The following is a 144,179-nucleotide window of genomic DNA, read 5'->3' as shown; positions in this document are numbered from 1 at the left end:
TTGACTGGCTTCCATGTGAGGCATAATTTAAAAAACTTTGAAATCTGAGGTTCATTCAAGTGACTTGGGGAAGTTTCCTTGTTATGGCAAAGAGATCACTTGAGAGACCAACCTCAATTATGGAACCTCGGGCAAGTTGTGCCTACTACTCTACGGAAAGAGATATGGACCTTCCACTATCTAAACAAAGATGCTCCACAGGGGATAACATGACCTTAGCGTACAGATGTGGTAACAAAGGATAAAGAAACTTCTGGTCTTTTCCTGGGGCATTATTTGAATCTCCCTGGCAGCTTAGTATTGTTCTAAGTAACACCTGCTAGCAGAGAAAAACAAACAAACATGAAGCTCAAAGGATAACTCACCCCCAAAGACCTGGGCTAAGAAATGAGCTCCACATAAGCTTTCCAGTGTGTGTGGGAGGCTGTGGGTGGCTAGAGCTAGGAGGCCCAGCGGCCAGAATAGGGTGCTGGTAATTGGGAGAGTGGCTAAGCATGCAAGCATATGTGTATAAAAGGTGGGACCCTCAAGTCCAAGTGTGAGTCAACATGAAGACGCAGGAAGCTGGATCAGCAAGGCCAACCTGGGAGCAAAGATCCATCATGACTATAGAATGGGTTTCAATGGCAACTCAGCAGCAATAGAATCAACAGAATCAACAGAAATTTTAGAATGTACTTTTTGACATCTCCATCTGACTTATGAAAGACAATTGTCTCCCTTGGCCTTAGGGAATCCTTGACATTCCTGAGAAATTCAAGGGGGTGGGTATAGAAGATAGCCCTCAGAAATCAACCTAATGTAGATTTTTTTCTGCTGCAGTGATCACTTCAAGACCCCAAATAACTAGTTAGAAAAATCAGACCTGAGATTTTATTTGTAACCCCATACATAGTGGTCCTACTTGGAATGAAATGGACAAAAATCTTAAAAGTTCTGAGATAATGAATCTGGCCCAGTGCTCCTCCTCACTAGCCAAGCCTTTGCTTGGTTTATGGCTGATGACCTCCTAGACAATTGAATGCCATACCCACACTGTCTGAACCAAACTGTGAAATTTCACCTGTTACATAAAAAATAACAGAGAAATGATTTTATACTCAGTTTAGTGATAACTAGCATTTCAAAGAAAACACTTACAAATTAAAACCACTCACAAAAGCATATTCTTCTGCAGCCCACACACAGTTATCTTGAGAAAAGTCATCAGTACCTTGCTGAAGGAGAAGCCTGATTATATTTGGGGACTCATTATTTCCAGCAAGCATGCGGGCTCTGCATATAACACAGATTTCACTTCACCCTCAGCATCCTCTATTATGTTATATAAACAGCTGACTTATATACCTTCCAAATCAATACCTTGTTTGTGTGTCTGGAGTTGAGCATTGTGTACTGAAGTATTCAACTGTGTTAATTAGTTCCAAGGCTAAAATAAGGGGAAAAAGGATGCCTCTTGTCCCACTTGGGTATTGCTAATTTGAAGTCCTCTAACAGTTAGGAAACTACGCTGAGGTCACTAATCTGAAGTAGAGGAAGATTTAAATGAAGAGCCACCACTTATCTAAGATGTTAATCACAGGTTGAAGTACTTAAGAGAGGGTGTTTTGATTAATTAAATGATAGGCTTCCCTAAACACCTGAAATTTGACCTGCCTTTCATTTTGTCTATAGAAAAATGGAGACCACTGGAGATGGCTGAAGAGAAAAAATATAACCCAATGAAATAAACACTAAAAAAAAAAAAGGGAGAGAAGTAAAAAAAAAAAAAAATCAAGAAATGTCATGGAAGAGGAAAAATGACTCTAGGAAAAAAGACAAAACTTCATACAACTTGCAATAATACCAGCCTGAAGGGAAAACTAGACTGGGAAGTCAGTAAATAGAAAAATCAATTAGAAATAGCCTCTACATAGATGCTGAATTTAATTAACATAACATGTTCTATATATAAATATTCTTTACTTACAAATAAAGTATTCCTTTCAAGCAGAATTCATATAATTTTATCTAAAAACACTTGCCTGCTTGGGTCTTGCTCAGGTACAACCTTTGGTTCTGTGGCCATAGCTAAATGAGATGGGCCCTAGAAGCTTTCGTGGGAAAATCAAGGTCCTATTTACCACTACATTTGTCAAGGGCAGTAAGATAAATGCTTAGACTCACTGGGCCTCTTAGAAAAGCTCTAAGTCAGCGTTAGGACACAACCAGATTTGACTTTCTGAGATGGTTTGCATCTGTGTCTCGATTGAAGAGCTACACAGGAACTTATCAGTGTATGTTGAGGGACAACAGAATAATTGGGGAGCCAAGCTGGTTGACAGTCATATCCTGGGTCAGCCCCTTCCTAACTATGGAATCATGGGTCAATTCATCCATCTCCCTGAACCACAGTTGCCTCATTAACAAAAGGTAGGCTACAATAGCACAGCTACTTTGCCAACCTATTGTGATGACCATATAACACAGGTTAATTACATAGCATAGGGTATAGCCCAAAGTAGAATACTCTAGAAATGTTAGTTTCTTTTCTCTGCTGTTAACATATAATTTTGAAAAATCCTACCTGCTTAAAGTGTCTTCACCAGCTATATCAACCACTATTTTGGAAAAAATAAAATACATTGTAAAACAATACATATACAGAACTTTAAAAGTACTGGTTTAATGCTTTCTTAGAAAGTGTACCTCCGGGACCACACCTGAAGACTACACTAGAGTGGACATTAATCATATTATTGGTAGCCCATTAATATATTAGGAACATTTACTTTCCTTTTCAAACATATCTAATGCAAAAATAAAAAGTTTGGGATCTATCAAAATTTGATACTTACCTGTGAACTGCCATGTACAATGAACATAATCTAACCAAATCCCATCAGACTGACAGAAAGCTGTATAGTTAGTGGAAGCAGAATCATAGACTAACCATGTCAAACTTAAATATCATGAGTTTTCTGGCTTCTTCCGTTAATAGCAGTTAGAAGAGAGTATACTTATTTGCCCTAACACAATACAAACTCTACACTCCTTCAGTGAAGACTAGCCAGTTTAGGATGAAACACGCTTATCGTAAGGAAATTTTGTTGCTAGGCACTATGAGCACAGCAAAACATAGGAGGCAGATTCTTTTTGGCCCCATATCCAATCCTATCTAATAAAAGAGTGATATGCAAATTAACCATCACTCTGCTATGCCCACCAGCCACGCCCACCAGCCACACCCACCAGCCAATCAGGAGCGAATATGCAAATAGACCCAACCAAGATGGCTATGGCCACAGAGAGCAGGAGGGAGGCTTGGGTTTCCCCGGCAATGGAGGAAGCCAAGCTTTCCCCTGCCCTTGCCAGCCCAGGCCTCCACTCAAGGCTACAAAGTTTCAATGATAGAAGATACATAAACCCAAACAGAAATGGCACAGTTGAGAGGGCAGTTGGACATCCCTCAAGGGGTCCCAGATTGGAGAGGGTGCAGGCTGGGCTGAGGGACCACCCCCACCCCCCCCCGCCGCCAGTGCAAGAATTTCGTGCACCGGGCCTCTAGTAGGAAGATAAGTAGGAAATACTTTTTTACTCCAGTTGTATAAAGTAGAACCTCTTGAGACTATCTCCTTCCATTGCTAGAGTTTCTGTTCCCACCTCACAGAGCAGCTTGGCACAGGTAGTAAGTGCTCTGCAGGAGTGTGTGAGGTCATTTTTCTCAACTCTCCCCATTTGGTGGCAAACGCCTACGGAAATCATTCTCTTTCAGCTTGTCTGGGACATGTCATCAGATACCATGCTGATGAGCAGCAATGAAAACCAACTCAGGTCCAAGACCATCTTGGATAACTACATCCAATTACCTTGTAATTTTCACTTGTTAAACATTCATAAAGAGACCTATTGTAGGATGCCAACTATACAACCTTCAGGAAAAGACAAATCTAGGGAGACAGTAAAACAGGTCTGTGGTTTCCAGGGGTGAGGGAGAAGGGATGGATGAATAAGCAGAGCACAGAGGATTTTTAGGGCAGTGAGAAGATTCTATATGATACTGTCATGGTGGGTATGTGCCATCATACCTTTGTCAAAACCCATAGGGTGTACAAGACCAAGAGGGAACCTCAATGTAAACTATGGACTTTGGTTGATAATCGTGTCATTGCATGTCCCCCTCCATTGAGATAAATGTATCTCTCAGCTGCTGGATATCAAAAATGAGAGAAGCAGTGGGTTTAGGTTGTGTGGTTTATGGGCACTTTCCACTCAATTTTAATGTGCACCTACAACTCCTCTAAAAAAATAAAGCTTATTAATTTTTCTTTTTCATTTAAATTCTTTATTGTTTAAAGTTTTACGTATGTCTCATTCCCGCCCCCCATGGACCTCTCCCCGGCCGCTCCCGCACTCCAGCACATGCCCTCACCTCCCTGCTTTCTGTGTCCATTGTTATGCTCATATGCACGCGTATAAGTGCTTTGGTTGGTCTCTTAACCCGCCCCCAAATGTGTCCACTGTGTCTGCTATTAGCATATGAGAACATATTAATGCTATTTGAAAGACACAGTCACCTTGGTAATTAAGATAAGGATGGAAGTATGAGAGGATAGATGTTATCCCCACAATTGAGTGAAGCCATGTGAAAAGACATGAATAAAGCAAATACTTTCAAATGTATACTAGGGCCAAGAAAACAACTGATAAAGGTGATTAAATACCTTGCTTTATAATTATAAACAGGGATTTAGTGGAATATAAATCAGAACTGAATCATCCATATAATTAAAAGACACTTTTTCTTCTAATTTTAAATCAGAAATTATTTTTTTCTGATTTTATCTAAAAATTATCTTGAAGCATAAATTGAATAAAAAGGAGAACTTATAATTGCCTAATATTGCCCTAGTGATTTATGTACAAACTAGAGGCCTGATGCACGAAATTCATGCACGAGCAGGCCTTCCTTCCCCCGGCACTGGTTTCCCTCTAGCACCCGGGACCTGGGCTTCCCTCACAGCTCCGGCTTCGTCTGGAAGGTCGTTCCAAAGAACGTCCGACAGGACATCCAGTCTAATTAGCATATTACACTTTTTTATTGTCTAAAGTTTTACATATGTCTCCTTTCCCCCCAGCCATTCCCACCCCGGCCAAGCCCCCGCCACCCCAGGGTCTGTTCTGTGTCCATTGGTTATGCTAATGTGCATGCATACAAGTCCTTTGGATGCTCTCTAACCCCCTATCCACTGCCATTTGTCTCTGGGTCTATTCTTGTTCATCACATTATGTTGATCATTACACTTTTATTATTATAGATACCTGTGAAATACCAGGAGCCACAAAAGTAAACAGCATTGCAAGCAATTATGAATGATGCAAGTGAAACAAGAACCATATAATATTATCATGTTACTAGTACTTGCTCTTAAAATAAAATTTTAGCTCAAGGCCAAAAATTCAGTCAGGACTGTCCCTGCTGTGCAGAAAATTTCCATGCAGCCGGCCTAAGACTGCAATCCTTAGAAAGTCCTGCTTAAATGGCTACCCTTCAATTGGAGTCTGAAAACCTGAATCTGGGGAGGGTTTCCACCTTTCCCTAACTGAGAAGAGTGGCCCCTGTGCCTAAACGTTTTGTATAGCCGATGGGGTTCATGCTGAACACTGGCATCTCTTCTGGGAATCTAGAACTTTGGTACATGCGATGGGGAAGATGCCTATGTGACTAGCTGCCATAAAAACCTTGACTCTGAGTCTAACCAGACTGGTAAATGACATATTTCATGTGTGTTGTCAGAATTTGACACTGGAATAACTAAGCACCTCCTGGTAACTGCACAGGGTGGGGACTCTTGGAAGTTTGTGCCTGGTGTCACACCTTGTCACACACACCTCTTCTCTTTGTTGATTTTGCTTTAGTTCTTTCACCGTAAAAATCTTAAGTATGAGCACAGCTATATGCTGAATACTGTAAATTTTTCTAGTGAATAAGCAAACCTAGGGGTGGGTTTCTGAACCTCTAACCAAATTGCCTTATGTGAAATTATTTTTGGATACATGATTACAATGCAGAAGCTGATTTCCCATGCCTGTCATTGATTTTGTTTCAGTCCATGCTTGTTTTCGAGTTGCCTGTTGATCTGTAACTATTGTAATAAAGACATGAAAGGGATAAATGAAACAATGATGTCAGAAAAAATGTGAAACAAGAAAACATCCCTATTTAGTCACAATAGGAAATACAGAATGCTAATGATTGACATCATGTTCTATAATATCAAAGTTCCTATAAGAAAATGAAGACATCACACTGACAATTTTCTCCAACTAAAAAGGGTTTAATTCCCTTTTACAAGAGTTATGAACCAACCTACTAACTAGGCTAACTGCAAAAAACAACAACAACAACAAAACACACGCAATTATCATATATACTACACGAGTGTTCTAATGATTACAGAGTTCTTTTTATTTATTCCTAATCATTTTTAAATTTCTTATTAAACTAACATCATGGCTTGCCTATTGAAGGCAGTTGTTGAGAGGATGAGTCAAAAAGTAAAAGAAATTGTATCCAAAATGTGGGGATATCCATAGATATTCATTAACCTCAACCTGTATGGACAAATACTGGTCTTTCCTGTTGAACTGTTGTTCTTTTCTGCTCATCTGATGAAGTCCTGTTCTTCATGTGCAATCTAATTCCCAGTGCACTATCTGGAAACCTATGAAGCACCTTAGAATTCTCTCTCTCCACTAATTCTCCACATGCAAACATCACAAAAATCTTATGAACTAGACCTCTCTACTGTCTCTGCTTTACTTTGTTACTGTCAACTGCCCTAGCCAAACATGAGCTCTTAACAGATGGCTCTCACAGGGGGGGAAACACTACCAACTATTATTGTTCCCTCTTAAATTAATACGTTATTTTTAGGCAAACAAATGAGAGAGAAATAGACCTAGAAAACACCAGCACTTTAAATGGAATAAGTTGAGCTTCCTGACTCATTTCATTACAGATGAATGAAACCTTCATAATGGATTAATGCCAGTCCAAGGAGGCAAAATGTTCCTTTGTCTCCAAGGCTCTTTATGTGGTTTCCTTCTATCTATCCTCTACAGGAGGGGTCAGCAAATTAGAGCCCACAGACCAACTACAAGCTGCCATCTGGTTTTGCAAATAAAGCCTCACTGGAAGACAGCCATGCCTGTTCACTTACAGACTCTCTAGGACTGCTCTCACACTGCAATGGCAGACTTGAGTAGATATGACAGACCTCCTGGACTAAAATCAGGCCCTTTACAGACAAAGCTTGCTGATGCCTGCTTAATGCCACAGCCACAGGGCCCTTATCAAATCTAATCTTGTCCCTCTTCTGCTCAAAACGACAATGAATCTCTGCAGTAAATATTCCTGGATTCCTACCTTAGTCTTCATTCTTGCTGGACAACCACAAAGCTATTTGGATGTTTACTGTCCTGATACACAAAGAATGTGGTATCTACCCAACTCCAAAAAGAGAAATCATTAAACTAAGCTCATCATAGTCACTAGTTTACTATTAACTGGTTTAGGGATGAGCATGCGATTAACCTAAGCCTATAAAATGCTAGTGGAAGTCACATACAAGCCTCTCAGGTTTCTTCCTATTTAAAAGAAACACATAGGCCCAGCCAGTGTGGTTCAGTAGGTTCAGGCCGTTGTCCCATGCACCAAGAGATCGCTGGTGATATTCCAGGGCAGGGCAGATGCCAGGGTGGCAGGCTTGATCCCCAGGAGGGAGCCTGAATGAGGCAGCCCATGGATGTGATGGTTCTCTCTCATTGATGTTTCTATCACTCTCTCCCTTTTCTTTCCTCTCCCTCTAAAGTCAATAAAAACATATTTTTTAAAAAATTAAGGAAACACATAGCTCAACATCACTAACCAGGGAAACACAAATAAAAGCCATAAGGAGGTGCCACCTCACTCCTCTCAGAATGGCTGTCATCAGAATATAAATAAATAACAAGTGTTACGAGGATGTGGAGAAAAGAGAAAGCCTTGTGCACTATTCACGTGATTGGAAATTGGTACAGTCACTGTGGAAAGCAGCAAGGACATTCCTAAAAAAAAATTAGAAATAGAACTGCCATTCTACTTCTGGGGATTTATCCAACAGAAACATGAACAAGAATTAGAAAATGTATCTGCACCGCTACGTTCACTACAGCATTATTTACAATAGCCAAGATATGGAAGCAATGTAGAAGTCCTTCAATGGAAAAGTAAAGAAAGAAAATGTAGAATGTAGAAACACACACACACACACACACACACACACACACACACACACACACAAATGAAAAATTCCTCGAGCAAAAAATCAATGAATTCTTGCCATTTATGGAACCATGGATTGACCAAGAAGGTCTTACACTAAGTGAAATTAGAGAAAATTAAATACCATGTGGTTTGACTTAGAGATGCCATGTAAAACAACAACACAGAAACAGACCGCATGGCTACAAAGAACAAATTGATGGCTGCCATAGGGTAGTTAGCTGAAGAGATAGGTGAGATAAAAGAATACGAATGAGAAGTGAAAACTTCCCATTATAAAATATATAAGCCATAAGATGTAGTGTGCATTAAAGGGAATGTGTCAATATCGTTAAAACTTTGCTCAGTGATAGTAGCTACACATATCATTGTAGACACATCATAAAGTATATAAATGTCAAACCACTGTGGGTGCACACCTATCCTAGCTAATAAAAGAGTAATATGCAAATGGACCATCACTCCAACACACAAGATGGCTGCCCCCATGTGGATACAAGATGGCCACCACAAGATGGCCAGCAGGGGAGGGCAGTTGGGAGGGACCAGGTCTGCAAGGGAGGGCAGCTGGGGGAGACCAGGCTGGCAAGGGAGGGCAGTTAGGGGTGACCAGGCCAGCAGGGGAAGGCAATTAGGGGTGACCAGGCCGGCAGGGGAAGACATTTAGGGGTGACCAGGCTGGCAGGCAGAAGTGGTTAGGGGCAATCGGGCAGGCAGGCAGGCGAGCGGTTGGGAGCCAGCAGTCCTGGATTGTGAAAGGGATCCCAGACTGGAGAGGGTGCAGGCTGGGCTGAGGGACACCCTTCCTCCCCATGCATGAATTTCGTGCACCGGGCCTCTAGTAAGTAATATGATGTGTGCCAACTCTACTTTACTGGTAACAAAATGTTATAAAAGGAAAAAGAAACGTCTAAGTAAAAGCAGTCCTTTTGGCCTTCACATATCGACATGTGAGAACAGGATGCTTTGGAACCTTTGCTAATTACTGACCAGGAAAGCAGACATAAACACTGAGAACCTCACAGCTGAATGAGGTATAACAACTGGAACCCTGATATCCTCATCAAACTACCTGCTTCCTATTATTTTGGCCTCTGATAATGAGGGCACCTGGTATCTGAAGGTAAAAGCATTCTAGCTGATACATTTCCCAAGGCCCAGAAGATAAGATCTAGACCTTTCTGTGGTACGAAAGACTTTCATAAGCCTGCCTTAGCTAGGCCTCACCTCATTCCCAACCATTCCCATAGCACACACTTTGCACCTTTAAAACTGTACTGCTCATAATTCCCACAAAGTTCATGTGTACATCTTATCCCTTGCCCTGCTGTTCCTGCTACCAAACATGTAATCTCTATAGATGTTCCTACTGCCAAACATCGCCCTTCTGCCCCGTTACCTGGAAAACATCTTTGTGGTCTGCATGCTTACTTTAAAACCCATCCACATTTTTTTAAACTTCTTAAAAGTTGATTAACGATAGAGACAAAGACAGCGAGAGAAACACTGGTTTGTTGTCCCACTTATTTATGCATTCATTGTGTGAATGTGACCAGGCATCAAATCCACACCCTTGGAGTATCAGGGACAATGCTTTCAGCAACTGGGAAACCCAGCCAAAGCCTCAGCCACATTTTTAAAACTCTAACTCTCATCATGGACATAAAGTGTCTGACACATACTAAACACCAATAAAATGAGTAAATAGGGATAATATAAGATGCTAATGACCTCTGACACCTAGTGAGCACTAAATGAAGTATAGTAAGTAATAGAAATGACAATGATACTAATAAGCTCTTAGAGGGCAATGACTGTTTTTAAAATGTTTCAATTCTGCAACATCAGAATGACACGTAGTACCTGAAAGTCAAATGGCAGACCATTCAGCTGAAAAATGAATTGCTGAATTTTGACATTTTCTTTGAAAATTCTGTTTAGAAAAACAAAGAAATAAACCAGCAACACCTCTTCCATATTATGAGCACCTCCAAGGTGAAAATGCTATTTCATCCTTGCATTTACTATAACTTGCAAAACCAACTACCCAAGTCCTCTGATAAAGGTCTACTAAGTCCAAGGTGTCCTCATACAGTTCAGATTGTACAATGAACTAGGTGCCACATCTGGCATTTTTGTTATTGGGAAACATTTTTGTACATTTATTATAATTTGTTGAGTCCCAGGTTGGGCTATTTGAATATTTATTATCATTATATTTTGACCAATGGCAACAGAGCATCTTGTTCTAAAGAAAATCCAGTGTCCTGATAATTATCAAATTAATGAAGTCAACATATCTCCTTCTGTTTTGACTTCTGAGGAATGAAGTTGATAATAGTGAGACCTTGTTGGTATAATATAAAAACTATGGTATGCTTCTCAACAGGCATTGCCTTTCAGACTTCAGTACTATGGGTAGATACCTTTAAAAAACAATCTCATTGGGATTCTTGCACAATGGCTAAGTGTTGTAGCTCTTATGGTTTGCCATTTCTTTGTGCTACCAGGAAAGTATTGTTGAGTTCCTATTTTTTTATTTTTTTTAGTGAGAAAAATCACTATGTAATAATAAGTATTCATATACTAAATGTAATCAACTCACAGTTAAAACTAAAGATCCATTTTAGAACAAGTCCAATTTGTTATTGTGAATATAAAGGAAACATACACCATCCTAACTTAATTTTTTTTTCTTTTTTACATAAAGATCTCATGTGAGATTTAGAGGTCAGGACTAAATAAATGAACTTCTTTCTAAAGGATATTGCCCCAGATTTTAAATTACCTACAATTAACTTTGTTAATCTGACTAAATACTATGCTATTAAGAAAGAAGTTAAGAAAAAACTATACATGCAACTTCCACATAGTTTGGTATTTTTCCCTGCTCTTTCATTATCAAAACTTCCTTACTCTTACTTCATAATGGTGGACCATCAAGGGAAATTCACCATCAGAAATCTTACCAGGAGTGCAACTTTCTGTTTTTTGGGATCCCTTTTCTTCAGAAGTTAGTTCTTCCTTACTGTGTACAAAAAATGGTGATAAATAATATTACCCTCTTAATATTAACATAAAAATAGTTACAAATATTGTAAATTCTTAGAATATTTCAGATAATACCAGCACTAATATTAAAATTTTATTTATACCATATACTTTAAATTTGTAGGTTATACAACTGTTTTATGAAGTATGTAATTAAAAGAAGTTATAACAAGTCATGATTTGAGGGTAGTATAGTTCAGTGATTTAATTGGAGTTAGCTTGACATTATCACAAATGTCTTGAACTCACACCTCCTACTTCTCTATCCCACAACTATTTCTTCTCAAACAAGTCACTTTTCTTTGGCTCAAGGTCCTCCTCTACAAAAGAAGAATCTTACTACCTTATTTCAGAAGGTTGTTAGGAGGATTAAATGAGATGATAGAGCAAAAACATATGCTCAGGAAATACTAAATCAAAGGAAAAAATAAACTTTATTTGTTGAAACTATTTTTGAATCCCAAAGAAGTCCCAATGTGAACTTTTCATGGTTTCTAACATCCAACTATTGCGGTTTTCAGAAAATGTTATGAGTTTTGGCATTACCTGTACCTACGTTGTGGTTTGTATTTCAGGGCATCTCAGCTATTATGTAACTGGCAACTAAATGTATGTACAAATAGATTACCTCATGCAATCAGATAACACCATGCTCCCTTCTTTTTGTAGCGAATCTTACCAACCACAGAAAACTAACAGAAGCCATGACCTGGCCTAGACTCCTACTACCCCTTCTCTACCTACTCAAACTGTGACCCAGCAGATCTTTATGAGAACAATGCCTAATCTCCCTGTCCACCCCAATTGGCTTGGAAGATGCAATCCTAGTGGTCCACCCATGAATACTGATGAGTCATGGATGGGCCTTTAGCAATTTTAAGGATCAATAACCTACTTTTGATTCAGAGCTTTCTGTTGACTGGCTTCCATTGAGGCATAATTTAAAATATTTTGCAACCTGAGGTGAATTTAAGTCACTTGGGAAAGTTTCATTGTTATGGCAAAGAGATCCCTTGAGGGGCCAACCTCAATTATGGAACCTCAGGCAAGCTGGTGCTTACTAGTCTGGAAAGGCCTTATGGGACCTTCCACTACCTAAACAAAGATGCTCCATAGGAAGAGAGTGACCTGGAGTACAGATCTAGTAACAAAAGAGAAAGGAGCATCTGGTCTTCTCCTGCAGCATTATTTGAATCTCTCTGGCAGCTTAGAATGGTTCCAACTAACACCAGCTTCCTCTATCGAAGCTCTTCCAGTTTTACTGTCCCCAGCTTTAATAAATGTGCTCTCCAAATAAAATTTTACAAAGAACAAACAATTGTACCTTTTCAGCTGGTCCTGTTTTGCACCTCTGGATATTAGTAATTTCACCATTTTATCATTGTTTATAAGTTTAGCGAGTTCAAGTGGTGTGCGGTCATGCTGTAGAGCAGCAAAAACAATTTATAATTTAAGAAATTACATAGATCCAAATTGAATATTAAAAATTATGAAAGATCCTCTGAAGTTACACATATAATATAGAAAGTAAATAAAAAGTAGCCCCTTTTGCCCTGGCCAGTGTTGTGCAATGGCTGGAGGGTTGGCCTGCACATGGATGGGTTGAGAGTTAGATTCCTATTCAAAGGTAAGTCCCTGGGATGCAGTTGGATCCCTAACCCCAGAGGGGGCTTCTGGGGGAGGCACCCAATCCATGTGTCTTTCTCACATAGATGTTTCTCTCTCTCTCTCTCTCTCTCTCTCTCTCTCTCAAATCAATGGGAAAGAACATCCTGTGGTGAGGATTAAAAAAAAATAAGAGCCTCTTTCTTCTCACCCCTGTGCAGTCACTGGCTGTCCTTCCCTTTAAAATGGCCTCCACTCCCTCTTCAACAGATGAACTGCAACATCATTCTCCAAATCTCACTTCCAACATGGACAGTGCTGGTTCCAGGAACCTTTGTTCGTATCCTGGTGTTCTATCGTTATTGTGTTGCCTGTGCACTGGGGCTTCCTCTCCCCAGTTGCACTCACCCAGCTCCCCTTGCTGGATACTAGGCCTCCTCCTCCCCCGCATCCCCAGCAGCACCATTTCCTAAGCCCCTGCCAGCATAGCGGCCAGTCCCCAGCATCACTTCACTCGCCCAGGCCTTCAGTCCTTAGTGGGCTCTGAGCCTATCTCCCACTCCCAGGCACTAACAGGAAGTTCTTCCTTCTGGGGTGGAAGGGAGACAGAGCTTCGCCCCCTTCTGGGGACGCTACATTTCTCCAGCCCCCTCTGACTGGGCTCTGGAGTTGTTTCCATGGTGACATGGCCTGATATATTATATTCAGTATATGTAGGTGAGAAAGAAAATGCTTGTGCCCAGCTGGTGTGTCTCAGTGTTTGACTATAGACCCATGAACCTAGAGGTCACAGTTGATGACAGGTCAGGGCACAGGCCAGATGTGTGGGCTCAATATTCAGTAGGGGATGTGCAGGAGGCAGCCAATGGATGATTCTCGTTCATCATTGATGTTTCTCTCTCCCCCTTCCTTCCTCTCTCAATACATACATTTAAAAAAAAAATGCTTGTAACTAAACTAAAACATGTATTTCAAATATTTTGTAAATAAGGTTACTTGAGCTATACCTTGTTTCTCGCTTCAGTATCTGCCTTTCTTGAAAGCAGCCTGTTCACTATAGCTATATTGTGACCACGGACAGCATAGTGGAGAGCAGTGTTGCCTTCGATGTCTACTATATTTGGATCCGCACCATGGTCTAGCAGCACATTTGCACAGTTCGTATTCTGGTATTGTAGAGCCTGTCAGTATTATGCCAAGAAATAGATTATAAATTCTAGGAATCAAAGTAAACATTCCATAAGTTTCACCAATGACTTTTAGTTCAATGAGATGAATTGATTTTTATTCTAAGTAATTAAATCAAGCCCATCTCATTCTTTCACCAATGACTTATAGTCAATGAGGTAAATCCATTTTTATTCTAAGTAATTACATCAACCCCATCTCATGCTAACATAGTTGGTGAGTGCATACCTGAATCAGTGCTGACTTATTCTCAACGTCACGGAGGTTAACTTGGCATCCTCTCTGTAATAGGAGTCTCGCCATCCTTGCATGGCCAAAGCCACAGGCCACATGGAGAGCAGTCCTATGGGAGTCAGAGGACTCTTTAGGAACTTAAAGGGCACTGTCTAAAACACACATTATCCATGTCATTGTAAACATTTATCTCTATGACTTCAAAACAAATACTTCATTTTCTTCTGAAAACAGTGCAATAGTTATTAGATCTTGTTACTCACCACATTAATGAAGGAGCAGCCTATTTGAGTAAAGAGAAGATGACCTGGGAATTTAGCTCAACTTGGGTCTGATCCTATTTTTTTTTCCTTTGTGCCATTGAGTGACAGCTACCACTGGCACAGTCCCAGGAAAGATGCACTCAAGGGTTTCTTTCAGCACCAGCTACCAAATCCGGCCCCACTGCCTGGGCAGGACTGTGAAAGTGCTATAATCCTATTTTAACTGTCACTTATTAGTTACCACTTGGCCTTTCTGTGCCTCAATTTCCTCATCAACAAAATGGAGATAAAAATAGTAATTATCTCCCAGGACATCACTGTTTGCTTAAATGAGAATCTATGCAAAGTGTTTACTACAGTTCCTAGCACACCCAAAAAAACTCGCTCAATAATTGTTAGATAATATTAGTGTCATTATTACTACCACTTTATAAGGACATTTCAATTAAATAAAATGATCTCATTATACCTACTCTGCAGACCTGTTTTACGGACCAGAAAGAACACAGCATTTCAATGATTCTAAAATGCTTATCTTCTCACACTTTAACATCTCTGATATTGGAATCCAATTTCTAATTCAGAACATGTTACAACTATTATTGACAGCATTTAAAAAAGTTTATTGATGCATAAAATACTGGCATCATGCCATCCATGTTGTCCTACATTAAGTGACATAATGGTGAGTACAAAGAGCTCTTGCAGTTCTAATCAATGGTTGGCACTTAAATAAATTTTAGTTCTTAAAAGCCTGATGGGGGAAAGAGGACTAAAAAAGCAAAACAACAATTTTTTAAAGTAATTCATACTTTGATTTTCAAGAAAACTTAAGACAAAGGAAATGCAGTATTCAAATAAATAGGATGATTCATTTTGTCCAATATTTAGATGTACCTGGTATAGATTGTCTGGAAAATAGATGTTCCCAATGATCACTATTATTTAACTAGAGGCCCGGTGCACGAATTCATGCATGGGTGAGGTCTGGCCAGCCCTCCCTGATGGGGGCTGATCTGGGCCAGGCCATCAGTGGGGGAGGGACCATGGGCAGTTGGCTGGCCGGGGTCTCCCCTGATCAGGGTGGGGGGGCTGATTGGGGGTAGGGCCTACCATGGGGAGGGGCCACGGCCAATCAGGGCCCTGATCAGGCTGGTTGGCCGCCGCAGTGCGTGTCATAGCAACCGGTCATTCCAGTTGTTCTGGTCACTTGGCTTTTATATATATAGATACTATTATACTTTTCAAAAAGGCAGGGAATGGTTATTTTTTACAAGTTCCTACCTTCAGAAATACTTTTGTTTGAAAGCAGGTGGGGGGGGGGAAAGCTTCAACTGTGATTAAATTCTAATACTTCCATTTTTAATGTCCATTTTGCTCATATTGGCCAACATGAACATTTTAAGAATGAAAAAAAAGGGTTTGGGAGATAGACTAAAAGGGTCCTGAGTAGACTATGTCTGCTACATAATAGATATCCAGGTTATGTTTCATGTACAAATGGATTCAAAGAATGAATAAAGAGTGAGAGAGTTAAATATTTTTAAAGAAAACTTTTATAAGTTAAAATGATTCTTCTGGAATAGCAATGATTACTTCTATTTTCTATTTTTTAAATAAATAATCCAGTTGGAGAAAGACAAATATTACATTATCTCACTTATATGTGGAATCTAATGAACAAAATAAGCAAAATATGTCCAGAGGTATGGATGCATGGAACAGAATAACAGATCTCAGGGTGGGGGTAGGGGAACAGGAAGAGATTAGCCAAAGAACATATATGCATATATGCATAACCCATGGACACAGACAATAGTATGGGAAAGGCCTCTGGTGGGGTGCAGGCTGGGCTGAGGGGGAACAAAAATGGAAAAAAATAGGAGACATCGTCATACTGTCAAAAACAAGACAAAAAGAAAAAAAATGTAACTATAAAAATTATTTTTAATTCATTCTAGAGAAAGAGGGAGGGAGAGGGGGAGAGTGAGAGAGAGAAAAACATCAATGTGAGGGAGAAGCATCGATCAGTTCCCTCCCGTAGGTATCCCAACCAGGGATAGAACCCACAACCTAGATATGTGTCCTGACGTGGAATGAACCCACGCCCTTTCAGTGTTCAGGAGGGATACCAGACAACACTCCAACCAACTGAGTTATACTGGGCGCTATTTTCGATTTTTTGTTTTCATAAGCACACAACTAAAATGATTAATCTATAATCATTTGCATATTATATGTAATAAATACATATAGAATAAAACACATATGTGTGTAATTAGGTATGAGCATACACTCTACGGGCACAGGTAAAAAGCAGCCCAAGTGCCCGTCAGCAGGTGAGGAGATACAGATGTAGCACATTTGCACAAGGGAATACTACACTGCTGTAAAAAAGATGGAACCCATATGCTTTGCGACAGCATGGATGGACCTGGAGATCATTATGCTGAGCAAAATAAGCCAATCAGAGAAAGACAAATACCATGTGATCTCATTTACATGTGGAACAAAATAAGTTAACAAACAAAATAGGGCCAGAGGCATGGATATAGGGAACAGACTGACAGATCTCAGAGGGAGGGGGTTGGGGGACTCAGAGATTAGCCAAAGAACATATATGCATATTTGCACAGCTCAGGGACACCGACAACTGTGAAGTGAAGGCTGAAAGGGGCTTGGTGAAAAGGCACTAAGAGGCGGGAGGGGAATGGGGGACATCTGTTACAGTGTCAACAATAAAAATAAACATAAAAAAGATTCCCTTTACTTCTGAAGATACCAATCCTCAAAAATGTTTCAAACTTAAGTCCAAAAAAACAGGAAATGAGCAATCAGTTTGATCAGTGCAGGAGTCATATTATTGCTCTTCCCCAGGATTATTTCATTCATAATAATACTTACTAGAATTTTTGTACAGGACCATTGCAGAAATCAGATTTTTTAAAGAAATGCTCATTTTTAATACAAATACTCAGAAATAAATTTTATCACATTTTGCACCTACTTTTGGCTAAGATCATAGTCTGTTTGTGTGTATGTGTAACCAAACTGACCTTTTTCTTCTTATTATATTGCTATTTTAAGCAGTGCTGAATAAAACAAACTATGTAATTTATCTATTTCATAGAGATATTTTAGTATAAATAGAATTGAAGGGTATAGGGAATATAAATACATTTTTAAATGTGGTACTCAGCACCAAATTGCCTATGGCAAAAGTCAGAAGCAACTTAAACTTTAAGCAGCAGTATAAGGATAATCACTGGTCATCTTCACAAACCATGTGGATGGAAAATATTATTTTCCTCTTTTAACTTAAATTCCTTTTCCTGCCAAGGACACTAAATATTTTTTCCTTTGTCCATTGGTCACTTGTACATATGCAAATGTACTTTGTCCACTTCCAAATTAGTTTTTTCTTGTTGATTTCAAAAACTTCTCTGTAAAATAAAGACTTTTTTTCTCTGATACACATACATTGCAAATATTTTGCTAGCACTTCTTTTACCCTGCTAATATCATTTTCTGAAAGGCAGAGGCTTTGAATTTTTTATATTGCTCAATAAACCTCCAGAAATCTTGCTTTTGAAGTGTTTATAATCATTTTTTAAAAAGTATAAATAGCCCTGGCTGGATTAGCTAAGTGGACAGGGTATCAGTATGGGCACTGAAGGGTCCCAGGTTCCATTTTGGTCAAGGGCATCTGCCTGGATTGCAGGCACAATCCCTAGTAGGGGGGTGGTGGGGCGTGCAGGAGGCAGCCAATCAAGGATTATCTCTCATCATTGATGTTTCTATATCAGTCTCTCTCTCTCTCTTACTCTCTGAAATCAATAAAAAAAAAAGGAAAAAAAAAGTATAAGTAGGCATTTGTGTTTTCTTCTGGAACTTTTCTCATTTTGAATATTTAAATTTTTTAATCTGGAATTTATTTGGAGGAGATAAAATCTAGCTAGTTTTCTCCAAATACTCAACAGATGTTTCTCCACCATTTGTCACTGACCTTTTCCTACAAACATGAAATGTCACCAGCATCAAGTTCTAAAGTCTTACATATATTTGGGTGTTTGGGCATTTTCCATTCTGTTCCAATCATTTATCTGTCTTTTCAGCTATTAGTAAACAACTACTTTGTGGAAATCTATAGTACATGTTGATATCTAAAATGATAAACCTGTGTCTACTATACAACAATTTTCTTAATCTCATCACAACGATAAACGGTAACATGTAACTTGAAAATTCTTAAACCATATCTATTGGTTGTAAAACTGATAAACATAGGAAAAGCACACATTTTCAGAAATTGAATCTTCCTAAACAGGACCACAGCCATCTTTCCACTTCAAATTCCTTCTGAGGTCCCTCAATAAAGAACATAGGTGAGCCCTGATGTAGCTCGCAGGTGAGCATCGACCTATGAACCAGGAGATCACAGTTTGATTCAGGACAGGGCACAGGTCTGAGTTGTGGGCTCAATCCCCAGTGTGGGGCATGCAGGAGGCAGCCGATGAATGATTCTCAACATTGATGTTTCTATCTCTCTCTCTTCCTCTCTGAAATCAATGAAATATTTTTAATAAAGAACATAGGTGTACATTGATATAAAGTGGTTATTGGATTTTATCCAAAGAACTTTTAGCCTAGAAGTTGATCCATTACGGGAATTATCTCTCTCATTATTCACTTTTCTATAGTATGCCACATTATGGTATAAAAATGTGTACATCAAATATAAAGTGCTGTATATGCTCAATTTCGTTTCAATTATTGATATGTAGTTAAATCACTTAAAGGTTGCCAGTAAAGTGTTCTGTAAGAGGAATTATGAGTGGGTCTTTATGTTTTTGTTTTTGCTGCTTATAAAGTTGGTCTGAGCGCTAGACCCCAGGTCAGGTGTCCACCAGGGAGGTGCTGCGGGGCCCGGGAGGGAAGTCAGCCCAGCGCCCTGGCTGACAGGAGGGCTGATCTCCAGCTGCTGAGCCCAGGCAAGGGCGTGCCTCTCCCAGCTCCACCCCCCTCCTCCCAGTGGACCCTGGGCCCCAGCCCTGCAGTCCCTATTACCTGCTAATCTTGTCTCTTTCATCCACGTCACTTATCCCGAGACGGAGGATTAGCTCCATTTTCCACAGGTTGCCATCTCTGGCAGCTTTGTGGATCGCATACAGATTACTTTCTAGAATGCAGGGTGTTCTGCGTTTCACGCCTCTGTACCCCTGGGTGCTATAGTTGTACATCATCGCGCTGTTAGGGGAGATCGTGACCCGGCTGGTAGGGGAGACCATAGCCCCGCTGGTAGGAGTGACCATGGCCCCGCTGGTAGGAGTGACCATGGCCCCGCTGGTAGGGGAGTCCTTGGCCCCGCTGGTAGGGGAGTCCTTGGCCCCGCTGGTAGGGGAGTCCTTGGCCTCGCTGGTAGGGGAGTCCTTGGCCCCGCTGGTAGGGGAGTCCTTGGCTTCGCTGGTAGGGGAGTCCTTGGCCCCGCTGGTAGGAGAGTCCTTGGCCCCGCTGGTAGGAGAGTCCTTGGCCCCGCTGGTAGGGGAGTCCTTGGCTTCGCTGGTAGGGGAGTCCTTGGCCCCGCTGGTAGGGGAGTCCTTGGCCCCGCTGGTAGGGGAACCCTTGGCCTCGCTGGTAGGGGAGTCCTTGGCCCCGCTGGTAGGGGCGTCCTTGGTCCCGCTGTTAGGAGTGACCATCGTCCCGCTGGTAGGGCAGACCTTGGCCCCACCGGTAGGGCAGACCTTGGCCCCACCGGTAGGGCAGACCTTGGCCCCGCCGGTAGGGCAGACCTTGGCCCCGCCGGTAGGGCAGACCTTGGCCCCGCTGGTAGGGCAGACCTTGGCCCCGCTGGTAGGGCAGACCTTGGCCCCACTGGTAGGGGCATCCTTGGTCCCGCTGGTAGGGGCGTCCTTGGCCCCGCTGGTAGGGGCGTCCTTGGCCTCGCTGGTAGGGGAGTCCTTGGCCCCGCTGGTAGGGGCGTCCTTGGTCCCGCTGTTAGGAGTGACCATCGTCCCGCTGGTAGGGCAGACCTTGGCCCCACCGGTAGGGCAGACCTTGGCCCCGCCGGTAGGGCAGACCTTGGCCCCGCCGGTAGGGCAGACCTTGGCCCCGCCGGTAGGGCAGACCTTGGCCCCGCCGGTAGGGCAGACCTTGGCCCCGCCGGTAGGGCAGACCTTGGCCCCGCCGGTAGGGCAGACCTTGGCCCCGCTGGTAGGGCAGACCTTGGCCCCACTGGTAGGGGCATCCTTGGTCCCGCTGGTAGGGGCGTCCTTGGCCCCGCTGGTAGGGGCGTCCTTGGCCCCGCTGGTAGGGCAGACCTTGGCCCCACTGGTAGGGGAGTCCTTGGCCCCGCTGGTAGGGGCATCCTTGGTCCCGCTGGTAGGGCAGACCTTGGCCCCACTGGTAGGGCAGACCTTGGCCCCACTGGTAGGGGAGTCCTTGGCCCCACTGGTAGGGGAGTCCGTGACTGCCACTCTGGCACTCTTCCAAAAAGAAAATACCTTCTTCATGGCGGAGAGTCTAGGCTTCAGAGAAGCCTACCTTCCCTTCACTTTTCACGCTTCCTGAGCCCAAAACTAGCTCTCTAGGCAGCCACCTCACACCACAGCATTTAAGCAGGGCAGTTTGGCAGTTTGGAAGTTTAGCATCTCCCAGCTCAGAATCATAGTAACCAAGCAACAGCCTCTGACATCACTGCCCATGTGCACAGAGCCTTGTGGTCAAGGGCAGCAAGAGCCCATGTGCAAGGCCCAAGCCTCTCAAATCTCAGGAACTGCCTGTGGGCGGGGTGGGTTCTGTGCAAACCTCCCTGGGAGTTGGCCAAGTGTTTCCAGAGGCTTGCAAAGATTATCACCCCAGTGAAAAAGCAGTCTTTGCCTAAGACAGGGCTAGGGTGGTGTGGAACTTCGGATGCTCAAGGTCTGGTACTCCAGAAAACTCCCATTAAAAAATCTCTAAATCTCCTTGTGACTCAGTTTATTTCTCTTCCTCATCCCTCTGTGCCTCAGCCAAGCTCCAGGGGATGTGCCCAATGCAAGAACAGATGGATGTTTCCATGGCTTCAGAGATTGTGGCAATATGTGTCTGCAAGTGCAAATTTGTGGGAAACCAGTGCCTGTTCTTCAGATGAAATAAAACCTCTTTCCACGTGACTCTTAATCTCCCCTTTGGCCCACCTCTTACACTTACGTTTTATTTCCCCCAAATAAATGTTTAGTCAATCGAAGATTTATTTTGGAGCACGGTGTTAACTTTTAAGAACTTTTTGTTAAAAAAAAGGGCTATTCACCTGTCACAAACCACCTTTTCTCGCCAGTTTAAAATGTCACTGTACTGTGCATTAAATTCTCAGGTTGTGTTTTTGGTTTTGGGGTTTTCTGTTCTCATCCATCCAATTGCCTGCTGCGTTTTGCATCAGGGGCACCTGTAATAAGCCCAGGTACAAATAGCTGGAGAGGACCAAAGGGAAGGCCACATTTTATAGGCATGTCTTTGTGCAGCTTTGCCAGAAAATGGCAATTTTCCCACAGATGGCAGGGGGAGGGACGGACAGGGGAAGAGTAGATGCATGCCCAGTCAAGTCTCCGTGAAACTGGGAAGGTACTTGACTGTCAGTAGCACCTGGGAAGAGGTCACTGGGTACAATAGGTGTGGCCGCTGCAAGTGTGAGGGGATTTGAGACACTGACCTCCTAAACTAGGGGTCCTCAAACTTTTTAAACAGGGGGCCAGTTCACTGTCCCTCAGACCATTGGAGGGCCAGACTATAGTTTAAAAAAAAAAAAAACTGTGAACAAATTCCTATGCACACTGCACATATCTTATTTTGAAGTAAAAAAAAAAAACAAAAGAAAAACAACAAAACAAAACGGGAACAAATACAATATTTAAAATGAAGAACAAGTAAAGTTAAATCAACAAAGTTACCAGTATTTCAATGGGAACTATGGGCCTGCTTTTGGCTAATGAGATGGTAAATGTCCGGTTCCATATTTGTCACTGCTAGTCGTAACAAGTGATGCAAGTGTGCATCAGTTAGTCTAGATCTGGTTGGAGATTTCAGATGTTTCATTCTGTAAAAAGTCTGTTCACAGACATAAGTGCTGCCAAAGATGGTTGCCATTTTGAGTGCATGGTTCCTGAGATTAGGATATGTCTCAGAGGGGAGAGATGCATAGAAATTAGGAAGGCTGCTTGACTTGAATGCATCTTTCAGAGTCACAATTCTGCAGTTCAGCCAGTTCCAATTGGTAAATTGTATCCACATTTTCAATGTCCATAGAAAACGGGTTACGGAAAAGCTGTATGTCCTGTTCATGGAGATGAAGCTCTTTAAATCTAAATTGGAACTCCTTTTGCAACTTTTCCAGTGAATCCACACATGTTTTGTTTGGGAATGCAACCAATGGTTTTTCCGCTAACAGATTTTCAGTTGTGGGGAGATGGCAGAAATTTTCCTCCTTCACTTGTTTGATGAGGAGGCCTAATTTTACTTCAAATGCTTTCACATGTGATTGCATATCACATATGAGCTTCCCCTTTCCTTGAAGTTGCACATTGAAACTGTTGAGTAGCTCTGTTACATCTGTCAGAAAGGCAAGGTGCCATTTCCATTCTGCATCATTGAGCTCTGGTACTTCTTTGTTTTTTGAAAGCAGAAATTCTGTAATCTCTGGAAGTAAGTCATAGAAATGTTTCAAAACTCTCCCTCGACTCAGCCAATGGACTTCTGTGTGGTACAGAACATCTTCATAGGCAACATTTAGCTCAGACAGAAATTCCTGAAATTGTCTGTGGTTTAGTGCATTAGCTCTAATGAAGTTAACACAAGATACCACAATTTTCATAACAGAGTCCCACTTCAGTGATTTACTACACAGCGCTTGTTGGTGGATGAGGCAGTGTATGGCTATTGGATGAGAATGGTTATGTTTGTCCATCTCTTGGTTAATGCGAGCAACTACTCCTTTCTTAGACCCTACCATGCTAGGAGCACCATCAGTTGTCACACTGGCTAGTTTAGCCCAGTCCAGCTCCAAACCATTCACAGTTTGGCAAACCTTTTCATAGATATCCTCTCCTGTAGTTGTTCCTTTGATGCTTTGCAGTGCAGCAAGCTCTTCTGTGACTTCGAAATAGTCATTTGTCCCACGAATAAAAATTAGAAGTTGTGCAGAATCACGAACATCATTACTTTCATCGAGTGCCAAGGAAAAATAGGAAAGTTTTTTTGCGGAGTTTTGCAAATGCTGATGCAAATTGTCTCCCATTTCTTCAATCCTTCGTGTAATTGTAGGTCCTGAAAGACTCACTGTACTAAATAAATCGGCCTTCTCTGGACACATCTCTTTGGCAACAGAAAGAAAGCATTCTTTAACAAATTCTCCCTCCACGAATGGTCTGCCAGTGCACGCTATTAGCTTGGCAACTTGAAAACTTGCTCGCAGTGATGAAATACTTAGCTGCTTCTGCTTCACAAAAGTATTTTGCTGAGTTGTCAATGTATTTTTCAGTTTTAATATTTTATCTTTTCTCACTTCTCCGACCAAACAATCATATTTATCTTTATGTTGAGTTTGATAGTGTCAACGCAAATTGCATTCTTTGAACACAGACACTATATTCTGGCATATCAAACACACAGCTCTTTCCTTGTACTGCATGAAAAAGTAATCATAGGTCCACTGTTCTTTGAATATCCTACACTTCGAGTCAATTTTTCTCTTTCTTGATATCATTGTTTCCTAGGAATTCCAAATTGCTATTAGTAAAATACCAATATATATATACAGCGCTACAAAAACAATATACCAGCAATAACTTTGCCCACACAGAGACATATAGACTGCACTGCCCATCAATGCAGTCTGATCAGTGCCCATCAATGCAGTCTGATCAGTGCCCATCAATGCAGTCTGATCAGTGCCCGTCAATGCAGTCTGATCAGTGCCCATCAATGCAGTCTGATCAGTGCCCATCAATGCAGTCTGATCAGTGTCCATCAATGCAGCCTTGCCAGTCCACATCATTTCAGCCTCACCAGTGCCCATATTGGTGGAACTCCGCTTTACCTCAGGCTCACACTAGTGCGGTGTGGGAACCAGCACGATTACAGAGCCGGTTCCTCCACCACCTTTCCAGTTCACACTACCCTGTGCGAACCACACTGCGATATGTGAACTCGCACAGGAATCTGATCGCATGGGTGAGAAGACCCATGCAATCAGATTCCACTGCAGGAAAAAAGAAGGCACGTATGCCTTATTTCTTCCGAATCTAATGCGAGTTCAGCCATACAAGCATATGGCTGAACTCTCACTGCTCAGAGATCACAACAGTGTGAACCAGGGCTTACACAGCACACAACATACAACATCATACACAACTGAATAGCAATCAAAATATAAATGCACTTACTGTCAATTAAATTGGGTTTCCTAGTCCTTGGCTGTCTGCAGAGCCGGATTAAGTTCCCATGGGGCCCTACGCAGATTACCAGTTTGGGGCCCCCATTCGATAACACTGAGCATCAACACTGAGCACTTTCAATTATCATTACCACTGAGCACTGACCATTTGCATTACCTCTGAGCACTGACCATTTGCATTACCTCTGAGCACTGACCATTTGCATTACCTCTGAGCACTGACCATTTGCATTACCTCTGAGCACTGACCATTTGCATTACCTCTGAGCACTGGCAATTTGCATTAGCACTGAGCACTGACTATTTGCGTTATCACTGTAATGCAACCCCCTAGAAACCACCCCCAACCAACTAACCAACTTAAAAAAAAAGGCTCTCCTAACTTAAAAAAAAAAGGCTCTCCTAACTTAAAAAAAGGGCGCCCCCATCTGCAAAAAAAAGACCTCCTAACTTCAGAAAAAAAGGCCCCCCTTAACCGCAAAAAAAGGCCCTACTAACTGCAAAATAAAAATAGACCTCCTAACTTAAAAAAAAAATAATAAATCCTAAGTTGTTCTTACCTGGGTCCTCAGGCAGCAGCAGGCTCTGCACAGGCAAGCTCGTGACTCCTCTAATCACACCCAAGACTGAGAGGAGGAGTCGAGAGACAGAGAGAAGGAGGGGAGTCGGAGAGTGCGGCGCACATTCCACACATGCGCACTGAGGGCCCCGGACAAGTCGGCTGCTAAGCAGGACAGGCAGCGGCGGCAAAAACACCCTGCGGGCCGGATAAATGTCCTCGGCGGGCTGTAGTTTGAGGACCCCTGTCCTAAACCAAGGAGCTCTCTCTGGCTAGGCCCACGCTCCAGGCCTGCGGGACTCTCCTGCTCTGCTTTTGCCCACAGAGCCCAAGGCCGTGTGGACCCCACACGATGGACGAGTGGACTGCAACTGGCCTGAGGTAGGCAGGACCCAGCTCCACCATGGAAAGGAAACTGGACACTGGCTCTGCTTCAAGCTCTGCTGAATCCCCAGCGGCACAGCTTCCAGGCCTGGATGAAGGGAAACGGGACTTTGCAAACCCAGGGATGTCAATCACTCCTCCTCCTCCTGTGTGAGTCTCAGACATTTCTTTTTCTCCAGATATTGTAAGGACCCAACTCCAAGCACCCAGTGGGGAAGGGGATACCCACTTCCACCGGTGGATAACCCGCTTCCTCTGATAACACTGTGTGGTGACTTTAGGTCTCTGAGTTTGTAAGGGCTGCCGGCACCTCCCTTGAGCTCGTCAGGCTTAGGATGTGGTCACTTTCTTGCTCACACTTGACCATTAAGTATTTGTTTATTGTCTACTTTCTGCCAACTAGAATGTGCCATCCGTGAGAAACGAACTATTTTCTTCACTATTTATCTGCATTGCTTCAAAAGAGTAGATGCTTAATAGTTTCTCATTAACTAAATGACTAACCTATGAAATTGCCTAACTTATATGTCTAATTTATATCTTTATGTCTCCACCACCTCTCCACATAGAAATACTTGAAGACAGCTGTATAGGGGAAGAGGAGGTTCATGTAACCCTATTTACAAATTGTAATGGATTTTAACTGCTGTATTTTCAGATCTCCCCACGTTCTCTCCGGAGACTCCTGTCCCCAAAGCCACTGGGGTTATTCCAGTCAGTCCTTGGCTGTGAAAAATAGGAGGGCTCAGAAAGGCCCTGTGCATATGCATTACTTCTTTTCATCACTTAATATTGGTAATATATTCTTAGAAGAATATTCGCTGGGTCAAAGGGTAATTCCATATGTAAATTAAACAGCTATTGCCTAACACCACTCCCACCCCCACCCCCACCTCCAGGGCTGTGCCATTACCATTTTGGATTTCCACCAAATGTGTGAGAGGGTACAGCCTCACCTGCCATCTGAGTGTGGTTAAGCTTTGGGGCTGAGAAGGTTGTCAATCTGATCCTTAAATAATGGCCTCTGCTGAGTGCACCTGTCCCCACCCCTACTCCAATCCCTCCACCCACTCCCTGGTTCCCGCAAAGGCAAGCTGAACTCCAAACAGAGGGCAGAGGCACAGCAGGTGAGTCCCCACCCCAGGCTCAGGAGGAATGCGTGGGCTGCTCCCCTCCCCCCACTCTGATGCTGCCTGCCCCAGGGTGGGATGGCACAGCCAGGAAGGGCATTGGCACAGCTGGCCACACAGAGGAAGCGCAGAAAGGGCGGAAGTAAACACTGAGAAAGACAGTTTAGAAAGAATCTGGTTCTCGGGCTGTGGTCAAACTGTCTTCGGGCCCCAAATCCCTTGGCCATTTTCCACTAATACTGAGGCGACGAAGAGGGGTCAGTTCACAGGGGTCCCTCCTGAGAGAAGGGGGCGCTTGGTGCAAGGAAGGGAGGGGTGAGCCAGAAGGCACAGCTTTTACCAGAATTTTAAAACAACAAGCAAACAAACAAGAATAAAACACCTCTTTTCTTCCAGGTTATCGAGGTTGTAGGGTAGAAGGGGCAAGTAAGAGGAAATGAGGTACAAATCCAATGAGGAGGACAGATCTGCCCTGACTTCCCGTGGTTCTCCATCTGTCTCTCCGGGTGTGTCTGCAGCCAGGCGACCCCCTTGCACCAGAATGAGAAGCAGCGCTGACGCCACTTCCTCCCACGCCAGGGGCCGCAGCTGGGTGCAGCCTAGTCCACCTCTGCCTCCCCAGCAGGAGTCCCTAGGCCGACCAGCACCCTGCCACCCCCCACCAGGTCCCCTACAGCCTTGGATGTAAGCACTGCAGCCAGGCCTGGGAGCAACGGGAGCTGCAGCCAGCACCCTGGGGCTGGCCCCTCAACCTGTGTCTCTGGGGTCCCAGGCCTCACACAGCATTTCGGAGGAACACGGGCCCCCACCCCCTCTTAGACCCGCTCCCCAGGGTCCCATCACTGATGTCCACCGTTGACCCAGCTCCGTGGGAGTTTGGGGCTGAGGCTGGACTTCCCCGCGCCTGGTTTTATCAGATTGGACGGATTTCCTGCCCAGAAAATTGCTGCAAGTTCCCATGAGGAACCGGGAGGAACCGCTGCCTGTCCACCGGGTCCAGGCGCCCCACCAACTGGAAGGGATTTCTGGGCGCTGTTGATGAAATGCAGGTCCTGCAGAATTTGAGGTCCTTCCTTGAAAACTTTCAGACAACTGTTCCTTCTTTTTAAACATAGCTTTTCTTTCGAGTTATTGTCTCTTTCGTCTTAAAGTAAGATAGAGGGGAATATGGACACCAGGCAGAGGTTCTGTAACTTGGCTGGAAATTAATGACCAGAGTGTGGTTTTATAGCATGAAGGAAATTAATACGATGCCTTATGTCCTGGAGGGTCTCAGAGCTGGGGTCCCACTGAAAACTTTGCTCAGTGTACCTCTCATTTTCCTCTGGGGAGGGGTTTCTTGTTATTCAGACCAGGTGGAAGGCTAACTGTGCTGTTTCCTAGACATTCACAGCAAAGCGGTTCAAAAAGAACATTTAATGTGACCATTAGAGAAAGAGAAATGGAGTAACAGAGGAAAGGAAGTCACATAGAGGGAAAGGGCACATGAGTTCATTCCTCCCCAGGATGTTGTTGCTGGGGGTGTAACGTGGCTTAACCAAGGCAAGGGCACTAGGCTACTTCTAACTTTAAAGTCCAGGCCTTTGAATGGACATTTCAGGAAGAGAGCCTTCGTCCCCTTCCATAAATCCCCTGTGGCAATTTTCCTCTGGCCTCACTGACATACTGGGACGGCGCAGTAATGCTGGCTGGCAAAATTCACAGAGGTTCCACCAAGACATCTGTCATGTGTTCCAGATGGTACTTCCTGGGTGGAAGGCTGAAGAAATTTAACGTCCTCTTCAGACCATCAGTACGTAATCATTTTCCCAGTGTTATTAATATGTGTGTCTCTTCTGGGTGTGACAGTGATAATGTATGAATCTGAAGTGTGAATTGTAACGGGACGTAAACCTGAACGTTGGGAAGCGCTTTAAGACTGAGTCACGTCTCACAGGCCGCACGTAGCATGCTGGCCACACACTTCGCAGCCCCTGGAAGCGCACCCACAGTCTGTTCCCCAGGTGAGGCCTGGGCCGCGTGGGCAATGCAAGCAAAGTGGCTATGAAAAGAGGAGCGGAAAGGCATGCCAGTTCTCCTTGGGCATTTGGAACTATGTGTTTTGAATACTGGGAGGAAAATTATTTTTCTAAAATTGTATCCTATGTACAATTTAAAGCCCACTTGCATGATACACTGATAAGATGAACCTAGGTTGCTAAAACTGTCCACCATTCAGTTTAAGTTGAAGCATTCAATAGTAGATTGAGTGAAGTCAAGGTTTGTAGTATTTATCAATTTTTCTGGTGTAAGTACTGTCATAATCGTCACTTTCAAACTTCCAAAGTTTGAATATGGGCTGATGAGGTATTTCAGTAGCACATCATTATATTTTATTTCCAACTTATTGATACAGTAGATACAAACATACTCAAGAACTTTCATAATAAAATAGTAAAATAATTGGGAAGTGGCAAGTTGTAATAATTTTTTAAACTTTGATGTAAGTATAATTGATTTAAAATATACATTAAAATATTTTTTATTGATTTCAGAGGGGAAGGGAGGAGTGAGGGACAGAAACATCAATGATGAGAGAGAATCACTGATAGGCTGCCTCCTGCATGCCTCACAACGGGGATCCAGCCCACCACCTGAGCATGATTCCTGACTGGGAATGCAACTGTGACCTCCAGGTTCATAGGTCAATGCTCAACTACTCATCACACCAGCCAGGCTCTCCTAAGCTTTTAAGGGATCCTGCTGGACCTGCAACTGAGTCAGCAATGAGCAGCGACAGCTCATCCTGAGCTAATCCTCCAACCTGAGCTCAAGGCCTTCTTTTCTCTGCTTCTCCAGTGAGCTCACAGCAGTGTTTCTAGAGAGCCCAAGGAGCCCCACCCAGTCTCTCTGCTGTTCCTTGTTCTTTCCTAAGCCCTCGATGTTTTTCATTATCCCCATCTTTAATAAATGTTCCCTCAAAATCTCTGAACTCCTGTTGTGATATCTTTTCTGCATGAAGTCAAGAACTCAAACACTATAGGCCAAGCTGAGGCAGACCGGCTCCAGGCACGCTCCTGTTCCCTAAAAGTTATGCCTGGGACATCCTGAGTAAAGACAGAACAAGGCATGATTTTGCTTACAACACTTGGAAGAAAATGTGATGTCCCACAATCATTTTGTTGTTGTTGAGTCAAATCAATCTTAACACTGTTCATTTTTTTCAAATGTCTTTATTGATGTTTTAGAGAGAAAGGGAGAAGAAGAAACATCAATGATGAGAGAGAATCATTGGCCAGCTGCCTCCAGCATTCTACCCACTGGGATGGAGCCCCCAACATGTGTATGTGCCTTGACCTGGAATTGAACCAGCGATATGTTGGTTGATGGGTACACGCCCAACCTCTGAGCCCCACCGACTGTGCACACTATTTTTTACTAGTGGCCTGGTACATAAAATTCGTGCACATTAAAAGGGAATTAATTAGAGGAAATATTTTAATATTGCTATTTGCCCTTTCTCTATAACAGAAATGTCAGAGATGAAAGAAAATTAGTAAAATGTATATGAAAATCTTCCTCCTGTCAGAGTCTGGGATGCGTTGCGGAACCCATAGTCAAGGACCCACCCACCCACCTGCGCCTTGAAATCATGAGAGACACAGACCCGGCAGGCCCCACCTCCATTGGTCAAGATCCAGAGGCGGCCAGCCCCACCCCTGTCAAGCCCCGCTGGACGGGGGCACAGCCTCAGGTCCCCGGGCACCCACTGGACAGGGGCACAGCCTCAGTTCCCCCTGCGCACCCTCAGGTCCCCCAGCCTGGTGCTGTGGCATGGGCTGTAACCTCAGGTCCCTCTGCCCAGCACCAGGGCAGGGGTCACGGCCTGAGGTCCCCTGGCCCAACGCTGGGATGGGAGGCTCGACCTGCGGTTTCCAGGCCGGGGCCAGGGCAGGGAGTGCCCTTTGAGGTCCCCCGTCAAGCCTCACCAGGCGGGGCCATGGGCTGAGGTACCCCATCAAGCTCTGCCAGGCCGGGGGCATGGCCTCAGGTCCCTGGCCCGGCACAGGGGCGGGAGGTGTGGCCTGAGAGCCCCTGTCAAGCCCTGCTGGGTGAGGGGCATGGCCTGAGTTCCCCTGTCAAGCCCCACTGGGCAGGGGGCATGGCCTCAGGCCCCCTGCTGCATGCCAGGCAGGGGGCGCAGCCTCAGGTCCCCCAGTGCACCCTCAGGTCCCCTTGCATGGTACTGTGGCTGGGGTCCCAGCCTCAGGTCCCCTTGCCCAGCATCGGGGCAGGGGTCGTGTCCTGAGGTCCCCTGGCCTGATGCTGTGGTGTGGGGTGTGTCCTGAGTTCCCCTGTCAAACCCCGCCAGACGGGGGACATGGCCTCAGGTCCCTCGGCCCACCCTCAGGTTCCCTGGCCTGGTGCCATGGCAGGGGGCATGGCCTCAGGTCCCCCGGCCCAGCACCTGAGATCCACCGGTCCAACACTGGGCCGGGGGTGTGGCCTGAGGTCCCCTGTCAAGCCACGCCGGGGTGGGGGGGACACAGCCTCAGGTCCCCTGGCCCAGCGCCAGGGCAAGGGGTGTGGCCTCAGGTTTCCTGGCCAAGAGCCAGGGCCTGGGTGCAGCCTGAGGGCCCCTGTCAAGGCCCGCCAGGCAGGGGGGCACAACCTGAGGTCCCCTGCCCTAGCCCAGCACCATGAAGCCTCAGGATTCTGCTGATAGCTAGTTAAGGCTCCTTACGAGAACTCAGCCTCCGCTGTGGGTGCAGCCATCTTATGTTACAGAAAGCCCGCCTCCGCTGTGGACACAGCAATATTGTGTTATAGAAATAACCCCCCTCCGCTATGTGCACTGCCATATTTGTGACGGTGTGATGGTCAATTTGCATATTGTCTCTTTATTGGATAGTGTTGTTGACTCTATTATAGATGTTTCTAGTTTCCCCCATACTTCTCCCCCCACTTTTCTCCCTCTACCCTGCACCCTCTGCTTCTAGTCCCTCACCACATTATTGTCTATGTCCATGGCCTATGCATATATGTATATACTTTGTTTGAAATATTTTTGTTTATTTTAGAAAGTGGAAGGGAGAGGGAGAATTAAAAACAGCAATGATGAGAGAGAATTGCTGATTAGTTGCCTCCTGCGTGACTCCACCCCCACACTGGTAATTGAGCCTGCAACCCATGTATGTGCCCTGACTAGGAAAGAACCAGTATCACATGACCTCATCATTTGTGGAATATAAGAACAGCATAAATTGATGAACAAAAATAGATTCAGGGACATAGAAGCATCGAACAGACCAACAAACTTCAAAGGGAAGGCAGGGATTTAGGGGGTGGGTAAGAGATCAACCAAAGGACTTGTATGCCTGTATATAAGCAGCACACATGTACGCAGACACTAGGGAGGTGAGGGCATGTGCTGGGGAGTGGGGGTGACCAGCGAAAAGCCAATGGAGGAAAGAGGAGACATATGTAATACTACATACAATACTTTAAACAATAAAGAATTTAAAAATGAAAAGAACCATGACCTCCTGGTTCATAGGAAGAGGCTCAACCACTGAGCTACATCAGCTTCATTATTTTAACATTTACAAAAATACATGTAATTTTTATTGTTGATAGTATTATCTATGTCTCCCATGTCCCCCTCTGTATATATTCTTGGTGGATCTGTCGCATTCCTCCCACCTCCTTCCCCTCAGAGATCTGTTGGTCTGCCCCAGTCAGCCAGGCCTCTGGTCCCATCAGGTCCCTCCCCAGGAGTCACTTCCTGTGTCACATCTTTATTCACCCAAGTCATTGGCTGGGATGCCAGTACTGTCCTGGGCGGTTGAGAAAACTACATTACCCAGAAGGAACTGCACTCCTGTGGGCGGTGCTAAAGGGCATTTTGGTGTCTGCGCATCCGGTTAGGGCGGGACTTCCTGCTTCCTCCTCCCAGTGGACATTTTAACCTCTTAGGTCTGTTCACAGAGTCACAGGCTTCAGGGCGCTGGTCGGGAGCAGGAGGAGGCCTGTGGGGCAGCTGCCTGCGGTGCGGGGTGTGTCTGAGGCTCCCTGAGCCCCAACAGACCGAGATCGGGTCTCCGTGCCTCCCGGACTCCTCTCTGCTCACAGCGTTCCCGCAGCCTGACCCCACTTCACCCTCCAGCCTGGGGACCCGCGCCTCTCAGGTCCTGCCGCCCAGGTCCCAGCGTTCAGAATGGTGAGTCCCTCGTGGGTGACACATGGGTGATGGGGGAAGAGGGTGAAAGGCTGCAGTGCCACCTTGTAAGGACGTGATGGTGACACTGAGCTGGGAAGATTCGGAAACCCGGGCCTGTTGTGGGTCTGAAGACAACAAAGATGAGGTGTGGTTTTGTGTGAGTTTTACTTTCACTCTCAGAACGCTGGGGCCATAGATGGTTGTGAAAGAGGGACATTCTCTGGGGTAAGGGTCTAACTTTTCCTACCATTGCTCAGAGGAAGAACAGACTAGAAGACAGAGGACAGCAGCTGTGGACAGGAAGGGGAAGTCCTGTAAATGGTAAGGGAACTGGCAAGAGTGAGCACTGAGGACTGAGCCCTGAGATCATACAGGATCTGGAGGGCACCTGGCCTCGGGGCTGGGCAAGGTACTGAGCAGCCTGAGCCATAGAGCCTGGTGGCTGCCAGGCTCCCAACAGGCCCTTTTCTTTGCACAAATTCCTGCAAATGCAGAACCGTTAGGTGTACTGGTTTGTGGAGCTTATTTGAGGGCCTCACACACTTGTGGCCTCTGAGATAGGAGAGTCCTGGGACTGTCAGTTGCTCGTATCCCTTGGACCTGGGCACTTTGAACAGACACTAAGCCCATCTCCTAAGGCCAGGAGTAGGGCTACATGAGGTGGACCTTGTTTTTGGCCACCAGTGTGATGAGTGCAAGGTCCTCCAGACATAGGGTCCAGAATGTGCCAAGGCTTGGAGTAAAGAGGGAGCTGAGTCAGGAAAGTGCACATATGTATTTTAAAGTACATCTATGTTTTTATTGATTTATATTTAGAAAGCAAGGGGGAGGGAGAGAGACAGAAAAACAGTGATGAGCAAAAAAAGGGATTAGTTGCCACCTGCACAATCTCCACTGTGGATCCAGCCCACAACCCAGGCATGTGACCTCACCTGTGCATGAGTCTGTGCTCAACCAACTGAGACACATCATCCAGGACTGTAGATCACTTTAATATAGGAAATCACGGTCAGGTTGGTAAATTGTAAGAATTCCTTCTTTTTTAGTGCAGCGTAGTATTCCATTGTGTAGATGTACCATAGTTTTCAAATCCACTCATCTGCTGATGGCACTTAGGCTGTTTCCAAATCTCAGCTATGGTGAATTGTGCTGCTATGAACATAGCGTGCACATATCCTTTCTGATTGGTGTTTCTAGTTTCTTGGGATAGATTCCTAGGAGTGGGATCACTGGGTCAAATGGGAGTTCCATTTTTAGTTTTTTGAGGAAGCTCCATACTGTTCTCCACCAGTTTTTGAGGAAGCTCCATACTGTTCTCCACCAGTTTTTTGAGGAAGCTCCATACTGTTCTCCACCAGTATGGAGCTTCCTCAAAAAACTGAAAATGAAACTCCCATTTGACCCAGTAATCCAGTCTGCATTCCCACCAGCAGTGCACGAGGGTTCCTTTTTCTCAGAATCCTCCCCAGCACTTGTCGTTTGTTGATTTGTTGATGATTGCCATTCTGACAGGTGTGAGATGGTACCGCATGGTCGTTTTGATTTGCATCTCTCGGATAATTAGTGACTTTGAGCATGTTTTCATAAGTCTCTTGGCCTCCCTTCTGTCTTCTTTTGAAAAGTATCTATTTAGGTCCGTTGCCCACTTTTTTATTGGATCGTTTATCTTCCTTTCGTTATGGTGTATGAGTTTCCTGTAAATGTTGGAGATTAAATCTTTATCGATGACAACACTGGCAAATATGTTCTCCCATACAGTGGGCTTTCTTCTTGTTTTGTTGATGGTTTCTTTTGCTGTGAAAAAGCTTTTAATTTTGATGTAGTCCCATTTGTTTATTTTCTCATTAGTTTCCATTGCCCTAGGAGCGGTATCGGTGAAGAAATTGCTTCGGCATATTTCTGAGATTTCGCTGCCTGTGGATTCCTCTAGTATTTTTATGGTTTCCTGTCTTATGTTTAAGTCCTTGATCCATTTTGAGTTTATTTTTCTGTATGGTGTAAGTTGGTGGTCTAATTTCATGTTTTTGCATGTATCTGTCCAATTTCCCCAACACCATTTATTGAAGAGATTGTCTTGACGCCATTGTATGTTCATGCCTCCTTTGTCAAATATTAATTGAGCATAGTGGTTTGGGTCTATTTCTGGATTCTCTCTTCTATTCAATTGGTCTATATGTCTGTTCTTGTGCCTGTACCAGGCTGTTTTGAGGACAGTGGCTTTGTAATACAGCTTGAAAACTGGTATTGACATCCCACCTACTTTGTTCTTCTTTCTCAGGATTGCTGCAGCTATTCAGCGTCTTTTTTTATTCCAGATGAATTTTTGGAGAGTTCTTTCTAGGTCTGTGAAATAGGCCATTGTTTTTTTAATGAGAGTGCATTGAATCTATAGATTGCTTTGGGTAGTATGGACATTTTAATGATGTTGATTCTACCAATCCATGAACACGGTATGTTCTTCCGTCTGTTTATGTCTTCCTCTATCTCTTTTTTCAGTGTCCTGTCGTTTTCCGTGTATAGGTCTTTTACCTCCTTAGTTAAGTTTGTTCCTAGGTATCTTAATTTTTTTGGTGCGATGGTAAATGGGATTGCTTTTTTAGTCTCTCTTTCTGTATGTTCACTATTGGTGTATAGAAATGCCATAGATTTTTTGGTGTTAATTTTGTGTCCTGCTACATTGCCGAATTCAATTATTAAGTCTAATAATTTTTTGATGGAGTCTTTAGGGTTTTTTTTATGTACAATATCATGTCATCTGCAAATAAGGACAGCTTTACTTCTTCTTTTCCAATTTGGATGCCTTTTATATCTTCTTCTTGTCTAATCGCAATGGCTAATTCTTCCAGTACTATGTAGAACAGGAGTGGTGGGAGTGGGCATCCCTGTCTTGTTCCTGTTCTTAGGGGAAATGGTTTTAGTTTTTGCCCATTGAGTATGAAGTTGGCTGTGGGTTTGTCATATATGGCTTTTATTATGTTGAACTATACTTCTTCTATTCCCACCTTGCTGAGAGTTTTTATCAAGAAATGGTGTTGGATTTTGTCAAATGTTTTTTCTGCATCAATTGATATGACTATGTGATTTTTATCTTTCACCTTGTTTATGTGATGTATCACGTTTATTGATTTGTGGATATTGTACCACCTTGCATCCCTGGGATAAACCCTACTTGGTCATGGTGTATGATCTTTCTGATATACTGCTGGATCCGATTTGCTAGAATCTTGTTGAGGATTTTGGCATCTATGCTCATGTGGGATATTGGCCTGTAGTTCTCTTTCATTGTGTTGTCTTTATCCGGTTTTGGTGTTAGGGTGATGCTGGCTTCATAGAAGGAGCTTGGAAGTGTTCCTTCCTCTTGATTTTTTTGGGATAGTCTGAGTAGGATAGGTTTTAGTTCTTCCTTGAATGTTTGGTAAAACTTCCCTGTGAAGCCGTCTGGCCCCGGGCTTTTGTTTGCTGGAAGCTTTTTGATGACTGCTTCAATTTCTTCCATAGTTATTGGCCTATTGAGATTTTTAGATTCTTCCTGATTGAGTTTTGGAAGGTTGTATTTTTCTAGGAATATGTCCATTTCCTCCAGGTTGTCCAGTTTGTTGGAGTAGAGTTGTTCATAGTATTTTTTAACAATCCTTTGTATATCTGTTGGGTCTGTTGTTATTTCTCCTCTTTCATGTCTGATTTTGTTTATTTCGGTCCTCTCTCTTTGCTTCTTGGTGAGCCTGGCTAGTGGTTCATCAATCTTTTTATCCTTTCAAAGAACCAGCTCTTGGTTTTGTTGATCTCTGGTATTGTTTTTGTTGTTGTTGTTGTTGTTGTTGTTGTTCTTTATGTCGTTTATCTCCACTCTGATCTTTATGATTTCCTTCCTTCTGCTTACACTGGGCTTTTCTTGTTGCTCTCTTTCTAATTCTTTGAGTTGTAGCGTTAGGTAATTTATTACCATTGTTTCTTGTTTTTTGCAGTAGGCTTGTTGAGCTATGATCTTCCCTCTTAAGACTGCTTTCTCTGTGTCCCATAGCTTTTTGGATTGTTGTGTTTTAATTGTCGTTCGTTGCCATGACGTTTTTTTATTTCTTCTTTGATCTCTCTGGTTACCCAGTCATTGTTTAATAGCAAGCAATTTAGTCTCCAGGTGTTTGGTTTTTTTGGATTGTTTTTATTGTAGTTGATTTCCAGTTTTATGCCATTGTGATCTGAGAAGATGCTTGATATGATTTCTATCTTCTTGAATTTGAAGAGACATTGCCTGTGACCCAATATATGGTCTATCTCTGAAAATGACCCATGTGCACTTGAGAAGAATGTATATTCTGTGGCTTTGGTGTGAAATGTTCTGAAGATGTCAATTAATTCCATCTGATCAAGTGAGTCATTTAGGATTGATATTTCTTTGCTGATTTTTTGTTTAGAGGATTTGTCCAATGGTGCTAGTGGGGTACTAAAGTCTCCTACTATGATTGTTTTGCTGTCAGTCTCTCCCTTGATATCTTCCAGTAGTTTTTTCATGTATTTGGGAGCTCCTTTATTGGGTGCGTATATGTTTACCAGAGTTAGTTCTTCTTGTTGGATTGTTCCCTTCAGTGTTATGAAGTGGCCTTCCTTATCTCTTTTTATGTCCTTCACTTTGAGATCTAATTTGTCAGATATAAGTATTGCTACCCCAGGTTTATTTTTTTTTTTCATTTACATTCGCCTGAAAAACCATTTTTCCATCCCTTCACCATCAGTCTGCGTCTTTTTTTTCTGAGGTGGGTGTCCTGAAGACAGTACATATATGGGTAATGTTTTCTTATCCACTCAACTACCCTATGTCTTTTGATTGGGGCATTTAATCCACTTATATTTAAAGTTATTATTGATAGGTACTTGTTTGTCGCCATTTTTATTCTTTACCCCTGTGTTCCTTCTTCACTTACTATTTCTTCTTTTTACAGCAGACCCTTTAGCATTTCTTGCATTGCTGGTTTGGTGGTAATAAACTCCCTTAGTCCTTTTTTGTCTGTGAAGCTCCTGATTTCACCCTCAATTTTGATTGATAGCCTTGCTGGGTACAGTATTCTTGGATTCAGACCCTTCCTTTGCATGACTTTGTATATTTCATTCCATTCCCTTCTGGCCTGATGTGTTTCTGTTGAGAAGTTGCTAGTCTGATGGGGTTTCCTTTGTAGGTAACTTTCTGTCTTTGGCCGCTTTTAAGATTCTTACTTTCTTGTTGGTGTTTGCCAGTTTAATTATAATATCCCGTGGCACTGGTCTTTTGGGGCCCATTTTGTTTGGTACTCTGGGAGCTTCTTGGATTTGTGTGAGTTTTTTCTTCCCTATACAGGGAAGTTTTCTGTCATTATTTTTTCTAACAGGTTTTCCATTTCTTGCTCAGTTTCCTTTCCTTCTGGCACCCTTATGCGGATGTTGTTTCATTTCATGTTGTCCTAAAGTTCCCTTAGGCTCTCCTCCTGTTTTTTTATTTTTTTTTCTAGATGCTGCTCTGCTTGGGTATTTTTTCCTACCTTGTCTTCTAGCTTACTGATGCGGTCCTCTGCTTCTTCTAGTCTACTGTTGATGCTTTCTATTGAGTTCTTTATAGCAGCTATGTCGTCTTTCATTTCTTCTTGGTTCTTCATTTTCTCTTGGTTCTTACACATGTTATTGAATTTGTCTTCCATTCTTTTCAGCCACCTTATGACCATTTCTCTGAATTCTTTCTCTGACAGGTTGCTTGTCTCCATTTCGTTTACTTCCTTTTCTGATAATGCCTCCTTTTCTTTCATATGCAGGGTGTTTCTTTTTCTCCCCATGATCTCTCTTCTCCGGGTGTCTGGTTATGTAGTTCTCTCTCTCCTGTGTTGATTTAAAGGCACAAAATACAACACAACAACACACAACGCACAAGGCACTGAACACAAATGTATTCATGATACTAATAACCCCAAATAAAGGTGAACACCAGAGAAAAGAGAATTAGGGGGAAAGAAAGAAAAAAAAAAGGACTGCAAATATGAAATTGAGAAAAGGAAAAAAAAAAGAGAGAAAAGAAAGAGAATAAAAAATAAGAGTGGAAAAAACTATTTATATGGGGAGAAAACTCCAGAAAAACAGCCACTAATCCCAACAAATGCAAGCAACAAATACCTAGAGATGAATGCAAAGTACAAACAACAACTAATATCAAGTGAGGCGAGGAAAAACAGAAGCAAAATAACAAAACAAAAAGAAAAAGTGAAACATTCCCACAAACAAGCATAAAAACCCGATTATAATCAACAATCAAGCAAACAACAACAAAAGGACAGAGAGAAAAAAATTTGGATAGTGAATAGAAGAGAGAGGTGTGTATGGACTTAGATTAGGGGATTGGAAATTAGATATATAAGTAGGATGAATTTTTAACGGGGTAAAAAGAAGGAATAGTGAAAATCTAAAGCGGGAATAGGGTAAGAGAAACAGGATAACGAAAGGGGAAAAATGAGGAAGAGAGTGTTGGCATAAAGGTAAAGTTGAGATAGAGTAAAACGATGCTAAAGGAAAGATGAAAATATAATATAGAACACTAATCCCAAAATAAAATAAAGAGAAAATAAAATGACACTTTAAGAAAATGTAAAATTGTAGTAGTAATAATACTTACTAAAAATAGAAATGTAATAATTAAAAAGGTAAAATCAAGTGAGGAAAAAAGAAAAAAGTAAAAGATGAAAAAATAAAAATGTGCAGTAGTGAAGGTCATTCACTTCCTCTACTGTTCTGTTTGGCACGCCTTTTTCCTAGTCAGGACAGTATCGAAGTTCCCTGCGTTCCACTGCTCCTCAGTGTTGTAAGCCACAGTCCTGTTTTTCAAGCAGGCAGTACTTCTTTGTTATACTCCTTTATTTGTGTTTACACAAGAGTCAATTTGTGATTCAACCCCTGGGTGGTAGTGTTTCTGGATTGACCTCCAGGTCTATGAGTCCTCTCTAGCTAGTGCTTAGATTTTGTTTTCCTTGTCGCACTTAATACTGGTTTGGGGGAATGGGCTGCCCCAGAGCTGCTTCTCTCATCGTTATTCCCCGCTCTGATCCCCAGCTTCCACAAAAACAACTTCCCCCTGCAATCTCTTAAAGTCCCCAATTGGGTGATCCTATGTTCTCGGCTTTAATCAAAAGCAAGGATTTAAGAGAAAAAAAGAAAAAAGAGCCAGAGTAAGTGTGCGAACTCGCAAATTTTACCCTTCAGTGCTGCGTGCAAGTCTGTGTAGTTTTTTTTCTCCCTGGCTCTAAGCAGCCAGCACACTTTGAAAATTTTGAGGCTGCCCTTTTGCACCCAGTTCAGCTATGGGTTGCTTTTTAGAGTTCCCTTCTGTTAGCAGCCCTGCGGATCCCCTTCCACATATGCGGATCACTCTAGCCCCAATGGCCGCGGATTTTTGGGGGTGCAGACTTCCCTGGATCCTCTAGCTCCCACTGTGCGCGTTTCTCTCTCCTACCTGGATCACAGACCTCACGTTTACCTAGGCAAAATCTGACCTTTCCATGAGAAGGTGCAGAGCTCCTCTGAGTCCGCGTATTCACGCTGCTTGGGGTCTGGTATTCCTGGGTTCGCAGCTGTTCCCTGAGTGTTGTTGTTGTAGATTCCCGGGATTTTTAGACTTCTGATAACAGCCACTTTCCCCTTCAAGATGGTGCAGTCTCCGCATCAGAGCCGGTTGCTCCAAGAGGGATTTCAGCAGCAGTGGAGGCTGCACGGTCAGGGGTGCCCTCTCTGGCAATCCCCAATAGTCCCTTGGAGTATAGATGTCCCTCAACTCACAAATAAACACTCCCCGTGTGACTAGACATTCCTTTCCTTCTGTCACGCACTGTCTTGCAGTCTGTCTTCCTGTCGGCAGCCATCTTCAACTCTGCCCTGCATTACCTTTGAAGTTGTGCCTATGGGAATGAAGCTGTGTGAGAGAAGTGTTGTTTAAAGAACTAGGAGCAGCAGATTGTGAAAAGTGATGGCCTCAGCACCTTGGGAATGGGGTCAGGCTGATGAAGTGTGATGCCCTGTTTTTGGTGTCTTAGAGGAAAATTCGGAGGGGCTAAAAAGCTAATTTCTGACAAGAGCAGTGTGAAATCACTCACACTCTCTTTATGACCAACATCCCTCTCTAACCTATGTTCTTGACACCCACTGTATTGATAAGAGGCAGTGTGGTGTACATGGAAGGTCCAGATCTCAGGTATCTTCTATCTGCTCCTCTGCCTTAATTATTGTGGGAAGAAAAATATCAGCAGGAAAATAAGACAGTGGCTCTCATGGGATGAAGCCCTGGTATTTTCACAGATGTGAAGAGTGCAAAGAGCAGATGGGTGTGGAGGGTGGGGAGTATGACATACTTAGAATGTTATGAGTGAATCTGATCATGGGCTTTACTGTCCCCATTATGACAGGATGTGAACTTTAAGGAAGTGGCCATTGCCTTCTCTCAGGAGGAGTGGGTGCTCCTTGATGAGGTTCACAGACTTCTGTTCTGCGATGTGATGCTGGAAGTGTTTGCACTTGTATCATCGGTAGGTAAGACTTTCACATTCTGCCAGTGTCCTGAGATGATGACCTCTCTTTATTTATTCCTCATCCATAGCTTTCTCTCTCCCACAGTCAGAACATTGCCTCTGCTAATTTCCCCCACTGTCCTCTCAAATGTGCTGTGGCTACCAGGGATGAGCTGGATGGGAACCCTGAGCAAAGGACTCTATAAACATCCCTAACACCTGTAACCTCAAAAAGTACAGGAAGTGTTAGGGAGTAAGGAGTTTTGCAGTGAGCTTAATGGGTCCCAGCTTGTACTTTCTCTTCCTGGGAGGCTGACAGTGTCCACATGAATGGCTTCAATTTCTGCACTCCTTCTTTAAAAGGTTCTTTGTGGCAACCTGTGCCATGTTATGGTCTTTACTACACGAACTATGGGCTGTTCTTGTAAGGCCCCCATTCAATTGTTTGTAATATTCTGTTCTCTGAATACTATAGCAAGCTGGCCCAGTGCAGACTGCTCACTTCTTCATCACCTCTTCCTCTGCATTGGTGCCTCTGCAGTATTATGCAACATTGACTTGCACATGTGTTATGAGGTGCACATATGTGCTAAGTGGTCCTTGAAACCAGCTACTCCTTTATTGAATTTTACTTGGAGTAAGACGGAACCAACTTCTTGCACAGCTTGCTCCTGTCTTCTGCAAACAAGCTGTGCTGAATGCTGTTAGTTGAAGGATGAGCTGGAGCGCCATATTCTCGTCCATGTGGTTCTTGCCATATTTGTGTCATATTTATGAAGAGGCCTCCCTGTGTTGTGATCTTCATTAGCCCAGAAAGTCCCAAGAGCCTCTTATTAATCCTTCCTGCACATCTCTTATTTTCAGACAATTGCGTGGAACTAATGTGTGATGTGTAACACACTTTTGCAGTGGGACTTCCCCCTGTCACCACATCCATTTCCTTACCCTTTCTCACTTTACAGGTTGTTGGCATAAAATCGATGGTGATGAGGCCTGTTCTGATCAGAGTGTATCTATAAAAGGAGAGTCGCAGGTCAGGTCTTCTAAGACAGCTCCAAGCACCCAGAATATCCCTCTGTGTAAACTGTGTTTCACTGTGTTAAAAGTTATTTTGCACCTGACTGGATCTTATGCAGCATATTTTGAGCAGAAAGTATTCTGTAGTGACACATGTGTTGGAGACTTTTATTTTAGTGCAAACCCTCAACAGAAACAGAGAAATGAATGTGGGCAGGGGCCCTGGAAACAAGCTATGGACAGGGCTTCCTTTGTGAGCACACCCAGCTTCTACTTATCTTCAGTGCCTTCAACCAACAGGGAGGTTGGGGAAGACTTACGATACAACTCAGAGCTTCCCAAGCATCAGTCCACTCTCAACACTGAGGAGCTACACTGTGGCAGTGAGATTTCACAGGATTTTCTTGATGGAAAATGTCATCACCAGTGGGATGAATGTGAAAATGCTGCCAGCCACAACCTGAAAGCTGTTCAATGCCCGGTGTCTGTTCTGGAGAACTGCCTTTTGAGTGTAACAAATGTAGGAAAGTTTTTAGACGAATCTTTAACCTCATTCGACACAAGACAGTTTACACTGGTGGGAAGCCATATGAATGTAGAGAATGTGGGATGTCCTTTCTTCGAAGTTCTAACCTCACTATACACCTCAGAGTTCACACGGGAGAGAAACCATGTTGAGTGTTCTAAATGTGGGAAGTCTTTTAGCCATAAGTCTAACCTTATTAGACACCTGAGAGTTCACAGTGGCGACAAGCCATATGAGTGCTGTGATTGTGGAAAGTCCTTCAGGGGTGAGTCTAGCCTCAAACAACACCAGAGAATTCACACTGGAGAAAAGCCCTATAAGTGTAGGGAATGTGGGATGTCCTTTCCTCAAAGGGCTCAACTCACTTTACACCTCACAGTTCACACTGGAGAAAAGCCATATGAGTGTACTGACTGTGGGAAGTCTTTTAGCCAGAAATATCACCTTATTAAATGCCTGAGAGTTTACAGAGGACACAAGCAATATGAGTGCTGTGATTGTGGGAAGGCCTTCCATTATAAATCTTCCCTGAAACAACACCAAAGAGTTTACATTGGAGAGAAGCCATATGAGTGTAGAGAATGTGGGATGTTCTTTTGTCGAAGGTCTAACCTCACTGTACACCTCAGAGTTCACCCTGGAGAGAAGCCATATGAGTGTATTGAATGTAGGAAGTCTTTTTATTGTAAGTCTATTAGACACCTGAGAGTTCACAGTGGCGACAAGTCATATGAGTACTGTGATGGTGGAAAATCCTTCAGGGATGAGTCTACCCTCAAGCAACAGCAGAGAATTCACACTGGAGAAAAGCCCTATAAGTGTAGAGAATGTGTGGGATGTCCTTTCGTCAAAGGTCTAAGCTTCCTTTATACCTCAGAGTTCACACTGGAGAGAAGCCATATGAGTGTACTGAATGTAGGAAGTCTTTTAGCCACAAGTTTAACTTTATTAGACACCTGAGAATTCACAGTGGTGACAAGCCATATGAGTGCTGTGATGGTGGGAAATCCTTCAGTTATAAGTCTACCTCAAACACCAGAGAATTCACACTGGAGAAAAACCTTATAAGTGTAGAAAATGTGGGATGTCCTTTCCTCAAGGGGCTCAGCTCCCTTTACACCTCAAAGTTCACACTGGAGAGAAGCCATATGAGTGTAGAGAATGTGGGATGTCCTTTTGTCAAAGGTCTCACCTCACTGTACATCTCAGAGTTCACACTGGAGAGAAGCCAAATGAGTGTACTAAATGTTTGAGGTCTTTTAGCCATAAGTCTAACCTTATTAGACACCTGAGAGTTCACAGTGGCAACAAGCCATATGAGTGCTGTGATTGTGGAAAGTCCTTCAGGGATTAGTCTACCCTCAAACAACACCACAGAGTTCACTCTGGAGAAAAGCCGTATGAGTGTAGAGAATGGGGTGTCTTTTCATCTAAGGGCTCACCTCACTGTACATCTCAGAGTTCACACTGTTAAGAATCCATATGAGTGTACTGAATGTGGGAAGTTTTTTAGTCAAAAATGTAGCCTCATTAGACACCTGAGAGTTCACACTGGAGAGAAATGTTAAATGTGCAGGGAATGTTTAGTTTTTCTCACTTAGAATAACAACACTGAAGGAGACTCTTTGGGACCTTTTTTCCTGAATTTAAACCTTTTTTAATGGAACATGCTCTCTGATATATTCTTCATAAGTTTCAGGTACAAGTGAGGCTTGAAGGAGCTGCATTGTACTTGCTAACAAGCCCAGACCTACTACCCGATTGATGTCACAGTGAGCATTTGTAACTGAAGAAATTTCACCTCTGCCACCTGGCTCACCTGAAGAGTGTGCATCAGTCACAAACCCTGTGTCCTCAAGGGAAATGTATTCTGTGTTCTCACTTGTGCTTGAGAAAATTATGATTACTTCAATCTCTTTACAGGATCTTCATTCCTTTCTCTCTGACTAGGGAATGCATCTGTCCCACGGTTTTTCCAGATAAATCATCCTAAGCTAAGGAGTGCTACCACTTTCAGGGACATTGTGGGTCTCACATTATGCTTTTGTGAATTGTTTTACTTTCTAGTTCACCAACCTGCAAATTGCTTACTGTCCTCTGTTCTGGTTTATGATCTTTAGTAAAGATGTTTTTTCTTTTGTAGCTTTTTTTTTAAATTTCACTCTCTGGATGATTTGGTAAGAAAGTTGTGATCTATCATCATGGGGAGATGAACAAATATGGTGGATTCCCCAACTTTCAGTGCCTTGTAAAGCGTATAATAATGTCAGAAAAATCACTCTTTGCCCATTACTGACTTATTTTATACCACTGACCAAGGCAATGAAATAAAGTTGGCATAACTTTGTGGTTCTAATTTGCATCCTGGTGCCTCTAATGTTGGTGAGGTCAGTGGTCCCCCAGAAGAGGAGTTCTTTTTTGTGCTTCTATCATTGTTCTCACATTATCCTCTGATGAGTTGATTTAGGTTCTAATTCACCAACCTGCTTCCTGTTCTCTGTTCTAGTTTATGATCTTTTAGTAAAGGTGTTTTTTGCTTTTCTACCTTTAATCTTGTTGGTTATATTCACTGCCTGGGATGATTTGAAAGGGTAATTGTGATCTGTCAGCAGGGAGAGTGGAACATATATGGTGGGGTCCCACACTCTCTGCGCTTTGGAAGGCACATAATAATGGCAAAAAAATCACTCTTTGGCTGATATTGGTTTATTTTGTATTGCTGACCAAATCCTTTAAGGAAAATCTGCATGACTTTTTGGTTCTAATTTTTTTAGCCTGGTGCCTGTATTATTGGTGAGGTCAATGACCACCCAGAAGAAGAGTCCTTTGTTGTGCTTCTGTGAACAATATGAATTATATTCTCTGTTCATAGTATGTCTTACATACTGCAAAGGAGCCCAGTGCCATTTTGTGTGACATTGCATAGGCTGGTTTCATTTGTTGTTACACTGTGAAGTACAACTAATATTAGGACAAACACTGTTTTCATAGTGAGTGAAAGAGATGGCAGTGCATTGGATGAAAATTGCCTCTTCTGAACATTATCCACAAATGACCCAGTCCTGAGTCTTGTTTGTCCTTTTTGTAGCTGAAGTGATTGGTTGTGAAAAGAATGTCATGGTTTTGTGGATTCCCTGGGCCCCTGTATGGTGTTCACCTCAAGGTTATCACAACAGGCAGGAACTCAAAGCTAGAGGAAGGATAATTGTGTAATTAGTCCCAGGTTGTGTGTTTTGTGACAATTCAGCATTCTTGATGATTCTGATGGCAGTAGTCTTCACTTCTGGACAATATTTGCTGCCACAGAGGCAACAGTGATTCTCTCAGGAAATGAGGAGAGAGATGGTCATCTATACGTAAAGAAAGGTAATATGCTAATTTTCCATTATGGTGTCCCAGTAATGACCAATTTGCATATTGACATACCAGCAGGAGGCTGCACGTGCAGCAGGGGGCAGGCGGCCGGAGCCAAGTTCCCAGGGTTCTGAGGAGAGTGCCTGACAGGACCCCGGACTGCAAAGAAGGAAGTGGAAGTGGCCACGGGGAGCTCTTCCAATCCCCCTGCACGGACACCCTACCCCAGCACCCCTGAGGAAATGGGGAGGTTGACCAGACAGGGAGAGGACCCAGCCTTGGGGGTAGCTGCAGCCCACACCTGTGACTCCCAATCTCTTCCCCCGCCACCCCCACCAGGGGCACCCACAGCAGTAGTATGCTGGCGACCACCCGTCAGTGCCCCCAAGGCGCCCGTGGCCCACCACTGTGGGCCCCCTCTGCTGGGCCGGGCATGCCTCTCCTCCCTACAATTCCAGACCCGGGTGGAGGCAGGCCTGAGCGACCCCCCAGGGTCAGACCTTTTCCCCCAACAGCAGCAGCACCGTCTCTGCAGTGGAAGCACAGTGAACCTCACCGGGGGCGCAGCTGAACCCACCCTCCTAGCCCACCTGGCTCTGCGCTGGCCCATGCGCCCCCTGCCCCCCAGGAGATTGGAGCCCCACCCTGAGCAGGTACAGCTGCGAAACAACCACGTGCAATTTAAAGAATGGCACCAAGCGGGAAGGTTTGACAGTTACTTCCCCTTCGGCCTCGCCAAACCCCTAACGCCCTGCCCCCGCCATTGCCTCCAGGGCCGACCACCACTGCAGGGCTTCTGGCCAGAGCCCTCTCCTTGGAGGCCTGCAGAACCCTCTGCAAAGCTTCCATAGCTACAGTCCCAGGAAACGATCATGCCCTCCTCCCCTAATCAGCACCTTCTACCTGTGAGGGTGCCCGTGAGCTTAAAAATAACAATCCCTTCCCATTTAGACATCACTTACTTGATGAAACATTTCTAGGTTTATTAGCTCAGAACATCCTCATGACAACCCAGTGAGGTAGGCGGAGAAGAGATTACAATTCCCATGGTATGTGCATATGTATTCAGATCTGAAGCTCAGAGAGGAAAAGTGTCAAGCCTAGTGCTTCCCAAGGTACAGCACACACCCCACGGGAAGGGGGCAATTTGATTTAAAGTGGAGGCAATTCGAGAATGAGTTAACAGTGAAATTTTTGCATTTCTTATGATTCTAGGGGGCCTCGTCTACATTATCCTCCTACATAATAAAAGGCTAATATGCAAATGACCGAATTGTGGAATGACCGGTCACTATGATGCGCGCTGACCACCAGGCGGCAGACACTCAACGAAGGAGCTGCCCCCTGGTTGTCAGTGTGCTCCCACAGGGGGAGCGCTGCTCAGCCAGAAGCTGGGCTCATGGCTGGCGAGTACAGCGGCAGTGGTGGGAGCCTCTCCCGCCTTCGTGGCTATGCTAAGAATGTCCCACTGATAGCTTAGGCCCATAAGCCGTGGACATCCGCCCAGGGCTCCCAGACTGCAAGAGGGCACAGGCCAGGCTGACGGACCGCCCAACCCCCAAGTGCACGAATTTCGTGCACCGGGCCACTAGTGCCTATATAGAATTGCCATCTTAATTTTCTAACAACAGAGACATCTGTGTTTTTATTGGGAACCACATTTTAAAGTTTTACTTAGGTATTTGTATAACTGACATGCAATGAAAATTCCTTTTCTAATGTGTACTGTTTGGGGAGGTTGAACATATGGATAAAGCTCAGAAACCATCACATGTGAAATATGCTTCTCTGTTACTCATACTCATGGTGGGGCAAAAGTATGCTTACAATTGTGAGTATGCAAAACATAGAATTTATTTTCTTATTTTAAATAACTATCCTATATAATCCTATATAATAAAACAGTAATATGCAAATTGACCGTCACTCTAACACACAAGATGGCCACCCCCATGTGGTCAAAGATGGCTGCCCCCGTGTGGACACAAGATGGCCGGCAGTGGAGGGCAGTTGTGGGAGGTCAGGCCAGCAGGGCAGGGCATTTGGGATGTACCAGACCTGTAAGGGAGGGCAGTTAAGGGCGACCAGGCCTGCAGGGGAGGGCAGTTGGGGACGACCAGGGCAGCAGGGGAGGACAGTTGGGGGCAGCCAGGCCTGCAGGGGAGGGCAGTTGGGGGATACCAGGCCTGCAGGGGAAGGCAGTTAGGGGTGACTGGGCCAGCAGAGGATGGAAGTTTGGGGCAACCAGGCCAGCAGGAGATGGAAGTTGGAGGCCACCAGGCCAGTAGAAGAGGGCAGTTAGGGGTGACCAGGCCTGCAGGGGAGGGCAGGTGTGGGGGGGACCAGGCATGCAGGGGAAGCCAGTGGGGGCAAACAGGCCTGCAGGGGAGAGCAGTTAGGGGTGACCAGGCCAGCAGGGGATGGTAGTTGGGGGGACCAGGCCTCCAGGGGAGAGAAGTTGGAGGTGACCAGGCCTGCAGGGAAGGGTAGTTGGTGATGACTAGGCCAGCAGGGGAGGGCAGTTAGGAGTGACCAGGCTGGCAAGGGAGGACAGTAAGGGGTGACTGGGCCATCAGGGGAGGGTGGTTGGGGGCGACCAGGCCTGCAGGGGAGGACAGTTAGGGGTTATCAGGCCAGCAAGGGAGGACAGTTAGGGCGACCAGGCTGGCAAGGAAGGGAATTTAGGGGTGACCGGGCCAGCAGGGGAGGGCAGTTGGGGGCGACCAGGACTGCAGGGGAGGGCATTTGGGGGTGACCAGGCTGGCAAGGGAGGGCAGAGGAGGGCAGTTGGGGGCGACCAGGTTTGCAGGGGAGGACAGTTAGTGGCAACCGGGTGAGCAAGGGAGGGCTGTTAGGGGTGACCAGGCCGGCAGGGGAGGGCAGTTACAGGCAAACAGGTCGGCAGAGGAGCAGTTCAGCGTAGATCAGGCTGGCAGGGGAGTGGTTAGGGGTGATCATTCTGGCAGGCAGAAGCAGTTAAGGGCAATCAGGCAGGCAGGCAGGTGAGCAGTTGGGACCCAGCAGTCCTGGATTGTGAGAGGGATGACTGACTGCCATGGGATTGGACCTAAATGGGCAGTCAAACATCCCTCGAGGGGTCCCAGAGTGGAGAGGGTGCAGGCTGGGCTGAGGGACACACACACACACACACACACACACACACACACACACACCCATGAACAAATTTCGTGCACCGCCCTCTAGTCTATATATATAAAAGGCTAATATGCACTGTCCCCTTGGTAGTTTGGGAATGCGCGAGTTCAGTCGCTTGCTATGACATATGCTGACCACCAGGTGGAGTCACAGAATGAAAGAAGGCTCTGGCCTGCAGCCTGCAGCTGGGGAAGGAAGGTCCCAACCGGCAGCCTGGGAAGGAATGCCCCTTCTGGCAGCCAGAGGCCCCAATTGGCCCTGGTCACTGGCCAGGCTTAGGGACCCCACTCGTGCACAGATTTTGTGCATCAGGCCTCTAGTTTTATATATTTTTAAATGTATCTTTATTGATTTTTATAGAGAAGGGCAGAGGGAGAGAAACATCAATCTTCTGCCTCCTGCCCGCCCACTACTGCAGATCCAGGCGGGCATGTGCCGTGATCTGGAATCAAACCAATGACCATTCAGTGAACGTGATCATGCCCAACAATATAAGACCCAGTAGCCAGGGAGACTTTATACTTTTATTATTTATTAAGAGTTGTATTATTTTCAATACTAACAACTCTAAACCTAGTTTTGCACACCCTGTATTTACCTCTTGCCCTTCTACAATCTTTCGAATTATCTAGTCCTCCATACAGCCATTGATTTACCTCCTCTTACAATAGATTAGTTCATATTTTTCATAATTTTACAGGCACTATAAGGTGTATAATTTTTAACAAGCACTGGCTTCCTTCTTGCTACACAGGTATTTTTAGATTGAACAGTAATGTTTATGTAAATAGTTAATCTTTTATTGCTAATAATATTGCATTCCATGGAAAACCACTTTATCCATTGATCTGTCTATGGCTTCGGTTATTTCCACGTTTGGGGTTTTATAAATAAAACTGCTGGGAATATCGCATTCAGTTCTTCCTACAGGTGTATGTTTTACTTATCTAACTGTTGCAGTGTCAGTGAGTGTGTTAGATTTTAAGATAGGCAGGTCTGTGATCTAAAATGGTCATTCCCTTTGCCTCCCACCCACCCACAGTAGTGAAAATTCCAGGGTTTACGTTACTCAGCCAGCACATAGGATGGTTATTTTTTAAGTAACAGGCCAGGAAATGAGTATACTGTTCACTTGTTTTTGTTTTAATAACATTTCCCTAAGAATTCTTGATGGTGAGCATTTCTTCTTGCATTAAATGACGCTGTTTTTATCTCCTTTGTTAAAATGTCTGCTCAGGAACTTTTGCCTACTTTGTCAGTTAATTTATCATTCTTACCAATAGGAGGACAGTGCAGCATCTAAGACACGTGTTTGAGTTTCACTCCTTCCTCAATGACTCAAGTGACTTCTTTGCCATACGGAACTCTTGGTTTTCAAATCTAGAAAGAAAATTGTTTTCTCAGTTTTTATCCTATGAAAAATTAATATGGAAAATTAATACCCACTCATACAATACACTTATAAGTTTAATCTGCATTATTAACATTCTCCATCAGTGTTCTTCAAGTCTAAGCATTTAATAACACATTAAGTGAAGTCTAGGTTTGTAGTATTTCTCAGTTTCCCTGGTGTAAATACTCTCATCATCACCAGGTTCAATCTGCCAAAATGATGACATGGAACATGGACACGATAACATATTTCAGTAGTACATCGTTATATTTCATTTTCAGCATACTGATCAAGTAGTAATAGGTGTGCTCAAGAAAAATTATAATAAAACAGCTGAATTATTGGGAAGTGGCAAGTGTTAAACATCTTTAAAAGTTTGATAAAAGTGTAAGTGATTTAAAGTATCCAATTTGAACAGAATATATATATATATATATATATATATATATATATATATATATATGACACTTTTATTGATTTCAGAGAAGGTAGACAGAGCTAGAAACATCAACGATGAGATAGAATCATTGATCAGCTGCCTCCTGCATGCCCCACACTCTGTATCAAGCCTGCAATCCTGGCTTGTGCCCTGACCACAATCTAACCGGAGATTGCCTATGGTTCATATTACTCAACCACTGAGTTATACTGGCTGGGCTAAAACACACTTTTTAACGAGCACTTTTATGTTTCCATACATGCCTGTCTCCCTGAAATGAAATCCTCCCCTTTTCAGTGCTTCCTAATTGTCATATGAAATTACTGCTGCAAGGACATAATCTACCTTTGTAACAGCTTATTTCAAATACATCCATATAAAGACAACACTTAGGAAACTTCATGAATTCTATTCTAGCCTTCTATCACAATCTGTCGTCATGGTGGTTCTGGTATCTACCTATTCTCAGACACATTAGTGACTTATTTTACTTAAAACCCCTGATAAATTTGGCCCTGGCCAGAGAGATCAGTTTATTAAAGCAACATATCAATCATGCCAAGGTTGCAGGTTCTGTCTTCACTCAGGGCCCATACAAGAATCAAATGATCAATGTATAAAATTAATGGAACAACAAGTGGGAGTTTCTCTTCCCCCCCCCCAATACTATCTCTCTCTAATCAATACATTTGTGTTGTTTTACCAAATGAGTCAACAAATGTGAACACCATCACAGACCAGGGACCCTGTGGGGAACCAGCCATAAGAGTTCTCATGAGGGCAGAGCACACAGTGAAGGAGAGAACAGGAGGGGAGGGGCCCCTGCTGTCAGTGTGGCGGGTGGGGAACTGGGTCTGAGCTGCACAGACACAAGTAATTATGACATCTGTGCTCCCTGAGACTAAACCCTAAGGGATTGGGAAAAGCTCTGGGCCTGGACATGGGCCTTGTGGTCTCAGCACCTTCCAGCCAGGGGTGGAGACTGAGCTATTTTGGATTCAGGTCATTGAGGAGCCCAGATCCCTCCCAGGTGTTCCAAAGCAGCTCCTGCTACTTGAGGCCCTCAAATCAGTTCACCTACTTTTCAGCAGCCCACACACTCCCCTGAGCCCCATGGGCATTTTTGGAATCTTTCTACTTTTGCATTTCTGGGTAATTTTCCACTTTCATTTCATTAAAATTACCACCGCCCAATCTGTCCCGGAGGTAGTATGGATTCTCCAGTAAATGGTGCTGTGTTTTATTCAATGGTGAGCCCATTCTGCTATACAAGCATTTCCAGAAGGAGAGGCTTAGTCTCAACATGATACTACATTGGGGGATCCATTACAGGTGGTCTCCCCCCTCCATAAGTTTGGCCTGTGCTGAGCAGACCCTTGCTCCTCAATGAGGTGATGGAGCCTGGACTCTGAGGGACAATATACTGTGGGATGCGAGGTTGAAGGCAGAGAGGTGGGGTGTTGGGACAGGATTGGTGATGGGGTTTCCTGTTTGCATATGGGGGAGTGCCCATTGTGTGCGTGTCCTGTGGCACACTCTGGGTGGCCCCAATTGTTTGTTTCCGTGTGTGTGTGTGTGTGTGTGTGTGTGTGTGTGTGTTGTCCTCAGGGTATTGCCCATGTCTACAGTGTGGGTCTGTGTAAACCTGGACATAAGCCCAGCACCTGAGTGCCCAGCAGAGGCTGCGAGTGTTCTGTACCTGCGTGTTTCTGTGCTCATGTTCTCTGTATGTTTCTCTCTGAGTCTGTGCACCCCCATCATGGGCAAGTGCATAGGCAATCTCCGGAGAGGCGTTGTAGTGGCACCTTCCTCTATATCAATATGTTCCTCTTCCCCACCCCCAGGTGAGCCCCTTCTTCTCTTTCAGGCATCTGGTGTCCCTATGGAGGTCCCATCCTGGCTCTCAAGGATGGATTAAGCATAGGGTCCGTTCAGAGAGTCCCAGGCTGTGGGAAGGTGGGGAATTGGGGAAGACTCTGATGACAGACAGGAGATATAGAGAGTGGACTGGGAACATTTGGAAAGGACACTAGTCTCTGTGAAGGAGCTGGAGAATCCAGGATCCTTGTGAAGGAATATGAGGATGGATACATGTGGGGAAAAGCTGAGGGGGAAGACTTCTTGGCTCCGAAGTCCCCACTGGTAATGAGGAACTGGACATCCCAGGAGTGGGTGTCCCTTGCCATGTCAGACCTAGGCTGACAACTAATACAGGAAGGTGCCTGGGGCTCCATGGAGCATCACTCCTGGACTTCTGGGCTCTGGTCATCTACTGGGTGTGCATGGCTAACCCAACACGGGCCAGGAGGGAGAATTAGGACCAGTGTGGAGAACCATCCAGCGACCCTTTAGCACAGGGTCAGACACAGAACAAATGGAAAGCACAGGATCGCCATTGATGTTGTCAGCATTTCTCACCATCATCCTCACTGGGAGCACTCACCAGGGCAATGCAAAAGATAAGGAGACTTGGAAGCAGGTACTGACTGATGTTAATGGAAAATAACAGGGATGCTGGAATGCTTGCAGCCCTGTACCCTTCGCAGTAAACATCCTTAACATGTGGGTATTCTCCTTGACCATAGTAGGGAATCCAGGCAGCCAGGGATTTACCCAAAGTCACACTCAGAATTGGTTTGAATTTGCTGCCCATGACAACTTCCCAAACTGCTTTTTGGGAAGTTCATTCCTTTGAATCTTGAAAATCCATCTCGATGAGGAGAAAGCGAACCATCCTGACTGGTCACCACTGTCATTTCCTACCAGTCCCCACTCCTCTCCTTTGCTCTTGCACAGCATACAAGAGGTCAGCACCATATGGTCGCCCTAATGAGGCCCATCAAGTATACCAGTTCTGCTGCTGACCCCCTGAGGTTGGCTGCAGCTCTGTGATGTGCTTTGACCAATGAAATGTGGTGGGAGTGAAGCCTGTCACCACTAACAGAAGATTCTGGAACCACTGAGACTTCCCACCTTTCCTGTCCTTCTCTGATAATGTCAACAGGTACCTACCTGGTGGCTCCTCCTTTATTCCAGTCCCAGGAGAACCAGGGTGGACATGTGGTATGAACAAGAAAGATATCTACTTTACAAAAAGCCACTAAAGCTTTAGGGGTGTGAAATCTGGCTAATCCTATGAAGTAGAAACTCTACCCTCTAGGAGGCAGAAGAGCCTAGCATTAGAGGCCAGACTGCTGTGGTTAGAGACATAAGGGTTTGACTTCTGGTCCTGCCTTTTATTTACTCTATAATCAGGCAATCTACATGGAGTCTCTGAGCCTGGGTTTCCTCTCTATAAGACAGATGTTTAAACCATCTCTCGTTGTAGAGAGGATTAATGCATGTAAAGCATTGAATCCAGGGCCTGGCACCTGTAGTAAACATTCAGTAACTGTTAGCTCCATAGCTTCACAATTTGTATTGGCTACAAATATTCTAACCATGTATGGAATGTCAAATTGTTTCTTTTGTATCCTTTCAAATTTTGTTTTGAAACAAATAGGATTATGTATATTCTCTCATAGCCTTCTTTTTCTCTTACTAATGTGATATTTTTTTATTAAAATAAAAATGGGCCTTCTGGAATGGCTCAATTGGTTGAGCATGGTCCCATTCCCAGAAAGGTTTCCAGTTGGATTCCCAGTGAGGACACAGGGAAGGGGGCCATGTGAGCTCAGTCCTCAGTGTAGGGGCTTGCAGAGGCCAGTTGATCAGTATTTATCGCTTGCTCGCTCCCTCCCTCCCTCTCTCCTTAAAAGTCAATGAAAATATTACTATATAAATCATTAGTATCTGTAGTCTTCGGAAATAATTGAAATAATACTTTTCACCTCAAGGAGCATTCTGAGCTTCACAGAATCTGAAATAATGTCTCCAAACAAAAAGTCAGTTTTAGACAACACTCCCCAGACACCTGCCACCAGCCGCTGAAGCCTAATGTTGTCAGTTCCCAGCATCACTCAGGCTCCCAAACACCAGTATTCCCAATGGTCAGTGAGTGGCTGTGAGAGAAGATAGCTTGACCCACAGGCAGACAGCGCAGGGTTCCAGGGCAAAACAAAGTCAGGTGGAACAGGCAGGGGCAGACATGGCAGTTTGAGCAAGCCTAATCACAGGAACCAAGCATGGAGAAATAAAATGTCTCTGGACTCACAGCAGGAGGCGTGGGAAACTAGAGAAGGTCTAAAACAATCAGGTGAACTGGGGCATAGAAACAGGGTAAGTGCAGGTTCCTTGCTGGGAAATAATAATAGAGGGAATCCATTAGGTGATGACAAGGATAGATAGAGAGCAGGCTTGTAGCAAATATATACCCCTAGACCACAAGTCTTCATGGGAAATTCTTTATTGGGCCACCCTCCCCACGCAGGGAGTCTGAATCTGCTTGTAATAAATTTTGCTGAAATGTTCTCTGTGGTTTCATTCTTTGACTTCTCAAGACAAGACCATGGAAAAATCTGTGGCTACCCATTACCCTTATAAACTGGCATCCAAATTCTACCTACGAGGCCTCAAACAGAATATTACACAAAAGGAAATGCACCTAGTGATGGCTGGTTTTAGCCAATGAAAGCCAGTAGAGACGCATATTATCCAGGTGAACATGGTGAGGGCGGGATTTCCTGTGTCTTTACCTGGTGGTCAGGTTGACCTCTTTGGTATGTCGCTAGAGTCAGAGGCTTCAGAGCACCAGGCCTCCTGTCAATCCAGGCATCAGAGGCTGCATCACCCTGTGCAGTGGTGTGTGTGAGGCTTGTTGAGCACAAACAGGCGGGGAATGGGGCCTCTGTGCCTCCCAGACTCCTCTCCACTTACTGAACTTGGCACAGCCTCGCCTGATGTAAACCTCCAACCTGGGATGTGGGCGCCTCTCAGGTCCTGCATCCCAGGTCACAGCATCTAGAACTGTGAGTTGATTGTGACAGGCTGCAATGCCACCTTGTAAGGACATGGTATTGTGTATGAATCAGGAGGATTTGGGAATACTGGCCTTGTTTTGTGACTAAAGTTTTGCATGAGTAGTTGTACTGTGATTTTCAGGAAACTGGGGCTATGGATGGTCCTGAACAAAAGAGGGACATTGTGTGAGGTATGGTTCTCAACTTTTCCCAAATCAGCTTAGGAGAACAGACTAGAAGAGAGGGGACAGGAGTTGGGGACAGGATGGAGAAGTCCTGTCAAAGATAAGGTACCTGGTGCCGAAACCGGTTTGGCTCAGTGGATAGAGCGTCGGCCTGCGGACTCAAGGGTCCCGGGTTCGATTCCGGTCAAGGGCATGTACATTGGTTGCGGGCACATCCTTGGTGGGAGGTGTGCAGGAGGCAGCTGATCGATGTTTCTCTCTCATCGATGTTTCTAGCTCTCTATCTCTCTCCCTCCCTTCCTCTCTGTAAAATATCAATAAAATATATTTAAAAAAAAAAAGATAAGGTACCTGGCAAGAGTATGCACTGAGGATTGAGTCCTGAAGTAATGTGGTCATCTCCAGGACATGTAGCCCCGTTGGCTGGGCAAGGGTGCTGAGCAGCCTGAGCCCATGGGTCCTGGCAGTGGTGGCCAGGCTCTTAACAAATTTTTTATTTCCACAGATTTCTACCAAGGCAGAAATGCTTAGGGGTGCTGGATTATGAGCTGATTTCAGGGCCTCACACTCTTCTGACCTCTAAAATAGCAGTGTACTTGGACTGTCCTACAGCTGTCTTAGTCCTTGGACCTGGGGACACTGGAACCTCTCGTTAACTTTCCTGCATTCGTCTTACTTTCAGATAATTGCATGGAAGCAGTGTATTATGCGGAATACACTTTTGTATTATGCCGAGAACCAATTCCAGCATGTAATACTTACAAGAGTTTCACCAAAAGGTTGGTGAAGCTTGGGCGGCTCAACAAGGGTTAGCCACATATGTAGTTTACCTGTTGGAAATAGATAAATGGCACTTCCCCCAAACCTGAATAGGATTTTTAACTACCAGACAGCTCAGGGCATTTTATTGTGTCCTATTGGCCAAATACCTGACCAGCTGCAGGCTATTCCCCAAACTGACAATGCTTCTGTATCCTTTGATACCCTACCCTTTGAAGTGTATATCTCTATCTTGCCTTAGGACAAATTGTTTTGAATAAAAGCACAGGTCCTTGGTCAAGGAGGGAGTCTTTAGCTCCTTCAGCTGAAGATCCTCTGACCCCCAATGCCTTTCAAAATTATCTTTAGTCCTTGGATTCCTTCGTGAATCTACATGCAGCCCCTTTCTCCAGAATGCTGAACACTTTGTAAGGCTGGGAAAAGAACCCTAGCAGTATTAGATAATTCCCATGGCACCACAGTCAACATTCATTTCCTTATCATTATCTGTTTTTAGGGTTTTGTCAGAAAATGAAAGTAAGGTGGCACCTTTTGAGCAGAGTGTATCTGTGGATGGAGAGTCACCGATCAGGGCTTCTAACACAGCTCCAGCAAGCCAGAATGCCCTTCTGTGTAAGTGTTGTTTCTCAATGTTAAAATATATCCTGCACCTGACCGAGTTAGAAGCAGCATACATTGTGCAGAAAGCATTCTTCAGGGATTCATGTGTGAAAGAATTCTCTGAGTGCAAATTCTCACCAGCAACAGAGGGATGCTAGTGAAGAGAAGCCCTGGAAAGAAGATGTGGACAGGGCTTTGTTTGAGTCCAAGACCAGCTTCTCCTTACCTTGGGTGCCTTCAACCAGTAAGGAGACTTAGGAAGACTTCTCAACCATCTTGCATCATCTCAAGCCCCAGGCAACTCTTTACACTGAGGATTCACACTGTGGCAGTGAGATTTCACAAGAATTTATTGATGGAAATAGTATTCACCAGAGTGGTAAATGTGAAAATAGTGCCAGACACAACCAGAAAGTTGTTCAACAGCAGGATGTCTGCTCTGGAGAAGTGAATTATGAGTGTAAAAATTGAGGGAATGTTTTTAGAAGAATCTTTAACTTAATTAGAAACAGGAGAATTCACACTGAATAAAAGCTCTATAAGTGAAGTGGTTGGAGGAATTTCTGTAGTAAGACACTGCTCTCATTAAACACTGGAGAAGAGCCATATGAATATATCTATTGGGGGAAGGCCTTCAGTCAAAGGTCTACCCTCATTCAACATGATACCATTCACACTGAAAAAAGAGATATGTGTGTAGTTAATGTGGGAATTCCTTCTCCTGAAGGTCTTATTTCACTAAATACCACAGAGATAACACTGGAGAAAAGTCAGATAAGACTACAGATTGTGGTAAGTCCTTCAGTCATGGCTCTACCCTGATTCAACATCAGAGAGTTTACACTGGAGAAAAGCCATCTGAGTGTAGAGAATGTGAGATGTACTTTCATCAAAGGTCTCTCCTCATTAACTACCACAAATTTCACACTGGAGAGAAGCCACATGAGTTTAATGATTGTGGGAAGTCCTTCAATCAAAAATCTACCTTCATACAACACCACAGAATTCACAGTAAGGAGAAAAAAAGTATGTGTATCAAATGTGAGAAATCTTTCAGCCAAAGGTCTGACTTCAGTGATCACCAGTGAGTTCACACTGAAAAAAATCCATATGAATATACAGATTGTTGGAATTCCTTCATTCATAGCTCTACCCTCATTCAACATCATATAATTCACACTGGAGAAAAGCCGCATGAGTGTAGCGAATGTGGGATGTCCTTTTGTTGAAGGGCTCACCTCACTAAACAACACAGAGTTAACAATGGAGAAAAGACGTAGGAATGCAGTGACTGCTGGACGTTGTTCAAATGAAGGTCTCATGTCACTGAATGCCTCAGGGTTCATACTAGAGACAAAAGGTTTAAAAAATGTGTGTGTGAGAAGTCTTTTAGGTGCCATATTCACCCCTTAACCACAAGAGAGTTTACACTAGAGAAAAGCTGTGTTGGTGATTGTGGGAAGTCCTTTAACCAAAGATCTAAGCTCATGGAACACCATGGAGGTCACACTGGGGAAAGATCTCATAAGTGTAGTGAATGTCAGAAATCTTTTAGCCACAAACCTAGCCTAGTTATACACCTGAGTTCACCCTGGAGAAAATCTTAAATGTGCAGGGAATACTTTATTTTTCTCACTTAGAATAATATCACTGAAGGAGATTCTTTGTGACACATTTACCTGAATTTAAATTCCTTTTAATGAAACATACACTCTGTTTGATTCATCATAGGTTTCAGATGAAAGTGAGGCTTGAAGGAGCTGCATTGCACATGCTAACACGCACAAACCTACTACCTGATTGATGTCACAGCGAGTATTTGTGGCTGAAGAGATTTCACTGCTAACACATGGCTCACCTGAAGAGGGTGCATCAGTCACAACCACTGTGTGCTCAGAGCAAATGTATTCTGTGTTCTCACCTGTGCTTGAGAAAATTATGATTACTCTGAGCTCTTGTCAGTATCTTCATTCCTTTATTTCTGATGCAGGCTTCATCCAGAGTGCTTATCCTCAGCTAAGAAGTGCTACCTCTATGAGGGACATTGTGGTTCTCACAATATGCTGTGATGAATTGTTTCAGGTTCTAATTCACCAACCTACAAACTGCTTGCTGTAGTCTGTTCTGGTTTATGATCTTTCAGAAAAGGTGTTTTTTCTTTTGTACCTTTAATTTTGTTGATTATATTCACTGCCTGGGGTGACTAGAAAGGAAAGTTGTGATCTGTCAGAATGGAGAGGTGAACAGATATGATGGGGTCCCAAACTTTCTGTGCTTTGGAAGACACATAATAATGGCAGAAAATCAGTTTGTCCCATATTGGCTTTTCTGAATTGCTGCTTATGGCCTTAAAAAATTGTCTTCTTGACTTTGTGGTTCTAATTTTCAGCCCAGTTCCCCTATTATTGGTGAGGTCAGTGGTCACCCTAGAAAGGAAGCCTTTGTTATGTTTTTGTGGACCATCTTAATCATAGTCTCTGGTCACAGGATATATTACATAATTCTCCACAATGTTTAGGGGAATTCTTCCCCACATACTGTAAAGGAGCCATGTGCTGTGATGTATGAAATTTCATACCCTGGTGTCATTTTTTTTATAACTCTGAGGTTTATATGGAACCACCACTAAGACATACACACTGTAGTCATAGTGAGTGGTAAAGATTGCATTAGATGAAAAGTGCCTCTTATGAATGTATCCCACAAATGAGCAATGGTTGTGGCTTTGTAATCTTTGCATACAGACATTCTCAGGTCTTCCATAATGTTCCTGTGGCTGAAGTCATTGGCAGAATAAAATAATCTCACAGTTTTTTGGATTCCCTTGGACCATCTAGGGCAGTGGTTGGCAAACTCATTAGTCAACAGAGCCAAATATCAACAATACAACGATTGAAATTTCTTTTGAGAGCCAATTTTTTAAATTTAAACTATATAGGTAGGTACATTGTTATTAACTTAATTAGGGTACTCATAAGCCGGCCTTTGGTAAAACTCAAGGGGCCAAAGAGCCGCATGTGGCTCGCGAGCCGCAGTTTGCTGACCACAGATCTAGGGCATGCACCTCAAGGTTTCCTGATCACAAAATCTCAAAGCTAGAGGAAGGATAATCCTGTACTCACTGCAAGGATGTGTCTTTTGTAACCAGTTAACAACCTTGTTCATTCCGATGGCAATAGTCTTCACTGCTTGCAATATTTGCTGCCAATGAGGCAAGAGTGGTCCTCCCAGGAAATTAGGAGAGAGATGGTAGAGCACATACAGGGTTGCCATTTTAATTTTCTAGCAAGACAGAGATATCTAGGTCTTCATTTGGTACACTTTTTAAGGTTTTATTTTGGTACTAGAGGCCCAGTGCATGAAAATTCCTGCACTGGAGGGGGAGTCCCTCAGCCCGGCCTGCCCCTCATAGTCTGGGAGCCCTCAGGGGAGGGAGGTGACCCGGTAATCAGGAGAAGGTGATGCTCCATCACACCTCTGCTTCTGCCACTGCTGGCAGCCTAAGCCTTGGCCAGCCCTGGTTACCTGAGCCTCGGGCAGCCCTGGGCGGTTGGGCAGCTGCCATCCGAGGCTTGCCTGCACCTTAAGACATCCCTGGGCTTCTGGGGGACTGACAGGCCTGTCACCCCAGCGGGGCTGAGGGTGCTGGGCGCCGCCATCTTGTGGCTGTGGGCACTTCCATCTTTGAGGGCATGGCAGTCGATTAGCATATTCCCTCCTTCTTGGCTGTGGGCACCGTCATCTTTGCTACAGCATGAAGGTCAATTAGCATATTCCCCTTTTATTAGATAGGCTATTTATAAGTGACATACAACAAAATGCACTTTTCTAATGTGTACTATTTGTTGAGCATGGACAAACGGATCAAACTGTAAAACCGTCACATGTGAAATAAATGTATCTCTCACCCATATACAGGTTAGGGCAGGGGTGGGCAAACTTTTTGACTCGAGGGCCACAATGGGTTCTTAAACTGGACCGGAGGGCCGGAACAAAAGCATGGATGGAGTGTTTGTGTGAACTAATATAAATTCAAAGTAAAGGAGCGGAGGGGAGAGCAAGAGAACCCTCTGCTCTTTCGGCTCCGCGGGCCGGATAGAACAGCTGAACGGGCCGGATCCGGCCCGTGGGCCGTAGTTTGCCCACGGCTGGGTTAGGGCAAAAGCAGAGTTACAGAAGTGAGTATATAAAACAAAGAGCTTATTTTCTATTTTAAATAAATATTTTATATGTTTAAAATATATTCATTGATTTTTTAAAAAGAGAGGGAGGGAGAGAGTGAGAGAAAGAACTGGTGATATGAGAATTATCAAATAGCTTCCTCTTATGCACCACCTACAGGGCATCCAGCCAAGTATGTTCCCTGTCCTGGAATGGAAGCAGTGACCTTTCAGGGCAAGGGATGGTGCCCAACCAACTTAAGTACAATGGCCAGCAACCCATTATTATTTATTTATTTTTATTATTATTATTTATTTTTATTTATTTATTTTTTTGAATTATTATTTATTTATTTTTGAATTAATTTCCATACAACAACTCTAAAGCTACTTATTTATTATTTATTTATTTTTGAATTAATTTCCATACAACAACTCTAAAGCTACTTTATCACACCCTGTATTTACCTTCTGCCTTCCCCATTCCTAAATGCATTAATTGATTTTCCTTCCTTTACAAGATTAGTTCATATTTTTCATAAAATTGTAAGCACTATAAGGTGTGTAATCTTTAACAAATATTGGTCTCTTTCATGCTACAAAGTTATTTTGAGATTGAACACTAGTGCTCATGTGAAATGTTATTTTTTATTGCTGAGTAGTATTGTGTTCTGTGTACTAACACTTTATCTATTGATCTGCCTATGGTTTTTGTTATTTCCAGATTTAGGGTATTATAAATAAATTTTCTGGAAATACTGTGTTCAGTTATTTATATAAATGTATGTTTTACTTATCTAAATGTTACAGTGTAGGTACATGTTTTGCTTTTGAAGACATGCAAAGCTGTGATGTAAAATGGTCATTCCCTTTGCCTTCCCAGACACACACAATAATGGAAATTCTAGTTTTTCTTTAACCCTGTAAACTATTCTATGTTTAATATTTTAAATTGTAGGCCAAAAAATCAGTATAGTGTTAACTTGTCTTGTTTTAAATACATTACCATACGAAATTTTTATGGTGAGAATTTCTTTATGCATTTATTTACACTGTCTTTATCACTTGTTGAAAGGTCTGATCAGAAACTTTAGCGATTTTAAAATGAATTTGGGATTTAACCAATAGGAGGACAGTTCAGCATTTAAGCCATCTTTATTCACTTCATCCATTCCTTAAGGACTCAACTGATTTCTTTGCCATTTGGAACTATATGTTTTGAATACTGGAAGGAAAATTGTTTTTCTCAAATTTTATCTTATGCACAATTTAATGCCCACTTGAATGATACACTTTTAAGTTAAATCTATTTTGCCAACAATCTCCACCATTCATTTCAAGTCAAAGCATTCAATAGTAAATTAAGTGAAGTTAAGTTTTGTACCTTTCTCAAATTTTCTGGTGGTAAATACTCTCATCATGATCAGTCTCAAAATGACAAAATGTTGGCACTGAACATGGGCCTGCTAGGATATTTCAGTAGCACATCATATTTTATTTCCAGCATGCTGATGCAGTAGGTACAAATATACTCAAGAACATTCATGATAAAATAGTAAAATAATGGTAAGTGGCAAGTTTTAATCATTTTTAAACATTGATGTAAGTGTAATTGATTTAAAATATAAATTCAAAAATATATTTTTATTGATTTCAGTGAGGAAGGGAGGGGGGATAGAGAGAGAGAGAAAGATGAATGATGAGAGAGAATCACTGATAGGCTGCCTCCTGCATGCACCACTATATGAATCCAGCCCACCACCTGAGCATGTGTCCTGACCAGGAATTGATCAGTGACCTGCAGGGTCATAGGTTAACACTCAACCACTGAACCACACTTGCCCAGCTCTCCTATGATTTCCAGGGATCCCACTCAACCTGCAACCAGGGTAGCAATGAGCAGTGGCAGCTCATCCTGGCCTAACCCCTGAATCCGCGCTCAAGGCCTCCTTTACTCTGAATGCCCAGTGAGCTAACAGCAGCCTCTCTTTGGCTCATTTATTTCCCACTAGAGGGTCCAAGGAGTTGGGCCTAATCTCTCTGCTGTTTCCTGTTCCATCATAAGGCCTACATTTTTTCATTATCCCCAGCTTCAATTAATGTACCCTCAAAATCTTCTGAACTCGTGTTGTCAAATCTTTTCTAGCATGAAGTAATGAACTCAAACACTACAGACCAAGGTGCGGCGGACCTGCTCCAGGCTGCTTCCTGCTCCTGAACACAGTTATGCCTGGGACATCTTCTACAAAACAGACCAAGGCATGTTTTGCTTAGAAAACCTGGGAGAAAACGTGATGGTACCCATTCAAATTGGTGTTATTGAATCAAATCAATTTTAACACTATTCTTTTTTTATTGATTTTTTAGATAGAGAGACTGAGAAACATCAATGATGAGAGAGAATAATTGATCAGCTTTCTCCTGCATGCCCCCTACAGGGATGGAGCTCCCCAAACTAGGTGTGTGTCCTGACCTGGAACCCAACCAGAGATACCTTGGTTCATGGGTCCATGCCCAACCACTGAGCCGTGCCATGTGGGCAAAATATCATTTTTTATTATTGACTCTATTACAAATAGACCCAAATTCCCCCATCCTCATCTTCCTTTGCCTCCCACTACCCTGCCCCCACCGTTTCTAGGTGCTCAGCACATTATTGTCTACATCCATGAACTATGCACATATGCATATAATTTGAAAAAATATATTTTATTGATTTTAGAGAGAGGAAGGGAGGGGGAGAGATAAATACATCAATGATGAGAGAGAATCACTGATTAGCTGCCTCCTGCAGGTCCCCACCCTCACCCACCTGAGAATTGAACCTACAACCCATGTATGTTCTCTAACCAGGAATAGAACCATGACCTCATGGATCCTAGGTCAATGCTCACTCATTGAGCAACACAAGCTGAGCTGTATTATCTTTCAAAAAAAAGTTTAATATGTATTTTTGATTGTTGATAGTATTACAGATGTCTCCCAATTTTTTGCCTGTGCATATATTCCTTGGGGGATCTCTCCCAGTCCTCCCCACTCCCCTCTCCTGGGAGATCTCCCCAACTGTTCCAGTTAACCAGGTCTCTGGCCCCATCTTGTCTTTCCCCAGGGCCACTTGCTGAGCCACATCACCTTTACTCACCAATGTCATTGGCTGGGATGCTAGGCCTCCCCTTGGTGTTTGGGAAAACTACATTACCCAGGAAGGAATGCGACCACGTAGGCAGAGCTAAAGGGCACTTTTGTGGCAGTGAATCTGGTTAGGGCGGGACGTCCGCCTTCCTCCTCCTGGCGGTCATTTTGACCTCTTTAGTTTCTTCAAGGACTCACAGGCTTCAGCCCACTGGTCGTGAGAAAGAGGAGGCTGAGGAGGCAACGTCCTTGCTGTTCAGGGTGTGTCTGAGGCTCTTTGAGCACCAGCCTCCTTGCCTCCGGGACTCCTCTGCTCACAGCATTCAGTCCGCCTGACCCCATTTAACTCCCAGCCTTGGAGACTGGTGTCTCTCAGGTCCTGCCGCCCAGGTCCCAGCGTTCAGGATGGTGAGTCCCTCGTGGGTGACACAGGGTTGATGGGGAAGAGGGTGGAAGGCTGCAGTGCCATCTTGTAGGGACACGGTGGTGCGACTGAGCTGGGAGGATTCGGAAACCCGGGCCTGTTTTGGGTGTAAAGACAACAAAGATGAGGTGTGGTTTTGCACGAGGAGTTTTCCTTTCATTCTCAGAACGCTGGGGCCATAGATGGTTGTGAACAAAAGAGGGACATTTTCTGAGGTGGTTTCTAACTTCTCCTAACATTGCTCAGAGGAAGAACAGACTAGAAGACAGAGGACAGCAGCTGTGGACAGGAAGGGGAGTCCTGTAAATGGCAAGAGTGAGCACTGAGGACTGAGCCCTGAGATCATACAGGATCTGGAGGGCACCTGGCCTCGGGGCTGGGCAAGGTACTGAGCAGCCTGAGCCATAGAGCCTGGTGGCTGCCAGGCTCCCAACAGACCCTTTTCTTTGCACAAATTCCTGCAAATGCAGAATCGTTAGGTGTACGGGTTTGTGGAGCTTATTTCAGGGCCTCACACACTTGTACACTCTGAGATAGTGATGCGCTGGGACTGTCAGCCCCTCCTGTAGCCCTTGGACCTGGGGACTGTGAACGAATAGACACTAAGCCCAGACTCCTAAGGCCAGGAGTAGGGCTTCAGGATATGGACCTTGTTTTTGGCCACCAGTGTGATGAGTGCGAGGTCCTCCAGACATAGGGTCCAGAATGTGCCAAGGCTTGGAGTAAAGAGGGAGCTGACTCTGAAATCTGCAGGTATTTACATATATATATAATGTGTAGAAAGGAAGGGAGAGGGAGAGATACAGAGAAACAGTAATGATCCAGAAACAAGGACCAGTTGGTACCTGCACAACCCTTGCTGTGGACCCAGCCCACAGCCCAGGCATGTGACCTGACCAGTGCATGGGTCTCTGTTCAACAAACTGAGACACATCAGCCAGGACTGTGGATCACTTTAATACAAGGAATCATGGTCAGGTTGGTAATGGCAGTAGTAGCTCTGAAAAGACAGTGTGAGCGTGAGGACTGGCTTTCTTGCTGGGGCCACTGTTTGTGGGAGGTGGTGTCACAACACAGCATAGAAACAGAAGTTGTCATGTAGAGTGTCAGGAAGAGATAATGGCTTTGCAGTGGACACGGCCTTTAAAAGGTGAGTGCATGTGCGATGAATTGGAGGCCGTTGAATAATTCAGAAAGATGAGATAGGGAGGTTGGGGTTTTTACATATTTACTTCTCCAAACTCTCACCAAGATTTTGTTGTGACCTTTGGTGTGGCCTGGCTGTTGGGAGTAGCAGTCTGTCGTGTGGATTAGCTTAGACCTTGAGTGGTCATCTGTGACACTCACTAAGCATGGTTCAGAGGGCCTTCGGGGCTGGGACTTGAGTGACGATTAAGTGAAAGGTCTTGGTTGTGACTGCTGAAGGGACATCAAGTGCAGCATCAGGGGAGGTGGGCTCTGGGTGTCTGAGATCTGATTGTGGTTCTTCATAGGTTAGATTGAAGAAAAAACAGTCATGGAGAGAGACCTTCATAGCCGGACTCAAGGCTGCCTCAATGAGTGTGGACTATCAGGGTCTGGGCAGTGCTTGTCCTGTTTAAATTTGGCATCACACATTCTGAGTAATAAGTAAGAGGCCAAGGAGAGTGCCATGAGGGCTGGTGCTGTGGGAGTGCAGGTGTGAGAGAGGTTTGGTAGAAAGAGTGATGGGCATTTGGAGAGGGATTGTGAATTCATGGCCACAGGTCCCTGACATTGACATAAGAGTGGATGGAGGGTGAGTCCATTTCTGGTAGTGTCTGGATGATACAATAAGGGGAACTTTAGGGTAATTGCCTGGAAAGGGGTGTTTTGGCATATGGCCAGGTATAGAGCTTAGACGCCATTTATCTACCCATCTGATTTTGGTTGTTGGGTGCTGACACACTGATTGTTAGGAATGAGGTAGCATACATCAGTGTTACATGGGGTTGAAATCTTCACTGGAATGGAGGTGGTAATCTATAATTTTGGACAATAAGGTAATTAAAAAATAACCTGTTTTCGCCACAGCAAATTTGTGTTACCATTGAAGTTGTGCCTCTGAGAAGGAAGCGGTGAGAGAGAAGTGTTGGTCAAATAACTATGTGACGCAGGTAGTGCAAAGTGATGGCCTCAGCACTGAGATTGTGTTTGTAGTTTGAAGTGTGATGCCATGTTTTTGGTGTCTTTGAGGAACAATGTGAGGGACTACAAGGGTATTGACTAACAAGAGCAGTATCAAATCACTCACACTCCCTGTATGGCTAACATCTCTTCCTACCCTATGTTCTTGACACCCACTCTGTTGTCAAGAGGAAGTGTGGTGTACACGTGAAGCCCAGAGCTCAGTTATTTTCTATCTGCTGAACTGCCTTTATTGTTGTGGGAAGACAAAATATCAGTAGAAATATAAGAAGACAGTGACTTATGCGGGATGAATCCCTGGTATCTTCTCTGGTGTGTGGAGTGGAGAGAGCAGATGTATATGGAGGGTGGGGAGTATGACAGACTAGGAATCTTAGGAGTAAATCTGATTATGTGCCGTTCTGCCCCCATTATGACAGGATATGAACTTTGAGGATGTGGCCATTGCCTTCTCCCAGGAGCAATGGGTGCTTCTTGATGAGGCTCAGAGACTTCTCTACCGCGATGTGATGCTGGAAGTTTTTACACTTGTATCATCTGTAGGTAAGACCTTCCCATCTCTCCTAGTGTCCTGAGGTGATGCCCTGTCTTCCTAGATTCTCCACCTGTAGCTTTCTCTCTCCCACAGCCAGTCCAGCGACTGTGCTAATTCACCCATTTTCTTGTCAAATGTGCTGTGGCTTCCAGAGCAGAACTCTGTGGAGAGAGCTGACACCCATAGTCTCACAAAGTACAGGCAGTTTCTGTGAGTCAGCACTTTTACAGACACCTTATGGGTTCTTGCTCTTCCTATTCCTGGGATATTTCCTACGTCCACATCAATGACTTCCCCTTCTGCCCCCTTCCTTTAGCTAAAGGTTCTTTGTGCCCACCTGTGCCATGTGGTAGTCTTTAATTACATGAGCCATGGGGTGTGCTTGTAAGACCTCCTTAATATCATTTGTAATATTTTCTTCCCTCAGTATTATTGCATGCTGACTTGCTCTGGGCTAGTACTGGCTACTCACTTCTGCCATCTTTTATAACTACTCAGAATGTTTAGGTTTTATATATTTGTAGAGGAGGAGGTGCAGAGAGAACTCTGTTTTTTTACAGAGTGAACATGCCAGATGGTCTCAGAGGAAACCTGGTCCTGCTGTAGGAAACTGGGGGAAAGTATGACATAAGGGTATTGTTTCTATCATACCAGGAACCTGCTTGTGTCCAACAGTGTTTAGGTGCAGGTGGCCAAAATACATTTGTACCTTTTCTTTCCCATACTTGACGCTTTTCTGATATGTCATTTCATCTGTGACTGGCTGGCTTTTGTCTGCTTTCACCTTTGCGGCCTTCTTTCATCACCTGTTCCTCCTCACTGCTCCCTCTGCTGTATTCTCTGACATGGACCTGAACATGTGTTACGAGGTGATCCTAAACCAACATACATACCTAAGTGATCCTAAACCAACAGCAACATGTTTATTGAAATAAGATGTGACCAACCTTCTGCACAACTTACCCATGTTACCAGCAGACAAGCCCTGCTGAATGCTGTTAGCAGAATAAGGAGCTGGAGGTGCTGCTTCCCTTCCATGTGGTGCTTGCCATGTTTGTGTCATATTTCTGTTGAGATCTTCTTTGTTTTGTGATCTTCAGTGGACCAGACTTCACAGCAGCCTCTTCCTCATCCTTCCCACAGTTGTTGTTTTCTCTTACAATTAAATGGAACCAATGTCTTATGTGCAATACACTTTTTGTAAAGGGACTTACACCTGACACCACAGTCAACATTTATGTCTTCACCATTTTCCCCTTTTCAGGTTGTTGGCATAAAACGGATGGTGAGGAGTCCAATTCTGATCAGAGTGTATCTGTAGAAGGAGAGTCACAGGTCAGGGCTTCTAAGACAGCTCCAGCAACCCAGAAGAACCATCTCTGTAAGCGGTGCTTCTCAGTGTTAAAAAATATTTTGCACTTAACTGAGTTACACGCAGCATACTTTGAGCAGAAAACCTTCATCAGTGACACATGTGTGAGAGGCTTCTGCTTCAGTGCAAACCCTCAGGAGCAACAGAGGGATGCCATTGGAGAGAAGCCCTGGAAGGATGATATGGACAGGGCCTCCAGTGGGGAGGCTGAGGAAAACATCCCAGCCATCTCAGAGCTTCTCATGCACCAGGGCCCTCTCCAACCTGAGGAGCCACCATGTGGTAGTGAGAATTCACGGGAATTTGTCAGTGGAAAAAGTTATCATGAGTGGGGTGAATGTGAAAAAGCTGCCAGCCACAACCAGAAGGTTCTTCAACGTCAGGGTGTCTGTACTAGAATAGTGAATTATGAGAGTAGCAGGTGTGGGGATATTTTTAGACATAGCTTTAACCTCAATAGACATAGGAGAATTCACACTGGAGAAAATCCCCATGAGTGTACTGATTGTGGGAAGTTCTTCAGTGAAAATACTGATCTCGATAAACAACCCAGCGTTCACACTAGAGAAAAGCCATATGAGTGTAGTGATTGTGGGGAGTCCTTTAGGACAAAGGTTACCTGCATTCCACACCACAGAGTTCACACTGGAGAAAAACCATATCAGTGTAGTGATTGTGGGAAGTCCTTCAGTCAAAAGCGTTACTTCACTGTACATCACAGAGTTCACACTGGAGAAAAGCCATATCTGTGTAGTGATTGTGGGAAGTTCTTCACTCAAAAATCTAGCTTCACAATACACCACAGAGTTCACACTGGAGAAAAGCCATATCAGTGTAGTGATTGTGGGAAGTACTTTAGTCAAAGGTCTTCCTTCAATCAACACCACAGAGTTCACACTGGAGAAAAGCCTTATGAATGTAGTGATTGTGGGAAGTCCTTTACTCAAAAGTCTTCCTTCAATCAACACCAGAGTTCACACTGGAGAAAAGCCTTATGAGTGTAGTGATTGTGGGAAGTCCTTTAGACACAAGTCTTCCTTCACTGAACACTACAGAGTTCATACTGGAGAAAAGCCTTATGAATGTAGTGATTGTGGGAAGTCCTTTAGACACAAGTCATCCTTCACTGAACACTACAGAGTTCATTCTGGAGAAAAGCCATATGAGTGTAGTGATTGTGGGAAGTCCTTTAGACAACGTTCTGCCTCAGTCAACACCACAGAGTTCACTCTGGAGAAAAACCTTAGGAGTGCAGTGATTGTAGGAAGTACTTCAGTGATATTAAACATCATAGAGTTCACACTGGAGAAAAGCTTTAAATGGGCAGGGAGTATTCTATCTTTCTCACTCAGGATAACAACATCGAAGGAGAAAGTTTTAGACCCTTTTACCTGAATATAAACCCTTTTTCGTCAGAACATACACTCTGCTGGAGTCCTCATAAGTTTCAGGTACAAGTGGGCTTTAAGCAGCTGCATTGCACTTGCTAACCTACTCCAGCCTACAAGCCTACTGATGTCACTGGGAGTATTTGTGCAGAATCTATTTCACCTCTACCACCTGGCTCACCTGAAGAGTATTCAGCATTCATAACCCCTGCATGTTCAGGAGTAGTGCTTGAGAAAAGTATGAATACTCTAAGCTCCTGGCTGGATCTTCATTCCTTTTTCTATGACTAGAGAATTGATCTGACTCAGGTTTCATCCAGGGCACCTGTCCTTAGCTAAGAAGTGCTACCTCTTGTCAGGGACATTCTGCTTCTCACATCATGTTGTGATGAATTGTTTCAGGTTCCAATCCACTAACCTGAAAACCACTTGCTGTCCTTTGCTCTGGTTTATGATCTTCTTGTAAAGGGTTGTTGTTTTTTTTTCTTTTGTACCATTAGTTTTGTTGTTTCTATTCACTCCCTGTGATGACTGAAAGAAAACTTGTGACCTGTCAGCATGTATAGCTAAACAAATATGGTGGGCTCCCAAACTTTCTGTGGTTTGGAAGGCACAGCATGATAGCAGAACATTCCTCTTTGTCAAATGTTGGCTTCTTTTATATTGCTGCCCAAGGCCTTGAGAGTAAGACTGCATCACTTTCTGGTTCTAATTTGAAGTCTTGTGCCCCTTTTATTGGTGAGGTCAATGTTCTCCATGAAGAGGAGGCCTTTGCTATCATTCTGTTAACAATGTGGATTATATTCTCTGTTCACAGTATGTATTTCATAATTCTCAGCTATGTTTAGGGGAAATCCTCCCCATATACTGTAAAGGTGCCATATGCCATGATGTAGAAAATTTCATATGCTGGTTTTATTTGTTGTAAGACTCTGATGTTTAGATGGAGTCAGAATTAGGACAGAAACACTGTATTCATAGTGAGTGGGAAAGACTACAGTGACTTAGATGAAAAGTGCCTCTTCTGAACATTTTTCACAAATGATCACAGGTCTTTGGCTTGTGTTATCTTTGGGTAGAGTTCTCAGGACCTCCATAACTGTTTCCTGTGGCTGAAGCCATGGGCAGAAAAATATAATATAACAGTGTTTTTTTAATTCCCCTGGCCCTTATGGGTTGTTCACCTCAAAATTTACTCAACAGTCAAGACCTCAAAGCTAGAGGAAGGATAATCCTATAATCAGTCTCGGAATGTGTCTTTTGTAGCCAGTCAGCATGCCTGTTGGTTCTGGTGGCAATACTCTTCCCTGCTTGCCAGTATTTGCTGCCACTGAGGCAAAGCTATTCCGCCCAGGAAATGAGAATTGACATGCAACAAAGCGCACTTTTCTAATGCGTACTACTTGGTGAGCTTTGACATAAGTATAAAACTGGAACTGTCACACGTGAGATATGATTATTTGTCACTAATACACTGGGGAGGGGGGCACAAGGGAGGTCACTGTAGCTGTTTTGAACAACTAAATTAGAAAGGGAAGTCCTGGCTGGTATGTGGGCGCTGTGGCAGGACTTGACCTTCTCAGGAGGCCTCACAGTTTGCCAGGCTTCCTTCAGAAGGGCTGATGGGCAGCCCCTTCAGAAAAATCATTGCCAGAGGGAAATTTACAGTCCTGAATGCACATAAAGCACCCACGGGCCTAAAAATGTTTGCTTATGAGTAAAAGAGCATCTGGAAGGTGCCTTGGTTTTCTCACCACAAGGATAGTTCTCCAGAGGAAAATAACAAACACAGAAATGTACAAGGAGACAGTGATGATGGTAAGCTTCCCCAGAATTTCAAAATATTGGCTGGAGGACACAGTAATGGGGCAGGATATGCAATAGATGGAATACTATGTGAGATCCTGAGCAGCCTTAGACATTACAATACATCTGTCTCAGGAAATCATCTTTAGCATCCAAACACCAGCCTCCATGTGATCCCCACAGGATTCTCTGCTTTAAGAAAGACTGCAAGTTGGCTGCCTTGTGCCTCCTGTGTCACTGGCAGTATTTATAGACATTAACACATGGGTTTCACTGGGGAAAGCACAATTTCTAGTTCACCATAGGCTCTGCTCACTCCAGTTTCTAAAGTTATGTTGGAATCCCTCAGAAATAGCTTCTCCCATGGGAAAGTTAATTTTTATCACCCAAAGACTAACCTAATTTAAAAAATAAAAAGAGATGACTTTAATCATAAACCATAAGATTTTAGGGCTTAAATAAAAACAAGGTGGGGATCATGACTATGACACTAATATTTCTCTGAACTCCTTGATACTGATTCTTTAGCCTCTTACATGACCAGAGACAGACTTCCACTGAGTTCAGATGATTCTGATAACTGTTCTAGAAATATAGCTTTAGATTTAACCATATGTACTTGAAGCATCAACACCTTAATTGTTTAATTCTCTCTCAGGAGATTGCTTATTAATTTTAGAGATAGAGAGAGAGAGAAAGAAAGAAGCATCAATACGAAAGAAAACATGGATCAATTGCTCCTCTATGCTTTTCAAACAAGGATCAAATTTGCAACCCAGTTATGTGCCCTTACCAGGAATCAAAGACACCATCCTTTAGCGGGGTGCTTTGTGAGAGGATGCTCCAACACACTGAGCCACCCGAACAGGGAAGCACCTTAATTCTTAATGTTTCCTTTAAGAGAGAAAATTAGCCCTAGCTGGCTTAGCTCGGTGGAAAGAGAGTGGGGGCCTGAAGGTTCCAGGTTTGATTCTGGTCAATGGCACATGCCCAGGTTGTGCCTCCAACTCCAGTAGGGGGCATGCAGGAGGCAGCAGATCAGTGATTCTCTCTCTTCATTGATGTTTCTATCTCCAAACACTGCCTTTCTCTCTGAAATACATATATATATATATATATATATATATATATATATATATATATATGCACGCGGACACACACACACACACACACATTAAGTGGCCAGATTATTATGATCTCTGAACACATAATAATCTGGGCACTCAGTGTATATCCTATATAATAAAAGGCTAATATGCAAATTATCCCCTGAACGAGAATTTCAACCAGCAGGCAGGCCGGCCAACCATCTATGTGTTCAGAGATCATAATAATCTGGCCACTCAGTATATATATCCTATTTATTAAAAGGGTAATATGCAAATTGACCATCACTCCAACACACAAGATGGCCACCTCCATGTGGTCAAATATGGCTGACCCATGTGGACACAAGATTGCCAGCAGGGAGGGCAGTTGGGGGTGACCAGGCCTGCAGGGGAGGACAGTTGGGGGGGGGGACCTGGCCTACAGGGGAGGGCAGTTGAGGGGGTCCAGGCCAGCAGGGGAGGGCAGTTGGGGGGGGACCAGGCCTGCAGGGGAGAGTGTTTGGAGGTGAGAGGGCCAGCAGGGGAGGGCAGTTGGGGATACCAGGCCTGCAAAGGAGGGCAGTTGGGGGTGACCAGGCCAGAAGGGGAGAGCAGTTAGAGGCAATCAGGCCTGTAGGGGAGGGCAGTTAGGGGTGACCGGGCTGGCAGAGGAGGGCAGTTGGCGGGAACCAGGCTTGCAGGGGAGAGCAGTTAGGGGTGACTGGGCTGGCAGGGGAGTGGTTAGGGTGTAATCAGGCTGGCAGGCAGAAGCAGTTAGGGGCAATCAGGCAGGCACGCGAGTGGTTGGGGGCCAGCAGTTTTGGATTATGAGAGGGATCCAAGAGTGGAGAGGGTGCAGGCTGGGCTAAGGGACACCCCCCCATGCACAAATTTCGTGCACTGGGCCTCTAATACACACACACACACACATTTTATATACATATATATGTATGTAAATTATTATTACAACATTTGTGGGATCCCAAACTTTTTGTGCTTTGGAAGGCACATAAAAATGGCAGAAAATCACTCTTTGTCCAATATTCAGTTATTTTGCATTGCTGACCAATGCCTTGAAAAAATGTCTGCATGACTTTGTGATGCTAATTTGCAGCCTGGTGCCTCTGTGATTGGTGAGTTCAGTGGTCACCCAGGATAGGAGTCCTTTGTTGTGCCTGTATGAACAATATGAATTATATTCTCTGTTCACAGTAAGTACTACATAATTCTCAGAAATGTTTAGGAGAATTCTTCCCCACATACTGTAAAGGAGCCATGTGCCATGATGTATGAAATGTCATGGGCTGGTGTCACTTGTTAAGGCTCTGAGGTTTAAATGGAACTAGTAGAACAGAAACACTGTATTCATAGTGAGTGGGAAAGACCAGTTAATTGGATGAAAAGTGCCTCTTCTGAATGTTTTCCACAAACCATCAACGATCTGTGCCTTCTGTGATGTTTGCTTACAACATTCTCAGGGCCTCCATAACTGTATTATGTGGCTGAAGACATTGGCAGAAAAAATAAACACATTTTTTTGGAGTCCCCTGGCCCATCCAGGGCGTTCACCTCAAGGTTTCCGCTACTGGCAAGACCTCAGAGCTAGAGGAAGGATAATCCTATCATCATTCCCAGGTTGTATTTTTTGTAACCTGTCAGCATTCCTGGGGATTCAAATGGCAAAAGCCTTCACTGATTGCCAATATTTGCTGCCCGTGAGGTAAGTCTGGTTTTCTCAGGATATTAGGAGACAGATGGTAGAACCCTTGTAAAGTTCCTGGTTTAATTACGTAACAAATAAGGGATTTCCAGACCTTTATTTGGAATTGCTTCTTAAGGCTTTGTTAAGTACTAGAGGCCCGGTGCATGAAATTCGTGCATGGGGTGTGTCCCTCAGCCCAGCCTGCACCCGCTCCAATCTGGGACCCCGTAAGGGATGTCTGACTGCCCGTTTAGGCCCGATACCAGTAGGATCGGGCCTAAACGGGCAGTTGGACATCCCCCTCACAATCCAGAACTGGTGGCTCCCAACTGCTCACTTGCCTGCCTTCCTAATTGACCCTAACCACTTCTGCCTGCCAGCCTGATCACCCCCTAACCACTCCCCTGCCACCCTGTTTGATGCCTAACTGCTCCCCTGCCAGCCTGATTGCCCTAACTGCCCTCCCTTGCAGGCCTGGTCCCTCCCAACTGCCCACCCCTGCTGGCCTGATCCCTCCCAACTGCCCTCCCCTGCTGGCCTTCTTGGGGCAGCCATCTTGTATCCACATGGGGGCAGCCATCTTGTGTGTTGGAGTGCTGGTCAATTTGCATATTACTCTTTTATTAAGTAGGATAGAGGCCTGGTGAATGGGTGGGGGCCAGCTGGTTTGCCCTGAAGGGTGTCCCAGATCAGGGTGGGGGTGCCCGTGGGGCAGCCTGGGCGAGGGGCCTGTGGTGGTTTGCAGGCCGGCTACACCCCCGGTGACCCAAGCAGAGGCCCTGGTATCTGGGATTTATTTATCTTCTATAATTGAAACTTTGTAGCCTTGAGCAGAGGCCTGGGCTGGCCAGGGTGTGCAGGAAGCTTGGCTTCCTGCATTGCCAGGGAAACCCAAGCCTCCTGCTCTCTCCAGCTCCGTGGCCGCAGCCATTTTTGTTGGGCTTTATTTATCTTCTAAAATTGAAACTTTGTAGCCTTGAGTGGAGGCCAGGGCCGGCCAGGGTGTGCAGGAAACTTGGCTTCCTCCATTGCCAGGGAAACCCAAGCCTCCTGCTCACTCCATGGTTGCAGCCATCTTGGTTGGGTTAATTTGCATACTCGCTCCTGATTGGCTGGTAGGCATCACTTGTGGGTTTAGCAGAGGTAAGGTCAATTTGCATATTACTCTTTTATTAGATAGGACTAGGAGCCCGGTGCACAAAATTTGTTCACGGGGGTGGGGGTTCCCTCAGCCCAGTCTGCCCTCTCTCATGGACTGAGAGCCCTCAGGGGATGTCCTACTGACGGCTAAGCTGCAGTCTGGCCTCCCTCTGTGGGAGGCGACCGGGCTGATCAGGGGAAGGCGCCAGCCCCATCATCCCGCTGCTGCAGCCACTGCCAGCCACTGCAGGCGCCAAGGTGCTTTCATCAACATGGATTCCAGTCCCTTCACCATGAAAAAATGACAGCTTTCTTTAGGCATTTTCAAGATGTGTCTTTCATAGGATATGACATTTCTTTCTTTTTTTTAAATCCTCACCTGAGGATGTGTTTCCATTGATTTTTAGAGAGTGTGGAAGAGAGAGAGAGGGAGAGACAGAGAAACATCAGTGTGAGAGGGATACTTTGATTGGTTGCCTCCTGAATGAGCCCTGACCTGGGCACTGGTCAGGGAGGAGCCTGTAATCTAGGTACATGCCCTTGATCAGAATCATACTGGGACCCTGCAGTCGGCAGGCCGAGGCTCTATCTATTGAGGAAAACCAGCTAGGACAGGATATGACATTTCTTAGCCCCTCCAGCAGCAGACCTTTGTTTTTTTTCTCCAGGAGTGAGGTGGAAAAACCCTAGATCACCTTTTTGGATTCTTATTACCCTAGTTACTAAGAACACTGCAAGTGGTGGTGTACAGGGAGCTTAGCCAATAAGCGATCAGAAAAGGTGTTTATGCTCTAACTGGTTTGGCTCAGTGGATAGAGCGTCAGCCTGCAGACTGAAGGGTCCCAGGTTTGATTCCTGTTAAGGGCATGCACCTTGGTTGGGGGCACAGCCCCAGTGGGGAGTGTGCAGGAGGCAACTGATTGATGTTTCTCTCTCATCGATGTTTCTGACAGTCTATCCCTCTCCACTCTTCTCTGTAAAAAAATTCAATAAAATATATATTTTTTTTAAAAAAAGAAAAAGTGTTTCCTCTGCAGCCCATGCACAGAGGATCCTTTGCCTTGTGTCCACTGGGATAGGGGCGTGTTCCCGGCCACCGGGGTCATGCCCCCAAGCCCGGCGGCCACACGTTCACTGTGTCTGCTGGGCTGGGGTGTGTGGACCCGGGCCACTTACGCTTGGCGCCAGAGCCCATAGGCCACTCCTGGCCAGGGGTGTTCTGGGAACCCCTGCTGCTCAGGGCCTACACACAGGCCTACAGGCTCAGAGTGGCCTGGGTCACGAGGATATTCCCAGGACCCCAGCTGCTTGGTGCCCATGTATGCAAATTAACCCACCATCTTTGTTGGATTAATTTGCATACTCACCCCTGAGAGCGTAGCAGAGGTATCATCAATTTACATGTTTCTCTCTTATTATATAGGATATTCGTAACTGAAATGCAACAAAATGCACTTTTTCTAATTTGTACTATGTGGTGAGCTTGGACATATGGATAAAGCTCTAACAACATCACATGTGAAATAAACGTATCTCTCACCCATATACAGGTTAGGTCAAAAGTAGGCTTACAAATGTGAGTATGCAAAACACAGAGTTTATTCTCTTTTTAAATAAGTCTTTTATATAATTTAAACTGTTTTTATTGACCTTTTAGAAAAAGAGGAAGGGAGAGAGAAAGAAATGGCGATAAGGGAAAGAAACATTGAACTGCAGCCTCCTGTCCCCCACCTACAGGGCATCCAGGTGGGCATGTGCCCTGACCTGGACTAGAATCGGTGACCTTTCAGGGCAAGGGATGGTGCCCAACCAACTGAAGTACAATGGCTCCGGAAGAGATTATACTTGTGTTATTATTTACTAACTACTGTATTCATTTCCTTACCAACAATCCCAAACCTACTTTACCATACCCTATATTTACTTCGTGGCTTTTATAATCTCTCTTTTTGCCTTCCCCAGCTCTAAATGTAATCATTGATTTTCCTTCCTTAACAAGATTAGCCCATATATTTCATAATGTTATAAACACTATAATGTGTCTATTCTTTAAGAAGTATGGGACTCTTTCATGGTACACAGTTAATTTGAGGTTCAACACTAATGCTTATGTGAAAAGTTAATTGATTTTTATTGATGAGTAGTATTGTGTTCTGAGAATAACCACGTTATCTATTGATCTGACTATAGATTTTGGTTATTTCCAGATTTGAGGTATTATAAATTTTCTGGGAATATTGGGGTTCAGTTCTTTATACAAATGTATGTTTTTCTTATCTAGCTGTTGCAGTGTAGGTGAGTGTTTTACATTTTAAGATATGCAGAACTGTGATCTGAAATTATCCTTTCTTTGCCTTCCCAGACACCCACAACAATGAAAATTCTAGTTTTTCATTATCCCTCTGAGCACATGCGATGATTAATATTTTTAAATTGTAGGTCTGAAAATCAGTAGTGTTAACTTGTTTTGTTTTAATTCCATTTCCCTAAGAAATTTTTATGGTGAACATTTCTTTTTTTTTTTTTTTTTTTTTTTTTTTTTTTTTTTTAAATATATTTTATTGACTTTTTACAGAGAGGAAGGGAGAGGAATAGAGAGTTAGAAACATCGATGAGAGAGAAACATCGATCAGCTGCCTCCTGCACACCTCCCACTGGGGATGTGCCCGCAACCAAGGTACATGCCCTTGACCGGAATCGAACCTGCGACCTTTCAGTCCGCAGGCTGACGCTCTATCCACTGAGCCAAACCGGTTTTGGCGGTGAACATTTCTTTATGCATTAATTTACACTGTCTTTATCTCCTTAGTTGAAAAGTCTGGTCAGACACTTTTGCCAATTCTTAAAATGAATTTATGATTTAATCAAAAGTCATTTCACCATATAAGACATCTGTTTTCACCTCACTCATTCCTCAAGGACTCAATTTCTTTCTTTGCCATTTGGAACTATATGTTTTGAACACTGGGAAGAAAATTATTTTTCTAAAATTATATCCTATATACAATTTAAAGCCCACTTGCATGATACACTAATAAGATTACCCTACATTGCTAACATTCTCCACCATTCAGTTTAAGTTGAAGCATTCAATAGTATATTAAGTGAAGTCAAGGTTTGTAGTATTTGCCAATTTTTATGGTGTAAATACTCTCATCATCGTCACTTTCAAACTTCCAAAGTGATAACACGGAACATGGACCTGCTAAGATATTTCAGTAGTACATCATTATATTTTATTTCCAACATAATGATACAATAGGTACAAACATCCTCAAGAACTTTTATAATAAAATAGTAAAATAATTGGGAAGTGGCAAGTTTTAATCATTTTTTAAACTTTAATGTAGGTATAACTTATTTAAAACATACATTCAAAATATTTTCTTATTGATTTCAGAGAGGAAGGGAGGAGTGAGGGACAGAAACATCAATGATGAGAGAGAATCACTGATAGGCTGCCTCCTGCATGCCTCACAATGGGGATCCAGCCCACCACCTGAGTATGTGTCGTGACTGGAAATGCAACCATGACCTCCAGGTTCATAGGTCAATGCTCAACCACTCATCACACCAGCCAGGCTCTCCTAAGCTTTTAAGGGATCCCGCTCGACCTGCAACTGAGGCAGCAATGAGCAGCAACAGCTCATCCCGGGCTAACCCCCTGAACACATGCTCAAGACCTTCTTTTCTCTGCTTCTCCAGTGAGCTCACAGTAGTGTTTCTAGAGAGCCCAAGGAGCCACACCTAGTCTCTCTACTGTTCCTTGTTCTATCCTAAGCCCTAGATGTTTTTCATTATCCCCATCTTTCATAAATGTTCCCTCAAAACCTCTGAACTACTATTGTGAAATCTTTTCTGCATGAAGTCAATAAATCAAACTATAGGCCAAGCTGAGGCAGACCGGCTCCAGCCATATTTCTGTTCCCTAAAAGTTATGCCTGAGACATCCTGTATAAAGACAGAACAAGGCATGATTTTGCTTACAAGACTTGGAAGAAAAAGTGATGGCCCACAATCACTTTGTTGTTATTGAGTCAAATCAATCCTAACACTGTTCATTTTTTTTAATGTCTTTATTGATTTTTTAGAGAGAAAGGGAGAGGAAGAAATATCAATGATGAGAGAGAATCATTGACCAGCTGCCCCCAGCATTCCCCCTACAGGGATGGAGCCCCCAACCTGGGTATGTGCCCGGACCTGGAATGAAACCAGTGATATATTGGTTGATGGGTACACGCCCAACCACTGAGTCCCACTGTCTGTGCACAGTGTTATTTTTTTATTATTAACTTCATTATAGATGTGCCCAATTGTTCCCTGTACTCCTCCCCTCTTTTCTACCTCTACCCTACCCCCACTGCTTCTAGACCCTCACCACATTATTGTCTGTGTCCATGGCCTATGAATATATGTATACACTTTGTTTAAAGTATTTTTGTTGATTTTAGAGACTGGACGGGAGAGGGAGAGATAAAAACATCAATTATGAGAATGTATTGCTGATTAGTTGCCTAGTACGTGACTCCACTCCCACACTGGTAATTGAGCCTGCAAGCCAGGTATGTGCCCTGACCAAGAAAAGAACCAGTACCACATGACCTCATCATTTGTGGGATATAATAAACAGCATAAATTGATGAACAAAAATTGATTCAGAAACATAGAAGCATCGAACTGACTGTCAAACTTTAGAGGGAATTCAAGGGAGGGAGAGAGGGTAAGGGATCAACCGAAGGACTTATATGCATTCATATAAGCATAACCAATGGACACAGACACTATGGGGGGGGGGGGGGCGGTAAGGGAATGTGCTGAGGTGTGGAATCGAACCAGCGATATGTTGGTTGATGGGCAGAGATCAATGGGGGAAAAGGAGTGATATGTAATACTTTAAACAATAATTTAAAAATAAAGATAAAATGAAAAGAACCATGACCTCCTAGTTCATAGATCAAGGCTCAACAACTGACCTACACCAGCTGGGATACATTATTTTAAAATTTACAAAAATACATGTAATTTTTATTGTTGATAGTATTATCAATGTCTCCCATGTCCCCCTCTGTGTATATTCTTTGGTGGATCTCTTGCATTCCTCCCACTTCCTTCCCCTCAGAGATCTGTGAGACTGCCCCAGTCAGCCAGGCCTCTGGTCCCATCTAGTCCCTCCCCAGGCCTCACTTGCTGGTCCACAACACCTGTCATTGGCTGGGATTCCAGTACTCCCCTGGGCGGTTGAGAAAACTACATTACCCAGAAGGAACGGCACTCATGTGGGCGGTGCTGCAGGGCATTTTGGTATTTGCACATCCCATTAGGTTGGGACTTCCCCCTGCCTCCTCACTGTGGTCAGTTTAACTTATTCTCTGTCCACAGAGTCACAGGCTTCAGGGAGCTGGTCGGGAGCAGGAGGAGGCCTGGGGGGGCAGCTGCCTGAGGTGCGGGGTGTGTCTGAGGCTCCTTGAGCCCCAACAGACCGAGATCGGGTCTCCGTGCCTCCCGGACTCCTCTCTGCTCACAGCGTTCCCGCAGCCTGACCCCACTTCACCCTCCAGCCTGGGGGACCCGCGCCTCTCAGGTCCTGCCGCCCAGGTCCCAGCGTTCAGAATGGTGAGTCCCTCGTGGGTGACACATGGGTGATGGGGGAAGAGAGTGGAAGGCTGCAGTGCCACCTTGTAAGGACGTGATGGTGCGACTGAGCAGGGAGGATTCGGAAACCCGGGCCTGTTGTGGGTCTAAAGGCAACAAGGATGAGGTGTGGTTTTGTGTGAGTTTTACTTTCACTCTCAGAACGCTGGGGCCATAGATGGTTGTGAAAGAAAGAGGGACATTCTCTGGGGTAAGGGTCTAACTTTTCCTAACATTGCTCAGAGGAAGAACAGACTAGAAGGCAGAGGACAGCAGCTGTGGACAGGAAGGGGAAGTCCTGTAAATGGTAAGGGAATTGGCAAGAGTGAGCACTGAGGACTGAGCCCTGAGATCATACAGGATCTGGAGGGCACCTGGCCTCTGGGCTGGGCAAGGGCACTGAGCAGCCTGAGCCATAGAGCCTGGTGGCTGCCAGGCTCCCAACAGACCCGTTTCTTTCCACAAATTCCTGCAAATGCAGAATCGTTAGGTGTACGGGTTTGTGGAGCTTATTTCAGGGCCTCACACACTTTTACACTCTGAGATAGTGATGCACTGGGACTGTCAGTTGCTCGTATCCCTTGGACCTGGGGACTTTGAACAGACACTAAGGCCAGATTCCTAAGGTCAGGAGTAGGGCTTCATGCCATGGACCTTGTATTTGGCAACCAGTGTAATGAGTGCGAGGTCCTCCAGACATAGGGTCCAGAATGTGCCAAGGCTTGGAGTGAGGAGTGAGCTGAATCAGGAACCTTCAGGTATGGTTTTTAAAATACATCTATATTTTTATTGATTTTAGATGTAGAAAGGAAGGGAGAGGACTCCTCTCTGCTCACAGCGTTCCCGCAGCCTGACCCCACTTAACCCTCCAGCCTGGGGGACCCGAGAAACAGAGAAACAGGGATGAGCAAAAAACAAGAATTGATTGCCACTTACACAATCTCTACTGTGTGTCCAGCCCACAACCCAGGCATGTGACCTCACCAGTGCATAGGTCAGTGTTCAACCAACTGAGACACATCAGCCAGGACTGAAGATCACTTTAATACAGGGAATCATGGTCAGGTTGGTAATGGTAGTAGCTCAGAAGGGACAGTGTGAGCCTGAGGACTGGCTTTCTTGCTGGGGCCACTGTTTGTGGCATGTGGCTCAGAACAAAGCATAGGACAGAGTTGTCATGTAGAGAGTCAGGGAGAGAGAATGGTTTTGCAGTGGCCAAGGCCTTTAAAAGATGAGTGGACCTGAGATTAATTGGAGGTCGGAGAGTAATTCAAGCAAGATGAGATTGGGTTGGTACATATTTACTTTTCTAAACTCTCACCAGGATATTATCGTGACCCTTGGTGTAGCCTGGCTGGGGGAGTAACAGTCAGGCTTATGGATTAGCTTAGCGGCGTGAATGGTCTCTCAGACTCACTAAGCGTGGTACCGAAGGCCAGCACAGCTGGGACTTGAGTAATGGTTAAGTGGAGAGATGTTGGGTGAGACTGGTGAAAAGACATCAACAGCAGCACCAGGGGAGGTGGGATCTGGGTATCTGAGATATGATTGTGGTTCTTCATAGGTTACATTGAAGGAAAAACAGTCATGGAGAGAGGCCATAGCAGGACTAAAGGCTGCCTCTATGGACTATCAGAGACTGGGCAGTACTTGACCCTGTTTGAATTTGGCAAGCATTTTCTGGACCACACTTGCTGAGTAATAAGTAAGAGGGTGAGGAGATGACTGTGAGTGCCGGGTCTGTAGGAGTGCAGGTGTGAGAGAGGTGTGGAAGACAGAGTGATGTGCACTTGGAGAGGGAGTGTGACTTCATGGCCAGAGCAACCTGACATTGTCATAAGAGTGAATGAAGGGAGAGTCCATTTCTGGTGGAGTCTGGATGATAAAATAAGGGTAATTTTTGGGTAATTGCCTGAAAATGGAGGGTGTTTTGATGCTACCTGCCAGGTTCAGGGCTTACATGATGTTTATGTACCCACCTGCCTTTTGTTGTTGGGGGTGACACACTGATTGTTAGGAATGAGATAGTATACATTAGTGTTACCTGGGCTTGAAAATCTCAGTGGGCATGTGTAAGGGAGAAGGATAAGAGAGAAATGAATTATGGAGATGGCAATCTATAATTTTGGAAAATAAGGTAATTAAGAAACAACCTGTCCTCACCATGGAAAATTTGTGTTACCTTTGAAGTTGTGCTTCTGGGAAAGAAGCGGTGTGAGAGAAGTGTTGTTCAAAGAACTATGTGCAGCAGGTAATACAAAGCGATGACCTCGGCACCCTGGGATTGTGGTTGTAATGGTGAAGTGTGATGCCATGTATTTGGTCTTTGAGGAACAGTCTGAGGGATTACAAAGATAGTGTCTGACAAGACCAGTATCAAATCACTCACAACCTCTTTATGGCCAACATCTCTTTCTACCCTATGTTCTTGACACCCACTCTACTGTCAAGAGGAAGTGTGGTGTACATGTGAATCCCAGAGCTCAGTTATCTTCTATCTGCTCAACTGCCTTTACTGTGTGAAGACAAAATATCAGTAGAAATATAAGATGATAGTGACCTTCATGCAATAAAGGCCTGGTATCTTCTCAGGTGTGTGGAGTGGAGAGAGCAGATTTATGTGGAGGGTGGAAATATGACAGAGTTGGAAACTTAGGAGTGAATCTGTCCCTGGGCTGTACTGTCCCCATTATGACGGTATATGAACTGTGAGGATGTGGCCTTTGCTTCTCTCAGGAGGAATGGGGGCTCCTGGATGAGCCTCAGAGACTTCTCTACTGCAATGAGATGCTATAAGTGTTTGCACTTGCATCATCTGTAGGTAAGACCTTCACATTCTCCCAATGTCCTGGGATGATGTCCTCTCTTACTTCATTCCTCTGATGTAGCTTTCGCTTTTCTACAGCCAGACCATGGGCTCTGCTAATTTCCCCCCTGTCCTGTCAAATGTCCTGTGGCTGCCATGGGTGCGGTCTGTGGAGAGCCCTGAGCCAAGGACTCCACAAACATCCCTAACACTCATCGCCTCAGACAGTGCAGGATGTGTCTGGGAGTCAGGACTCTTATTCACAGCTTAATGGGTCCCACCTGCTCTTCCTCTCCCTGGGAGGGTGACTATGTCCAGATTCATGGCTTCCATTTCTACCTCCTTCCTGTAGCCAAAGGTCTTTGGTGACTGCCTGTGTCAGGTTATGGTCTTTACTTACTTGAACCTTGAACTGTTCTTACAAGATAACACTTCATTTGTTGTTTGTAATATTATCTTCCATAAATACGATTGCAAATTACTCTAGGCATGTGCTGGCTGCCCATTTCTGTCATGTTTCTGTAATACTTGGAATATTTCTGTTATGTATTTGTAGAGAAGAATGTGCAGACTGAAGCCTGATTTTTTTTTTTTTTTTTACAGAGTGAACATGCAGGATGGTCTTAGAAGAGGCCTGGCCCTGTTGAGTTGCAACTGTGGGCTAGATATGATATAAGGATGGTGTTTAGATGATACCAAGCACCTGCTCATTTCCAACAGTGTTTAGGTGCAAGGACCATGGGCAGTAGCACATTTCTACCTTTTCTTTGCCATACCTGACTCTGTGCTAACTTGTCATTTCACCTGTGACTTCCTGGCCTTTGACTACCTTCACCTGTGTGGCCTTTCTGCACCACCTGTTCCTCTGCATTGCTCCATCTTCAGTATTCTCTAACATGGACCTGCACATGTGTTATGAGATGCAGCTAAAAGCTTAAATAGTTATTGAACACCAGCTACTAACTTATGGAATACTAGAGGCCCGGTACACAAAAGTCTTGCATGGGTAGGGTCCCTAGGCCTGGTCGGCGATGAGGGCTGAGCAGGTTCCCTGCCTCCCTCCTCCTCCTTCCCTCCCCAACTGCTACCCTGCCTCCTCTTCCCTTGCTCACTCAGCACCCCACCACCACTGCTGGTCACCCGCCATGGTCTGTGCCACCCCCTGCTGGTTGGCACATGTCATAGCAAGCGATTGTTCTCCTAATTGAACTCCCGAGGGGACACTTTGCATATTAGCCTTTTATACTAGTACTACAGGCCCGGTGCACGAACTTCGTACACGGGGTTGGGGGGAGGTGTTCCTCAGCCTGGCCTGCACCCTCTTCAATCTGGGACCCCTCGAAGGATGTCCTACTTCCAGTTTACAGGGATCAGGCCTAAACCGGCAATCGGACATTCCTCTCGCAATTCGGGACTGCTGGCTTCTAACCACTCACCTGCCTGCCTGCCTGCTTGATTGCCCCTAACCACTCTGCCTGCTGGCCTGCTCGCCCCCAACTGTCTCCCTAATGGCCTGCTCACTCCAAACTGCCCCCTCCCCACTATCATGATCACCTCCAACTGACCCTCACTGATGGCCTGCTGGCCCCCCTGCTGGTCTGCTTACCCCCAAAGGCCCCGCCCCCCTACCAGCCTGATCACCCGCAACTGCCGTCCCATCCTGGCCTGATCACCCACAACTTCCCTCCCCTCTTGGCCTCTAATTGCCTCTACTTCGGCCCCGCCACCATGGCTTTGTCCAGAAGAATGTCCAGAAGGTCTCCTGGAAGGTCTCCCAGTGTAATTAGCATATTACCCTTTTATTAGTATAGAGGCCTAGTGCACGGGTGGGGGTCGGCTGGTTTGCCCTTAAGGGTGTCCTGGATCAGGGTGGGGGTTCCCTTTGGGTGTGGGGTTGCCTGGGCAAGGGGTCTGTGGTGGTTTGCAGGCTGGCTATGCCCCCAAGTGGTGAGGGTCTCCGTTGGGGGTGTGTGGCCAGCCTGGATGAGGAACTGAGGGCTGTTTTCAGGCTGTCCACGCCCCCTGACGATCCAGGCTTCCAGCCCCTCCTTGTTTGCTTTTTTTCCCTTTTTTTTCAGCGCCTCCTTGAGTGGAGGCCACGGCTGGCTGGAAGCAGGTATCTGGGATACATTTATTTTCTATAATTGAAACTTTGTAGCCTTGAGCGGAAGCCAGAGCCTGCCAGGGCGGGCAGAGAGCTTGGCTTCCTCCATCGCCAGGGGCAACCCAAGCCTCCTGCTTGCTCCAGCTCCGTGGCTGCCGCCATCTTGGGGGGGGCCTAATTTGCATACTCACACCTGATTGGCTGGTGGGTGTAGCGGAGTGATGGTCAATTTGCATGTTTCGCTTTTATTAGTGTAGATATATAGATTACTTGGAATGAGACATAACCATGTTTCAGCACAGCTTTCCCATGTCACTAGCAGAAAAGTCATGATGAACACTGTTAACAGAAGAATAAGCAGATGATCCTGCTTCTCTTCCACATACTGCTTGCCCTGTGTATGTCATATTTCATTTGAAGTCTTCTTTGTTTTGTGATCTTCAGTAGCGCAGTCCTTCATGGCAGTGTCTTATAAATCCTGCCTACAGATCTTTTATTGTCAGACAATTGCACGGAACCAACTTATTATGTGCAACACACTTTTGTAAAGGGATTTCCACCTTTCACCACAGACAGCATTCAGTTCCTCGCCATTTTTCTATTTTCACGTTGTTAGCATAAAACGGATGATGAGGAAGCCAATACTAAGCAAAGTGTATATGTACCAGGAGAGTCACAGGTTAGGGCTTGTATGACAGTTCCAGCCACCCACCTCTGTAAACGGTGCTTCTCGGTGTTAAAAGATATTGTGCACCTGACTGAGTTACAAGCAGCATACTTTGAGCACAAGGCCTTTTTCACTGACACATGTGTGAGAGACTTCTGTTTCAGTGCAAACCCTCACCAGCAACAGAGAGATGCCAGGGGAGAGAAGCCCTGGGAAGAAGATATGGACAGGGCCTCATTTGTGTCCCAGTGCAGCTTTTATTTAATATGGGTGCCTTCCACCAATAGGGAGGTTGGGAAAGACTTGCCAGCCATCTCAGTCATTCTCCAGCACCAGGCCACTTTTAACACTGGGTAGCCACACAGTGATAGTGACATGCCACAGGAATTTCTCAGTGGAAGAAGTCATGACGAAGAGGTGAATGTGAAAAAGTTGCCATCCATAACCAGAAAATTGGTCAACATCAGGTTGTCTTCTCTAGAGAAGTGAATTATATGGGAGAAAATGTGGGGAAGCTTTTATAGAAATCTTACACCTCATTTGTCATAAAAGAGTTTACACTGTAGAAAGGCCATATGAGTGTACTAGGTGTATTGGTTAATAATGTGGTTTTTGTAATCAAAGAAAACACAAAAACTCAATCAGGAAAAATCTAAACAGCTCAATATGCCAGTAACTATGGAAGAAATTGAAGCAGTCATCAAAAAGCTTCCGGCAAACAAAAGCCCGGGGCCAGACAGCTTCACAAGAGAGTTTTACCAAATATTCAAGGGAGAACTAAAACCTATCCCCCTCAGACTATTCCAAAAAATTCAAGAGGAAGGAACACTTCCAAGCTCCTTCTATGAAGCCAGCATCACCCTAATACCAAAACCAGATAAAGACAACACAATGAAAGAGAATTACAGGCCAATATCTGTCATGAACGTAGATGCCAAAATCCTCAACAAAATTCTAGCAAATGGGATCCTGCAGTACATCAGAAAGATCATACACCATGACCAAGTAGGATTTATCCTAGGAATGCAAGGATGGTACAATATCCGCAAATCAATTCATGAGATACATCACATAAACAAATTGAGAGATAAAAATCACAGTCATATTTGATGCAGAAAAAGCATTTGACAAAATCCAACACCCTTTCTTGATAAAAACTCTCAACAAGGTGGGAATAGAAGGATCATACCTCAACATAATAAAAGCTATATATGATAAACCCACAACTAACATCATAATCAATGGGCAAAAACTAAAACCATTTCCCCTAAGAACAGGAATAAGACAGGGATGCCCACTCTCACCACTCCTGTTTGACATAGTACTGGAAGTATTAGCCATTGCAATTAGACAACAAGAAGAAATAAAAGGCATCCAAATTGGAAAAGAAGTAAAGCTGTCCTTATTTGCAGATGACATGATATTGTACATAAAAAACCCGAAAGATTCCATCAAAAAACTAACAGACTTAATAAATGAATTGGGCAATGTAGCAGGATACAAAATTAACGCCAAGAAATCTATGGCATTTCTATACACCAATAGTGAACTTACAGAAAGAGAGACTAAAAAAGCAATTTACCACACCAAAAAAATTGAGATACCTAGGAATAAACTTAACCAAGGAGATAAAAGACCTGTATGCGGAAAACTACAGGACACTGAAAAAAGAGATAGAGGAAGACGTAAACAGATGGAAGAACATACCATGTTCATGGATTGGTAGAATCAACATCATTAAAATGCACATACTACCCAAAGCAATCTATAGATTCAATGCACTCCCCATTAAATTACCAACGGCATATTTCACAGACCTAGAAAGAACTCTCCAAAAATTCATCTGGAATAAAAAAAGACCCCAAATAGCTGCAGCAATCCTGAGAAAAAAGAATAAAGTAGGAGGGATCTCAACACCAGATTTCAAGCTGTATTACAAACCCACTCTTCTCAAAACAGCCTGGTACTGGCACAAGAACAGACATATAGACAAATGGAATAGAATAGAGAATCCAGATATCAACCCAAACCACTATACGCAATTAATATTTGACAAAGGAGGCATGAACATACAATGGAGTCAAGACAGTCTCTTCAGTAAATGGTGTTGGGAAAATTGGACAGATACATGCAAAAAAATGAAACTAGATCACCAACTTACACCATACACAAAAATAAACTCAAAATGGATACAGGACTTAAACATAAGACGGGAAACCATAAAAATCCTAGAGGAATCCACAGGCAGCAAAATCTCAGACATATGCCAAAAGAACTTCTTCACTGATACTGCCCCTAGGGCGATGGAAGCCAAGGAGAAAATAAACAAATGGGACTACATCAAAATAAAAAGCTTTTGCACAGCAAAAGAAACTATCAACAAAACAACAAGAAACTTCACTGTATGGGACAACGTATTTGCAAATGTTATCACTGATAAAGGTTTAATCTCCAACATCTACAGGCAGTTTATACAACTTAATAAAAGGAAGATAAATGATCCAACAAAAAAATGGGCAACAGACCTAAATAAAATTTTTTTGAAAGAAGACAGAAGGAAGGCCAAGAGACACATGAAAACATGCTCAAAGTCACTAATTATCCGAGAGATGCAAATCAAAACGACAATGTGGTACCATCTCACACCTGTCAGAATGGCTATCATCAACAAATCAACAAACGACAAGTGTTGGTGAGGATGCGGAGAAAAAGGAACCCTCGTGCACTGATGGTGGAAATGCAGACTGTTGCAGCCACTGTGGAGAACAGTATGGAATTTCCTCAAAAAACTGAAAATGGAACTCCCATTTGACCCAGTAATCCCACTCCCAGGAATATATCCTAAGAAACTAGAAACACCAATCAGAAAGGATATATGCACCCCTATGTTCATAGCAGCACAATTTACAATAGCTAAGATTTGGAAACAGCCTAGGTGCCGGTCAGTAGATGACTAGATCAGAAAACTATAGTACATCTACACAATGGAATACTATGCTGCCATAAAAAAGAAGGAATTCTTATCATTTGTAGCAACCTGGATGGAATTAGAGAACATTATGCTAAGTGAAATAAGCCAGTCAATGAAAGAAAAATACCACATCATTTCACTCATTTGTGGATAATAAAAAACATTATAAACTGATGAACAAAAATATAGATAGTGGCAGTAAAGCATCAAGCAGACGTCAAATTACAGCGGGAAGGTTAGGGAGAGGTGGGGGAAATAAGAGATCAACCGAAGGACTTATATGCATGCATATAAGAATAACAAACAGATGCAAAACATTGGGGGGTGAGGGCATGTATGGGAGTGGGGTGGGGGGGGCAATGGTAAGATATGTACACATATAATACCTTAATAAAAAATTAAAAAAAAAATAAAACAGCTATTTTACCAGCAAAAAACAAAACACAATAATTTCAAGAGAAACATCAAAAGTGCTTTATTCAAAGTAATGTCCATCACATTTCCCCCATCTTTCAGGTAGTTTGTGGATACTGTCCCAGTAGAACTTTTCTTGTTTTGAGGCAAACCATTCAGAGACCCAATTTTCCACTTCTTCGTATGTTTAGAAGTGCTGCTCAGAAATTGCATGTGGCATTGATCAGAACAAGTGGTAATGTGATGGGGCAAGTTCTGGTGAATACAGCAGGTGGGTTGATACTTCCCAGGCAAGATCTTTCAACGTTGCTTTAACTGGTTTTGTAGTGTGTGATTGTGCGTCATCATGAAGCAAAATTACTTTGCCGTGTCTTCTGCCCATTTTGGTCGTTTCACAATCAAAGCATGGTTCAAATCGATTATTTGTTGTCGGTAGCAATCAGCATTAATGGTTTCACCTGGTGTTTGAAGCTCATAATACACCACTCCTTCCCGATTCCAACAAACGTAGAGCATTGTCTTCTTTCTGAAGCGATTTGGCCTTGCAGTTGATGTTGATGGTTGACCTGGATCAACCCATGATTTTGTGCATTTGGGATTCTCAGAATAAATCCACTTTTCATCGCCAGTCACAACTCGATGCAAAAAAGACTTTCTTTTGTGCCATTGAAGCAACGTTTTACTGATGACTTTTCGGTTTTCCATTTGTCTTTCATTCAGTTGATGTGGCACCCATTTCCTTTCTTTAAAATCTTTCCCATTGCTTGTAAATGATAGGAAATTGTTTGCTGAGCATTGTTTAATCTTTCTCAAATGTTTTTGAGTTTGACATTCATTTTCATCCAATAATGCTTGTAATTGTTGGTCTTCAAACTTTTTCGGTTGACCTGGACGTTCTTTGTCTTTCACATCAAAATCATCACTTTTAAAGAACTTAAACCAGTGTTCACAAGAATCTTGAGATGGAGTATGTTTTGACATGAAGTTTTTAACATTGTTGTCAATACAACAAAGTAGCATACAGTGTTCACAAGAATCTTGAGATGGAGTATATATTTGACATATGAAGTTTTTAACATTGTTGTCAATACAACAAAGTAGCATACATATCAAATTGCATATATATCAACATATATGTAACTCCATCTATTGAAAAAATCTGCATTATTAACTGGTACACCTAGTAGTGATCGAGAGAAGTCGGTCAACCTGAGGTCCAAACTCATTCAACAACACAAAGTCCACACTGGAGAAAAGCTGTATGAGTGTCGTGATTGCAGGAAGTCCTTCAATCAAAGCAGTACTATCACTCCACACCAGAGAGTTCATTCTGGTGAAAAGCCCTATGAGTGTAGTGAATGTGGGAAATCTTTTACCAGCAATAATCACCTCCTTATCCAAAAGAGAGTTCACACAGGAGAAAAGCCATATGAGTGTAGTGACTGTGGGAAGTCATTTACACACAGGGATACCCTCATTCAATACCAGAGAGTTCACAGTGGTGAAAAATCTTATGAGTGTAATGAATGTGGGAAAATCTTTGACCTGCATTAGTCACCTCCTTATCCATAAGAGAGTTCACACTGGAGAAAAGCTATATGTGTGTACTGATTGGGGGAAGTCCTGTGTGCTCAGAAAAAAAAATGAATTCTGTATTCTTAATTCTGTTTGAGGAAATGATGAGTACTGGAGCTTTTAGGATCTTCACTACTTTATCTCTGACTAAGGAATGGATCTAACCATTGTTTCCCCCAGACCACCATCCTAAGATGTGGTATTCCTTTCAGGAACATTGTGCTTCTTTTTTTAAAATAAATCTTTATTGTTTAGATTATTACAGTTGTTCCTCTTTTTTCCTACCTTAGCTCCCCTCCATCCTGGTTCCCATCCCACCACATACCCATACCCCCCACACTGTCCTTGTTCATAGGTGTAAGATTTTTGTCCAAGCTCTTCCCACTCTCCCCACACCCCATTCCTCCTGAGAATTGTCAGTCCACTCCCTTTCTATGCCCCTGATTCTATTATATTCACCAGTTTATTCTGTTCATCAGATTTTTAATGCACTTGATTTTTAGATTCACTTGTTGATAGATATGTATTTGTTGTCACTTTGTTGTACATAATTTTAATCTTTGCCTTTTTCTTCTTCCTCTTCTTGAAGAATACCTTTCAGCATTTCATATAATACTGGTTTGGTGGTGATGAACTCCTTTAGCTTTTTCTTGTCTGTGAAGTTCTTTATCTGACCTTTGATTCTAAATGATAGCTTTGCTGGGTAGAGTAATCTTGGTTGTAGGTTCTTGCTTTTCATCACTTTGAATATTTCTTGCCACTCCTTTCTAGACTGCATAGTTTTTGTTGAGAAGTCAGCTGACAGTCGTATGGGTGCTCCCTTGTAGGTAACTGTTTTTCTCTTGCTGCTTTTAATATTCTCTCTTTGTCTTTTGCCCTTGGCATTTTAATTATGATGTGTCTTGGTGTGATCCTCTTTGGATGGCTCTTGTTTGGGGTTCTCTGTGCTTCCTGGACTTGTAAGTCTATTTCTTTCACCAGATGGGGGAAGTTTTCTGTCATTATTTCTTCAAATAAGTTTTCAATATCTTGTTCCCTCTTCTTATGGCACCCCCATAATTCGGATGTTGGTACACTTGAAGTTGTCCCAGAGGCTCCTTGCACTATCTTCATATTTTTGGATTCTTTTTTCTTTTTCCTTTTCCTATGGATATTTTTTGCTTCTTTGTATTACAATATTTGACTTGATTCTTGGGATCCTCTAGTCTGCTGTTGGATCTCTGTATAATATTTTTTTATTTCAGTCAATGTATGCTTAATTTCTAGTTGGTCCTTTTCATATCCTTGAGGGTCTCGCTAAATTTCTCAGAGGTTTCTAGAAGATTCTTGTGTAACCTTATAGCCATGGTTTTGAACTCTATAACCAGTATTTTGCTTTCATCCATTACTTTCATTTGTGATTTGTTTCTTTGTCTCCACATTTTGGCTGCTTCCCTGTGTCTGTTTCTATGTATTGGGTAGCTGCTAAGTCTCCTTGAGTTGATAGAGTGGCCTGTGTGGTTGGTGTCCTATAGGGTCCAGTGGCTCAGCCTCCCCTGTCACCTGAGGTGGACACTCTTGGTCCACCCCTTTGTGGGCTGTTTCCACAGTCTTGTTGTAGTTAACCCTTGATTGTTGTTGGTATCACTGGGAGGAATTGACCTCCAGGCCAATTGGCTGTGATGACCAGCTGTTGCGCAGCAGACACCCGTATGGGGAAGGACTTGCTTCAGTGGGACTTTGGTGCTCACTGAGTCTGTCTCATGAGTGTGTCTCTTATGCATGTGATGAGTTTTAATCTGGATGGTCTCACTCTGACCTCTGGGTACACTGGCTCTTGGATCTCCAAGGACATGCAAGGTCAGCCACTGTCTGGGGCTGCCCAGCAGGAGCTACAGAGACATCCGCAGATTCCTCCTCTTTGTATGGGGTTTGGAAGTTCCCAGATGAGGCCCAGCTGTGAAGCAAGGCCGGCTGCTGCTGCCGGGCCTTGGGCCTTCTTGTGGAAGTTCTGGGGCTCTCTGACCCAGCTGCAGTTTGACAGATTTTAGGTGAAAGGACAGGCCATTCATATGCAAAAGCTGATGCACACAGCTTGGGTGAGGTTGTAAATTGGGTGGGGATCACCAGGGTGGAGCAAATAGCAATGGCTGCCAGTCAGCCCTGAACCGGAGAAGTCCCCAGTTCTCCGCGTCCCGCGTCAACATGCAGGAACAATGATCGCTGCGAGCACCTCTAAGAGAAAGCTGCCCTCGCGTTCCTGTCCCGATGCCACACAGTCCAGTTTCTCCCTGAATGTGCCTGGGTTCCCCAGAGTCTCACCCGGAACTGGAGTTCAGAGCAAGCGGGAGCTTGTATCTCCCTCCCGATGAAAAGAGCAGCACATCCAGGTGCCAGCACTTTCAGCGCCTCTTACCAGTCTCAATGCACTTTCTTCACCTCTCTACTTGAGGAACTTCCACTCAGCCAGCGTTACGGCAGTTCTGGGTAGTAGCTGTTCTGCTGTTTAGTTGTGGTTTTGATGTGGTTGTAAGAGGCAGCAAGTATATGTGTTTACCTATGCCGCCATCTTGGTTCTCATCCACATTGTGCTTCTGACATTGTGCTGTGATGAATTATTTCAGGTAATTATTCACCAACATGCAAACCACTTGCTGTGTATGGCACTGGTTTATGATTTTGTTGTAAAGGTGTTGTTTCCATTTTTATCTTTAATGTATTGGTTCTCTTTTCTGCCCAGGATGAATTGAAAGCACAGTTGTGATCTGTCAGCATGTAGAGGTGAACAGATATTATGGGGATCCCAAACTTTCAGTGCTTCTGAAGGAATATCATGATGACAGAAAATCACTCTTTGTCCAATATTTGCTTATTTTGCATTTTGGCTGAAAGACTTGAAATCAAGACTGCAGGACTTTATGGTTCTGATTTGCAGCCTGTTACCTGTATTATTGGTGAGGTCAAAGGTCACCCTGAAGAGGAGGTCTTTGTTGTGCTTCTGTGAACAATATGAATTATATTCTTTGATCACAGTATGTCTGACATAAGTCTCAGCAAATGAGCCATATGCCATGATGTACTAAATTTCATAGGCTGGTGGCATTTGTGGTAAGAATCTGAGGGTTAGGTGCAACCACAATTAGGACAGAAGCACTGTTTCAATCGTGAGTGGCAGAGACTGCAGTAAATTAGTTGAAAATGCCTCTTCTGAATGTTTTCCACAAATGTTGCAGGGCCTGTGGCTTGCATGATGTTTGTGTACAGACATTCTCATGACCTCCATACCTGTTTCCTGTGGCTGAAGTCATTGGTAGAGAAAATAATCTTATAATTTTGCTTTGCCGCTGGCCCCTCTAGGGTGTTCACCTCAAGGTTGATGCTCAACATACAAGAACTCAAAGGCAGAGGAAGGATAGTCCTGTAATCAAGTACAGGATGTGTCTTGTAACCAGTCAACATTCCTATGGATTCTGACGGTTATAGTCTAAATTGCTTACCAATATTTGCTGCATCTGAGGCAAGGCTATTCCTCCCAGGATAGGAGAACTGACATGCAACAAACTGCACTTTTCCAATGTGTACTATTTGATGGGCTTTGATGTACATATAAAGCTGTGAAGTTGTCACACATGAAATAAACTTATCTGTCACCAGTGCACAAGGTGGAAGAAAAATAGGTTTACAGTAGTGAGCACCCAAATGACAGAGTTTATTGTTTTTAACAAGTATTGTAAACATTACTTTTATTGATTTATTTAGAGAGAATGGAAGGGAGGGGCAGAAAAAGAAACATCTACATGAGAGACATATATTAATCTGATGCCTTCTGCCCTCCCCTAGTGCGGTTTGAGGAGGACATGTGCCCTGACCTGACCTAGTGAATTTAAGGGTAGGGGATGATGCCCACTAACTGAGCAATACTAGCCAGGGCAGAGTAAATTCTTGTATTATTTGTTATTATTGTGTTACTTTCCATACCAACAACTCTAAACCTACTTTTGGCATACTCTATATTTACCTCCTGCTCTTTCATAATTTCTCTCTGTCTCTCTACCTTCCCCAGTCCTACATTCAGGCATTGGTTTTCCTTCCATTACAACACACTAGTGCATTTGTTTTTTATAATTTTATGGGCACTAGAAGGTGTGTGCTCTTTAACAAATAGTGATTTTCTTACGCTACAAAGTTATTTTCAGATTCAACACAAATGCTTATGTGAATAGTTATTTATTTTATTGCTAAGCATTATTGTGTACTGTTAATTACTACTTTAACTGTGTTTCTATGATTTTGGTTATTTCCAGGTTTGCGATATTATAGATAAATCTGCTGGGCATAATTCATTCAGTTCATTATCTAGATGTATGTTTTACTGATCAAACTGTTGTTGTTTAGTTGAATGATTTACATTGTAAGATAATGGGAACTGTGATCTAAAATGGTCATTTCCTTTACCCTCCCACCCACCCACAGTCATGAAAATTCCCGTTTTTCTGCAACCCTGCCAGCACGTATGATGGTTATTCTTTTTAAATACTAGCCCAGTAAATGAGTCTAGTATTAACTCGCTTTTGTTTTAATTCCGTTTACCTAAGAATTTGATGGTGAGCATTTGTTTCATACATTTATTCACATTGTCTTCATCACATTTGTTAAAATGTCTGCTCAGGATCTTTTACCAATTTTTTAAATGAATTTATTACCTGGAGAGCATTACACTAAGCAAAATAAGCCAGTCAGAGAAAGATCAGTATCACATAATCTCATCATTTGTGGAATATAATGAACAGAAAAAACTGATGAACAAAAATACATCCACAGACATAGAAGCATCGAAGACACCTTCAAACCTCAGAAAGAAGGCATGAGAGGGTGAGTGGAGTTTGGGGATAAGAGATCAGCCAAAGAGCTTATATACATATCAGCATAATCAGTGGGCACAGACAGCTAGGTGTGGAGGCCTGGGCTGGAGGACGGGGTTCAGCTGGAGAGGGCAATGGGTGGAAAATGGGACATAAGTAATTCTTTCAACAATAGAGGATTAGGAACCAAGATGGTGGCATAGGTAAAGGCCTGTACTTGCTGCCCCCCACAACCACATCAAAATTACAGCTAAAATACAGAACAACTATCATCCATAAATGCGGGAAAGCTGGCTGCGTGGAAGTACTACACCTAGAGAGGTAAAGAAGAAAGCACATTGAGACTGGTAGGAGATGCGAAGCACCCGGGTGTGCCTCTTTTTCAATCGGGAGGGAGATCGCCTCTGCAGAGGCCCCCTGGAGGAGCAAGGAGTCCCAGCCCCACATCAGACCCCTAGCATGGGGTTCCAGAGCTGGGGAAAGAAGTCCCTATGGGCAGTAAGAACTACAGACTGTAAAAACAAGTGCGGATTGGGGCTGACACACAGGCTGCTGGAGACCCAGCTGCTCCTCTTAAAAGGCCAGCACCACGAACTAAACTTACCTGCTCCCAGTTGCTCTGAGCTCCTAAGTCCAGAATCCTAAGTCCAGGTCTAGGGTTGTATGAAGTGCTCCCTGATTTTGGCAATTAGAGGAATGAGATGTGGGAGGTCCTCCCAGAATGTGTAAACACATGGAGTGAAAACCAAACCAGTTCAGGGACTTGCAGGCATCCCCTTTTATTAAAAAAGGGAAGTAGTAAAAATGGGATAAAGTCAGACCTAGAGGTGCTTTGGAAGTCTGTTCTGCACGTGATGGGAACAACAGGAGATCTGCAGCAGTGGTGGCAGGTGATCTGTACCAGGTCTCATTAGATGCCTGGTGGCTGCAGCATGATGAACAATATGCCTGTGAGGGAGGAGGCAGAAAGACTAGGAAGGAAGCAGCTGTGATAGATTGGTTGGGGATGATGGTAACTGGCTCATGATGGTAGCTGTGGAGATGGAAGGAGCAGTTGCATTCTGGATCGGTGATTTAGGTGTGGCCACCTGGATTTTCTAATGTTGGGGTTGAGAGAGACAGAGAGGTAAGAGTCAGAGTTGACATTAAGGTTTGGATTTAGCACCTGAATGTATGAAAGTACCAGCAACTCAGATGGAGAAATTCATAGTAGGAAGTGTTATGTTCATAGGAGATACAAAAACTTTTATTTTTTGGCCTGTTAGGGTATTTGAGAGAGAAGTTCAAGAGCATCTAGAATTCTGATGAGCAGTTCAATAGGAAAACTTCCTTAAATGTAGTGGAAAATGTATAGACCACATAGGAGTTGTAGATCACCTTTGTTTGTTTGTTTTGAATTGGATGCCAAAGAGTATTTCCAAAGAGATGAGACGGTGGTTGGTTCTTATTTTCTTTCTAAACACTTACCGGGGTTTTTGATTACCATCGCTGTGGCTGGGTTGTTGCAGTCAGTTTGGTGAAATTGCTTAGGGGCATGAGTGGTCATTTCTGAGACTCGCTGGGCATGAGGAAGAGGGCCATAAGTGATGGGAATTGAGTGATGAAAGGTTGTGACTGGTGAAGAGACATCAAGTGCAGCACCAGTGGAGGTGGGCTCTGGATATCTGAGATCTGATGTGGTGCTCACTAGGTAAGGTTGAAGGAAAAGCCATCAGAGAGGGAAGCCTTCATAGCAGGCCATAACGCTTCCTCTATGGTTGTGGACTATGAGATTAGGGGTAGTGCTTCACCCAGTTTGAATTTGCTAGGCATTCTCTGGATCACACATGCTCAATAATGAGTATGAGGCCAAGGAGATGATTATGGGTGCTTAGCATATGGGAGTGCAGGCGTGAGACAGGTGTGGTAGAAAAAAATGGCGTGCACTTGGAGAGGGTATGTGAATTCATGGCTGCACGGCCCTGACATTAACGTAAGAATGAAGGAAGGGTGAGTCCATTTCTGGTGGGGACTGGATGATATGATTTGGGGAATTTTAGGGTAATTCCTGAAAAGAGCAGTTCTATGGTTCTACATACTAGATGAAGAGCTTACATTATATATACACTGAGTGGCCAGATTATTACAACCACACCATCAGTACTTCGTTGGGCCACCTTTTGCCTTCAGTACTGTGGTAATTCTTCTTGGCATTGACTCCACGAGATGTTGAAAGGTGATGCGAGGAATCTGACACCATGCCTGATGAATAGCACTGTACAGCTCTGTGAGATTTGATGGTTGTGGAACCAGCTGCCTGATGGCTCTTTTAACTTCGTCCCACAAATGCTCAATTGGATTGAGATATGGTGATGGTGGGGGCCACCTAAGCAAGGTAAAGTCTCCCTCATGTTCTGGAAACCACTCCCGCACAATACGAGCACCGTGGCATGGCGCATTGTCTTGTTGGAAGAAGCCATCTCCATGGGGATACGCCATCACCATGATAGGATGAACTTTATCAGCAACGATACTTAGGTATGTTGTGCTATTCAGACGTTGTTCCTCATGAATTAAAGGGCCCAAATCATGCCAGGAAAACATGCCCCAAGCCATAACACTGCCCCCACCAGCTTGAAGGGTTGTACTCATGCATGTGGGGTGCATGCTTTCATGCTGTTTCTGTGAAATTCTCACTCTGCCATCTGCATGATGCAGCTGAAAATGTGATTCATCAGACCACATGACTTTTTACCAATGCTTGACTGTCCAATTCTTGTGTTCCTGTGCGAATTGAAGATATTTTATCTTGGTAACTGCAGAGAGCAAAGGTGTTCAAACAGGACTTCGGCTTCCATATCCCATATGATTCAGTGTATGGCTAATTTGCCTACAAATGTCAGGTGGTCATAATAATCTGGCCACTAAGCATATATATCTTAATAATAAAAGCCCAGGATTCTAATGACCGATCACAACCAATCATGACCAAAGGCTGACCAACTGGAAGTCAGTGTTGGGTTGCTGTGCAGGGCGTTAGTCAGTCCCCGGTGGGAATCAGTCAGGATCACGCCGGTAGGAGTCAGTCCTGGGCAGGAGCCAGTCCGGGGTGGGAGTCAGTCAGGGCAGGAGTCAGTCAGGGTGAGAGTCAGTCAGGGCGGGAGTCAGTCAGGGTGGGAGTCAGTCCTGGGTCATGTAAGTGGAAACCTTAAGAAATAGAAACAAGGCAGACCTATCCTTCCACATGGGGAGATATTGGCAGAAGAATAGCAGGGAGCCAGAACTCCCACCGTCTCATAACAATAATTAATACCCATTCCCCCCCCCCAACACACACACACACCTACAAACCTTGGGCCAAGTGGGGAACCTGGACTTCTACTCTCTTCTTGAAATAATGAGGTGGCATCTCAACCTTCCCTTACCAGAGCAGTATCAAAGCAAAGCCAGATAAAATGGGGTTGAAAAATATCCAGAGTTTCATAATGCTCAAAATTTCTAAGTTTTAATTATCAAATTATTCATACAAAGAAGCAGAAAGATCTAAAACTGAATAAAAAAGATAATAGATACTAACTGAGATAGTAGAGATGACAGAGTTATTTGATAATAAGTTTAAAGCAGCCACCAAAACAATCTTTACATGAGTGATTTTGAACATCCTTAAGTGGGGGGAAAAAGTTATGGCAAGTAAATAGAAAGTCTAAGCAAAGAAAATGAAGCAACAAAGAAGAAACAAATGAAAATTGTAGTACAGAAGAATATAATAACTGAAATAACTCAGTGAATAGGATGGATGGAACAGGGGAAACACAGGGAACTAGAAAATATAACAATAAAAATATCCAATGAGAATAGGGAGAACATGGGCTTGAAAACAACAACAGAAAAAGATCAGAACCACAGGAACCAGTAGAGTCATAACAACAACAACAAAAATAAATAAATTAAATAAATAAATAAATAAAACTGTAACATTTGGAGTCCAGGAAGAAATTAAAGGATATGGAGCTGAAAGAGTACTTGAAGAAATAATGGCTGAAAACTCTTCTAATTGGTAAAAAGACAAAAATCCTTTAAGAAGGTGAGCGAATACAAAATGAGATAAACCCAAAGATATCAACACCCATGTCATAGTCAAACTTCTGAAAAATAAATAAACAAAAAAATCTTGAAAGTTCTGAATTACAAATAACACTTTATAAGGAAAAAGTAATTCTCATGACAATAGGTTTTCCATTAGAAACCATAAAGTCTAAAAATAAAAAGAATTGTCAACAGAGTCCTATTTCCAATGAAAATATCTTCAGCAATATGGGGGAAATCAAGGCACCTCAGGTAGAGAAAACACAAATGTAAACAAGAATTGATAAAGAATAATATCCAAATGTCAAAAAATATATGAAATATGTTCAATATCATCTATCCAGGTAAACTCAAACTTATCCCTCCATTACTTACCAGGATAGCTAAAATTAAGTAGGTTTATAATATTAATTATTGGCAAGTATCTGCAGGTTCTGGAACTCTCATTCACTGCAGGTAGTTGTATAACTTGGATAAAAGGATGCAAAACTGTATCTACTAAATCTAAACATATGCCTACAGTGTGAGTCATTAAAATTACTGCTTTTATATATCCAAAAGACAGGAGCATATAGGTCCTCAAAATCATATGTGAAAGGATGTCTAGGATACCTTTATTCATAAAATTTTAAAATTAAAAACAACTTACAAATCTGCCTACACGAAAGTGGAAGAATGGTAGTAAATTCAAATACTAGAATACTACATACCTACAAAAAAAAAGAATAAAATCCTGATATGAAGAATAATATGGGTTAATTTCATAGATATTATATTGAGCAAAAGAAGTGAGACACAAATGAGAATACATCATATAAATCATAAATTCATGATATGAATTTCATGAACTGATGGCACTATCAATGATTATAAAGGTCAGAAAATTAAGAAATTCTGAGGGTAGTAGTCAGAAAGGAGGATGAAAGAAACTTCTAAAATCTTGAAAAAGATTCTACATCTTATATTGGTTGTTACATATGAAAACAAGTTTGATCTCTACATTTCAGTTTCATGCACAGGTGGAGTTAAATATAAGTGTTTTCTAGCACTGAAAGTCATTTATTATTTGAGCTTGGGTTCCTTAACTTTCAGAGTCCATGCTAATCTCCATTATGTCATATTACCATCTGAAGATAAATAGTGCCATCAAGATCTAATTCTACAGCTCAGTAACCCTTAAAAATAAAGAGGATTTATCCTGATTAAGAGCTCTGAAGAAATCATACTAACAGTTCAATATAATTCACCAAATATTCTGCATAAAATACCATCTCAAATGGAGTACCATTTATGATTCAATAATTGGAATTTAAGAGGAAGTAAAAGAGTAGGTCTTTTGTTATTCTCATAGTTTGTGGACTCAATAGTAATACTGATAAACTATTGAAAAAATAGGTGTTTACTTTTTCACAAATATTTAAGTTGTTTGGGAAATACCAAAAGACTGTAAATTTTTAGCCTAAACATACCTCAATATATTTTTATTGTTAACTAGAGGCCCGGTACATGAAATTCGTGCATGGGAAGGGGGTCCCCTCAACTCAGCCTGCACTCTTTCCAATCTGGGACCCCTCAGGACCTCTGACTCCTAACCGCTCACCTGCCTGCTGGCCTGATCCCCTTAACTGCTCTCCCCTGCCTGCCTGATCGCCTCTAACCTCCTCTGCCTTGGCCCTGCCAACATGGCTTTGTCGGGAAGGACGTCCAGAAGGACATCTGGAAGGTCATCTGGAAGATGTTCAGTCTAATTAGCATATTACCCTCTTATTAGTATAGATGCCACCTTGTCCTAAAAATGCAGGTTGTTCCCAGGTTTTCCTGTCATGGAAGGGGAGCCCGCAGTTGCATCCTGGGTTCTGACCAGGGCTTATGCGCTTGTGCTTTATCTCAGCAGATGAGATTCCTAGAAGAAGACTCTTGGATGTACCTTGAACATTTCTATCGAATTTGCCAAATCATCCTCCAAAAATGTTGAACCACTTTAAACTCCCACCAGCAACCATGTGTGTGCCCTCCATCCCACTTTGATGCCAATATCATTGATTTCTCCCTAAAAGCTTCCCTCCTGTCAGCCAGGATTGCTTGGTACTTGAGCCAACCTCATTGTTCAGCTGGAGCCTTGATTTCCCAAGATAGAATTATGGAGGAGGAAAAATAGTTTTCCTCTACCTTTCTGAGTTCTTAGTGGAGGCCCTTGTAATGAAAGACAGATCACCAAGAGAAAAACAAAAGTTCATTAACATGTGTACCTCGTGTATATGTGGGAGATCCCAGGGAAAAATGAATAACTCCCCAAGGTGGCTTAGAATGCATATTTAAATACCTTCTTCCTAGGGAAAGGGGACGGGAGATGTAGGCCTCTTAGAGGAGAGTAAATGATTTTTAGGAAAGATGAATGGGGGTGGGGGGAAATAGTTGGTAACAAAGTTTGGGTGTGATGTCAACTTCTACTCTCCTGTCCTGTGACAGGAGTCAGTCTTCTCTACCTGATGACACTACTCCTGTCAAGGGGACCTATGACATTTGAGCTCCTTTTGGGGGGTCCGATTTTAGGCAGATCAGGAGACTTCAGTGAAAGCCTCTGCATGAATTTGCTGTTTTTCAAGCATCTGCAGCTCAAGATCATCAATATAACAACACAGCATATGTTGGGGTGGCATGTTCTCTGACCTTCAGAATAAACCCAACAAAAGCTTGTTTCCTCTCTTAGATGATCTGCCACAGTAGCCTTATTCCCTGGAGACGGTATCTGACCAGACCTTCCTGGGAGTGGTCATAACATGCCCTGTGCTTGTAGAAAGGTGTGGGCCACATCACTAAATAAACCAGGGGCGTTTTTCTCATCTTGTGGAAAGAGATAAAGTTTTGGTAGTTTATCTCCCTTTCCACAGGTTTCTTGCGGGTTTGTGTCTCCGCTGCCCTCCCCCATCCCCCAGCAGCCCCAGCACCACGGTGGTGGGCCTTGGGCTGCTGGCCTCCCTGTGGGTTTGTGTCCGGATCTGGCCCCCCACAGCCCCAGCACCACCATCATGGGGCTTGGGGCTTTTGGGTGCCAGCCTCCCTGCAGGTTTGTGTTCCTGATCCGGCCCCCCGCAGCCCCAGTGCCGCCATGGCGGGGCTTGGGCTGTGGGGTGCCAGCCTCCCTGTGGGTCTGTGTCCCCGATCCGGCCCCCCGCAGCCCCAGTGCTGCCATGGCGGGGCTTGGGCTGTGGGTGCAGGCCTCCCTGCGGGTCTGTGTCCCCAATGCGGTCTGCCCTAGCCCCAGCACCGCCATGGCGGGGCTCGGGGCTGCAGGGTGCCGGACTCCTTGCGGGTTTGTGTCCCTGATCCGGACCTCCACAGTCCCAGCGCTGCCATGGTGGGGCTTAGGGCTGTGGGGTGCCGGACTCCCTGCATGTTTGTGTCCCCATCCGGCCCCCCGCAGTCCCAGTGCCGCCATGGCAGGGCTTGGAGCTGCTGGGTGCCACTGCCTGGCCGCTATAAGCGTGGCCATCTTTATTGGGTAATTTGCATACTCCTATTGGCTGGTAGTGTAACGGAGTGATGGTTAATTTGCATCTTACTCTTTTATTAGATAGGATTTTAGAGAGGAAGGCAGAGGGAGAGATAGATAGAAACATCAATGATGAGAGAGAATCATTGATCAGCTTCCTCTTGCATACCCCACACTGGGGATCTAGCCTGCAAATCAGGCATGTGGCCTGACCAGGAATCGAACTGTGACTTCTTGGTTCATAGATTGATGCACAATCACTGAGAAACACCAGTCAGGCAGCCTAAACATATTTAAAAATGTGACTGTCATATATTGGGAAATGAGACATTAAAGTAATATGTAATCCTATCTAATAAAAGAGTAATATGCAAATTGACCATCACTCCAACACACAAGATGGCTGCCCCCATGTGGACAAAGATGGCTGCCACAAGATGACTGACAGGGGAGGGCAGTTGTGGCCAATCAGGCCAGCAAGGGAGGGTGGTTGGGAGGGACAAGCCTGCAAGGGAGGGCAGTTAGGGGTGACCCTGCCTGCAGGGGAGGACAGTTGGGGGGGAACCAGGCCAGCAGGGGAGGGCAGTTGGGGGCAACTAGGCCTGCGGGGGAGGGCAGTTAGGGGCAATCGGGCCAGCAGGGGAGCAGTTAGGCGTCAATCAGGCTGGCAGGGGAGTGGTTAGGGGGTGATCAGGCTGGCAGGCAGAAGCGGTTCGGGGCAATCAGGCAGGCAGACAGGCGAGTGGTTGGGAGCCAGCAGTCCTGGATTGTGAGAGGGATGTCTGACTGCCCATTTAGGCCCGATCCTGGTGGCAGTCAAACATCCCTTGAGGGGAGCCCAAACCGGTTTGGCTCAGTGGATAGAGCGTCAGCCTGCGGACTGAAAGGTCCCGGGTTCGATTCCGGTCAAGGGCATGTACCTTGGTTGTGCGCACAACCCCAGTAGGAGGTGTGCAGGAGGCAGCTGATCGATGTTTCTAACTCTCTGTCCCTCTCCTTTCCTCTCTGTAAAAAATCAATAAAATATATTAAAAAAAAAAAAAAAAAAACATCCCTTGAGGGGTCCCAGATTGGAGAGGGTGAAGGCTGAGGGACACACACAAACCCCCTACCCCCAAGCACAAATTTCGTGCACTGGGCCTCTAGTCCTATATAATAAAAGGCTAATATGCAAATCGACCAAGCAGAAGAACTAGTCCCTATAGCACGAACTGACCACCAGGGGGCAGACACTCAATGCAGGAGCTTCCCCTGGTGGTCATTGCACTCCCACAGGAGGAACACCGCTCAGCCAGAAATCCTGAGCTGGGCTCACTGCTGGCAAGTGCAGCAGTGGTGGCAGGAGTCTCTCCCATGGGGAACAGGCCTAAGCCATCAGTTGGACATCCACTGAGGGCTCCTGGACTGCGAGAGGGCACAGGCTGGGCTGAGGAGCCACCCCCCCCCCAAGTGCATGAATTTCGTGCACTGGGCCTCTAAAATATATATATTTATATATTTTAAATTTCTTGTTGAGGGCTGCCCCAGTGATCAGTAGGAATGAGATAGCATACATCACATGTGCTCGAAAACCTCCACTGGCGTGAAGAAGGGTGTAAGTGTCCCACGTAGGGCTGCCAGTTGTGAGTGTCCCACATTGGGCTGCCAGTTGCGAGTGTCCCCCCCATGTTCCATGTGTTTCAGGGTTCAGGTTCAGGTTCAGGGTTCGAGGCTCAGGCTCTGGAGGAGGCCTCACACAAATGAAAGAGACTAGGCAAGAAAATATTAATTTGGGGATTGGGGGCCAGGCAGAAGCCCAAGAGAGGACTCCGCCTTGCTGTGGCCTTGCCATCCTTTTTTTTTTTTTTTTTTTTTTTTTATAAATTTTATTGATTTTTTACAGAGAGGAAGGGAGAGGGATAGAGAGTTAGAAACATCGATGAGAGAGAAACATCGATCAGCTGCCTCCTGCACATTGCCTACTGGGGATGTGCCTGCAACCAAGGTACGTGCCCTTGGCCGGAATCGAACCTGGGACCCTTGAGTCCGAAGGCCGACGCTCTATCCACTGAGCAAAACCGGTCAGGGCACCTTGCCATCCTTTTTATTCAGGTCTGGGGTACACCCATAGGCCTTAGGCAGGCAATTCTAGTAACAGCCAATCAGCAAGGATTTACATAAAACTAAAAGGTGGAAGTTGCTTTAGCTACCATTGTCTCAACTAAACAGTGGGTGGTTGGCTCTGACCCTTGCCAGAGCTTCAAGGTTGACCAGCCTTCCGGGTTCCTTGTCCACACTTCTCTGTTAGTGAAGGCAATGGGCAGCTTCCAACATCTCCCCCGTTTCTTTTCCTTAAAAAATCTTGCATCTGCAGACTAGAAATAAACATATGAGAACAAAAATGAGACAAGCTATAGTGGTTATGCTGAGGCAAATGAATCAGTCTGTAGTAAGTTTCTTTCCGGGCCAACAGTTTTTTGAGTCCCAATTTCAATGTCTAACAGTTCCTATGTGTACATGTCAGCAATGATATTCTAGTTCTGGATGGTGGGCAAATGGTGGCAATGCAGGTCCGACCCTCTCTGGTTTGGTCCTGGGCGACCTGCAGCGTCACACAGCTGCTTACTGCTAGCAAGGCAAAGCGTCTTCACCATCTTCCATATCTGGACTGTTTCTCCTCTTGTCTTCGTGGCTGGAGCAGTCTAGTCAGTTTCTCTCTGGGATTTATTGTTGCAGGAATCCACACAGGCTTGCAGTTTTCTGGAAATATACAAACATATTCTCGACCGAAGGTTAATAAAGGAATCTTTTCTATAAATTTGGACTTTGGATCCTTTTTCATTTTTGCCCACACTATTTTCCTTTGGCTTATTTTGACACCATGTGTGTTTTCATGGGTGTCTTGCTATCAACATTACAAATGAAAATTAATTTTCAAAGTAAAAATTTTTTTATGTAATTTATTTACAGGATATTGTTTTTCTTACAAGATATTATTCTACTATCCCCCCTTTTTTATTTAAATATTAGGAGGCCTTTGGAAATTTTATAATGCAGTCTTGATAACTTTTTATTTTTGCACAAAGATATGACTGCTTTAGATTCATTGCATGTTAAGCAATTTTACTATGAGATGAACTATTAGTGAAAAATTAATTAATGCTTCAGGAACAGTTTCCTGCCCAGTACAACAAAGTTTTCTTGAATACTCACTTATTCAATTAGTCAATTTAAATTAATCTGAAATAAAGTTTATTTTTTAACTTCACTTGTCCTAGGTTAATGGACAATAAGTGACATTAATTAAATCCCTGCAACTAGTCTTTGAGTAACTTTACATAAACTTTGTCAGAGAGACAAAAATACAAATTACTTACTTCAGTTTATGAGGCCAAATATATTGACTTTCAACTACAGTTCTTCAGATGTTTGAAGGAAGCCTCTATTTCCTTCCAAAATAGCTTTCCAGGCTACAGAGAGGCTCATTTAAAAACTTTTGTCTTTCTTTGCACCAAGCAATCTACAGGGCTGCTGCTTAATGCTGGTGGCTATTGCCAGGCCATGTCACATGAAACAACTTCTCTTAAGGTTATGGTCACCACTAGTATGGATCAGATTTAATACCTTAACAAAATCTTAGTTTACCCTGTAAATATTAGTGGAAGAGATTTCAAAATTTTCAAATTTCTCCTTCTTATTAAATTTTAGAATATATTTTTAAAGAGTATCCCCTTTGGCTTATTTGCATATACAGAAGGATCATGGGACGCCTCAGTAACTTTCTTAGAAGACTTAATCAAATTGCTTACAAAAATGCTGTTTCAAGATGGCAGCCCCCAGGGGAGCAGCAAGCCATGTGGCCAACATGGCGGCTGCCAAGTCAAGCGGTCCAAAATGGCGGCTGTCTAAACTGTTCTTTGACAGAAAAGATGGTTTGTTTATTCTCACAATGAACTAGGGAAGAGCAAACCAAAATCCTTAAAAGATAGACAGTCAAAATTATATTGCAGACAGAAATCTCACTAGCTGTTTCTGATGGCTTTATTAGAATTTAATTGTTTATAAAAATATTGGCTTTTTATTTAGCTGAAATTATATGAAAACTTGATTATATTTTAAAAGACTAATTTATAAGTAATTTAAGTAGGTATCTTTATTTAAAAAACAAAGCAAAGCAAATTTAGTAAATGTTTACTTCTGATTCACAAGGCACAAACAGCTTGCCCCCCCTCTAGCCTAATTAAAAATGCAGGTGGCTATGGGCTTTTTGTCATTTTAAATTTCTCTGTTGGATTTAAAGAAATATTTAGTTCAGTTTACCCTTTGTAGAGGCCAAAACCTTTATAACATTTATAAGTAAAATATAGTTATTAATTTTATTTGATAAAGATTTCCATGTGATTTCAAGTATATTAAATCAGTTTAATTTAAAATATTTCCTTTTGTAATGGAGCGCGTCCCCCGGAGATAGACCACCGAGATCAATTGGATCAAACAGGGAAAAGTTTATTGCAAATTCGAATCTGGGCCCCGCTGTAGCTGACGCAGCAGCAGGCAAGTGCCCTGGCGGGAGCGCCGTTGAAAGGGGCAGTCCCTTCCTTTATACCCCTTCCCTCTATAACCGTTGGCCTGGCATTCCCTGATTGGCCCCTTTGAATGACCCGCGAATGTGGGACCCCTTTGTCCTGGACTTTTCCTAATATGGTTCGCTCGCGCAGTGAGGAAGTTCTACACCGGACCTTTCCCTATATGGGTTGTTTGTTACAGAGACAGCTCTGTAATGCCTCTGGCAGGTAGGGGAGTGGTGGTCAGGCAGAAACTATTTCTTTTATTTATGGAATGGGGAGTTCTATAGTGCCTGCGGGGGGTGACCTTTCCAAGTGGTTGTTTTAAATTTTTCTACTCTGACTCTAGACCCCGAGGTCTAGTCCCTTCCTGCCCTCCACATTCCCTACTGGTCTTATCGGGGAATCAAATCCTTGATTCCTCTGCCTCTTCCTCTTCTATTGTTAGATTTTGATAGTGGGACCGGAGGACCATAATTTTAAGGTCCTGGGTCCTAGCCTGTATCATGTTGACTAAAGATCTGAAGAGGCATGGGCCTACTGATAGTACTAACAGTAACCGGACTAAGGGGTCCAGCAAGGGAAGGAGGTAGGGGAGGAAACCATTAAGTCCGCTCCAGAGGGGATTTTCTTGGAGTTCTTTTTTCCTCCTGAGTAGGTCTTCTTGAAGGGTCTTGATCTTATCTCGAATGATCCCCGACTTGTTGGCGTAGAAACAGCATCGTTCCTGTAGGGCAAGGCCCCTAGTACCACGGTCCCCATCAGTACTGTCCTCACTGAAGTCCGGTTCCCCTCCTGCAGGCGTCGAGTCTTCTCCTGGCCTGTGTGGAGCCCAGGCTAGGGATCTCACGGGTGAGGCTGCTGGTTGCCAGGATCCAGGCTGTTTCCTGCTGCAGGAGCTGGGAGTGGTGTAGCCAGGTCTGGACGCCGTCTACTGTAACAGATGTGGGCATGCTCAGGATAACAGTGTAGCGTCCCTTTCAGGTTGGGGTGAGTCCTTGGGCAGTGAACTTCTTTACCCACACCGAGTCCCCGGGCTGGAAGGGATGTACAGGGTCCGCGGTGGGCACTGGCAGTGCGTTTCAAACAAGCTTATGGGTGGCTCTCTGGGTATACTGCAGAGCCTGTAAGGACTTGAGCAAGGAATGGTTATGAATTCTAGTTTTCAGTTTCTCCTTGACCCTGGGAAGGATGTGAGGAGGTCTACTATACATGATCTCAAAAAAAGGGGGAGGAAACCCTTCCCGGTAGGGGGTACACCTGGCCCATAAGAGGGCGAAGGGCAGGAGGTTGGTCCAGTTTTCACTGGTTCCTAGGACAAATTTAATTAAACTCCTTTTTTAAGAGTCCTGCTCATGCCTATCCTGAACTTTGTGGCCAGTATGCACAATGGAGTTTCTAATTTATGCCTATGGCTTGAGCTATACTTTGAGATACCTTGGCTACAAAGGCGGGGCCATTATCTGATACTGGTAGCCAAAATCTAGGTCTTAGTGGGGTATGCTTCAACCCAACCCAAGAAGGTGTCTATAAGAACTATCAGGTACTTGTACCCTGACGCTGGTGGCTTAATCTCTGTGAAATCCACCTCCCAATGCTCTCCTAGGGAATTTCCCCCAGGCCCGAATTCCCAGGGGGACCCTCTTACCTTGCTTAGCATTTACCTGTGCACAGACAGTACTTCTAGTGACTATGCTTTTAATTATCTTATCTAAGCTTGGTATGTAGTACCTGCCTCGCAGAAGTCCAGAAGTCTTGGTGTCGCCTAGGTGGGTAGCCTGGTGTAACTGGGCAACTAACGTCTGACCTAGAGCCTCTGGGACCAACAGTCTGTCATCTGGTAGGGTCCACCAACCATGTGGTCCTTTGATGGCTTGCTTCTGTTCTGCCAATTCCTCCTCTTGTTTGGTGTAGGATGGGTCTGCCGTAGATCAAGGTCCGGCAGGGTTACTAACACTTGTAAAGGCCCCACTGGTTTTAGGGCGGCTTCCTTGGCAGTTAGGTCTGCGGCTCTATTTCCTCTGGCTTCAATTGCCTCCCCTTTCTGATGTCCTGTGCAGTGCACTATTGCAACTGCCCTTGGGAGCCAGATGGCCTTTAATAAGGCTAAAATCTCTTCCCTATTTTTAATGTCCTTTCCGGCTGAAGTTGGTAACCCTCTTTCCCGGTGGATGGCACTGTGTCCCCATTGAAGGGCCTGGATTAAGGCCAAAAGTTTAGCTTTTTGTACTGATGTCCCCTATTCAGGGACTGCACCCAAATGGTGCGGTCCAGGGTGACTACTGCTGCCCCTGCATATCAGATCCCATCTGAACATAACTGCTCCCATCCGTGAACAGTACCTTGTCTGGTGATGATAGCAGGACATCTGTCAGGTCTGGGTGAGCCGTTTGTACTGCGTCTGTTACCTCTATGCAGTCATGAATGGGTTCCTCTGGATCATCATCTGGAAGCAGGCTGGCAGGGCTGATGTCCAGTGTCTTATGGAACCAGATACGGGGCTGGTCCAGGAGAAGAGCTTGGCACTGGGTGATCCTGGTGTTTGACATCCATCTCTCCGGAGCAGCTCGAAGGAGGGCCTCCACAGCATGGGGTGTTGCCAGGGCTAGTTCCTGGCCCAGAGTCAGCTTATCTGCCTCCTTTACCAGCAATGCTGTGGCGGCCACTGCCCGGAGGCACGCTGACCACCCTGCTGCCGTACTCTAGCCTCTTAGACAGATAGGCCACAGGTCTCTTCCAGGGACCTAGAGTCTGAGTGAGAACCCCTTTGGCAATGCCCCTTACCTCACTCACATAGAGGTGGAAGGGCTTCGTGACGTCTGGCAAGGCTAGGGCAGGTGCTGAGACGAGAGCCTTCTTTAGTTCCTCAAAGGCCCGTTGTTCCACTTCGGTCCAGTTCAGCGGCTGCGTTCCCCCAGTACTTGAGTATAGAGGTTTAGCAATCTCCGCGAACCCCGGTATCCACAGGCGGCAGTATCCAACTGCCCCTAGGAATTCCCAAACCTGCTTCTTGGTTGTAGGCGTGGGGATTCATAAGATTGCCTTTATTCGACTGAGGGAGAGGGTCCGTCTGCCTTTGCTAATGTTGTACCCTAGGTATGTGACATCAGAGGAGCATAACTGTGCCTTCTTGGCTGACACCCGGTAGCCTAATGCTTGTAGGGTGCCTAACAGGCCCTCAGTGGCTTGTCAGCAATTTTCCTCAGTATCTGCTGCCAGTAGAAGATCATCTACATACTGGAGTAGGGTGCATTCTGGATGCTCCTGCCTAAAGGCAAGTAGGTCTGAGCTCAAGGCTTCATCAAAGAGGGTGGGAGAGTTTTTGAAACCTTGAGGCAGTCTAGTCCAGGTCAATTGTCCTGAGAATCCACCCTCTGGGTCATTCCACTTGAATGCAAAGATAGGCTGGCTAACCGGGGCCAGGGGTATGGTGAAGAAGCCATCCTTTAGATCTAAGACAGTGTAGAATTGTCTCTCTGGAGGCAGAAGACTTAGCAGAGTGTAAGGGTTCGGGACCGTGGGATGTATAGTCTCAACCCTCTTGTTCACCTCCCTTAGGTCTTGTACTGGCCTGTAGTCTTTAGTCCCAGGCTTTAAAACTGGAAGCAAGGGGGTCTGGCAGGGAATTAGAATTCCCGCTTTCCGCAGCCGACAAATGTGTTTAGCAATTCCCTTCTTTGCTTCTAAACTCAGGGGGTATTGCCTTACCTGGGCTGGAGTGGCGGTGGCTTGCAATTGGACTACTACAGGAGCTTGATGACTTGCCAACCCCGGGGGGGGGGGGTTGTTTTCTGCCCAGACCATGGGATAGAGACGTTGTAACTCCTCCAGGTAGGTAGTGGGCTTATGCTTTTCCCCTGGTGTCGCTTTTTCCGCTTCCTGCAAGATATATTCCTCTGACCGAGGACAGGTTAAAAGAATACAGGCGGGGGAGGATGTAACCGGACCTGGGTTCCTTGGATCCACGGTGAGGTGTGCTCTGTCCCCCTCAAAGGATATGGTGGCTTGTAGCTTCTGTAGGAGGTCACGTCCAAGCAGGGGTACGGGCATTCTGGCATGGCCAGAAATGAATGCATTACCGTGTTCCTTCTGAGGTCCACAGTCCTTTTTGATGTCCAAGGAAAACAGGCAGTTTGTCCAGTGGTTCCCTGGACTGATGTCTTCTTAGAGGTTACGGGTCCCATCGGCTCTGTCAAGACTGAATAGACTGCCCCAGTGTCCACCAGGAGACTAACAGGTTTAGCCTCAACTTGTAAGGTTTACCCTGGGCTCCTGGGGGTTTAATGGAAAGGAGCCCCAGGCCCGTCAGTCCTCTTCCTCTAAGTTAAAGATCCTTGGAGTCTGAGTCTCCCCTTTTGCTTCCCTAGCTAACCTGCCAGGACATTCTCTCTTTCAGTGCCCCTGCTTCCTGCAATAGGCATACTAACTCCTTCCTGTTTGCTACTGGCCTTTTCTTTCTTTCTACATTCTCTTTTCCTTCTCCTCACATACACAAACCTTCACAGATGTCACAATTTCAAATTAGCCTTCAAATCTTCTTTCTATGTCCTTCAAAAATGCATAACCATGCCTCAAACCTTCTATTATTTTAAAATATTTAGAAAAGGTAGAGGGAGGAGGGAACAGGCCCAGCATGCGGTTCCCAGGCCTCCAGCCACTTGAAATTCAAACTGCCACATTCTTCCTAAAGATAAAAGATCTCAGTTTCTGATAAGCCTGAAAAGGGAAATGGGGTAATTTCTAGCTGCCCTCTTTAAGCCCCCTAACAGAACACGGTGAAAAGTGTCCAAGGAGTCGCCGGGGTTTCTTGGGTCTCATTGGGGCGCAGGGGGTCACAAGGGAATTTCCCTCTTCGCCACCGCCTCCAGCTACTCAAAACAACCCCTGCAGGGGACGGTGCCGGGTGGGCGGAGGCAGGGAGCACGGCTTGGGTCCCAGGTGGCGAATGGAGGTGCTCCCACCGAGGCGTTTTCATCTGCAGTCCACTGGGAAAAGCGCTTGCCTCCTGCCCGCGAAGGTGGCGTGTGGGGAACCGGTGACCCTTACACTGCAATCAGACTTTCTGACCTCTCTGAAAAGCCCCTCTGCTTGAGTGTGTTTCCATTAAAAAGTACTGATTTTAGAACCAATAACTTGAGAGTTGCCACACACAAAAGGACCAAGTGGCCCACAAAATATTTTCCTTTTCTTCTAAAGGTTTTACAATGCATTATAATCATTAACCATATTAAACTTAAATGGCCAATTGAGACAAACAGTTCTGAGACCATTCCTCCACCCCTGATTAAGACTGGGTGGCGGCAGGTGTCAGAAATAAGATTAATTTAGTTTTTGAGCTTTCTGGGCAGACTTGGTGACTTTGCCAGTTCTGGCTTCCTTCCTTCTGTCTTTATCCTCTCTCTCTCTCTTCCGACGTGAAGAGGGTATTTAAAAGCTGTTGGCAATCGTCCCATGTGGGCTGGTGGGTATAGAAAACAGACACCAGAAGAGTTATCAGCCCTTGTGGGTTCTGGGAAAAAGGGGGGTTCTGATTCTTCCAATTATAAAGGTCGGAGGTGGTGAACGGAACATAAGTCCTTAGGTGAACGCCGCGAGAGTCTGTCTCTCCTACCTCTCTCAGGGGGAGTTGTGCCACTGGTCAGTTGTCACCAAAAAGGGCTCCTGACCTAGTATGGGGAGGGCTCAGGGGGAAGTCATTGGGGTGGGACTCCCCCTGCAAGGTGGAAGAATCGGGCGCCATCGGGAGGTCCGGTCCAGCCGCACCTCCCTGTGGCAAAGGTGGATACTCTCTCTTGGTTCGGGGCTCCTCCCGAGACCCAGCGGTGGTGGCTGAGTCGGCTGCGGCCACGTAGGGAGGCGGACGGGGAGCTCTTGGTCCCGGGATCGGGTCCTCCTCTGGGGCGTCCAAAATTGGGGGAGCCGAGGGGGCCCGCAGTGGTTTCCCGCTGCGCCCCCCGGGTGACTTCGCCACTGAGATAGACCTAGTGGGTCTCTTTCCCAATTTTTCTCTAGACTGGGGGCAACCACAATCCTTCAGCCATTTGGGGTTATCAAACAGGACATCAATCCAGATGTCGATGTAAGGAATTTGGTTCGGGTGTCCGGGATTGCCATAAACTACGCGCCAGACTCCCGTACAGGGTCCCATATCTAGGGTCCCTGTTGAAGGCCAATTAACCCCAAACATTGGCCATTCTAATTCACAGAATCTCCGAAGGGTGAAAGCATCTACCGACACCCCGTAGCTCTCCCCTCTCTTCCTGAAGACAGTAAAGTTCTTTATCATACACTCAAGGGGACTCAAAGGGCCAGTTTTACTGCCTCCTTGACCCATCTTAGCCCTCGACCCGATTCTCCACACACTGTAAAGAGACAAAGAAGCAAAACAAAACAAAAAAGCCGACAAACAACACTTCCCTCACTATCAGCCGCGGCCTCACAGACACTTCATCAACCATTCATACAACCAGACCAGGTTCCTCAATAAACCTGTAACCGGGCCTCAGTGGTCGTCACCACTTTGGCTGTGAACAGGGAGTTTTGCGGCGTCCCGCCTCCCTTAGTTCACTACTGAGGTACGTACCATACCAAACCAGACCAGACCAGAAATACGAAAACAAAACAGGCCTGACTTACCGGCGCCGCGCAGGCAGGGACAGGAACGTTGCGGAGCTCCGGGGAACGGGGTGAGATTTGAAGGGGCTTAACGAGAAGCCCCCTTAGTGCTATCTCGCTGGGGCCTCCAAATGTAACGGAGCGCGTCCCCCGGAGATAGACCACCGAGACCAATTGGATCAAACAGGGAAAAGTTTATTGCAGAATCAAATCTGGGCCCCGCCGTAGCTGACGCAGCAGCAGGCAAGTGCCTGGCGAGAGCGCCGTTGAAAGGGGCAGTCCCTTCCTTTATACCCCTTCCCTCTATAACCGTTGGCCTGGCATTCCCTGATTGGCCCCTTTGAATGACCCGCGAATGTGGGACCCCTTTGTCCTGGACTTTTCCTAATACGGTTCGCTCACGCAGTGAGGAAGTTCTACACCGGACCTTTCCCTATATGGGTTGTTTGTTACAGAGACAGCTCTGTAATGCCTCTGGCAGGTAGGGGAGTGGTGGTCAGGCAGAAACTATTTCTTTTATTTATGGAATGGGGAGTTCTATAGTGCCTGCGGGGGGTGACCTTTCCAAGTGGTTGTTTTAAATTTTTCTACTCTGACTCTAGACCCCGAGGTCTAGTCCCTTCCTGCCCTCCACAGTTCCCACCCTACTTACAGATCACGACTTCTGCAGCTGATCGTGGTCTTTGTGTGCGGTGAATTTCCCTCACCTATACGGTGAATTCTTCCCCACCTTTTGGGTGTAATCTTCCTTTCTTCGCTCTAGGTGAAATCATCCCCTCCAGAGGTCCCACGTTGAAGGCAATAGTTGTGAGGGTCCCACGTTGGCCTGCCAGTTGCGAGTGTCCCCCCCCCCCCCCACGTCCCACGCGGTTCAGGGTTCAGGTTAGGGTGCGGGGTTCGGGCTCTGGAGGCCACACACAAATGAAAGAGACTAGACAAGAAAATATTAATTTGGGAATTGGGGGCCAGGCGGAAGCCCAAGAGAGAACTCCGATTTGCTCTGGCCTTGCCATCCTTTTTATTCAGGTCTTGGGGTACACCCATAGCCCTTAGGCAGGCAATTCTAGTAATAGCTCGATGATAGCCCGTCAGCAAGGCTTTACATAAGACTAAAAGGTGGAAGTTGCTTCAGGTACCTTTGTCTCCACCAGACAGTGGGTGGTTGGCTCTGACCCTTGCCAGATCCTCAAGGTTGACCAGCCTTCCGGGTTCCTTGTCCACACCTCTCTGTTAGTGAAGGCAATGGGCAGCTTCCAACAGAAGGGAGACAATAAGAGGAAAATACATTACAGAGGTGATAAATTAGAATTTTGAGAGAAGAACCTAATTAGGCAACAACCTGTCTTTGTCACAGCATTTTCGTGTTACCAGTGAGATTGTGCCTCTTGGAATGAAGCTGCGTGAGAGGAGTGTGGTTCAAAGAATTATGTGACGAAAAATGATGTGAAATGTTATGGCCTCAACAACCTGGGTTTGGAGTCAGAATGGTGAAGTGTGATGCCATGTTTTTTGGTGTCTTGGAGGGAAAATTGAGAGACAACAAGCATATTACCTAACAAGACCAGTGCCAAATCACTCACACTCCCTTTATGTGCAACAACTCGCATTACCCTAAGTTCCTGACACCACTGTTATTGAGAAGGGGCAGTTTGACTCACATTGAGGCCCAGAGCACAGGTATCTTCTATCTGCTCAACTCCCTTTATTGTGGAAGACACAGCATCATAGGAATGTAAGGAAAGATTGACTTTGATGGGACTGAGGCCTAGTATCTTCTCTGATGTGGGGAGTAGAGGAAACAGATGGATGTGGTGGATTAAGACTATGACAGACTTGGAATATTAGAAGAGAATCTGATCATGGTCTGTACTGTCCCCACAATGACAGGATATGAACTTTGAGGATGTGGTCATTGCCTTCTCTCAGGAGGAGTGGGTGCTCCTTGATGAGGCTCAGAGACGTCTGTACTGCGATGTGATGCTGGAAGTGTTTGCACTTGTAGCATCTGTAGGTAAGAACTTCACATCTCTCCTAGGGTCCTGAGATGATGTTCTCTCTTACTTTATTCCCCAGGCATTGCACTCTCTCTCTCTCTCAGACAGACCATGGGTTCTGCAAATATTCCTAACTGTCTTTTCAAATGTACTATGGCTGCCAGTGCTGAGCACTGTGGAAAGCCCTGAGCAATAGACTCCACAAACTTCTCTTACAACATTTGCCTCAGAAAGTGAAGGATGTTTCTGGGAGTAAGGGGTCTTACAGACACCTTAATTGATCCCACCTGTTGTTTCTCTTCCTTGGAGGGTGACTACATTCAGATCCATGGCTTCCACTTCTGCCCCTTTCCTATAGCTAAATTCCTGGTGACTATCTGTGCCAGATTATGGTTTTTACTTGCATGAAACATGTACTGTTCTTGTAAGACCCTCCTTCATACCAGGAACCAGCTCTTTTCCATCAGTGTTCAGAAGCAGGTGCCACTGGCTACACCACATTTCTACCTTATCATTTACCTACTTTACTCTTTCTGACATGTCATTTCACCTGTGACTTCCTGGCTTTCGGCTATGTTCACCTTTATGGCATTTTTACATCATCTGCTCCTCTGCATTGCTGCCTCTGATGTATTCTTTAACACTGACTTACACATGTGTTATGAAGTGCACTTACATGCTTAAGAAGGTTTCAAACACCAGCTACTCGTTTATTGAATTTTTCTTCAAATAAGAGATAAGGAAAATTCTGCAGTTTTTCTATGTCATGAGCAGACAAGCCCTGCTGAACACTGTTAGCCTAAGGAAGGGCTGGAAGTCTTACCTCTCTTCCATGTGGTGCTTCCCATCTTTGTGTCATATTCCTGGTGTGGTCTTCCTTCCTTTATGATCTGCAGAGGCCCAGAACTTCACAGAAGCCTCTTATTAATGCTTCCTTCACATCTCTTCTGAAAACTGCATGAAGTCCAGGTGTCATGGTCCACACACTTTTGTAATGAAACTTCCCCCTGTCACCACAGTCCTCATTCGTTTCCTCACCTTTTTTCTGTTTTCAGGTTATTGGCATGAAGAGGATGATGAGGAGGCCTGTTCTGATCAGAGTGTTTCTGTACAAGGAGAGTCACATGTCAGGGCTTCTAAGAGCTCCAGCAACCCAGAAGTCACATTCCTGTAAGCAGTGTTTCTCAGTGTTAAAAGATATTTTGCACCTGACTGAGTCACAAGCAGAATAGTTTGAGCAGAAAGCCATCTTCAGTGACGCATGTGTGAGATATTTCTGTTTCAGCGCAAACCCTCACCAGCAACAGAAGGATGTCAGTGGAAAGGCCTCCTGGAAAGAAGCTATGGACAGGCCCTCATTTGTGACAAGGTGTAGCTTCTATTTATCAGAGGAGCCTTCAAACAAGAAGGAGGTTGGGAAAGACGTCCAAGCTCCCTCAGAGCTGCTTCAGCCTCGGGCCTCTCAGAACACTGAGGAGCCACACAGTGGCAGTGAGGTTTCCCAAGAATATCTCAGTGAAAAAAGTCATCACCAGTGGGCAGAATGTGAAATAACTGCCAGCCACCACCAGAAAGTTGTTGAATCTCAGGGTGTATGTTCTGGAGAACTGAGTTATGAGTGTGACAAATGTAGCAAAGTTTTCAGACGAATCTTTCACCTCATTCAACATAAGAGAGTTCATAGTGGAGAAAAGCCATATGAGTGTACAGGTTGTGGGAAGTCCTTCAGTCAAAGTTCTACCCTCATTCAACATCGGAGAATTCACACTGGAGAAAAGCCTTATAAGTGTAGTGATTGTGGGAAGTCCTTCAGATGTAAGTCTGATGTCAATAAACACCAGCGTGTTCACACTGGAGAAAAGCCATATGAGTGCAGTACTTGTAGGAAGTCCTTCAGTAAGAGTTCTACCCTCAAGAAACATCATAGAATTCACACTGGAGAAAAAACTTATAAATTTAGTGACTGTGGGAAGTCCTTCAGATGTATGTCTGATGTCAATACACACCAGCAAGTTCACACTGGAGAAAAGCTTTATAAGTATAGTGATTGTGGGAAGTCCTTTAGTCAGAGTTCTAACCTCACTCAACATCAGAGAGTTCACATTGGAGAAAAGCCTTATAAGTGTAGTGATTGTGAGAAGTCCTTCAGAAGTAAGTCTGACGTCAATAAACACCAGCAAGTTCACACTGGAAAAAAGCCATATGAGTGTATAGGTTGTGTGAAGTCTTTCCGTGTGAGATCTACCATCATTAAACATCAGAGAATACACACCGGAGAAAAGCCTTATAAGTGTAGTGATTGTGGGAAGTCTTCAGAAGTAAGTTTTATGTCAATAAACACCAGCGAGTTCACACTGGGGAAAAGCCTTATGAGTGTACAGATTGGGGAAAATCTTTTACTCAAAAATGTGGCCTTATAAGACACCTGAGACTTCACACTGGAGAAAAGCCTTAAATGTGTAGGGAATGTTTTCTTTTTGTTGCCCAGAATAACAGCACTGAAGGAGACACATTTACCTTAACACACCTCATTTTTATCAGAACATACACTCTGCTAGATTCCTCATAAGTTTCAGGTACAAGTGAGGTTATAAGGAGCTGCTTGCACTTGCTATCCTGCCCAGGTCTACTACGTGATTGATGTCACTGTGAAGGTTTATGGCTAAAGTGATTTCACCTCTACCACCTAGTTCATGTGAACAGTGTGAATCAGTCACAAACCCTTAGTGCTCTCTTGTGCTTGAATAAATTCTAAATACTCTGAACACACTCTAGCCGGTTTGGCACAGTGGATAAAATATTGACCTGCAGACAGAAGGGTCCTGGATTTGATTCTGGTCAAGGGCACATGCTGGGGCTATGGGCTCGATCTCCAGTGGGGTGTATGCAGGAGGCAGCTGATCATTGATTCCCTCTCACCATTGATGTTCCTATATCTCTCTACCTCTCCCTTCTTCTCTGAAATAAATATAAAAATATTCTTTTTCATAAAAGATCAATTGGCAAAATTTAAATTAATTCTCAGTTTTATAAATAAATAAATACTCTGAACCCTTGGCAGGATCTTCATTCCTTTCTCTCTGACTAGGGAATGGGCCTGACTCAGGGTTTGTCCAGAATACCCATCTGTAGCAAAGAAGTAGTCCCTCTTAAGGTGGTTCTCACATTGTGCTGTGAAGATTGGCTTAGATTCTATTTCACCAATCTGAACCCCACTGGTTCTGGTTTATGATATCTCAGTAAAGATGAATTTTTTGTTGTACCTTTCATTGTTTTGGTTCTATTCACTTCCTGCTATGTTTTGAAAGTGCTGTTGTGATCTGTCAGCATGTAGATGTGAACAGATATTGTGGGGACATCAAACCTTCAGTGCATCAAGAGGGGAGAATGATGGCAGAAAATAAATCTTTTTCCAAAACCGGCTTATTTTGCATTGCTGCCAAAGGCCTTGAAAAAAATAAGGCATGATATTGTGGTTTTAATTTACATACTGGTACCTTGGTTATTGGTGAGGTCAATGGTCACCCAGAAGAGGAGGGTTTTGCTGTCCTTCTGTGAACAATATGAATTTTGTTCTCTGTTCACAGTATGTGTTACATAAGTCTCAGCAATGTTTAGGGGAACTCCTCCCCGCGTACTGCAAAGGAGCCATGTACCATGAAGTATGAAATTTCATGTCTTTTGACATTTGTTGTAAGACTCTGAGGTAACCTACTATTGAGACAGAAACACTGTATTCATAGTGATGGGAGAGACTGCAGTAAATTAGATGGAAAATGTCTCTTCTGAACACAGATGCAGAAATATTCCTGGGCCTGTGGCTTGCGTGACCTTTGTGTACAGACATTCTCAGGACCTCCAAAACTGTTTCCTGTAGCTGAAGTCATTGGAAGAGAAAACAATTTAATGGTTTTTTGAATTCCCCTGGTCTCTATTCAGTGTTCCCCTCAAGGTCATTCCTCAGTATGTAAGAACTCAAGGCTGGAGGAAGGATAATGCTGTAATCAGTCCCAGGATGTGTCTTTTGTAACCAGTCAGCATTCCTGTTGATTCCCATGGCAGCAGTTTTCACTGCTTGCCAATATTTGCTGCCATTGAGGCAAATCTGTTCCTCCCAGGAAATGAGAACTGACATGCAAGAAAGTGCACTTTTCTAATGAGTGTTTTTTGTGTGAGCCTTGACCTAGAGATAAAGCTGTGGACCCACCACAGGTGAAATCTTTTCTGTCACTATATTCAAAGTGTGTCAGAAGTACACTTCCAGTTGTGAGTACACAAAAGGTACTGCTTGTGTTTTTAAAAATACCTTTGTTTTATTTATTTATTTATTTATTTATTTATTTGGAAAAGAGGAGCTAAGTGGGGAGAGAGAGAGTGATAAACATACATGAGCTCTCTCCTGCACACCTCTTACTGGGGACCCAGGAGGAACTGTGTACTGACCTGGAATTGAACCAGGACATTTCAGTGCATTGATGACACCCATGCAGCTGAGTTGTGCAATGAAAGCAGAGTTTATTCTGGTATTTTTATGCATTCACTAGAGGCATGGTGCATGAAATTTGTGCACTGGGGGTGGTGTCCCTCAGGTGGGCCTGCACCCTCTCCAATCTGAGGCCCCTTCAGGTATGGCCGACTGCCGGTTTAGGCCTAAATCGGAAGTCAGACATCCCTCTCACAATCCGGGACTGCTGGCTCCCAATTGCTTCCTGCCTACCTGCCTTATTGACCCTATCCACTTCTGTCTGCCAGCCTGATCACCCCCTAAACACTTGCCTGCCAGCCTCATTGATGCCAAATTCCCCCCTGCTTGCCCTATCGTCCCCACCAGCCCTCCACTGCTGACCCGGTCGCCCCCAACTCCCCTCTGCTGCTGGCCATCTTGTGGTGGACATCTTGTGACCACATGGGGGCGGCCATCTTGTTTGAGGGTGTGATGGTCAATTTGCATATCATCTCTTAATTACATAGGATTATTTTTCATACCAACAACTCTAATCCTACATTTTCCACACTGTATATTTTCCTCCTGCCCTTTTATATTGCTTTCTGACTTTCCCAGTCTTCCATGCAATCATTCCTTTTCCATCCTTTATATTAGATTAGTTCATATTTTTCTTAATTTTAAATGCACTATAAGGTGCATACTTTTTTACAAATACTGATATCCTTAATGCCACAGATATTCTGAGATCCAATACAGATGCTTATGTGAGTCTTGAGTTTGTTTTATTGCTGAGTAGTATTGTATTCTATTGATAGCAACTTCATCTATTAATCTCTCTATAAAACTAGTGGCTCGGTGCACAAAATTTGTGCACATTAAAAGGAAATTAGTCAGAGGAAATATTTTAATATTGCTATTTGCCCTTTCTCTGTAATAGAAGTGTTAGAGATGAAAGGAAATTAGTAAAATGTATATGAAAATAATATATAAATTTATTAATAAATAAATGGTAACAAAAGGATATAACAACAACAGGCATGATATAAAAACAAAAACATGACATGAAAACAACAAAAACATGATATAAAAACAACAGTGATGGAAACAATGACTGATAAAGTGATTAAACTTATTCTAATATCTCCCTGTACACCACATTAAGAGTGAAAACACTTTCAGAGTGCTTGACTAATTTCCCTTGGGATGAAGTATTTAGAACTTTAATGTCACATGCTCTTCGAACTCAAGAGAAAGCAACATATAACTGACCATGTGCGAAAATGGGTTCAGGTAGGAATATTCCTACTCTGTCTAGAGTTTGTCCTTGTGACTTATTAATAGTCATCGCAAATGCTGGCATCACGGGAAACTGTCGTCGAATCAGTTTAAATGGGAGGCCAGTGTCAGATGGGGACAAATCAATTCTTGGAATCAGAACAACCTCTCCCTCTGCAGATCCTGTTAATACTTCAGCTTCGATAATGTTAGGTCATAATCTTTTGATAATAAATCTGGTACCATTACAAAGGCCCCATTTACTATTAAGATTTCTCAATAGCATGATGATTGCACCCTCTTTCAATTTTAATTTATGACATGGCATTCCCGAAGGAGTAATACTATTAAGAAATTTGATGGCAAATTTTTCCTTTTCATCATCATCTGTTGAGTCAAATGGAATCATCACTCAAATATGTGTGAAAACCTCCATCGAGTATATCCAAAATTTCTTCATTTAATTTTTGAATGTGATCATTTTTGGACAAAGAATCGCACATTTAGATATATAGGTATATTTTAATATTATCTATAGATATGCTATTTCCAAAGATAGCTTCAGTAATAGACCCATTACAAATCATTTCACAGGGGATTTCAATAATATCCATTCCTAAATGAAAACTGCTATCAAGTTTGCCATCTCCAAGTTTTACTAACCATTCTCTATAAGCAGAATCCTCTGATCTCTCATTTGCTGTAAGAGACAAGTTTCTGAAACATCCCCAAACATCACAGTATTTTAAACTCGTTTGTGCTATGGCCGATCGCATAGCATGTGGTACAATACTGAGACATTGTCGAAAATCCCCTCCAAGAAGGAGAACTTTCCCACCAAATACAACATTCAAATTCATTATTTCTCTTAGTAATCTATCTATGGCGTTTATAGCATGACTGGATGTCATGGTGCATTCATCACTAATGAGAAGTTGGGCCTTTTTAATAGTTTTAGCAACTTCACTGTTTATATCGAGTCTAGAAATTGAAGTTTCATTTAACGGAACTGGTAATTTATATTGGGAATGAAAGGTTCTTCCACCGAGAAGTAAATTTGCAGCAGCTCCTGTAGACGCTGTGGGTAAAACAGTACCACCACAACCTCTAATATAATGTATTAAAACTTTATACAGATGTGGGGAGCAGCTACAGTGTTTGGACAGGTTCAAGCCTTGAACTGATGAGAGGGCACAGTCCTCTCATTGCCACGTGCAAGTCCCAGCTTGGAGGGCAGGGCCCTCCCAGCACAATTATAGCTAACAGCTAAGGTTGTGGGCTTGAACTTATGGTCCAAACACGTACGTAAGTGTTGTGGGCTTGAGAGAGTTCAGTAAAATCTAAGTTCAGATGTAGCTGAGTAGGATTGAACCCCACGAGAATGTTGTAAACATCTTGATTACACCCTTACTTTGCCTCGTGGCATCTGCTATAAAATAAAGACACGACTTGTGGACGCGGTCGCTGTCTCAGAGAAGCAGCGTCCCACCAAGAGCCAGCTTTCATTCTCTTCTCTGTCTTTTCTAAGCCTTTCACCAGCCCCACTCAAGCTCACCCTTGGCCGTGCAGGCGCAGCACATACAGATATGCAGGTGAATAGGATTCCTAGCTGACAGGCCCCTGACAGCAATCTGGCCACCTGTCAATTCCATGAGGAATGGGGCTCCCTCTTCCCTCCTGTCAGAGTCCGGGGTGCAAGTGAATGGGGTTCCTGGCTGGCAGGCCACTGACAGCAAGCTATCCAACAGCAGATTCTGTGAGGAATGGGGCTCCCGCTTCCCTCCTGTCAGGGTCTGGTGTGAAGGCCGTCCACACCCCCTGTTGGGCCAGACCCAGAGTTCTACCTCGCCATGGCCTCCACCGCAGCAACCCAGGACTGACTGCCTCTGGGCGCTCCTGGCGCTCCGAGGGGGGGTTCTTCTCTCAGACCTCATGGGAAACAGCTCGGGAGGGCGCAGCTGTTGCCAAGGCCACCCCTACATGACTGACTTCCTTCCTGTTGGTTGAACTTACGTCGTGATGGTGTTACACCCAGGGTTTTTATATAAATATATTGGTCATTTCCAGATTTGGGGTATTATAAATAAATCTGTTTGGAATATTTGCGTTCAGTTATTTTTATAGACAGATCTTTTACTAATAAAAAAATTGCAGTCTAGGTTAATGTTTCACATTTGCAGAACTGTGAACTAAAACTGTCATATACGCCCTGACTGGTTTGGCTCAGTGGATAGAGGGTCAGCCTAGGGACTGAAAGGTCCCAGGTTCGATTCCAGTCAAGGGCATGTACCTTGGTTGCAGGCACATCCCCAGTGGGAGGTGTGCAGGAGGCAGCTGATCGATGTTTGTCTCTCATCGATGTTTCTAACTCTCTATCCCTGTCCCTTCTTCTCTGTAAAATATCAATAAAATATAAATAAATAAATAAAATTGTCATATACTTTGCCTACACACCCAGGCATAGTATATAAAAATTCCAGTGTTGTCCAACCCTGCCATCACATTTGGTAGTTAATCTTTTTAAGTAGTAGGCCTGGAATTGCCTATATGTGAAATTGCTTTCATTTTATTTCTATTCCATAAGAATTTTTGATGAACATTTTTGATACATTTATTTATATTGTCTTGATGTCCTTTGTTAAAATGTTGGCTCAGAATTTTTGCCTATTTTAAAATAATTTATTATTTTAACCAATATGTGGACATTTCACAATTTGAGATATATATTTAAATTTCACTCATTCATCAATAACTCAAATGACTTCTTTGTTATATGGAACTATAGGTTTTGAATACATTAAGGAAAACTGCTTTTCTCAATTTCTATTCTACGTCCAATTAAAGCCACATGTACCTTATATTTACAGGTTTTATATGCATGGTTAACATTCTACACCACTCTTATAAGCATTCAATAATATATTAAGTAAAGTCTAAGTTCATAATCTTTGTTAATTTAAATTAAATTAAATGTAAATACCCTCATTGTGGTTAGTTTCCAACTGCCAAAATGATGGCACTGAACAAGGATATGATAAGATAATTCAGTAGCAAATCATTATATTTTACTAGAGGCCCAGTTCATGAAATCCATGCATGTGGGTTGGGGGGTTGGGGGAAGTGGGGAATCCCCTCAGCCCGAACTGCACCTTTAGCAAACTGGGACCCCTCAGGGGATGTCTGACAGCCAGTAAGGCCCAATTGACCTTATAGTGGCAGTGGGGCATCCCTATTGCAATCTGGGACTGCTGACTCCTATCTGCTCTCCTGCCTGCCTGTGTGATTGCCCCTAACCCCTCTGCCTGCCTGCCTGATGCCCTTAACTGCTTGCCTGCCTGGCTTATCGTCCCTAACCCCTCTGCCTACCTGCCTGATCTTATGACCTCTGAAATAGTGGTGTCCTTGGACTGTCTTACATCTGTTCTAGTGCTTAGACCTGGGGATACTGAAACCTTTTATTAATCTTTCCCGCATGCCACATACTTTCAGGCAATTGCATGGAAACAGTACATTATGTATTATACATGTTTGTATCAGATCATCCCCACAGTCAAAATTCATTTCCTTATCATTCTGTGTTTAGGAGGCTTTTATCATAAAACGAAAGATAAGTTGCCAACTTCTGAGCAGAGTGTATCTGTGGAAGAAGAGTCACAGATCAGGGCTTCTAAGACAGTTCCAGCAAGCCAAGAGGTCCTTCTGTGTAAGCATTGTTTCTCAGTGTTAAAATATACCCTGAAAATGACTTAGTTAGAAACAGCATTTTTTGTACAGAAATAATTCTTTGGGGATCCATTTGTGAAAGTCTTCTCTTTGAATGAGAATCCTCATCAGCAACAGAGGGATGCTAGTGAAGGAAAGACCTGGAAAGAAGATGTGGGCAGAGCTTCGTTTGATTCCAAAATCAGCTTCTACTTATCTTGAATGCCTTCAACCAGGAAGGAGATTTAGGAAGACTTTTCAACCACGTCATATCATCCCCAGTACCACTCAACTCTTATCACTGAGGATCCACACTGGCAGTGAGATTTCACAAGAATGTATTGATGGAAAAAGTATTCACCAGAGTGGTAAATGTGAAAATAGTGCCAGTCACAACCAGAAAGTTGTTCAACAGCAGGGTGTCTGCTCTGGAGAAGTGAATTATGAGTGTAAAAAGTGGGAATGTCTTAGAAGAACATTTAACCTAATTAGAAATAAGAGAATTCACATTGGATAAAAGCCCTATAAGTGGACTGGTTTTAGGAATTTCTTTAGTGAGAGCACTGCTCTCATTAAACACTGGAGAATTCACACTGTAGAAGAGCCATATGAATATATAGATTGGGGGAAGGCCTTCAGTCAAGGTCTACCCTCATTCAACATCACGCCATTCACCCTGGAAAAAAGAGGTATGTGTGTAGTTAATATGGGAATTCCTTCTCCTGAAGGTCTGATTTCACTAACCACCAGAAAGTTCACCCTAGAGAAAACCCCTATGAGTGTAGATATTGTAGGATGGCCTTTCCTCAAAGGTCTCTCCTCAGTAACTACCACAGATTTCACCTTGGAGAGAAGCCACATGAATATAGTGATTGTGGGAAGTCCTTCAATCAAAGGTCTACCTTCATACAATACCACAGAATTCACACTAAAGAAAAGAATTATGAGTGTAGTAAATGTCTGAAATATTTCAGTCAAAGGTCTGACTTCAATGATTACCAGCGAGTTCACACTATAAAAAGCCATATGAGTGTACTGATTGTGAGAATTTCTTTAGTCATAGCGCCATCCTGATTCAAAATCAGAGAATTTACTCTGGAGAAAAGCCATATGAGTGTAGAGAATGTAGGATGTCCTTTCATCAAAGGTCTCACCTCACTAAACACCACAGAGTTCACAATGGAGAAAAGCTAAATGAATGTAGTGATTGTGGGAAGTCAGGCATTCGGAGGTCTCACTTCTCTGAACATCTCAGAGTTTATACAAGAGAAAAACCATTTAAATAGTGTGTGTGTGTGTGTGTGTGTGTGAAGTCCTTACATGCTATATTAACCCTTTAACCACAAGAGAGTTCACAGTAGAGAAAAGCGATGTGAGTGTAGTGATTGTGGGGAGTCCTTTAAGCATGGATCTAAGCTCATGGAAAACCACACAGATCACACTGGGGAAAGATCTCGTGAGTGTGGTAAATGTAGAAAATCTTTTAGCCACAAACCTAGCCTGGTTATACACCCGGGAGTTCACACTGTAGAAAATCTAAAATGTGCAGGAAATGCTTTATTTTTCTTAGAATAATAACACTGAAGGAGATCCTTTGTCACACATTTATGTGACTTTAAATTCCTTTTAATGAAACAAACTCTGCTGGATTCACCATAAGTTTCAGATGCAAGTGAGGCTTGAAGGAGCTGCATTGCACTTGCTAACATGAACAGACCTACTACCCCATTGATGTCACAGCGAGTATTTGTGGCTGAAGAGGTTTCACCTGTAACACTTGGCTCACCTGAAGAGTGTGCTTCAGTCACAACCCCTGTGTGCTCAGGGGAAATGTATGCTGTGTTCTCACTTGTGCTTGAGAAAATTGTGATTACTCTGAGCTCTTGGCAGTGTCTTCATTCCTTTATCTCTGACTAGGGAGTGCAGCTGATGCAGGCTTCGTCCAGAGCACCCATCCTCAGCTAAGAAGTGCTACCTCTATGAGGGACATTGTGGTTCTCACAATATGCTGTGATGAATTGTTTCAGGTTCTAATTCACCAACCTACAAACTTCTTGCTGTCCTCTTTTCTGTTTTATGATCTTTCAATAAAGGTGTTTTTTCTTTTGTACCTTTAATTTTGGAGGTTATATTCACTGCTTTGGATGACTAGAAAGGAAAGTTGTGATCTGTCAGATGGAGAGGTGAAAAGATATGATGGGGTCCCAAACTTTCTGTGCTTTGGAAGGCACATAGTAATGGCAGGAAATTACTATTTGTCCAATATTGTATTTTTTTGAATTGCTGTCCAAGACCTTAAAAATTGTCTGCATGACTTTGTGATTTTAATTTGCAGCCTGGTGCCTCTATTATTGCTAAGGTCAATGGTCACCCTGGAAAGGAAGCCTTTGTTGTGTTTCTGTGGAGAAAATTATTTATAGTCTCTGGTCACAGTTTGTATTACATAATTCTCAACAATGTTTAGGGGAATTCTTCCCCACATACTGGAATGGAGCTATGTGACATGATGTATGAAATTTCATACCCTGGTGTCATCTTTTGTATGACTCTGAGGTTTAAATGGAACCTACACTAGGACATAATCACTTTACTCATAGTGAGTGGGAAAGATTTCAGTGAATTAGATGAAAAGTACCTCTTATGAACGTATTCCACAAATCATCAATGGTCTGTGGCTTTGTGATCTTTGCATACAGACATTGTCAGGGCTTCCAAAACTTTCCTGTGGCTGAAATCATTGGCAGAAAAAATAATCTCACAGTTTTTTTGGATTTCCCTGGACCATCTCAGGCATTCACCTCAAGGTTTCCTAATCAGGCAAGATCTCAAAGCTAGAGGAAGGGTAATCCTATACTCACCCCAAGGAAGTGTCTTTTGTAACCAGTCCACATCTGTGTTGATTCTGATGACAATAGTCTTCACTTCTTGCCAATATTTGCTGCCAATGAGGCAAGGCTGGTCCTCCCAGGAAATTAGGAGAGAGATGGTAGAGCCCATATAGGGTTGCCATTTTAATTTTCTAACAAGACAGAGATATCTAGGTCTTCATTTGGAAGCACTTTGTAAGGCTATATTTGGGAATATTTATAACTGAAATGCAACAAAATGTATTTTTCTAATGCATACTATTTCTTGAGGTTGGACAAATGAATGAAGCTGTAAAACCGTTACATGTGAAATAAATACAGTATATCTCTGACCCATATACGGGTTAGGGCAAAAGTAGGCTTACAGATGTGAGTATGTAAAACAAAGAGCTTATTCTTTATTTTAAATAATTTTTATATAGTTAAAAATATATTCATTGACTTTTTAAAAAGGGAGGGAAGGGGAGACAGAGAGAGAGAGAGAGAGAGAGAGAGAGAGAGAGAGAGAGAGAGAGATATGAGAAACATCAAATAGCTGCCTCCTGTTCGCCACCTACAGGGTATCCAGGCAAGTATGTTCCCTGTACAGGAATGGAACCAGTGATCTTTCAGGGAAAGAAATGGAGCCCAACCAACTGAAGTACAATGGCCAGGGAAGAGTTTATACTTGTATTATTATTTATTGAATTAATTTTCATACCAACAACTCTAAAGCTACTCTACCACACCCTATATTTACCTGCATCCTTTTATAATCTGTCTTCTGCCTTTCCCATCCCTAAATGTATTCATTCATTTTACTTCCTTTACAAGATTAGTTCATATTTTTCATAAATTGTAGGCACTATATAAGGTGTGTATTCTTCAACAAATATTGGTCTTTTTCATGTACAGAGTTATTTTGATATTCAACACTAATGTTATTTATGTTAAATGTTAATTATTATTTATTGCTGAGTAGTATTGTGTTCTGTGTATTAACACTTTATCTGTTGATCTGTCTATGGTGTTTGTTATTTCCAGATTTGGGGTAGTATAAATAAATTTGCTGGATATATTGCATTCAGTTCTTTATATATATGTACTAGAGGCCCGGTGCACGAAATTCATGCATGGGGGAGGGTGTGTGTCCCTCAGCCCAGCCTGCACCCTCTCCAATCTGGGACTCCTCAAAGGAATTTCCAACTGCCCATTTAGGGGATTGGCCCTAAATGGGCAATTGGACATTCCTCTCACAATCCAGGACTGCTGGCTCCCAACTGCTTGCCTGCCTGCCTGCCTGATTGTCCCTAACCACTTCTGCCTGCTAGCCTGATCAACTCCTAACCATTCCCCTGACAGCCTGATTGATTCCTAACTGCTCCCTTGCCAGCCCAATTGCCCCAACAGCCTTCCCCTGCCAGGCTGGTCTCCCCTAACTGTCCTCCCCTGCAGGCCAGGTTGCCCCCAACTGCCCTCTTCTGCCAGCCCATTCATCCCTAACTGCCCTCCCCTGCTGGCCTGATCACCCACAACTGCCCTCCCCTGCTGGCCATCTTGTGGTGGCCATCTTGTGTACACATGGGGGTGGCCATCTTGTGTGTTGGAGTGATGGTCAATTTGTATATTATCTCTTTATTATATAGGATGTTTTACTTATCTAACTGTTACAGTGTAGGTGTGTGTTTTACTTTTGAAGATATGCAGAACTGTGATCTAAATAGTCATTCCCTTTGCCTTCCCAGAGACATACAATAATGAAAATTCTAGTTTTTCGTTATCCCTGTGAGCACATATGATGTTTAATATTTTTAAATTTTAGGCCCAAAAATCAGTACAGTGTTAACTTGTTTGGTTTTAAGTCCATTTCCATAAGAAATTTTTATGGTGAGCATTTCTTTATACATTTTCGTATACCCCTGTCTTTATCTCTTTTGTTGAATAGTCTAGTCAGAAACTTTTGTAATTTTTAAAATCAAGTTAGAATTTAACCAATAGGAGGCCAGTTCAGCATCAAAGACATCTGTATTCACTTCACTCATTCCTTAAGGACTCTACTGATTTGCCATTTGGAAATGTATGTTTTGAATACTGGAAGCAAAACAGTTTTTCTCAAATTTATGCACAATTTAATGCCCACTTGCATGATACACTTTTAAATTTAATTTATGTTGCTAACATTTTCCACCACTCATTTTAAGTCAAAGCATTCAATAGTACATTAAGTGAATTTAAGTTTTGTACTATTTGTCAATTTTCCTGGTGTTAAATACTCTCATCATGATCAGTTTCAAACTGACAAAATGATGGCACTGAACATGAGCCTGCTACAATATTTCAGTAGCAAATCATTACATATTTTTTCCAACATGCTGATGCAGTAGGTACAAATATACTCAAGAACATTCATGATAAAATAGTAAAATAATGGTAAGTGGCAAGTTTTAAACATTTTAAACTTTGATGTAAGTATAAGTGATTTAAAACATACATCCAAAAAATATATTTTTATTGATTTCAGAGAGGAAGGGAGGGTGGGGGGAGAGAGAGAGAAACATCAATAATGAGAAAGAATCGCTGTTAGATTGCCTCCTTCATGCACCACAATATGAATCCAGCCCTCCACCTGAGCATGTATCCTGACCAGGAATCAATGAGTGACCTGCAGGGTCATAGGTTAACACTCAACCACTGAGCCACACCAGCTGGGCACTCCTAAGATTTTCAGGGATCCTGCCTGCAATGAGGGTAGCAATGAGCAGTGGCAGCTCATCCCGGGCTAACCCCCTGAACCTGTGCTCAAGGTCTCCTTTACTCTGAATGCACAGTGAGCTAACAGCCCCTGCTTTGGCTCAGTTATTTCCCACAATGTTTCTAGAGAGGCCAAGTAGCCCAGCCTAGTCTCTGTGCTGTTGCTTGTTCCATCATAAGGCCTACGTTTTTTCATTATCCCAGCTTCAATTAACGTACCCTCAAAATCTTCTGAACACGTGTTGTGCAAACTTTTCTAAATGAAGAAATGAACTAAAACACTACAGGCCAAGCTGAGGCAAACACACTCCAGGCTCCTTCCTGTTCTTGAACACAGTTATACCTGGGACATCCTCTATAAAGACAGACCAAGGCATGATTTTGCTTTGAGAACTTGGGAGAAAATGTGATGGTCCTCATTTACATTGGTGTTGCTGAGTCAAATCAATCTTAACACTATTCTTTTTTTATTGATTTTTTAGATAGAGAGACTGAGAAACATCAGTGATGAGAGAGAATAATTGATCAGCTTTCTCCTGCATGCCCCCTACAGGGATGGAGCTCCCCAACCTAGGCATGTGCCCTGACCTGGAACCCAACCAGAGATACCTTGGATCATGGGTCCATGCCCAACCACTGAGCCATGCCATGTGGGCAAAATATCATTTTTTACTGGTGACTCTATTACAAATAGTCCCAATTCCCCCCAACCCCATCCCCCTTTGACTCCCTCTATCCTGCCCCCACCGTTTCTGTGCCCTCACCACATTCTTGTCTATGTCCATGGACTCTGCATATATGTATATACTTTTTAAAATACATATACATACATATATATTTAATATATATTTTATTGATTTTTTACAGAGAAGAAGGGAGAGGGATAGAGAGTTAGAAACATCGATGAGAGAGAAACATTGATCAGCTGCCTCCTGCACATCTCCTACTGGGGATGTGCCCCCAACCAAGGTACATGCCCTTGACCGGAATCGAACCTGGGACCCTTCAGTCCGCAGGCCGACGCTCTATACACCGAGCCAAACCGGTCAGGGCTTAAAATATATTTTAATTGATTTTACAGAGAGGACGGGAGAAGGAGAGATACTAGTAAATACATCAATGAGGAGAGAGAATCACTGATTAGCTGCCTCCTGCACGTCCCCTCCCCCACCCAACTGAGAATTGAACCTACAACCCCTGTGTGTTCCCTGACCAGGATCACAGGTCAATGCTCAAGCATTGAGCCACACCAGCTGGGATATATTACTAGTATTTAAAATTTTTAAAAACAATGTATTTTATATCGTTGATAGTATTACATACGTCTCCATTTCCCCTGTGCATACATTCCTTGGGGGATCTCTCCCAGTCCTCCCCACTCCCCTCTCCTGGGAGATCTCCCCATCTGTTCCAGTGAACCAGGCCTCTGTTCCCATCTTGTCCTTCCCCAGGGCCACTTGCTGAGCCACATCACCTTTACTCACCAATGTCACTGGCTGGGATGCTAGCCCTCCCCTTGGCGTTTGAGAAAACTACATTACCCAGGAAGCATCGCCTGACGTGGGCGGAGCTAAAGGGCACTTTTGTTGTCACTGCATCCGGTTAGGGCGGGACTTTCGCCTTCTTCCTCCAGCCGGTATTTGGACCTCTTCAGTTTCTTCAAAGACTCACAGGCTTCAGCCCACTGGTCGGGAGCAGGAGGAGGCCTGGGAGGCAGCGTCCTTGCGGCGCGGGGTGTGTCTGAGGCTTGTTGAGCACCAACAGGCCGGGATTGGGGCCTCCGTGCCTCTCAGACTCCTCTGCTCACAGCGTTCCCTCAGCCTGACCCCACTTCACCCTCCAGCCTGGGGGACTGGGCCCTCTCAGTTACTGCAGCCCAGGAAGCCGCACCCAGAACAGTGAGTCGCTCCTGGGTGATACATGGGTGATGGGGGAAGAGGGCCACAGGCTGCAGTGCCACTTTGTAAGGACACGGTGGTGGGGCTGAGCCTGAGGCTTAGGAAAACCCGGGCCTGTTTGGGATCTAAAGTCAACAGAGAAGATGAGGTGTGGTTTTGCACGAGGAGTTTTCCTTTCATTCTCAGAACGCTGGGGCCATAGATGGTTGTGAAAAAAAGAGGGACATTTTCTGAGGTGGGTTCTAACTTTTCCTAACATTGCTCAGAGGAAGAACAGACTAGAAGACAGAGGACAGCAGCTGTGGACAGGAAGGGAAGTCCTGTAAATGGTAAGGGAACTGGCAAGAGTGAGCACTGAGGACTGTGCCCTGAGATCATACAGGATCTGGAGGGCACCTGGCCTCGGGGCTGGGCAAGGGCACTGAGCAGCCTGAGCCATAGAGCCTGGTGGTTGCCAGGCTCCCAACAGACCCTTTTCTTTCCACAAATTCCTGCAAATGCAGAATCGTTAGGTGTACGGGTTTGTGGAGCTTATTTCAGGGCCTCACACACTTGAGGCCTCTGATAGAGTGGAGACCTGGGCCTATCCAGCTGCTCTTATAGCTACTGGACCTGGGCACTTTGAACAGACACTAAGCCCATCTCCTAAGGCCAGGGCTAGGGCTTCTGGAAGTGGACCTTTTTTCTGGCAACCAGTGTAATGAGTGCGAGGTCCTCCAGGGCATAGGGTCCAGAATATGTGCCAAGGCTTGGAGTGAAGAGTAAGCTGATTCAGGAACCGAGAGGTATGTTTTTCTTTGGGGGTGGGGGGCGGATATATATTAGAAGTAGAAAGGAAGGGAGAGGGAGAGAGACAGGGAAACAGTGATGAGCAAAAAAGAAGGATCAGTTGCTGCCTGCACAAACCCTACTGTGAGTCCAGCCCACAACCCAGTCATGTGACCTCACCAGTGCATGGGACTATGCTCAACCATCTCAGACATCAGCCAGGAGTGTAGATCACTTTAATACAGGGAATCATGGTCAGGAAGGCAATGTTAGCAGTAGCTCAGGAGGAACAGTGTGAGCCTGAGTGCTAGCTTTCCTGCTGGGTCCACTGCTTGTGGGAGGTGGGTCACAATCAGCATAGGACAGAGTTGTCATGTAGAGTGTCGGGGGGAGAGGATGGTTTTGCAAAGGCCAACGCCTTTAAAAGATGAGTGGATCTGAGATTAATTGGAGGCGGAAGAGTAATTTAAACAATATGAGATTGGGTTGGTACATAATTATTTCTCTAAACCCTCACCAGGATAATGTTGTGACCCTCAGTGTGGCCTGGCTGGGGGAGTAACAGTCAGTGTTGTGGATTAGCTTAGCGGCTTGAATTGTCATCTCTGAGACTCACAAAGCATGGTACAGAGGGACAGCACAGCTGGGACTTGAGTAACAGTTAAGTGGAGAGATGTTGGCTGTGACTGGTGAAAGAACATCAAGTGCAGCACCAGGAAGGGTGGGATCTGGGTATCTGAGATCTGATTGTAGATCTTCATAGGTTAGATTTAAGGGAAAAACAGTCATGGAGAGAGGCCTTCATAGCAGGACTCAAGGCTGCCTCTGTGAGTGTGGACTATCAGAACCTGGGCAGTACTTGATTCTGTTTGAATTTGAATTCTCTTGACCACACATGCTGAGTAATAAGTAAGAGGGTGAGGAGATGACTATAGGTGGGGGGACTGTAGCAGTGCAGGTGTGAGAGGTGTGGTAGAAAGAGTGATGAGTTCTTGGAGAGGCAGTGTGACTTCATGGCCAGAGCACCCTGACATTGTCATAAAAGTGAAAGAAGGGAGAGTCCATTTCTGGTGGAGTCTGGATGATAAAATAAGGGTAATTTTTGGATAATGCCTGAAAAGGGTGATGATTTGGTGCTACCTGCCAGGTTCAGGGCTTAGATGACATTTATGTACCCACCTGCCTTTTGTTGATGGGGAGACACACTGATGGTTAGGAATGAGATAGTATATATCAGTGTCACCCAGGCTTGAAATTCTCCACACGCATGGGTAAGGGAGAAGGGTAAGAGAGAAATGAATTATGGAGGTGGTAATCTATAAATCTGGAAAATAAGGTAATTAGGAAACAACCTGTCCTCGCCATGGCAAATTTGCGTTACCGTTGAAGTTATTACCTTACCTCTGGGAAAGAAGCGGTGTGAGAGAAGTGTTCAAAACACTATGTGCAGCAGGTAATACAAAGCTATGGCCTCAGCACTCTGGGGTTGTGGTTGTAAGGGTGAAGTGTAATGCTACCTTTTTGGTGTCTTTGAGGAACAATCTGAGGGACCACACAGGTATTGTCTGATCAGACCAGTATCAAATCACTCACACTCCCTGTATGGCTAACATCTCTTCCTACGCTATGTTCTTGACACCCACTCTGCTGTCTAGAGGAAGTGTGGTATACATGTGAATCCCAGAGCTCAGTTATCTTCTATCTGCTCAACTGCCTTTATTGCAGGAAGACAAAATATCGGTAGAAATATAACATGACAGTGACTTTCATGGGATGAAGCCCTGGTATCTTCTCTGGTGTGTGGAGAGGAGAGAGCAGATTGATGTGGAGGGTGGGAATATGACAGAGTTGGAACCTCAGTAGTGAATCTGATCCTGGGCTGTACTGTCCCCATTATGACAGTATATAAACTGTGAGGATGTGGCCATTGTCTTCTCTCAGGAGGAATGGGGGCTCCTGGATGAGCCTCAGAGACTTCTCTACTGCAATGAGATGCAGTGTTTGCACTTGCATCATCTGTAGGTAAGACCTTCACATTCTCCCAATGTCCTGAGATGATGTCCTCTCTTACTTCATTCCTCTGATATAGCTTTCGCTCTTCTACAGCCAGACCATGGGCTCTGCTAATTTCCCCCCTGTCCTGTCAAATGTGTTGCAGCTGCCATGGGTGAGGTCTGTGGAGAGTTCTGAGCGAAGGACTCAACAAACATTGCCTGAAACAGTGAAGGATGTGTCTGGGAGTCAGGAGTCTTATGGTAGATCTATTTATCTACTATATGGTAGATATATTTATCTCCTGCCCTTTTATAATCTCTATTTCTGCCTTCCCCAGCTCTAAATGCAGTCATTGATTTTCCTTCCTTTACAGGATTAGTTCATGTTTTTCATAATGTTATAAACACTACAATGTGTGTATTCTTTAACAAGTATGGGACTCTTTCATGATACACAGTTAATCTGAGGTTCAGCACTAATGCTTAAATGAAAAGCTAACTGTTGTTTATTGCTGAGTAGTATTGTGTTCTGTAAATATCCACTTTATCTATTGATCTATTTTTTTTGTTATTTCCAGGTTTGGGGTATTATGAATAAAGATTCTGGGAATATTGGATTCAGTTCTTTATACAAATATATATTTTCCTTATCTAACTGATGCAGTATAGATTTTTGTCCAGTCTCTTCCCACGCCCCCCACACCCATTTCCCCCAAGACAGCAGCTGTGGGGGAAGGTGAGACCAGCGTTATCAGTGGGGTCTTCACTGAGGAAGTCTGGGAAGGGTTAGTAGGCTCCAGGTGGGGGCCTGCAGGGAGCATGCCCTGTGCATTTTCCAACTGTAGGGAGGTCACTCTGCTGGTTTTATCAGCAAACATGAGAAAGTGGTAAAAAATAAAAATAAAATAAATGGTGACCGAATAGGCAGAGGTATTGTGCATCTCATCCTGAGCCAGACTGGAAATACAACTAAATCAAAGAACATCCACGTGGTATTAACAAATTACATGCAGCTGAGCAGACAATGTACAAGAAGGAAGGGCAGGGGTCACCTGGAGAATGGCAAGAACTGAGAAGTGGGCTTGAGAGGGACAGCCAGCCAGTGGGCAAGAGGGTGAGGAGAAAGCTGTGTTGCACCAAAGCTGTGTCCCTACAGGACGGGGGTAATACCCAACTGTGTAAAGGAAAAGCCCCAGGGCAGCTGGCTGCTGGGGAAACTGGACCAAAGGGAAAAGCCCCGAAAGGCTGCCCCATGAAAGGCGGCCCAGACAGCGCGGTGCTGGGGAGACAGAGAGCAGTTTCATTGGTTTGGTTTGTCTTTGCTTTTGTTCTCTAAGCCCAGAACACGGGGCTTTTCTATTGCAGACACTCACCCGGGGCTTTGGAGCTGGGAGAGAGGCACAGAATTGGGGGCCTGAGGAGAGGCTGAGGAGGAAAGCAGGGCAGGGAGACATGGCCAGGAGTCCTGCATTGGGACATACTTTTTTTAATTTAAATTCTTTATTTTTTAAATTATCACATAAGTCTCCTTTCCCCCCGCCCCGCTTTGACCTCTCCCCAGCTGCTCCTACCCCTTCCTCAGCACATGCCCTCACCCCCTTGCTGTCTGTGTCCACTGGTTATGCTCATATGCAAACATACCAAGTGTTTCCATTGATCTTTTACCCCTCCCCCTCCCTGCCTTCCCTCTTAGTTTGGGTGGTCTGTTCAATGCTTCTATGACACTGACTCTATTTTTTTCATCCGTTTATGCTGTTCATTTTATTCCACAAATGAGTGAGACCACGTGATATGTATCTTTCTCTGACGGCCTTATTTCCTTAGCATAATGCTCTCTAGGTCCAGTCATGCTGTTGCAAATGGTAAGAGTTCCTTCTCTTTACAGCAGCCTAGGATTCCATTTTGTAGATGTACCATAGTTTTTTAATCCAGTCATCTGCTGATGGACATTTAGGCTTTTTCCAAATCATACCTATAATAACTACACTTGTTCTGCTATGAACATAGGGGCACATATATCCTTTCTGATTGGTGTTTCTGATTTCTTGGGATATATTGCTGGAAGTGTGACATTCTTAGCTTCCCAACCTAAGCAGCCATTTTTCCCCAGAAGAGCTAGCCCTCCCATTAGGCTCAGGGCAGGAGATACAGCCTGCCACACCCTGCATTTTGAGTTTTACAGAGAAATCCAAAGGCAGAGGCCAAGCTTCTGGGTCTGAAGAGTTCCAAAGAGCCCTGAGTGACTGGATTGGAAGAGGGGCTGGTCCACACTGCTATTCGGGGGTCAGACTGATAAAAACTCTAAGTTGCCAAACAACCCCATTGGTTTCCATATAAGGAGCTCTGACCAACCAAGGCCAGAGTAATATTTTGGGACACACATGTAGGAGCAACTCTGGGTCAGAAAATAACACCCATCTGTTCCCTGAAAGAGAAACAGCACCATCACTCTTATGTCAGGGTGCTGTGGCCATGAATTCACATTCTCCAAGTGCACATCACTCTTTCTACCACACCTCTCTCACACCTGCACTTCCACAGCCCCGGCCCCCATACTCATCTCCTGGCCTTTTACTTATTACTCAGCATGTGTGGTCCAGAGGATGGTTGCCAAATGGAATCAGGATCAAGCACTGCCCAGACTCTGATAGTCCACACTCACAGAGGCAGCCTTGAGTCCTGCTATGTAGGCCTCTTTCCATGACTTTTTTTGTTTGTTTGTTTTTGCTTCAACCTCACCTATTGAGAACAACTATCAGATCTCAGATATCCATAGCTCACCTCTCACAGCCAACATCCCTCACTTAACCTTCACTCAAGTCCCAGCCCCGATGGCCCTATGCACCATGCCCAGTGAGTCTCACAGATGACCACTCAAGCCTCTAAGCTAATCCACAAGACTGACTGCAACTCCCCACAGCCAGGCCACACTAAGGGTCACAACAAAATCCTGGTGTTTCTAAAAGTTGATATGTACCAGCCCTAGCTCATCTTGTTTGAATTACTCTTCGGCCTCCAATTAATCTCAGGTCCACTCATCTTTTAAAGGCCTTGGACACTGCAAAACGATTATCTCTCCTCCACACTACATAACAACTTCTGTCCCTATGCTGTGTTGTGACACCCACCTCCCACAAACAGTGGCCCCAGCAAGAAAGCCAGTCCTCAGGCTCACACTGTCCCTTCTGAGCTTACCAACCTGACCATGATGCCCTGTATTAAAGTGATCTACAGTCCTGGCTGATGTGTCTCAGTTGAATGAGCATAGACCCATGCACTGGTAAGGTCACATGCCTGAGTTGTGGGCTGGATCCACAATAGTAATTGTGCAGGTGGCAACGGATCCTTGTTTCTTCCTCATCCCTCATTCTCTCACTCTCCCTCTCCCTTCCTTTCTATATCTATAAACCAATATATATATATGTGTGTGTGTGTATATATATGTGTGTGTGTATATGTATATATATGTATGTATATATATGTATGTATGTGTATATATATGTATTTAAAAAAATACCTGCAGATTTCTGATTCAGCTCACTCATTACTCCAAGCCTTGGCACATTCTGAAACCTATGTCTCGTACTCATTACACTGGTTGCCAAAAACAAGGTCCACTTCATGAAGTCCTAGTTGTGGCCTTAGGAGTCTGGGCTTAGTGTCTGTTCAAAGTCCCCAGGTCCAAGGGCTACAAGAGTGGCTGACAGTCCCAGGACTCTCCTATCTCAGAGGCCACAAGTGTGTGAGGCCCTGAAATAAGCTCCACTAACCCGTACACCTAACGATTCTGCATTTGCAGGAATTTGTGGAAAGAAAAGGGTCTGTTGGGAGCCTGGCAACCACCAGGCTCTATGGCTCAGGCTGCTCAGTGCCCTTGCCCAGCCCAGAGGCCAGGTGCCCTCCAGATGCCTGTATGATCTCCAGGCTCAATCCTCAGTGCTCACTCTTGCCAGTTACCTTATTATTTATAGGACTTCCCCTTCCTGTCCACAGCTGCTATCCTGTATTCTAGTTTGTTCTTCCTCTGAGCAATGTTAGGAAATCTTTGAACCCTACCTCAGAATATGTCCCTCTTTTTTACACAACCATCTATGGCCCCAGCGTTCTGAGAATGAAAGTGAAAGTCCTCATGCAAAACCACACCTCATCTCTTTGTTGCCTTTAGTCCCATTACTGGCCCGAGTTTCTGAATCCTCCCTGCTCAGTTGCACCATCACGTCCTTACAAGGTGGCACTGCAGCCTTTCACCCTCTTCCCCCATCAACCATGTGTCACGCACGAGGGACTTACCATTCTGAACGCTGGGACCTGGGTGGCAGGACCTGAGAGGCGCGGGTCCCCCAGGCTGGAGGGTGAAGTGGGGTCAGGCTGCGGGAACGCTGTGAGCAGAGAGGAGTCCGGTAGGCACGGAGACGCCGATCTCGGTCTGTTGGGGCTCAAGGAGCCTCAGACACACCCCGCACAGCAGGCAGCTGCCCCCCAGGCCTCCTCCTGCTCCCGACCAGCGCCCTGAAGCCTGTGACTCTGTGAACAAATAACTAAAAAGTTAAAATATCCACCTTGAGGAGGAAGGCTGAAGTCCCCCCCCAAGCAGGATGCTCAAACACCAAATTGCCCTTTAGCGCCGCCCACATAAGTGTAATTCCTTCTGGATAATGTAGTTTTCTTAACCTTCCAGGGGAGTACTGACATACCAGCCCATGACTTAGGTGAATAAAGGTGTTGTGGCACAGCAAGTGATGCCTGAGGAGGGACTAGATGGGACCAGAGGCCTGGCTAACTGGAGCACACTAACAGATCTCTGAGGGGAAGAAGGTGGGAGGAATGCCAGAGATCCACCAAGAATATATACAGAGGGGGAAAATGGGAAACATCGATAATACTATCAACAATAAAAAATATATGTATTTTCATAAATTTTATAATAATGTAGCCCAGCTGGTGTATCTCAGAAGTTGAGCCTCAACCTATGAACCAGGAGGTCATGGTTCTTTATTTTTATTTTTATTTTTTAATTATTTATTTTTAAGTTATTTAAAGTATTACATATAGTATGACATATAACATTTTTTCCTACATTGAGCTCTCCCCAGCCACCCATACACCTAAGCACATGCCCTTACCCTCCATAGTGTCTGTGTCCACTGGTTATGCTGATATGAATGCATATAAGTCATTTGATTGATCCCTTACCCCCCCTCCCTTGAATTCCCTGTGAAGTTTGACAGTCTGTTCGATGCTTCTATGTCTCTGAATCTATTTTTGTTCATCAATTTATGCTATTCATTATATTCCACAAATGATGAGGTCATGTGATACTGGTTCTTTTCCTGGTCAGGGCACAGACATGGGATGCAGGCTCAATTTTCAGGGTGTGCGTGGAGTCATGCACGAGGCAACCAATCAGCAACTCTCTCTCATCATTGATGTTTTTATCTCTCCCTTTTACTCTCTAATTTTAAATGTAATGGATTAAATGCCCCAATCAAAAGACATAGGGTAACTGATTGGATGAAAAAACATGACCCATTTATCTGCTGTCTACAGGAAACCCACCTCAGAAAAAAAGACACACACAGACTGAGGGTGAAGGGATGAAAAAAGGTTTTTCAGGCGAATGAAAATGAAAAAAGCTGGGGTAGCAATACTTATATCTGACAAAT

At 44.1% G+C, this 144,179-nt stretch overlaps 1 protein-coding gene and 1 long non-coding RNA gene across 4 annotated transcripts; both read left to right on the top strand.

Annotated features, from left to right (window-relative positions):
• The first annotated feature begins 41,792 nt into the window (after positions 1-41,792).
• On the top strand, positions 41,793-121,890 carry LOC308239138 (zinc finger protein 548-like). Of its 3 annotated transcripts, XM_080651748.1 has the most exons (3): positions 41,793-41,872; positions 68,504-68,627; positions 119,891-121,771. In XM_080651748.1, the coding sequence occupies exons 1-3, from the start codon at positions 41,843-41,845 to the stop codon at positions 120,007-120,009; spliced, it is 273 nt and encodes a 90-aa protein (XP_080507874.1). In that variant the 5' UTR covers positions 41,793-41,842; the 3' UTR covers positions 120,010-121,771. The 3 variants fall into 3 exon arrangements, with proteins under 3 accessions (XP_080507874.1, XP_080507872.1, XP_080507873.1); XM_080651746.1 differs by lacking the exon at positions 41,793-41,872 and having other exon boundaries at positions 68,476-68,627; XM_080651747.1 differs by lacking the exons at positions 41,793-41,872; positions 68,504-68,627 and adding an exon at positions 118,801-118,852 and having other exon boundaries at positions 119,891-121,890.
• LOC308239139 lies at positions 58,098-63,129 on the top strand. Its single transcript, XR_013959698.1, has 2 exons — positions 58,098-58,214; positions 59,934-63,129. It is a non-coding gene; the product is annotated as an uncharacterized lncRNA (long non-coding RNA).
• Positions 121,891-144,179: the final 22,289 nt, after the last annotated feature.

Source organism: Plecotus auritus, assembly GCF_963455305.1.
Source record: "Plecotus auritus genome assembly, chromosome: 15".
Lineage (NCBI taxonomy): Eukaryota > Metazoa > Chordata > Mammalia > Chiroptera > Vespertilionidae > Plecotus > Plecotus auritus.
The sequence above is the reverse complement of the archived record's forward strand: the minus strand, read 5'-3'. Positions and strand labels throughout refer to the sequence as shown.

Bases quoted from the DNA above. Each gene is read 5' to 3' on its own strand.
- LOC308239138 (XM_080651747.1), top strand. From the start codon at position 120,179: ATGGACAGGCCCTCATTTGTGACAAGGTGTAGCTTCTATTTATCAGAG.